The following is a 144,179-nucleotide window of genomic DNA, read 5'->3' as shown; positions in this document are numbered from 1 at the left end:
TTAGGAAGGCTATTCTAGACATACCTTTCATTCATTGATCGGCACCACCATTTTTTTTATTTAGCCCACATTTATTGATATGCTATTATCCACCACGGAGCACTGGAAGTCTCTGTGATACTCCCTGAGCACTGCTTGGGTGATATGTGTAAAGAAGGGGGAGATGAGAGCCAAGGAAGGCTGATGAGTCATCAGCAGCATCAGCAGCAGCCTTCCCTGCTCTCACCTCCCCCTTCTTTACACATATCACACAAGCAGTGCTCAGGGAATATCACAGACAGTTCCAGGTGCACCATGCTGGATAATTAGCATATCAATAAAAGTGATCTAATTTAAAAGTGGCTGAGAGGATTTACAAATTAAAGGTATGTCTGCAATAAACTTTCTAAAGGTTATGCAAATATATGCTTAGTTAAAAATCACCATGGCCAATGGTAGAATCCCTTTAAGATAATCCTTTAAAAGTCCCACCATGGGGAATTTCAGTGTGTTCCAGCAGCATAGATAATACAATAATAATACAAAATATAATTACAAAAGCTGTACAGTAAAGGCATTATAATAACAGTAGGTACAGATAAGAAGGTAAAGGTAAAAAATAGCAGAAGGCTTTAGGTAGTACTGCAGTGATGTCTAATAGGCTTCAGTGGTACACACAATTCTTTAGTACTTAAATGGATTCTATCATTAAAAAACGTAGGAATAGCCTTATTCATCTTCAATTATTCATCTTTTAATCATGCTAATTTAATTTATGCTAATTATGCTCAGCAACAGGTAAAACAACAAGCAGCTTCCAAATGGGGGTTGAGTGTCCAACTTCCCAGCCTTGGTCTTAGGATGGTACCCAGGGATGTTAAAGGGGTTGTACAAGCAAAATGTTATTTATATATAGGCCAGAGCTGGTGAAAAAAAAAAATCATACTCACCGATGCTCCATTGTCCTCCCAGTGCGGCCCAGTCCTGCTGGTTCTTCGCAAAGTGAAACTGCTTACCGTCTCTGACATCGTGGATCCCTTCTGCTGAAGTCGATGATTGGCCTCAGTGGTCACGTGACCACTGAGGCCAATCAATTGCCTTAGCAGGCCTTAGGAAGAGACCAGTGATGTCACAGGTAGGGACATCTCATGCCCTTCACTTGGGCCTCAGTGGTCTCATGTGGATGGGACTTCCACCACATATCAACACTGGACCAAGAAGACCTGACCACACTGGGAGGCACCAAAGCAGGGAAAGGGGAGTAGAATTTTTTTTTCACCTGCTCTGGCCTATTTAAATAATAAATGTAATGTCCAGTTTTGCCTGAACAACCTCTTTAAGGCTCTAGGGTTAAACTCCACTCCAACTATAAGGTGCCGGGCCAACTCCTCCTGTCACAGAACTCCACTGTTTCTCCTGGTACAAAGTCCAAACTTTAGACAATTGAACTCCCTGGCTCAGGGCTGTCTCTAGATGAGCCTAGGGCTGAATCTTCCTCCTAGGTGCTGTATGGAAAGCTGTTGAAGCTCCTTTCTTGAACTGACTCCTCTGCAAACTGCTACACTGTAGACTCTGGACTAGCCAGGAACTAGACTGAGTACCAATGGTTTCCCAGTAGACATAGGTTTCCTCAGACCTCACCCAGTGGCCTGCGATAGGCCAGGGCTGTACTAAGTGTGGGGTTTGAAATGCAATAGGGGAAGTATTGGGAACAACAATGATATGAGCTGCATAACATTATATACAGTACATTACACACAGCATAGAACACAACATACAAAAACAATCCAGAGGCACAAGAAATAAACAACAAAAGCAGGAGCTCTATAGAATGCTGCATATTACAACACATCTGTCTAATGATGGAAAACAATGGATCATGAGGGACGTTAGTGACTGTAATGGGATCTGTTGGCTATTGTTGGTTTTTGTCATCGCTACAGCAGATAAAAATATCATGCTTTTTTGTCTGCAATTTTAGACAGACTTTGCACAGGAAGGTATATTTCTCAACTCTTTGACTGAAAGAGGACTGAAAAAAGGATATAATGTGGAAAGAGGGATAAACGTTATGTGTGCCATGATGAACTTAGGTATAGTAAAACTCACCTCAAGCTCTGCCCACTCACACTTTGGCTCTGCCCATGCTTATTTGCCCCCTACACAGTATGACACCCTATAATGGAACTGACATAGTATGCCCCTTCATTGTAATGTCCATCTGAAAATACCCCCCTATTATAATGTCCCCTCCAGTTGCCCTCATAGTGTAATGTCCCCCTCACTTGAAATCAAAGTGTAGTGTCCCCCTCCTGCAGCCCCCAGTATAATGTCCCTCTCCTGGTGCCCCCACAGTATAATAGAGGGCAAAAAAGAAAAAAACAAAAAACAGAGGCGTCTATGTAAGTGATGTCATCACATCATGCCAACTGTTCTCCAGGCACCAGGAGCAGAGACAGAGGCTGAATGTTGAAGCAGGGAGCAGACAGCTTCCTGCTTCACCATTGTATGAAGTTGAAGTAGGGACATACCTCCCACTGATCAGGAAGGTTGGGAATCATGTTGAAGGGTCTGAACATAGTTTCCGTTGCAGATGTTAATATACCCTTTACTGCAACTATAATTTCTCTTGGGTACACACCTGCATATATGAATACTGATGTTTGTCATGGAAGATTTATCTTGTCTAGCCTCAAGCGTAATGGCTGAGAAAGTGTTCATTGCTTCTGGTGCCATTGTAATACCTGTAGCAGACCAAACTGTCTAACGCTAGCATGGAAAAAATTACTTTTGTCAAAATGAATCAGACATGGATCTATGAGGATTTTCACACACCTCCAGGCCGCCCATGTAAAAAAAACAAAAAACATTTTGCTTTGGAAGCCAATTTTTGTTCAGCACTTTTCAGTACATGGCCACAAATTTTTTTCCCAAAATAACAAGCCTGTATCACTTACAAATACCCAAAACAGGCTAATTTTTTTATTTTTATATAAAACTATTGATATTGACTATTGTATGGTTAGACTAGGAGTTTGTTCCACTGCTATCCAGTTTTCCATAAACATACATATAACTTTTACTTTTTTATGTTTTAATCCAATTTAATCTTTGGTTCATACCAAACTTAGTCAACCGGAAATAAGTCTTTGGACTGTAGCACCCAAAACAAATTTTTCACCAATCTCTGGTCTTCACCAGATAAGTAAAGCTATGGGATTTTATTTATAAAACTAGCAAACAATAATTAACATAATTTTCATAAACTTCCAGCAGGGGGCATTGCTTTCACAGTTTTTGTAGAAAGGTCTTACATTACAGTACTATGTATACATGGATGAATAATGATGTTGACTACTTCAAAATATGTTTTCATGGGACTGAAATGCTGCAGAATTTGTATGGAGAAAATATTCAAAAATGTCATCCACATGCTGCAGGAAGAAATCCTAAGGACAGTTCACATGGCGGATTTTGGTGCTAATTTTGAGGACGATTTTGTCTTTATTCTTCATCCTATTGTTTACAATGGGTGGCTGAGATCAGAACAAGACGCTGAAGTAATAAGGGCCCTTCTTGATCTTGCCGCACAAGACACCCACAGATTAGGCTCATGACTGAGCTCTTCAGTAATCCAAAGTAAGGTGAAATCTCAAATAGTTTTTTCAGTTTATACATTAAACTTTTGAGTTTTTAAAGAAAAATGCTGACACTATTTTTTTACAGTCTACTATTCAATTTTCTTTTCATTCTGTAAAGGATTAACACAAACTGGATACATTCTGTTCTGATGCAGAATTGAATGTGTAGTATTTCCAGTGCATTTAAGCAAATAAAAGTTACAATTATAATGAATTTGACTGCTGTATGTAGAAATCAATCTGTGGTTCCTATGTGTTCTTTTCTGCATGACTTGTTACAAAATAGCGTTCTGTAGAGCACGTGTGAGCATCACATGACCAGGACCAGGACCTATTACTACTTGAAAGATTCGTAATGGACTGCCAGATTGGGCAGAACTGAGCACTGTACATCCCCAGGAACAACACTCTATCAGTACAAGAGTACAAGTACTGTGAACCAAAGATACTCTGTTATCCTTGGAGTTGAGTATCTTGTTACTGAGCTGAGGGGGTTGCAAATATACTGCTAGATCAAGAGGGCCTAAATATAGCCCATTGGGTAATGAACACCCAGATTAGTACAGTGGTTCTATTCTTGTGTAGTTATAATCAGAGTCAGTTCATTTTTTACAAACAACAATTGATATGAAAAAGTCACAAATACATTAGAAATTAAGACAAAATTAGAAGGTAAACAATGTACAAGCCAAAGAAGGCCATGACTACCTGTACCAGGCTCTGTGACAGCATCAGTGCACCCATTACATGGTACCACACCAGCCTTTTACTACTAGGCCAGCGTAGTCAGGGAAGTATATGGTTCTCTGGACAAGAAGGATGAGCTGTCACAGCTAAGGGCTTCACGACTAGAACCCACTCAAGTCACATTCAGTGTTAAGCTAGTGAACATAGTGCATCACTGCAGATATTTAGTCTGTTGTTCTGATTCTCTATAGCATCGGAACAACAGATTGAAAAAGTAATAGAAGATGGATGCAGATGAACCTAGTCTTATACACTGAGTGGCCAAAAGTCATGGGAAGGTACTGGATGCGCTGTTAATAGCAGGTCGCCCCTCTGCGAGCCCTGATGACTATAGCAAGATGACGAGACATGGACTACACGAGGTGTTGGAAGAGTTCTACAGGGATAATGATCCACGCAGTCTGCACTGCAGCCCACAATCGGTCCTGTATAGTTGGTACTGGGTCCCTGGAGCAGACACTTGTATTTACAGCATCCCATAAATGCTCTATGGGGTTGAGGTTGGGCGAGCAGGCAGGCCAATTGAGGGTCGTGAGGTCACTGGTGTGTTCATTAAGCCAGTCCCGTGCCACCAACAAGCGATGATATGTTGCATTGTCCTGTTGGTACACAGTATCCCCATCAGGGAACTCCAACACCAGAAAGGGGTGCAGATGGTCTGCCATAAGTTGCACGTATCAAACATCCCTGCACCTGGACAATGGAGCCCAATTGCGACCATGTAAACATGGCCGAGACCATGACGGAGCCATCTCCCGCCTGGACACGTCCCTGTTGGCATGCAGGATACATGGCTTTATGGGGCACACGCCACACTCTCACACGCCCATTGGCTCTGTACAGCTGGAACCGTGATTCATCAGACCATGCCAAATGCCGCCATTCTTCCGTGGTCCAATGACGATGGTTGCGGGCCCTTGCCAGTCTTCGAGCTCTGTGTTGCGGCGTCAGCAAAGGGACACAGGTCAGGCGTCAACTGTTGAAGCCTATGTGGTGCAGTTCTCGGCGTCCAGTCCTGGTGGATATAGGGTCTTGGCACCCCACATTCAAATCGGTGGTGATTTGACCAACAGTAGACCGTTGAGAGCCCCGTATGACTCTACGGAGGTGACCTGACATGTGTTCATCAAACACTCGTGGTCAACCGGTACGCAGGTTTACGCGGCTGCCAATGTTGTCTCTACGATATTGCAAGTCCACCCACTGTTGACCTCGGAAACCCAAATTCCTGGGTAATCTCCAAAATGCTATGCCTCATACGTCTTGCACCAATTATCATCCCATGTTCAAAGTCACTTAACTTGCGACATACTGCCATGTTCACGAGACACCTGTCTGCATCAGACTGCTCAGATATCCTGGCGACACTAGCGCCATAGGACACATTGTGTCACACTGTTTGAGCGTCATATCCGACACAACCGGCACTGGGACATGCCTTCACGTGACTTTTGGCAACTGAGTGTATATGGTGGAATTATTAAAGGGGTTGTCCCATCACAAGGATCCTATCTATACTGCTTGTTAATGTGAATGTAAGACTTTTCCTAAATACACTGCTTCAGCAAAACTGCTGTTTGTCCACTATCTTACTTTATTCATTTTTTTTTACACATCCCTTGACTTATGTGACTTATGTCAAGTGATGTATCTGCTGCTCTGAGGGGAGAGGGAGGAGGGGCTAAGTGCACGGGAGCGAGCCTGGAGTAGCTTCATGCAGGGCAGGAGCATAGCGATGTTGCAGGCATCTGTGCCGGCATCTACACTTCCCGGCATCCGCCTCTCTATTACAGCGGATGCCGGGTCTGTATTTACATATGCAAAGCCAAGCGGCGAGATGCCGCTGGCCCTGCGTGCACCCTCATAGACCAGTCTAGCCTTCACAATGCGAATACAGACCCGGCATCCGCTGTAATAGAGAGAGGCGGATGTCGGGTCTGTATTCGCATTGTGAAGGCTAGACTGGTCTATGAGTGTGCATGCAGGGCCAGCGGCATCTCGCCGCTGGCTTTGCATATGTAACCCCGCCCACCAATGACGCAACAAAGCCGGAAGAAAGAAGAATTTACAGCAACGAAGACTGGTGAGTATGCGACGTGGGAATACCCCTTTAAAGTATTATTTTATCTTAACTGTTATACACGTAGCGTGCTTTGCTGCCACCCTGTGGTCATTGTTATATTCAGGTTATATCAGTTGTCTTTGGCTGTAATTTACCATATGTCTTTCTTCCTTTCTGTGAGCTTAGATCCTGGGTCCTGCTGCCCTTTGCTGATTGTTAGATATGTATCACAGAGCTGGAGAGATGCTTGTCCTTTGATCACTCTCACATCATTTCTGGAGCTAGAGGCTTATCCATTGCTTCTTCTTACATGGATTTCTACATGTAACTGTGAATGGCTCTTTTAATCAGTTATGGTTCCTTTGATCGCTCCGAGCATTATGTTGCTACTGGAGTAGGGTTACCCTTTGAGTGTGGGGGGTTTACCCATGAGAATGATCTATTTTTCCATTGCATTGGGAACACCCTGTATTTACCTGGAAGGGGTGAGATTCCTTATCTCTCCTACTTTTTATGAGGGAGTATTATTATTATTCACTGGGTATGACTCACTGGATAGTGGTTTAGGGGACGGAGTAAATTGAGGGACACAGATATTTATTCACCCCATCCAGTCATCTGCTGTCTGGAGCTCTGATGTATTCAGTTTGACAAAACTGATTGTTTGTGTCTGATTGTGTTTTGTTTGTGTTCTGTTTTTGACAAATCCGTTTTTTTCCCCCTTCATTCTGAGCATGCGGAGAGGGAAAGATAGATTGCAAAATGAACCCAAACAGATTACTATGCATTTGTAATCCATTTATAAGAATATGTAATAAATGCTGACTTTCTTCTAAAAGTGACTTTGAACACCTTTCCAACTCCACTCAGTGGACCTTCCCTCAGCAATTCCTTGCTGCACTCGAGGTTTTGACACTGACTTGCATGGTGATATTGTCTTTCAGGGTAGGTAGAGCAGCCCCAGCCCACCTGGCACCTAGGGCACCATAGTCAGTGCCTGTGGCTATGTTCTGGCATTGTGCATATGTAGTAAGACCTTTTGAGTTCTCCAGATGAGACAGTTGCTAGAAGGGGTTGACCACTGGTGAGATAAGACTGGAATTGAAACTGTGTATTATTGGTAAGATGTGGGACTGTGATGTAAAGGAAATCTGTCCCCTCCCCCATGTATACTAAACTGTAGTGTTGAGCACATCAATTTGTAACCAGTGTGTTCTAGTGTAATACTCAATGACCAGGAAAACTTATTAGTTTCAGTGTCATAATTGTTGCCAATCAATGTTATATAAGCAGTGAAGTATAAGGACTGGAAAAATACAGCAGGGGATAGGCTAAAGGAGGAGGATGGAGCACTTGTGCTACTGTCACATCATCTACCAGTGCAAGTACTAATGCTACCAAGAAATGTGGTTGGCAACAGCAACACTACTTCTCATCTTGGCAGCCTCGCCAGTAGCTGGACAGTGTCATGCACATATTTTAAACCAATTTAAATTGTGATTTGTGAAAAAAACTTATTCGGCTCAAAACAAATCTTTGGACTGGACTTTGGGCCTAAAAATAAAATTTTTCAAGTTTATATACAATTCTCAGTGTCTTGATTTTCATGTTTTTGCTTTAAAAAAATGTAAAAAATGCAGTGAGCTGACATAGGAAAAATCATCAGATATATTTAATGCAGGCTTCCTCATCCTATTACCCAATAAATTGTTGATCATAGATTGTAACAAGAAGTGCAAGGCTGGCATGGAGTATGGAGGAGTAACAAAAATGTCATAATTCTGGTGAAAATCAGAATCACGTTTTTTTCATTTGGTGAAATAATATGATTAATTGAACAGTCCTACTTCACACAGAAAAACCTTACACAATGACTCACTGTAAGGCCTTATTCACTTTTGTTGAATTTTCCATGGACAGCATGTAGGCCCATTGTTCTCATGCTTCTTTCCAGATGACTCCTCCTTCTACACCTCTTACAATAACTCAATGCAGGAATCACTATAGAATGCATGTTAATATTCTGATAGCACCTCCTGCATTGACTTATTATATGAGGTGTAGAAGGAGGGATGTAAAGAAGGGGGCAGGAGGTGTTACCAGAACATTAGTATATATTCTATAGTTTCTATAAATGCTTTGTTCTCATTGAAAGTCCATTAACAGGCAGTGGTGCTCAGGGAACAGAGGTAATGCTTGCAGTGCTCCCTGAAAAGTAATTTGCATATCAAGAAAACCAGGTTAATTTAAAATGGCTGCAAAGATCAATGAATGAAATGTATGCCTAGAATAGCCTTTCTAAAGGTGTTGTAAAGATATGCTTATTTAAAAATTATCTAGCCAATGATAGACTCCCTTTAAGCTGCGTTTGGGTTTCAGATTGGGGGGTCTGCTTGGGGACTCTCCTCTCCGCATTTTTAAAACAGAATGGAGAATGGAATGCCCAAGTGGACATCAGGCACATGTGTGAACCTAGCCTTGGCTGAATTTCGGTGTATTAGAGGAAGTGCTTATCAAATCACAGAAGACACAGAAATAGCGAGAGGGTCAGTTATATCCATTGAGATGTAATCTCTGTGCACTAAAGCAGTATTTTTTTTACATAATACTAATATTGCACAAAGCAGTGTTACTGTAGCTACCAACGATAATATATAGTTGTCATATTACATGAAGCAAACCTTTTTGACTACCTAAGTATCTGGCATACATGTAATGTCTGTATGAACACTTAAAGCTTTCAGTATTGCTTTCTTGACAAATGACATATTTAAGTTATTATTGGACTTGATGTACTATAGTTAACTTCTAACGTCATGTTATAACCATACTAAATTAAGCTGTGTAAGACTTGCATACTAAAAGCCACAGGTTGATAGATGGTGCCAAGCTATGAAGGCCGTCATTCATGACTCATCCCAGTAAGCTTAGGCATTAACTGACTGTCTCTACCTCTAATATTGGTGCCAAAGAGGGCAACCTCTTCCATGTTCCTCCAGTTACATGAGTGATTCCTATGAATGTTGCTTTGCTGGCTGACTTATCACATTGCAAATAACATTCCACAAAAGGATCCTTACTAGCTCTAGTCAAGTGCACACACGGCCAAAGCATAAAGTGTTCATATTGTAAACTGGGTAATCTCCGACCTTCTCTGGATGTTTAGTGTATCTTTAGACTTTGTTCCAGTATTACACTTTTTATAGAAAAAGGAGTCATATATGATTCACATATGAAATTGGTCAATGTTGATTAATTACATGTGAAAAACATCATACATACAAATTGATTTTTAGGATTCATACAATTGCACCAGGTGGGAACAGATGAACCATAACTAAACAGCAGCCATATGGATAAATACTGTATATACATGAAATAAGCACAAAATCCTCACATTACCAAGGAATACCATGGAACCAGTGGCTTAATGATCATGGTCCGGGCCCGGAGTTGTATGCTGGAAATGGCTGGGGCCCTGGACCACAGAGGTCAGGGAAAGCCTTGTTCCCCGACCACTATACATATTGTTAATGGAAAGGGGCTCTTCCTGCAGTAGATGCTAAATCCAAGTGGGCTAAAGGACCTTTGATGACATCATGACGTCATCAAAGGTCCTTTAGCCCACTAAGATATGATTAGACTTGTGTGGGCGGAGCTATCTGGATTGTACAGGACAGTGCGCAAGCTGCAAGGAACGAGACTGATGGAAGGTAAGGAAGAAGAGAACATGTGTGAGCAAGAGGGGGGCATGGTGGGTGCAGGCTGCGTGTGAGCTAAAGGGGAATGGGCGTGCAGTCTGTGTGTGAGCAAGAGGGGGAAATGGGGGCTCAGGTTGTGTGTGTTCAAGAGGGAGGAGTGGGGGTGCAGGCTGTGTGCGAGCAAGAGGGGGGATTGGGGTTCAGGCTCTGGTGGGAGTGGGCACTGTTAGCATATAATTCTCTGTGGGGGCCACTGTGAAGCATATAATACTGTGTGGGGGGCCACTATGAGCATAAAATACTGTGTGGGCCCACTAGTGAGCACATAATACTGTGTGGGAGCCAAAGTGGAGCAAGTAACACTGTTTGGGGGCCACAGTGCACGTAATACTGGTTGGGGACCATCGTGGAGCAATTCATACTGTATGGGGGCCATTGTGGAGCACATAATACTGTGTGGGGTGCACTGCAAAGCATGTATTGCTGTTCCAGTATTGTTTACATACCACAAACAGCATATCTGGAGAAAAGCTATCAAAACCTCAACCTGACCAACTTAGGCTAAAGCCTCACATTACGGAAATGCAGCTTTTTTGTTGCAGATTTTGTTGTGTTTTTTTTTTTTTTTTTTTTTTTTTTAGCCAAAACCAGAAGTGGATTGAGCAAGAGGGAGCGCTTCCTATACATTTCCCATTTATTTTGTTGCCATTCTTGGCTTTGGCTTAAAAAACTGCAACACAATCTGCAACAAAAAAAAAGCTGTGTTCTGCAACGTGGGGCCTCAACCTTATAATGTAAACCAATATGAAATAATAATGTTCTGGCACTATACACAGGCCATGCTCTGTAGAATGAACCCCTTCATCAATAGTGTGTGCTTGCTTGGGGGCATTTTACATCGTATATTTTGTTCTTGCCTTTTGATACAAGTAATATGGTCAAAGGTTAACCCCTTAATAACGCAGGGTAGTTTGTACATTAATGCTAGGTGACATTCTTCATATTTTCCCTCCTCGTCTTCCAAAATTCATCATATTTTTAGTCTTCTGTTGACATAGCTATGTGAGGGCTTATTCTTTGTGTGACAAGTTGAACTTTCACTAACAACTATTTTGCGGTACATATAATATTTTGATTAGGTTTTATTTATGTTTTTTGGGGGTCCATGTGAAATAAAACACAATTCTGTTATCAATTTTGCATTTTGTTGTTACGGCTTTCATTCTGCATTATAAAGAACTTGTCAGCTTTGTCCGGCAGGTCATTACGGTTGCAGAGATACCATATTTTATTGTGTTTTTTAATGTTTTACCGCTTTTACAAATAAAACGTCACTTTTTGAAAATTAACAATGGATAGCAGTAAGGGGAACGGCAAAGACCAAGGAAAAGAACGACCTCCTGGCAACCAATTGAATGGCTTGGAATGCAATCTGCCCCATTCATTTGAACTCTAGCAACAGATCTTTTCATTCATCTGCTGCCATTGATGTGTGGGTGGATTCTCCTCCAAATCTGCCTCTCATTGTTTTCAATGGGAAGCACAGATTACAGCAGAATACGGTACAAATTAGGGTGCATTCACACAGAGTTTTGTGGCGCTGTTTTTGCCTCAATAACTCATGTAAAGAATCAGCACAGCAAAACAGAATCCCATTGAGTTCAATGGGTTCCGTTTCACACGCGATACACATTGAAATCAATGGGAGTCTTTTTTTACCCATTGATTTAAATGTGAACCACCCGTAAAACGGAACCCATTGAACTCAATGGGATTCTGTTTTGCTGTGCTGATTCTTTACATGAGTTATTGAGGCAAAAACAGCACCACAAAACTCTGTCTGAATGCACCCTTAGGGTGAAATACACGTATAAAGAATACACATGTAAAAATAATACTCCCATTGACTTCAATTACATTTTTTACACGTGTAAAAAATGTGCCAAAAAATACGTCAAAAAACGCGTTGCATTTTTTGGCACGTTTTTCACACATTGTTGTGTGAATGGACCCTTATTGTTCTGCTCAATCTTGCTGTGGGTTCCACCTTTCGGGTGTCCCTGCCGACTACGTCCATTCATCTGGGTCTAATCAGCAGAGGAAAGTCACGGCAGAATACAGCGGCAAAAAAAGAAGAGGAGTTCCTCTTCATTTTCCATTGTGTGAACATACCCTTATAAATTGCTAGATTATTAATTCACTTTCCATAGCTATGCTTCCCTTGCTTTGGCTTCAAAAACTGCACCAAAAAAACTTCAACAAAATAGCACATGAAAAACACACTTCATGTATCTTTTTCTTACGTGTTTATTACCTCTGGCACTTAGAACTGAGAATTTACCACTATGTATTGGCACCTGCACTAGAACATTACATTCTCTGAAAAATATGTTTTGCTGACAATCTCATTAAAACTATCATCTCTTAAACAATTTATTTTTATGATATGACCTCTAACCATTTCTATTATATTTATTGGTGCACAAAATGACTTTATTTGTGCTTAATTGGAAAAAAACAATTCCATGGAGATGAATGGATCTGCAATAAATCTGCTGCGTGTAAATTTACCCGTAGGCTTAAGGCCTCACAATGCAGAAACGTAACTTTTTTTTTTTTTTTTTGTTACAGATTTTGCTGTGTTTTTTTTTTTTTTATTCAAAGTTAGGAGTGGATTTAACAGAAGGAAAATATCTAAGTGTTTATTTTAGGGTAAGTTCTCACGGCGTAATTTGCATTCCACGAGTAAACATTATGCTGGGCTAGCCGCGACGGGATGCCGGTGAAGTCCACCGGATTAGGTCCAAATGAATGGGCCTAATTAGGAGGGAGTCTCGCGCTGCAGAATCCACGGCAAGAAGGGTCATCTCGCTTCTTTTTTCCGCTACTAGCTAGCAGAAAAAAGAAGTGTGCGGCTGCCATTGAAGTTCCTCAATGACTTCTTCAGTCACACCCCCTGAAGAAGCCAGTTTAGGTGAAATGTACGTTGGGGCTCTTCCCATGCATTACATGGTAAAGTTATGGCATGTAAAATTCTTGTTATTGTGTCATTATAGGGTGTCAATTTGCATCTTTATTACTTTGCAAGATTACTGACTATGGTTTAGCCATGTTCATGGCAACATTATGGTAGTGGCTTTCCACATTTAAAATACCAGTCATTGTATTTACTGCATATTGCCCCTATTGCTGTAAACTGTGTCATTATATACCATACTTACCTGTATGCTGGTTCATTTGTATGTGTTTTTTCCTTCTTTTCTTTTTTCTATTGGACATTTGTGTTTTAACATTTTTGTTAATAAAGTTTGGACTGATTTTTAATATTTATTGTGGAAGTCTTGCTTTTTTGTTGGCAAAAGAACAATCAGTTTATCATTAGTCTACCTTTTACATGCCCTATGTTTATACATTTTGTGTGTTACATTATTGGCTTTGGCTCAAAAAACTGCAGCAAAATCTGCAACTACAAAAGCTGCATTTCCGCAACGTGGGGCCTCAGCCTAAGTGTGGACTTTTCAGTTCTCCTGACATGCATATTTTAGTCAATACATGTAACTCTGTACATCAAGGCTTCAAGTGGAACACCCTTTTGGGTCAACTTCTGTAGGCATAGTTTATTGTATTTATTAAGTAAAGCAGGTTTTATAAAGTAGGTATGTGGCATCTTCTGGGGACTCTCTCCACTGTTCTCTGCTCCACGACATCAGCATGCTGCCACTCTTTCAGATACCATGTGTTCATTTGTCATACCCTTCTTCTCTAACTGGGGTAACAGAAACACCTGAAAAGGCTGCTAGATGTTGGTAGTTCGCTTCAAGCTGCATCTTTCCAAATTGACTATGGCTGCCATATGCACCTCAGCAGAAGTCTCTTCAGGCTTGGCCAGAGGTAACATAGGGATAAAATATCTACTGGCCCTCCTATGCTGCATGTATGCATCCTAATGCAAAGTTGCTGCTGGTCCCATGGGGTCTGTCATTGGTACAGTTATAACATATTGTAGTTATTCTCTTTCAAAAAAATCTTCGGCCGCTGACAACTGCAGACCTTTATTATCCCAGCAATCATTCACCTTGGGGTGAACAAGTTCATGAAGTTCACAAGCTACAGAATGTCACCATCAGATACATTAAAGAGTTCACCACACTGCAAACCTGTGCTCCTCATCGTCACTCATCTCCGCACACCATGTGGGCACCTCTCGTTCTGTTAAAGGGATCCTATCATTGGATACCCTTTTTTTCTCGATAAATAATCGGAATAGCCTTAAGTAAGGCTATTCATCTCCTACCTTTAGATGTCTTCTCTGCGCCACCATTTGGTATATAATCCGGGTTTTCTTTGGTATGCAAATGAGTTCTCTCGCAGCACTGGGGGCGTCACCAATACTGCGAGAGAACTCTCCAGCGACGCCTCCATCTTCTTCAGGAACCCGCCTCTCTGCGCGTCTTCTTCCATTCTGGGTTTTCAATTATCTAGGCCTCGGGCAGAGCCAACTGCGCATGCCCGGGCCACAAGAAAATGGTCGCTTACACAGCTTACAATGTAAGCGGCCATTATCTTGTGGCCTGGGCATGCGCAGTCAGCTCTGCCCGAGGCCTAGAAAATTGAAAACCCAGGACGGAAGAAGACACGCAGAGAGGCGGGTTCCTGAAGAAGATGGAAGCATCGCTGGAGAGTTCTCTCATAGCATTGGGGACACCCCCAGTGCTGCTAGAGAACTCATTTGCATACAGATGAAAACCGGGATTTATACCGTACGGCGGCACGGAGAAGACATCTAAAGGTAGGAGATGAATAGCCTTTCTTAAGGCTATTCCAACGTGTTATCGAGATAAAAAAGGTATCCAATGATAGGATCCCTTTAAAGTCTCCATGAAAGCTATTCTTATCTTTATCACTCTTAGGCCTGGTTCACATCTGCATTTGGTATTCTGTTCGGGGGGGCCACTTGGGGACCCCCCGAACGGAAACCTATATGCATAAAAAAGTGGTTACCTAAGGAAACCCACAGACCCCATAGACTATAATGGGGTCTGTGTAGTTTCCGCACAAAACTAGCAGAGAGAAAAGTCCTGCAAGCAGCACTTTTCTCTCCACATGTTTTGTGCGAAAATCACATAGACCCCATTATAGCTTATGGGGTCCATGTGGTTTCTTAGCTAACCGCTTTTTAATGTGTATAGCTTTCCGTTCAGGGGTCCCTGCATCACCGTTACATTTTCATCCAAAGAGCAGACTGTGCATGTCCGTTGGCCATCTTCCTGTGGCCGAATGAGAGATGCCACAGGAAAATGGCTGACGAACATGGGCAGTCGGCCATTTTTATGTGGCTGCTACACGAGTGAACTTAGTCTCGCTGGAAGAAGATGCAGGAGGACGCGTGTGACTGTAGAAGAAGAAGGGCATCGCTGGAGAGTCTTCAGGCAGCATAGGGGATGCCCTTGTGCTGTTTGAGCGCAGTGGAACCGCCCCCTGTGCTGTCTGGAGACTCATTTGCTTACAGAGAGAAACGGGAACATCACCGGAATGGCGGTGTGGAGAAGAATTCAAAAGGTAGGGGAAAAATAGCCTTTCTTAAAGCTATTCTGACGTGGTAGTACTGAAAAAGGGGATTCTAATGGTAGAATCCCTTTAAGCCAATTGTACCAAACTTGTTTGACCTGAAATGAATCGTGGACCAGAGCCACCTGAACTGGAAACAAAATGAATGTTGAAACCTTATGTGGATTGGATGCAGGATTTGTCAATAGTATCTTCTTGGCAGGGATCCAACAACCAGACTTTGCATGAATCAGCTGCTCCGACTGCCTCTGGACATAGGTGGTTGCATGCATAGTATATGGCCAGAAGCAGCTCTTCTCACATGTGAATAAGAGCCAAGCTGTTGTTTACTGGAGTCACTGCTACAGTGTATATACTGTAGGCTCTATTCACTGTAGAGGTGGGTTTGTGGAACTGCCGCTTTGTTTTAGCCTTCACTTGAATAGGAGCAGAGCTGCCTTTGGCCAAATAGCATGTATACGACTTCTGGCGTCTAGAGAAAGCTTATTTGTGCAGGCTTTAGGTGTCAGACCCCCATCAATCAGAACTTGATGATCTATGGGGATCTATCTGAGACAACCTGAGACAAATTTCCTTTAGTGATTTCTTTAAATGTTTGATATTACTAAAGGTTGTTACAACCATGTATAATAGCACCGCAGACCGTGCTGCAAAGCTTTCTCAGATGACTGTAACTCTACGTCTGTTTGTCCCTTTATATGCCTCAAACACAGATTCCTAAGCCTAGGGCCTTAATCACTACATTTGGAACCTCTGACTCATACAGTCAGATTATTCACTCCCATTTGGCATTTAAGCCCTCTGCCAACCCGGAGCAAATGTTACAGCATATTGCCAAGTTTAAACATTATCATGTACGTGCAAACACAAAAGAAAGACCATTAATATTTCTGCTGAGAATGGCATATTGTGTTTTCCAACAAACTGTCCATATTGTACTGCCTGTTAATCTGTTAATCGGGTTGGGCATGGGATAAATTGTGGATTAAAATAGCCTAATCTCCGTGTTCCTGCCTCAGTTACAGATTGTGATGAATCCACTAGCAAAAAGTTTTCGAGCACTGTTTTGATGCCATATAGGGAAGTGTAAGCCATTTCACATTACACTGAGAGTCTTCCTCTAATATATCAGCAATCGCAGGCATGCTGATTTCTTGGCAGCAGCCAATGTTCTCTGAAACAGGATGAGTGTTTGTCACATTCTTTGCAGAGATATACAATGAAGATTGAAGGCCATGCAACTCTAGAGAAACAGAAAAAGGTGCTGGCAGAAATCAGGCTTCAGTATTTCCCATTAAAGAAGAAGTTACACATTTAAAACATAACATTACATTAGGAAAGACCTTAAGACATTCATTTAAACAGAGGTCAAATAAAAGGTTTATTTCACATTAAGAGGAAACCGACTACATATTACTTGACCAACTTGTTTGCAAAATTTTATAAATGAGTTCTCTTACCAGAATTTCCTTTTTTTTTTTTTTTTATATAGGATACACTTAGCTATTTACCTCTTCTCTTTTTTTTCCAGTATATCCTCTCTATCTTTTCTTGTACTCCACCTTTGTTCCCCCTGCGCTTTATGTAGTGTTACTTATCTCACCTGATTCCTGTGGCAAGTTGCTAAGGATGACTGCAGTTGTTGATGATGGCTGTGTCTACTCCAAACATGGTCTTCGTCTTCTGCTGGAACCCTGGTGGATCAGACTGTTTCTTTCCTTCTTTTCGTTCCTCTTTCAGACAATTAATGACTAAACATAAGATCAGACACTAGCAGCTCATAAGACTCCTCCCCCTAAACTGGAATTCAGGTTGAAATGAGGAATTAAATTACAGTGAAGTCTATGGACTGGAGAAGGGAAAGGGTGGGGGAGAACCAGATCTGGCTGCTGGAGCTAGTAGTATGTTTTGTATCTTGTCCCAAGTGATGATTCTCTATAATGGCTTATAGAGGGTTGATCCTGCTTCTGAGTGACTAAGAGAGAGTTAGGGAGCAAAGTATTCAGTTTACTTTATGTGTGGGAGATAACATTAGTTATTCTCTGCCTGCTAGCTCACAGACAATTGATAAAACTGACTGTCCATTCGGGCAAAGGTAGATTTTCACCCACTACACTACCACTACCACTACTCTGAGATATAATGGATTTTACAGTAGAAACAAAGTCCCAACTATGCATTCATAACTTGAACTTTTCCACCTTTTGCCACATTTCAGGCTTCAAACATAAAGATATCAAATTTAAATTTTTTTGGGAAGAATCAACAAGAAGTGGGACACAACTGGGAAGTGTAACGTAATTTATGGGATATTTTAAACTTATTTAACAAAAAAAAACAAAACTGAAAAGTGCAGCGTGCAATATTATTCGGCCCCTTTACATTCAGTGCAGTAAACTCACTCCGTTCAGTTCAGTGAGGATCTCTGAATGATCCAATGTTGTCCTAAATGACTGATGATGAGAAATAGAATCTACCTGTGTGTAATCAAGTCTCCGTATAAATGCACCTGCTCTGTGATAGCCTCAGGGTTCTGTTTAAAGCGCAGAGAGCATCATGAAGACCAAGGAACACAACAGGCAGGTCTGAGATACTGTTGTGGAGAAGTTTAGAGCTGGATTTGAATACAAAGCTTTAAACATCCCAAGCAGCACTGTGCAAGCAATCATATTGAAATGGAAGGAGTATCAGACCACCAGCCATCCCTCTAAACTTTCATCTCAAACAAGGAGTAGATTGATCAGAGATGCAGCCAAGAGGCCCATGATCACTCTGGATGAACTGCAGAGATCTACAGCTAAGGTGGGAGAGTCTGTCCATAGGACAACAATCAGTCGTGCACTGCACAAATCTGGCCTTTATGGAAGAGTGGCAAGAAGAAAGCCATTTCTCAAAGAGATCCATAAAAAGTCTCATTTAAAGTTTGCCACAAGCCACCTGGGAGACAGATCAAACACATGGAAGAAGGTGCTCTGGCCAGATGAAACCAAAATCGAACTTTTTGGCCACAATTGAAAATGATATGTTTGGCATAAAAGCAACACAGCTCATCACCCTGAACACACCACCCCCACTGTCAAACATGGTGGTGTCAGTATCATGATTTGGGCCTGCTTTTCTTCAGCAAGTACAGGGAAGATGGTTAAAATTGATGGGAAGATGGATGGAGCCAAATACAGGACCATTCTGGAAGAAAACCTGTTGGAGTCTGCAAAAAACATGAGACCGGGACGCAGATTTATCTTCCAGCAAGACAATGATCCAAAACATAAAGCAAAATCTACGATGCAATGGTTCACAAATAAACGTATCCAGGTGTTAGAATGGCCAAGTCACAGTCAGGACCTGAATCCAATCGACAATCTGTGGAAAGAGCTGAAAACTGCTGTTCACAAATGTTCACTGAGCTCCAGCTGTTTAGCAAGGAAGAATGGGCAAGAATTTCAGTCTCTTGATGTGCAAAACTGATAGAGACATACCCCAAGCGACCTGCAGCTGTAAACGCAGCAAAAGGTGGCACTACAAAGTATTAATGCAAGGGGGCGAATAATTTTGCACGCTCAATTTTTCAGCTTTTTGTTACAAAAGTTTAAAATATCCAATAAATTACGTTCCACTTCACAATTGTGTCCCACTTGTTGTTGATTCTTCCCCCCAAATTTTAAATTTCATATCTTTATGTTTGAAGCCTGAAATGTGGCAAAATGTTGAAAAGTTCAAGGGGGCCGAATACTTTCGCAAGGCACTGTATATACAGGAAAAAAGAGAATTTTTAGGTCTGGGGACAAAAATAGCCTGGGGGCGGTGCAGAAACAGCTAAGACAATTGATCAGAGAAGGGAAAGCAGGCGGAAGATGGAACTAAAGATGGGGGAGGGTAGAATCTCGGAGGTGTGGGATAGCCTTAAGGCTATATCACGACACAAGCAAAAGACAGGGCATCGAACAGTAGGGGACAGGAAGTGGCTTAACGAGCTTAATCCATTCTTCAATAGATTCGACTCCAAGCCAATGCTCCCTCCACCAGCATGTCAGACAACCCCCCTCTCCTCACACACCAAGACCCTGCGGTCAACTGCAATCTGACTATCTGATCCTGCAGGAGTCTCTGGTGTATAAGGAAATGAAGAAGATTAAAGCAGACAAAGCTGGAGGACCTGATGGTATAAGCGCAAGAGTTCTTAAAATGTGCAGTGACCAGCTAGGTGGCATTATTACATGTACAATATGAGTTTAAAGCTGGGAGTGGTACCTCGACTGTGGAAAACATCTTGCGTGGTACCAGTCCCAAAGAAACCCAACCCGATGGGCTACAATGACTACCGACCTGTAGCACTGACATCCCACCTGATGAAGGTCCTAGAGAGACTGGTCCTGACACACCTACGCCCCCTAGTGAGCTCCGCTCTGGACTCCCTCCAGTTTGCTTACCGGCCGGGCATTGGGGTAGATGACACCATCATCCACCTTCTTCATAGAGCTCTTTCTCACCTAGAGAAACCCGGGAACACTGTGAGAATAATGTTCTTTGATTTCTCCAGTGCGTTCAACACCATTCAGCCAGGGCTAGTGAGGGAGAAGCTGAACCTTGGTGGTGTGGACCATCACCTGTCCAACTGGATCCTAGACTACCTTACAAAAATGCCCTCAGTATGTGAGAGCCCAGGACGGTGTGTCTGACACTGTGATCTGTAGTACGGGGGCACCACAAGGTACAGTTCTTGCCCCATTTCTCTTCAACTGTACACTGCTGACTTTAGGCACAACTCATCCAGCTGTTACTTACAGAAATACTCCGATGACTCTGCTATAGTAGGCCTTATCACTGATGGCGACGATAGGGAATACAGAGACTTAAACCGGGATTTTGTTGAATGGTGCCAGCAGAACCAGCTCAGGATTATTGCTGGGAAGACCAAGGAGATGGTGGTGGACTTTAGTAAATGGAAAGGTGCTCCGACCCCAGTGGAGATCCAAAGAACATGTATTGAGATAGTCAGGACCTATAAGTACCTGGGCGTGATCCTCAAGAATAAACTAGACTGGGCTGATCACCTGGAGGCGCTGCACAGAAAGGGCCACAGCAGACTCTACCTGCTCAGGAGGCTGAGGGCCTTCGGAGTCCAGGAGACACTTCTTAGGGCCTTCTTCAACTCTGTGGTTGCTTCAGCCATCTTTTTCGGTGTGGCCTGCTGGGGGAGCAGTATATCAACCAGGGACAGAAATAGACTTGACAGGCTGATCAGGAGGGCCGGCTCTGTCCTGGGGAGCCCCTTGGACCCAGTACAGGTGGTGGGTGACAGAAGGATACTGTCTGTGGTGACCTCCATGCGGGAGAACAAATCCCACCCCATGTATGGGACCCTGATGGGACTTGGCAGCACTGTAAGTGACCGTCTGCTTCACCCCAAGTGTGAGAAGGAGCGCTATTGCAGGTCCTTCCTTCCAACCGCGACCAGGTTGTATAATCTACATCAGACCAAGCGAAGATCACTCCGCACAGAGAACTAATGATTATGACGATGACCATGAGGTCTTCCTCTTTCTCTTCCGTTTTTCCTTAGCTGCTATGGACTCCTAGTATATCTTCTCTTCTCAGCATATGTGTGCCTACATCTGTATTATATTACTGTGTATTATCCTGTACCTGTATTACTATGCTGCTGTAACATGCTGAAATTTCCCCACTGTGGGACTATTAAAGGATTATCTTATATATATATATATTTATTTATTTATATATACTTATTCACTTTTTTAATATTGTTTCCTACCCTGCCTTACATCTGTGGGGGTCCATCAGCCAAGACTCTTGCAGATCAACTGTACTGGGACAGTATGCAACCATTAATGCTAACATGTCTCTGTACAATGTGCACTGATGCACCTAAACCCATGGTAGAGAGAACTGCATGACTCCTGGCATATTAATATTACCATCAGCCATGCTGTGCTGGAACAAGTGATCTTAAGAGGTCCTCATCACTAACCCATACAATATAATGGCCCCCATCCCTATACATTATAATGGCCCCATAAGTGTCTCCATACAGTCATGGCCAAAAGTTTTGAGAGACACAATTCTTATATTTTCACATGATCTGCTACCCTCTGGTTTTTATGTGTGTTTGTCAGATGTTTTTATCACATACAGAAATATAATTGCAATCATATTATGAGTAATCAAGGCTTATATTGGCAGTTAGAATGAGTTAATGCAGCAAGTCAATATTTGCAGTGTTGACCCTTCTTCTTCAGGACCTCTGAAATTCTCCCTGGCATGCTCTCAATCAACTTCTGGACCAAATCCTGACTGATAGCAGTCCATTCTTGCACAATCAATGCTTGCATTTTGTCAGAATTTGTAGGTTTTTGTTTGTCCACCCGTCTCTTGATGATTGACCACAAGTTCTCAATGGGATTAAGATTTGGGGAGTTTCCAGGCCATGGACCCAAAATCTCTATGTTTTGTTCCCTGAGCCATTTAGTTATCACCTTTGCTTTATGGCAAGGTGCTCCATCATGCTGGAAAAGGCATTGTTGATCGCCAAACTGCTCTTGGACGGTTGGGAGAAGTTGATCTTGGAGGACATTTTGGTACCATTCTTTATTCATGGCTGTGTTTTTAGGCAAGACTGTGAGAGAGCCGATTCCCTTGGCTGAGAAGCAACCCCACACATGAATGGTTTCAGGATGCTTTACAGTTGGCATGAGACAAGACTGGTGGCAGCGCTCACCTCGTCTTCTCCGAATAAGCTGTTTTCCAGATGTCCCAAACAATCGAAAAGGGGATTCATCAGAGAAAATGACTTTACCTCAGTCCTCAGCAGTCCACTCCCTGTACCTTTTGCAGAATATCAGTCTGTCCCCAATGTTTTTTCTGGAGAGAAGTGGCTTCTTTGCTGCCCTCCTTGAGACCAGGCCTTGCCCCAAGAGTCTCCGCCTCACAGTGCATGCAGATGCACTCACACCTGCCTGCTGCCATTCCTGAGCAAGCTCTGCACTGCTGGTAGCCCGATCCTGCAGCTGAAACACTTTTAAGAGACGGTCCTGGCGCTTGCTGGTCTTTCTTGGGCGCCCTGGAGCCTTTTTGCCAACAATGGAACCTCTCTCCTTGAAGTTCTTGATGATGTGATAGATTGTTGACTGAGGTGCAATCTTTCTAGCTGCAATACTCTTCCCTGTTAGGCCATTTTTGTGCAGTGCAATGATGACTGCACGTGTTTCTTTAGAGATAACCATGGTTAACAGAAGAGAAACAATGATGCCAAGCACCAGCCTCCTTTTAAAGTGTCCAGTGGTGTCATTCTTACTTAATCATGACAGATTGATCTCCAGCCCTGTCCTCATCAACACCCACACCTGTGTTAATGGAGCAATCACTGAAACGATATTAGCTGGTTCTTTTAAGGCAGGGCTACAATGATGTTGAAATGTGTTTTGGGGGATAAAGTTCATTTTCTAGGCAAATATTGACTTTGCAAGTAATTGCTGTTAAGCTGATCACTCTTTATAACATTCTGGAGTATATGCAAATTGCCATTAGGAAAACTGAAGCAGTAGACTTTGTAAAAATTAATATTTGTATCATTCTCAAAACTTTTGGCCATGACTGTACATGTCCTCATTCACTTGAAAGGGAATGAGCTGTGATCAGGCCATGTAATGTCATGATCACAGCTCAGTCCCATTCTGTGTAGCAGACACCTTTTCAAACAGTAGATCCACAGTGGTTCAATTGTCAGACCCCCACAGTTCCTGAGATTAGGTCATCAATTAAAAAGTCTTAAAATGTTGATGAACTTTCTTCAGGATAGGTCATCCATATCAGATATGTGGGAGTCAAATAACTAGGATCCCACAGTGGATTGAGTAATTCATGACGTGGCTGAACTGAGACACGTGAATGGGAGCTTATCTGCAGTAAGTAACCTCGTGTGACCACTACACAGGGAACAAAGATGTAAGATAGGTCAGCAATATTTTTAGCCTGGAAAATTTTTGCATCTCCTTGGCTCGGATTCTCAATCATCCTGATCCTAATAGGTCTTTTTCTTAGACATCTATTGGAGTATGATCAGTTCTTTTTCTGAAGGTAAAAGACTCATTCCATAAGACTTCTCCAAGTTCTCTCTCTCTGGATATAACTGTTCCACCGAGAACCATGAATTGCTGGCAGTGAGACATTCCCTAGAGGAATGGCAATATTTATTGGAGTGAAAAAAATTTTCTGTAACTCTTTAAACTTACCACAGAAATTTAGAGTATCTCCAGTCTGCCCAGAAATTCAGTTCACACCAACCATATGCAAACTCAAGTGACACATCATTGCGTGGTTGATAATTCCAGGTCCTTAGATCCTGTACTCTGGTGCAGACATACACCTTGGTTAACTGTTCTACCATTGGTTTGCATGGACAGCTGTGTAATAGATAACTGAGGTATACAGCTGTTGTGATTTGCCTGACCGCTGCGTTTCGGCAGAGTCGTGGCCTCAGCTCGGTGTGACACAACTTGGTCATTGGATATTGTGTTGTATTTGCATATGACTTGATCTGGGTAATGTAGTGACTAGTCACTCTGGCTGATGCAAGTCATTGTGTAGTCATTGCTTTGTGAAGTTTCTGGAAACTGGCTTGTGCAATGACTGTTTATAATCAGAACAGATTGCAACGCTGGAGACATTGTAGTGTCTGTCACTGGGTCTTGTAAATGCTCACTTGTTCGACATTTACATTCCTCTATTCAGCTGCTGTAAACTCTGTCTGCTATGGTATGAACTCCTTCTCAGTAAAGAACTCAGCAGCAAAGTCTCCTGTATCCCTACGTTCACCTTCCGCACGCACCTCTTAGACCTCATCCAGCCTAGGTCCCTTGTTGGTTGTGAATCCCCTTCCGGGTGATAACTAGGAGTCCTCTTTCCTGGGAACCCCTGGGCCTAATGGACTTGCTAATGGGCTGCGTATCCTTGTGAGGGTCCATGCCTTCCACCTTCCCCCTCCTTGGTGTTGTATCAGAGTCAGGTAAGGCAGAAAGTTGGAGCCCCTCAACTAGGCCAACCCCCTGGAAAGCTGGCTAGTCTGTAGCATGGTTTATGGGGTCCCCTGGGAACCCCACTAGAACATCAGGCCTGGTCTCCTCAACCACCACTAGCCTTGGGACCTGAACCACTCCAGGCTCACTGAATCCCTTTTCCTCTACAGTCTGGGTTGAGACCCTCCCACGGCCTATGTCCTGAGCTGTACACACCTGACTACCTCCTGCCTGCTCTGGGTCCTCTTCCTGAGGGCTGGTATCCTGCTGATCCACCCTCACAACCTCATGTCCTTGAGGTAGCGGTTCAGAGACCCCATCCCGGCAGTCTCTCAGGGTCTCCCCCACAATAGTTGCTAGCTGGGCCGTTCATCACAGGTTGGAACAGATTTGACTATATAAAATCTTCCTCAACGCGGCCTAGTGAGGCCTGAACATCACAGCATGAGGACTTGGTTGGTGGATATTTTTTTCTTTTTTTTTTAAGGATTCTCCGTCAATCTCCTGTCACAACAGCTGGCAACGCAGCTTTTTCTGTTGCATATTTTGCTTCAGTTTTTTGGAGCCAAAGTCAAAAATGTCTACAAAAGGAATGGGAAATATATAGGAAGCTCTTATATTTTTCCCTTCTGCTGAATCCACTCCTGGCTTTGCCTCAAAAAACTGCAGCAAAATCTGCAACAACAAAAAGCTGCATTTCCTCAACGTGGGGCCTTAGACTAAGGCTGAGTTTCATGCATAAACAGAGGGGTGTTGGTGGACTGGTACCCCTAGGGTTTATGGCATTTCTCTTGAATAATAGTTATTGAAGGACATGGTGTAGAATTTGCAGTACCCAGGATATATTTCTCGCCTCCTGAGTTGGTGTGGTGCAGCTGGGAGACTTTTTGTTTGGTGCCGCTTAAGTTGAGCTCTACCATACCTCCGTAGGAATGACAATGGGATTGTTTAATAGTCAGATGTTATACTTTTTATATAAAAATATTTAATATAGAGATTGTTGTGGCTACTTAATTCCATCATATTTTAGTGTGTGGTCTCAAGTTATTGACAGGGAAGCAGTTAAAACAGAGAGGGTAGGTTCCTCGGTAGTTGTCATGGCAGTAATATCCTGGTCATGGAAAAATTGGGTGAGTTGACGTATCTGCAGATTTGGGGCACTGAATAAAAGATACTCCTGGATGAGCTATAGATAGTTTTCATTGGGTTGAACTATAGCTAGAGGCAGGCTAGATACAGATAATGAAAATTCATTAGCCATGAGCTTGTTTTTTTCTTTTTATATAGAAGAAAGCATCACTAGACAATTGAAACTGGCCAGATTTGCAGACACACTGGTTATACAGGGAGGTATGCTAAATGTTAAACCTACATGCCTACAATCCCTTTCAACTATACATCTGTTTAATAAAATCAGACACTAAGATTAAAGAGATTAACAGCAATGTCCTTTGTTTAACTATGTATTACTGTTAATGCAGTACATTCTATATGTATGTTTACCACAATGCATTTTACCAAGGATTGTTATGACGTGTCCTTCTAGTGACACATGTAGGGAAGCTGTGGACATTATACTGTTGATTTAGCATAGTGCATAAAATGTAGTGCTAATAAAAATCATAACAGTTGCATTATACAGACACATTGGGGATAAATGTAATACATATCTTCAGAACTACTGCTGAGCTTAGTACTATACAATGTACAGAACTGGAAGCAGATGGCTGAAGTGCACTAATACATTTCCGCATACATTCACTTCAATGGGAGAAATACTAAGGGCCAATATCAAACAGTAGCTTTTGATCCGATAGACTCTGACCATATACTGTTTGTGAAAACAATATGTTAACCATCCAAAGTAAGATGTTATAATGGACATCTCATTTTAGGTGATCGTGGGTTAAGAAGGACTTTGATTCGATGACCCTTTAGAAAAAGAATTAAAAAATAGGCATTTACTTATGAATATCTGGAAGCTATCTGGAAGCTTAAGGCTAAAGCCCCACATTGTGGAAACGCTGTTTTTTTTGTTGCAGATTTTACTACGGTTTTTTTGAGCCCATGCCAGGAGTGGATTGAGCAAAAGGTAGAAGTATAAGAACTTCCTATATTTCCCATTCCTTTTGTAGCCATTCTTGGCTTTGGCTCAAGAAACCGCAACAAAATCTGCAACAAAAAAAGCTGCATTTCCACCATGTGGGCCCTTAGCCTAAAGAGGATTTCCGGGAAAAAAGTAAAAAGTGAAAAAAATAAAAAAAATTATACTCACCTGTCCCCTGGTGCTGTAGTGCCTCCCAACGCAGTCTGGTCCTGCTGCTCTGGTGTCTTCTAGAAGTGAAACTCCTTGGCAGCTGTGACATCCCTGATCCCTTCTGCTGAAGCTGCTGATTGGCCTCAGGTAGAGCCAATTGCACATGTCTGAGATTTTAGATAGGTACAGCATGGTATCAGAGGCCTGTACGAGGCACAAGTTCCAGAGAAGAGGAGGATAGGACAGAGCACAAGCATGAATGGGGAGGTGGACATGTATGATGCAGGGGGAGCTCAGAGCGCTGGGGGGATGCTTTTGATGCTCCGTGATGATCATTAGTATACCAGAAGTAATGAAATTTTGAATAAACGGTGGGGAAAATCAAAGAGCTAAAGGCTACTCCAACATGCCTTTAGTTGGAAATGATTTTTTCAAATGATAGACTCCCTTTAAAACAAAGCATTTATTCTATTATATTTCCACAGCAGCCTAAAGATAGGCCATCAGTGTTATAAAGGTGGGTAACCCATTTAATACATGGGAGCATGTTTTATATTGAAGGGACAGGGAACACTTTGGGTGAAAGGAGGCACATTGGGGTGGGGCTCCAGAAGGGGCATGGTTTAGTGGTCCTGAATACATCTCAGTGAGCTGTGAGACTCCCCTTGCTTCAGCAGGATGGATGAAGACAAAGAGTGAAATACACTTTTGTTACTTTAGTTACTCTGTTTTCATATTATTCCAAGTTGTTCAACATTATCCAAGTTACAGTAGAGTAAGGCTAGGTTTACATCTGCATCAGAAAGTTCGTTCAGTGATTTTAGTTAAAAAGATCAAACATTTGATGGGTCCCATTATAGTCAACAGTGTCCCTTGGGCTCCATTGATGTTCACTATTTTAGCGGTCCATTTGTCCCTTCTTATGGTTCTGGATCAGCATAACAGAGCTCTGACCGCTGCAGAAAGCTTCAAGTTTTGGCATGGTAACCTTAAGGCAAGTGCAGCGAGCAGTGCTGTACAGTGAGATTCCTAACACTGTTGACATATCCTTTTGTGCCATAGCCTTCCTTCATAGAATTCCTCCTTGACTATGAACAACTGCTAAATTTGCGATTAAAAGGTTATTTTTTCCCCCTTTCTGACAGTGGAAGACTGTGTATCATAATATGTCTTCATCTATCTCACTGCAGTGCACCAGAGGGTTAGGTAATTTACTATATAGACTATCAGCCATCAAAGGAAATCATAAAAGAGGTTTAGTGGGGTAAGGGGATTCCCTGCTTTCTGGACCCAGTTGCTTCAGTTACGCCAGTGGTGATGAGAAAGTGGGCACTGTCTCCGAGGACAGATAGTTAAAGCCATATTTCCTAAGGTAACTACTTTTTGTCCTGGCATTGAAAGTCAGAACATAATATATGGCGCCCCCAGAGGCAAAGGGGGGATAGGTAAGTGAAAATCGTCTGTTACTGCTTGAGTAATCCAGTAGGTAGCTGTCCAAAGTACCTCTATGGGAGCCTACAATAGGGGCACTTAGAGTATGGGGGTCTGTAACATGGTCTCGTACTGAATGGGAGCCTTTAACATGGTCTGTTACTGTATGGGGGCCTGTAACGTGGGCATTTACTGTATACCTGTAATATGGGCACTTACTGTATTGGGCACTGTAACATGGACACTTACTTATCTGGCGTGTAACAAGAGCACTTGTTGTATGGGGCAAGTAATGGGGCATTTACTGTTTGGGGGCTTGTAATGGGGATAGTATACTGTATGGGGGATCAATAAAGAAGGCCATATATGGTATGGGGGCCAATAAAGGGACAATATACTGTGGGAGAATCAAAGGGAATGTTATACTCTGTGAGGTTCGTGGGGCCCATCTTTCCTAGTTACACCCCTGGGTGCATTGCATAGGCATTTAATATATGATATGTTATACACTTTGTATTCCAGTGGTAAAGTAGAGCTCATTTTACTTTCTGCAGTGTCACACGTCCACAACCTCCGCTGTGTCTTATGTGACAGGACTTGATCCCCTTGAACAAATGTTAGAACACACAAAACAGCATCCAGTTACACAGCCAAAGGACAACAATTCTCAGCTTCTTTTTTTTTTCACCGGGCTATTTTTGGCGGAGGCTTCTGTTGATTGCAAAGGTTTAGCCCTGCCAGTTTTTTGGCAACCCCCTGTCCTTGTTCAAAGACTTGCATTTGTTATGCATTGTACAGGCACATGAGTCATGACAGGGAGGGAGAGTGACCTGTGGGGTAAGGCAGTAACTGTACAGGGCTCGCAGTAGTGCTCAGATACTCATCACATAGAGCTTCTCTCTTACTAATACTGAAGATCTCAGGGAGAGTCAAGCTCATACATTACTACAATCCCTTCCAACATTTCCACGCACGAATACACACTGACAGGAGGAAACACTTGACAGCCTTGAAGACAGAGATTTCCAGGAGTATCAGGAGTTCAGAGGAAATAAGTTACTGTGGTGGAATCTCAGCCAGGGAGGAGCTCATCACCCCCCTTCTCTTGGGATCCCCCTATTATCCTGATATTCAGCTTGTTTTCCTCATCTAAGTGCAAAGAAGAATTCAGGGAACATTGGAAGGGAGACGAGCATGGAGGTGAATCCCATCCCTGTTGTAACAGTGCAGACTGTCCCCTATGATGATCAGAAACCTGGGAGCAATGGATTTAGGAAGCCAACAGCTGTATTTGAAAGCAAGAAGAACTATCTGCAGAACTTTATCCAGTGTGTGCTGTCCTCTATAGATCTGCGGGACCGCCAGGGATGTACTATGGTGGTGGGCAGTGATGGCAGGTACTTCAGCAAGACAGCCACCGAAGTCATTGTACAGATGGCAGCTGCCAATGGGGTAAGGTGGACTTACAAGGCAACCTTATTTAACTTTTATGCAGCTTTTCTAGATGTGTAGAATAATTATATTTTCATAACTGGATTTCCAAGAAGGCACAATTTTATATATCTATTGTCATTTGTACATTCCCCTATAATATGTCTACCACTCCTTGTGTTAGCTCTGCCTGGCACTGTCAGCAGTATACAGGCACCACTGAGTAGAGAGAACAAAACTCGAAAATATTATTCACACTTGCGGATTTTGGTCAGTATTTGTAAGCTAAGACCAGGAATGGAACAAAAACAGTGAAAAACCATAATGAAAAAATTGGCACTTCTTCTGTGTTTCAGATCCCCTTCTGGTTTTGGGTTAAAAAAGATATGCAAAATACCGACCTACATATGCCAGTATATAGAAGGTGTAATACCTACATTTTAGTAAACACTATACCTTCTCCAATAAAACGTACACTTTGTGAACTTGGCATAATGTAATTTTAGTAGATTAATGGGAGTATAAAATGCTTGCCTTGGGAACATACAAGGAGAGAACAGTCTCAGGCAATGCACTGCTTCTTATGCAAGTATGCCAAATGATTGATACACTTGATAGCAACGATCACTTCACCCACTGTGTTTTATACGGTTACTAGAGGGAGGACCCGGCTTCGCACGGGTATATTACATGTTATGTTTGTGTAGTGGCCCCATAAGAATTGTCCAATTTTGCACTGGTGTATTGTGTATGTTGTTTGTGTATATGTCCATAAGCGTCATGTGATTATGTGTATCTCATTTTGGATGTCAGTGAAAAACCTGTGATCAGTTGATATGGATACCTGGAGTAAAGCTGTATCTAATCCTTCCCCGTGTAGTACTGTGTTTAGATGCAAGTATCCAATCCTTGTTGGTGTGGTACTGTGTGCAGATGCACATATCTAATCCTCCCCGTGTGGTATTGTGTGAAGAGGCGCGTATCTAATCCTCCAGTAAGTGAAACTGTGTGCAGACGCGCATATCTAATGACTCTGGCGTGCGGTACTGTGTGCAGATGCGCGTATCTAATACTCTGGCATGTGGTACTGTGTGCAGATGCACGTATCTAATCCTACCCTGTGTGGTATTGTGTGAAGAGGCACGTATCTAATCCTACGGCATGTGGAACTGTGTGTAGACGTGGGTATCTAATCCTACGGCATGTGGTACTGTGTGCAGACGTGCGTATCTAATCCTACGGTATTTGGTACTGTGTGCAGACGCGCTTATCTTATCCTCTGGTGTGTGGTACTGTGTGCAGACACACGTATTTAATCCTCCCCTGTGTGGTATTGTGTGAAGAGGCGCGTATCTAATCCTACGGCGTGTGGAACTGTGTGTAGACACGTGTATCTAATCCTACGGCATGTGGTACTGTGTGTAGACGCGCGTATCTAATCCTACGGCATGTGGTACTGTGTGCAGACGTGTGTATCTAATCCTAAGGCATGTGGTACTGTGTGTAGACGCACGTATCTAATCCTACGGCATGTGGTACTGTGTGCAGATGCGTGTATCTAATCCTATGGCGTGTACAACTGTGTGAAGACACGTGTATCTAATCCTCCGGTGTGGTATTGTGTGAAGAGGCGCGTATCTAATCCTACGGCGTGTGGAACTGTGTGTAGAGGCGTGTATCCAATCCCCCGGCATGTGGTACTGTGTGCAGATGTGCATATCTAATCCTATGGCATGTGGTACTGTGTGCAGACGCGCGTATCTAATCCTCCCCCGTGTGGTACTGTGTGTAAACACGCGTATCTAATCCTCCCCTGTGTGATACTGTGTGCTGAGACGCGTATCTAATTCTCTGGCTTGTGGTACTGTGTGCAGAGACACGTATCTAATCCTCCAAAGTGTGGTATTGTGTGAAGAGGCACGTATCTAATCCTTTGGCGTGTGGAACTATGTGTAGACGCGTGTATCTAATCCTACTGCATGTGGTACTGTCTGCAGACGCATGTATCTAATCCTATGGCGTGTACAAATGTGTGCAGACGCACGTATCTAATGCTCTGGAATGTGGAACTGTGTGTAGACGCCTGTATCTAATCCTTCGGCATGTGGAACCGTGTGCAGACGCGTGTATCAAATCCTTCAGTGTGTGGAACTGTGTGCAGAAATGCGTATTTAATCCTCTGGTGTGTGGGACTGTGTGGAGACCCGTGTATCTAATCCTCTGGCGTGTGATACTGTGTGCTGATCTGTGTATCTAATCCTCTGGAGTGTGGAACTGTGTGTAGACACCTGTATCTAATTCTTCGGCATGTGGAACCGTGTGCAGGCGCACGTATCTAATCCTATGGCATGTGGTACTGTGTGCAGAAGTGCGCATTTAATCCTCTGGTGTGTGGGACTGTGTCCAGACCCGTGTATCTAACCCTATGGCGTGTACAACTGTGTGAAGACACGTGTATCTAATCCTCCCCTGTATGGTATTGTGTGAAGAGGTGCGTATCTAATCCTACGGCGTGTGGAACTGTGTGTAGACGCTCGTATCCAATCCCCCGGCATGTGGTACTGTGTGCAGATGCGCGTATCTAATCCTATGGCATGTGGTACTGTGTGTAGACGTGCGTATCTAATCCTCCCCCGTGTGGTACTGTGTGCAGACGTGCATATCTAATCCTTTGGCGTGTGGAACTATGTGTAGACGCGCGTATCTAATCCTACTGCATGTGGTACTGTGTGCAGACGCGTGTATCTAATCCTATGGCATGTACAACTGTGTGCAGATGCGCGTATCTAATCCTCTGGAATGTGGAACGGTGTGCAGACGCGCATATCTAATCCTCTGGAATGTGGAACTGTGTGCAGACGCGTGTATCTAATCCTATGGCGTGTACAAATGTGTGCAGACGCACGTATCTAATCCTCTGGAGTGTGGAACTATGTGTAGACGCCTGTATCTAATCCTTCGGCATGTGAAACTGTGTGCAAATGCACGTATCAAATCCTTCAGTGTGTGGAACTGTGTGCAGAAATGCGTATTTAATCCTCTGGTGTGTGGGACTGTGTGCAGACCCGTGTATCTAATCCTCTGGCATGTGATACTGTGTGCTGATCTGTGTATCTAATCCTCTGATGCGTGTATCTCAGTTTGGATATCAGTGTTGTATTGTGCATGTGGAGTGACTGTGTGTATTGCAGTTGGAATATGAGTGAAAGACTTGCAGGTTTGTATTGGCTAAGGGGGGGGGGGCACTGTGTTTGGAATGCTGTATCTCAGCAACGGTACGTCCGAGCGAGTTGGAGTCTCGTCTTAAACCTTCCCGGATACCTGAAGTATCTCTGTACCAAATTTGGTGAAGATCGGTCCAGTCGTTTGGTTCGCATTAGAGTACAGACAGACAGACAGACAGACGGACAGACGGACAGACAGACAGACAGACAGACAAGAATTCATTTTTATAAGATAGGGAGATAGTATATTCACACGAAGCAGACTTTATATTTCTGTGACTACGACATGATTGGGGCTAGCAGACACCTACAGTCCTATGAAAAAGTTTGGGCACCCCTATTAATCTTAATCATTTTTTGTTCTAAATATTTTGGTGTTTATAACAGCCATTTCAGTTTGATATATCTAATAACTGATGGACACAGTAATATTTCAGGATTGAAATGAGGTTTATTGTACTAACAGAAAATGTGCAATACGCATTAAACCAAAATTTGACTGGTGCAAAAGTATGGGCACCTCAACAGAAAAGTGACATTAATATTTAGTAGATCCTCCTTTTGCAAAGATAACAGCCTCTAGTCGCCTCCTGTAGCTTTTAATCAGTTCCTGGATCCTGGATGAAGGTATTTTGGACCATTTCTTTCTACAAAACAATTCAAGTTCAGTTAAGTTTGATGGTCGCCGAGCATGGACAGCCCGCTTCAGATCATCCCACAGATGTTCAATGATATTCAGGTCTGTGGACTGGGATGGCCATTCCAGAACATTGTAATTGTTCCTCTGCATGAATGCCTGAGTCGATTTGGAGCGGTGTTTTGGATCATTGTCTTGCTGAAATATCCATCCCCGGGGTATCTTCAACTTCGTCACTGATTCTTGAACATTATTCTGAAGAATCTGCTGATACTGAGTGGAATCCATGCGACCCTCAACTTTAACAAGATTCCCGGTGCCGGCATTGGCCACACAGCCCCAAAGCATGATGGAACCTCCACCAAATTTTACAGTGGGTAGCATGTGTTTTTCTTGTAATGCTGTTTTTTTTGGACGCCATGCATAATGCCTTTTTGTATGACCAAACAACTCAATCTTTGTTTCATCAGTCCACAGGAACTTCTTCCAAAATGAAGCTGGCTTGTCCAAATGTGCTTCTGCATACCTCAGGCTACTCTGTTTGTGGTGTGCTTGCAGAAACGGCTTCTTTCTCATCACTCTCCCATACAGCTTCTCCTTGTGCAAAGTGCGCTGTATTTTTGACCGATGCACAGTGACACCATCTGCAGCAAGATGATGCTGCAGCTCTTTGGAGGTGGTCTGTGGATTGTCCTTGACTGTTCTCACCATCCTTCTTCTCTGCCTTTCTGATATTTTTCTTGGTCTGCCACTTCTGGACTTAACAAGAACTGTCCCTGTGGTCTTCCATTTCCTTACTATGTTCCTCACAGTGGAAACTGACAAGTTAAATCTCTGAGACAACTTTTTGTATCCTTCCCCTGAACAACTATGTTGGACAATCTTTGTTTTCAGATCATTTGAGAGTTGTTTTGAGTAGCCCATGATGCCACTCTTCAGAGGAGATTCAAATAGGAGAACAACTTGCAATTGGCCACCTTAAATACCTTTTCTCATGATTGGATACACCTGGCTATGAAATTCAAAGCTCACTGAGGTTACAAAACCAATTTTGTGCTTCAGTAAGTCAGTAAAAAGTAGTTAGGAGTATTCAAATCAATAAAATGATAAGGGTGCCCATACTTTTGCACCAGTCAAATTTTGGTTTAATGCATATTGCACATTTTCTGTTAGTACAATAAACCTCATTTCAATCCTGAAATATTACTGTGTCCATCAGTTATTAGATATATCAAACTGAAATGGCTGCTGCAAACACCAAAATATTTAGAACTAAAAATGATTAAGATTAATAGGGGTGCCCAAACTTTTTCATAGGACTGTATTAACATGCTACAGAAAGAGCCCTATTCAGGTGTATTATACAGAACTGATTTCAGTCTCAGATGTTTCTGCAACACATGTGCATGTGTTAATACATAGTGGCCAGTTTATTATGAACATAAAGTTGGACTTTTTGCAATGGTTGCAAGGTTACCTGCATCTTCTTGCATAATAATATGTATAGACAGATGACCAGTGGCTTTGACTGAACTCCAAATGCCATCAACAGTGTAGAAGTGCAGGACATCCTTAGAACTTATATTTTCATTACTTATTAGGTTTTGCCTTTTCCCTATGACATATGCTGAATATATAGCTCTGACATATTTGACTGTATGGCATACACTTCCATACATTGTTCATTGACATGCATTGTAAACACATCAAATACTATATGCATACCTATATGGAGAAGAGCAGCAGCATATGCTTTTTAACACTGGAAAAAAAGTATATTAATAACAACATGAGCACATGCCAAAAAAAAACTTTTTGGCATGCGTCCAACACATTATAATCAGTTGGCATATTTGGTGTATACTGTAAATCAGGAACATTTCCAGATGTTTATGCTGTATGTAGGCAACAAACATGACGTGAAGAGAGTTTTATGCCAACTTTCGAGGAAAGCATAACAATGTGGTTGGGGGTATTTGAGAGCTGAAGCGTGACATCCATCTTGTAAATAACAGATGTGCTTAGCAGGCTAATTTCTTTAATCTGCATGTTTTGTGGCATACATATACACACAAAATTAATACAAGCTTTAGAGCTACTCCTAAAATCATATGAATCACATAGAATGCTCTGAAGAATTATATCAAATTGTGCCAGTATGAAGGTGCACAGTCAGCCTTAGCTATGTCCGACCTCAGTGGTCGCACAGGGCGCCATACTGTAAGGGAGGCCCTTCCAAGTCCATCCCCTTTCTTTGAATTTCATTGTATTTGTTTCCTTAAAGGGGTTATGCAGGAATATTAAAAGTTTACCAGTTCATTCCTTGCACTATATACTGTGACCCAAAGAATAACGTTAACTTTTTACTTATACTGCATGGAGCATGGCTTAAAAATAAAGATAAAATAAATACTCCCCCCCCCTCAAAAAAAAAAAAAGATCAATAAAATATATGTATCCCAAAATGATTTAAAAAAATCACAACTCATCTCACAATAATACAAGCCCCCTTAAAAAACTGGTCAATGGAAAAATGGTTCTTGGAATTCAATGATGCAATAAAATGTTTAGCTCTGAAGACTTAAAATAGGCCAGACTTACGGGTATATATAGCCTGCTGTTTTTATGATGTATTGATGGTCACCATAAGACAGTTCCGCACAGGGTGCCATCCAACCTAAGGCCAGCCCTGTGAAGGAGCTCTAATAAAAATACAATGTATTTTAGAAACAATTACAATATAAAGGGTAGGGGGACACAAGCTAACCTGCATCAGACATGCTATATCCTGTATATACACATGAATATATATGATTAACATGACAGTACTATATTAAAGGTATTGTCTCATTAGAGACAACCCAACTCAAATGTAGCCTCCATGGCAGTCAGCTGATCATACTGGCTCTTATCCCCCCCCCCCACCCGTTTCTTTCTTTCTTTCTTTCTTTCTTTCTTTCTTTCTTTCTTTCTTTCTTTCTTTCTTTCTTTCTTTCTTTCTTTCTTTCTATCTATCTATCTATCTATCTATCTATCTATCTATCTATCTATCTCTCTGTCTCTCTGTTCAATTTTCTAAACATCTATATAAGCTTTTATATAAGCTATGCATCTCTCTAGACATATTGCTACCCATCTAACTGGATAGTTAGTTATCTGGCTGGTTTGCTGTATAAAATATGCTGGTGGCCATGCATTTCATGTTACCGGGTTGATTGTTGCTAGTAAAATATTCCCTCAGATGCTGGGAGAATTTGAGCTGAGAGGAGAAGAGAGGATGTCAATATTGTATTGGATGTCAATGATTGTAAGGAGAGAAGCTACATGGGATTTTGCTGCAGAGAGGGAGAACTGGAAACAGAGTCTATCATGTTTCTAGCATGCCTTGAAAGCAGTTTATTCTAATTCGCAATTCAGGAAAATATGCGATTTTTGTACTATTGAAAACAAAAATAAAGGTTTGATGATGCTTTTGAGACTGTACACTGCTAGATACCAGAGCTGGTTGCATCACCTTTTTCCTGCTGACAGACTCTTAACAGGAGTCTGTCAGCAGGAAAATCAGTATCAAACTAATGGCAGTACCTTGTAGGGATGCTTCTACACTCTCCAAAGGTGCCTGTCTTATTCTTCATTGCAGCTCCATTCTCATGAAAATCAGCATTTTATTCATATGCAAATTAGCTGAAAAGGACTATAGTGGCATTTCTTCTCCTGCTGGGGATTCACTCTGTGCTCTAGATAATCCCAACTGCTGCCCAGCTCCACCTCACACCCATTGCATGAGTGACGTCTTCTACTATGTCACACTTTGTGGGCAGTTAGTGGTTGTTATCTAGAGGAGTGAGCAAAGCCATTGCAGGAGAAGACACACCCTTAAATCCCCTTTCAGTTAACTTGCATAACAAGATGCTTATTTTCATCAAATTGAAGCGGCAATTCAGAATTAGAGAGGCATCTTTGGAAAGTAGTTTAATTAGTTTGATACTGATTATAGTGCTGACGGGCTCCGTTTAAGAAAATGTTCCCTGAGGAAAACCCCAGTCTGTACGCCCAAATAGGGTATTTAGATATGCTCAAGTGGGGTTCCAACATGCAGGATCCCATTCCCTCGATAAACTCCAGCAGAAAAACCACTGTCAAACTGGTTCTTGCTTTTAAAAGCTGTCCTTGTATTATATGTGAATCATTGCTATTCCTGTAGTAGCGGAAACTGCAGTCTTAGGAATCAAATCAATTGATCCCATAATGGCCCTCATATTGATAAAGCTAGGTTTACAATAGCACTGGATCTCCATTGTTTGGGTCCATCAGGGAACTATATTGGGGCGTGTCGGGTGTTTATAACTTTTAAACTGGAGGAGGAAAAAGTCCTCCATTCAGCACTTTTTAGTCCCTCAATTATCATCCGACACTGTACCAAAGTATCCAGTAGAGACTGTGTTGCAGAGTGAACATAACCTAAGATTGTATGTAGTAAGACAACACATTTGAGTTGATAATCACCATGTCTGATGAGACTGCAATCTAAGTGGTAGACCAGATCAGTCTAGACGGATGAATCTAAAAGCTGTGGCTTTAGCTCGGAGAAATATGGGAGTCATATGTTGCTAAATTTAGGATGCTTTAAAATTTCCCAGATCCAACTCCTCTAGGGATTGACAATGTCACAAACAGAGAGTTGTCATTGTAGAACTTTAAACACTATTTCTGCATGTGTTGTATTATCATAACACCAGGATCACGTACGAGTACACGTTTCTTGATGACCTTCCCCCTCAAATAGGGGTGTTCAATTAATTATGAATTAACCAAAACAGAGAGTCAACTCAATTAACCAACATGAGCCAATGTCTCACACTGCTACTGAGTAAGGTATATATACTGTGCAATATCAAATCATGATCACTGATACATGCATCACATATCAGAGATTTGGATTAGATAACGAACAGGAAGTGAAATATCTAAAAACCAATGGCAATGGGAGACAGGATGTAATGCTATGGCAGTGCTGCAACCCATTGGAGGGAACCGGAGGATGGTAATACTAGTTGAAATTGTTGGCTGGGGCCAATAACACTCAACCAACTCCTCCAACCTACCTCCTAACTCAGGGCAGTGTTGAGGGGGCCTGAAGTGTACTTGATGGTGGTGGTAATTCCCCTTTGGCACTTTCAGTGGTATGCAGCCTCTAAGCTCACTGGCAAGTGTCGGGATTTGAGCCGGCATCTTGTGGCTTTCCTGGTTGGTTCTCTACCTCGAGGATATTTGCCTGGTTGTTTTTAGTCTCTGTCTCTCTGTTGTATGTGCTTCTTTATTGTCTGCTGGAGTTTGGAAGCTTCAGCTGTGTTCATTTCTATCTTCCTATCAGGTGTTGCCAGGTTCTATTTTAGGCTGGCTGTCTTTTCATTCCTTACTGGTTTTTGTTGTAGTTGCAGCTAATTCTTGGCCCTTATTCTAGTGGATTATCTAAAGTTTTGCAGTTTCTAGCCTGGGGGTAGTGGTGAGAAATCTCTTGTGTGAAGTTTGTCTTGGTTGTTACCTGTATACCTTTTCTCACTATTTTCCTCCTTCCTGTGTTCAGTCTCTGTTGAGTGTTTGTGGGCGTGCTGGGGTTGCTAGTTTACCAAGTTCACCTAATCCCAGCATTATGTCATGCAGTAATCTATTCGCTAGGGGTGCGCATTTAGAACACCAGACCCTAGTATCTTGTAGCCCTTTTCCCTTTCTATCTGAATAGGTCTTCAAGTTCAGAGAGAGAGTCGTTGTCGGGATCGGGTAAGCTGACCAACACCTGCAGGCAGGGATTAGCTAGCTGCCGTAGCGTAGGGACAGTTTCTTCCTACCCTGTTTCCTTAGATTCTTGCTGCATCCCTGTACACGGTTATCTGTAAACCGTGACAGTAACATATGGGTGGTTGGAAGTTAACTCCAACTTCTATATGACTTTATCATGTCTCTTTCACTATATGGTGGCTGTAAAACTCCAATATATACCTGTCTGCCTGAAGGGATAACAGAGTCCACTTGTGAGGCACCTGCAAACTTCAACCTACTCTCCAATTTGGCACTATCTCTCTTCTCTGTAGGCTGTCAGCTGGTACTCCGCCCTGTCTCAGGGTTGCAGCAATAATTTTCTCTAGGCTATTGCTCTAGAAGGAACCTCCATGCACATCTTTACACATAAGAGGCTGTAACAGGCTGCTCTGAGGCGAGTATGAGTCTCCTTCACTTACCCCAGCCAACCAAGGGTTGGCCTAAACCAATCTCTCCCAAAAGGAGGGGTGTACCACCTCCACTGTGCGTTGTTTCCCAAGTGAGGAAATATACATGGAAGCTGCAAAAAAAAAGTACATAAACAGTTGCATGGGCACCTTAAAAATGCAAACAGAGCAAAACAATTTTAGCAGTGTGCACTAGGATGCTGCAATTCCCCCGGCTTTTACTTGGGCCATCTTTAAAGACACATAAGGAACCCTGAGGCACAGGTACATAAGTGTCTCATGGCCTCCAGGATAAAGAAACATGAGGAGGACTCCATGGCACAAGTATGTGAGTGTCATGGAGCCACTGAGGGATGGACACAATGGGTGATGAACTGGGAAAATGTCCAAAAGTTCAGCACCATACACAAATAGCAACTGGGAATGTGCCCACAGACCAAAAAACAAGTGTGGGAACTGGGCTCATTCCCAACTTGGAAGCTATATACTATATACAAGAGGAATGAGTCCAGGGTTAATCTGGAGGGCACAAACTTAGAGAAACACTTCAGCCCATGTATATAAACCTGCTGGTGGCAACTCCTCAGTTGTCAGTCTCTTTTGGTGGTGCAGATGAAGCAGGTTATTGTGTCGTAGACTCCTGCCTTGAGGCCCTCTCCTGCTGCCTGGTCAGCTCCCTCAGCCATGCCTGCTTCTCTAACAGAGTAAAAGCTGTGGATGTTATGCTGCTCCTGTAGGATGCTGTGGCCACTGGTTGTGGCCATCTGTACGAGTAGATGACTGTTCCCCACAGAGATGTGGTCGCCACCAGAGATAATCACAGTGCTCAGCACAGCATGTGGAGTAGTAGCGGCAGATATGTGCTGACTCCTCCCACACCTCAGGTACACAGGGATCTGGTTCACATTGGCAGTCCAGATTCCCTTGGGTTCAATGTTAAGGGTAAACTCCACTCTCTCCCATGGGCACAGGTTGTGGAGATGCAGCCCACACCTTTCAACTGACCTCCAGTTCACAAACACAATGAGGCGCTCTCCTTCCTCCTTAATATAGCAACAGCCAGTTAACCTATGAAAGTCCAGAACAGTGCCTCTCCTCTAATCTGGCACCTCGCCCTCAGCAGGTGATTTCCATCCAGTTTGAATAGCAGCTTCAGCAATCTCTTCCAGCAGCTCCCTAACATCAGGGTTGTCTCCCTACAGCTAGGCCTCGAGACACTGGTTAAGACCCTTCACAGGCGGAGGACACTTGCGTATCAATCTCTTTGGCAAAGCAACCTCCTCTGAAAACTCTCAGCAATTTTCCAGACCTTTAGGTGTGTTCTGGAACTTAGGCTGGTGGGTGATGCTGGCTGTGCATAGGAATGTATGGGGATAGGTCGCTCCTTAGATGGCGGTGTACATAAGACATCAGTGGTGACTGTTCTGGTCTAGAGTTAATCCCACGATTGTCTGGTGGTTGGCTGTTTTCAAACAGGCTGGGAGGTACTTGACAGTGCTAGGCAGTGATTGTGTTTTCCTGCCTAAACATTGAGCAGCGCAGCGCCTGGCATGTAAACAATACTGGGACAGTATGATATGCTCCACAGTGGCCCCCCCCCCCCAGTATTATATGCTACACAGTGACCCTCATACAGTATTATATGCTCCACAGTAGCCTCCACACAGTACGATATGCTCCACAGTGGCCCCCATACTATTACTGTTTTGTTTTTTTTTAATTTTTGGTCACCTCCCCTGAGCTGGCATCTATTGGAAAGGGACCCAGCCCAATATGTATGGTGGTCAGGAAATCAGGCTTTCCCCAGCCACTGCCATGGTGGTCCAGGACCACTACCATTTTCAGCTGGCCACGGGCACTGTATCCCTTGGGGCCCGATTATTACACCACTGTCACCACTGTATTTAACTTCTCATTAGCCGTTTTTATATCTTTGTAGATGTGTGTATAGAGGCGTGGCCATGAGGAGCATAATATAAATGTGACCATTATGAAGATAATATGCAGTATTAGGGAATAATTATCTCTGCATTTGTTGAATATAACAGTGGAGAATCACCAAAGAACAAGCTATACCTTAAGACAACAGCTGGATAAATTCCTTCTGTACTGATGGGAAGTCATTGCACAGTAATAATCAACATCTGCTACTAACTGACAGCGATGAGTGACACATGCACAAGTGATGTCAAACAACCGTGATATGGATGAATCAGTATAGTGTTTACATACATGAAACATTACATTAAAAATGTCAGTATGAAGAAGAATTTCCTCACTGCAAACATCTTTTACTGCTTGAAAACTACTGATCAACAGGAATACTCAAATGGAAATTTGGGTAAATTAATTTTTCATATGGTTTTTCTTGTGATGCATAATTTTTTTTGGTCAGAATTATCTCTCATTAGGGAGAAACTGGTACAGGGACTTATTAGATCATGCATGCTAAGAATTCTGGGTAAGGAATATAAATATTACTATTATTGCTAAAAAAAAAAGGAGGTATTTGCTCCTAGCGCTACCTATTGGACGGTAGCTTTCTATAGATTAATGCCTGGTTTACAAATAAACCTAAGGGCATAATCTGGAAAAAATGGGCAAGCCAGTATAACTCCGCCAGAAGGAAGAGGTTAGTGATGGTTGAGAACAAGAACAACATGTGACTTAAAAATGGAGAAGACATAAATATGGCCCTGTACAGTCTGTACACAATAGCAGTTGCTATTGCTATGTCTAAACCTTCCAGTTAGCCCAGGGACACCAATTTTTGTGTTCTTAATCAGATGTGTATATTTTTAGAATAAAAGAGGCATAAAAGACATCTACTGTAGCTGTTGTTTATCTGAACGACTGTAGGCCTAGACAGCCTCCTGAAAGTAGTACACAGGTTTTCTCCATGAGTTCTGCACATGAGCTACGTATGTTTCAATTTCTTAGATTTGTATAACTTGGGTGTCACCTGTTTTTCTTGCCACTTGATCCATCCATTAGCAAACACTTGCTCTGATAATATCCATGTTGACTGTACAAATACTGGTACTAGGTTAAATTTAGGTTAAACAGTGGACAACATTATGCTGGATTTAGACAGTAGCACATTAAGCGGTATTTTCCGAAAGTTAAATATTGTTGGCTTATCCTTAGGATAGGTCATCAATATCTGATGGGTGGGGGGTCTGATACCTAAGACCCACCAGATTAGCTGCTTGCACTTCATGGGATAGTGGAATAATGTTTATTTTGTTTTAATGTTCAAGATTTGTTTCGAGTCCATAGCTTAAGGGTCAGTTCACACGTGAAAACCGCCTAGCTTATTTGAGCAAGGTTAAAAACCGCGGCGAGTTTTTTCGACGCGTTTTTTTGCATTCCGCGCGGTTTTTGACGCGTTTTTTCAAAATACCGCGTAATGGTTTTCGCCGCGGTTTTCGCTAGCGTTTTTTTCCTATTAAAAAAAAATGTCCTATAAAAACCACGTGGTGAAAACCGCTCGTTTTTTTGCAAAAAACCACACGGTTTTGTGTGCAAAAAACTGCGCTGTTTTTTACCGCGCGGTTTTCGCCTCCCATTCACTTCTATGGATTTCTTCAAGCGTTTTCTGCCTGAAGAAAGGTCATGTTGCTTCTTTTTTCTACTAGCGACGATAAACCACTAGGAGGAAAAAAGAAGCTAGCGGTCTACATAGACCACTATTGTAAAGGGGCGGTTTTTGAAGCGAAATCCTCTGTCAAAAACCTCCCCTTTGCCCACGTGTGAACTAGCCCTAAAGAGGAACTTCCATGTGTCCTCAGGAAACGCAGTTTTATATACAGCTAAAAAGCACATAGTGCACTGAATTCAATTTTGCAAGTAAATACAAAAAAAACCTTAACAAAAAGAGATTTTTCAGATTAACAGGGTGAGTGACTGTTTATTGGGTGATCAAAAAAAAACCTCTTAGAAATGAAGATTTTTCAGATTAGTACGGGGGAATCAGTGTTTTTCCATTAGAACAGCAGTTTGTATATATTTAATGGGAAAAAAAATGAAACTCTTGCCCAAATAAACTTTAGAAAATATTTTTCAGTAACAGGTGTAGTCAGAAAAACAATGAAAGAGGGAACTCTGTCAAAGATCAAACAGTCAAAGATCAAGTCAAAGATCAAACCTTTATTGCAAAACATATTTAGACAAAATTAGATTTTTGGCAATAGTAGGGTTAACTGTCCGTTGTCTGTATTGCTGCAGCAGTCTTTCTCAAGGCATGGATATTCTCCCTCACTCCTATCTAGGATTTCTGTTACTATCTGACTGTAATTGATTAACTCTGACTAAACTTTGTTGTACTCCTCTTATGATTCTTGAGTTTATATAATATCAAGTTTTGCTGCTGGCAATGCTGTATTTTGCAGAAGAAAATGAGTAATTGCTTTGGATCAGTGGCTTCTAGACAGGGTTAGGGGGATATCGTCCCTCCATAGGGACAGAGCCTCAGTCATGCAACCCAATAGAGGATGCTCCCTTCCTAATTACATCATGGAAGACAGACTTGCACATTCCCAGGTAGCGCCCTCTATTGGACTGCATGTCTGAGGCACTGACTACATAATTACATAATGGAAGACAGATCTGCATATTCTTCCCATGTTCCCTTGCACAGTGGAGCGCTAATGGCTTAATAAGACTCCACACACCTAAATGGTGGTCTCTCCCTATGGAGGGACGATATCCCCCTAACCCTGTCTAGAAGCCTCTCAACTCTACCAGGTTAGTCTTCTCTACAGTGGGCTAACGAGATGCAATAACTTTGAAACAGCTGTCCTCGGTTGAGAGACTGTACCTGGTAAAATCCAACATTATTGCAAGCAAAGGCCTCTGGGAAGGTCGGGCATGATGTTAAAGGAAGCTCCCTCTATTAGGTTGCATGACTGAGGCTCTGTCTTCCTAATTACATCATGGAAGACAGATTTGCATATTCTTCCCAACCAGGGATAGGAATAGACTTGACAGGCTGGTTAGAAGGATCAACTCTGTCCTGGGGAGCCCTCTGGACCCAGTACAGGTGGTGGGTGACAGAAAGATACTGTCCGTTGTGAGTTCCATGCTGGAGAACAACTCCCATCCCATGCATGAGACTGTAATAGCACTGGGCAGTACTGTCAGTGATCAACTGCTTCACCCCAAGTGTTAGAAGGAGCACTATCGGAGTTCTTTCCTCCTCACTGTGGTCAGGATGTATAATCAACATCAGGCTAAGGGTGAATTCACACTGAGTAAACGCTAGCTTATTCTGAACGTAAAACACGTTCAGAATAAGCGGCGTCTAAAGCAGCTCCATTCATTTCTATGGGAGCGGGGATACGAGCGCTCCCCATAGAAATGAATGGGCTGCTTCTTTCACTCCGTGCAGTCCCATTGAAGTGAATGGGGAGTGCCGGCGTATACGGCAAGCTCTGCTCATGCCGGAGCGTACACGCCGGCACTCCCCATTCACTTCAATGGGACTGCACGGAGTGAAAGAAGCAGCCCATTCATTTCTATGGGGAGCGCTCGTATCCCCGCTCCCATAGAAATGAATGGAGCTGCTTTAGACGCCGCTTATTCTGAACGTGTTTTACGTTCAGAATAAGCTAGCGTTTACTCAGTGTGAATTCACCCTAAGTGGAGATCACTCCATACAGAGAACTGAAAGATCTTGAAGTTGTGATATCCCTCCTACTATCTTCTTTCCTTTATCTTTTATCTATGCTGCTGTACCACACTGAATTTCCCCATGGTGGGACTATTAAAGGATTATCTTATCTTATCCTATATAGCAAGGTATTCGACTACATAAAATGTTTCAGGGAAAAACATCCCCATATACACAGAATTCTACAACGTAATTGGCTATTTACACGGACTGTGCTGCACTGCACTAAAGAAGCAGTAGATCTAAAGAAAAAATGTTTGCCTTAAAACATTGTATGTCAATGTTTCTTCATCTGTATGAACTAGATGCAACTTTCCCAGGGCAGAGAACAGTAATGACTCACAGATGCTGAAATCAGATTGAAGGATTTCACATTAGAGATACTTGGAGAGAGGTTTTCCAAGAGTCTCCTTATTACAGTATGTTTACTTGTGGCTCTTAAGCTGCATTTCTTTTGCTTATCCCGGCCTATTTGAAAGCTGGCACGTCTAGCTGACAGCTGTGTCTGAGAGGTGAATATTTGCCATACATGGCTGGCTTTGCACGGCTTTCATAATTAAACAGAGGAACAAAGCTCATCATTTCCCTGGTTCCTTTATTATTATGAAAAGAGGGAAGGAACTAATGGGTGTAGTGGAGTCCAGCGAAGTCTCCTAGGATGCATAATGTTGAGTGGATATGTACAGGGAACATTTCACTTGGCAGCTGCACATATGTAACCACAACAATGCACAGCTATTAGACACAGCCCAAACCAGCTGTGCAATTGAAGGAACAACCATAGAAGGTTATAACATAGATTTTCTCATTGATGCTACTGGAAGACTGATAACATTAGTGCTTTTATGTTCCTAGTGTATCTGAATGAGTTTGTTATATTTATTAATGGTTTCTTACTAGAGATGAGCGAACACTATTCGAAACAGCTGTTTCGAATAGCACACTCCCATAGAAATTAATGGAAGCGGCTGGCACACAGACTTTGCCGGCAGCCGGCCGCTTAACCCCCCGCGTGCTGGCTACGTCCATTCATTTCTATGGGAGCGTGCTATTCGAAACGGCTGTTTCGAATAGTGTTCGCTCATTCATCTCTCTATCTCTCTCTCTCTCTCTCTCTCTCTATATATATATATATATTCGGAATGGGACTGCAAAAGGGAAGCGGAGAACAGCACCCAAGGACTTCACGTGCTTGTATCTTATCTCAGGCGCAATACTTATGGAGCTATTCTCCCTATAAGCCAGGGTAGGGAACCTTTGGCTCTCCAGCTGTTGCAAAACTACAACTCCCAGCATGCATACTTGTTCTGCTGTTCTTGGGGCTCCCATGGAAGTGAATGGAGCATGTTGGGAGTTGTAGTTTTGCAGCAGCTGTAGAGCCGAAGGTTCCCTACCCCTGCGGTATAAGCAATTAAGGGGTACTAGGAATACTAGCACGATGAAGATGTTAGGGGTATTAATAGTAGGGTAGCTAGTATAGGGAGTGTAGTAAGGCAGTGGAATTAAGATGGTGATGACAACATGGACCTGATATTATAGCTGGGATAAAACAGGCCTTTTATTCATTAGAGGGCAGGTGTGAGATGATGGGAAATTTGGGTTTGAGTTAGACAGGGAATTACAGTGGAGCAGAGAGGGATATAAGGAGCAGACAGGTATAGAGGTGAGGAGATAACTTTGAACAGATCAGAAGAACTACCCAACCAACCCCTTTCTGTTTGTTCTTGTTGCATTGGTAATCTGTTGTTATAAGTGATATCGAAGATTGGCACTGCACTCCTAGTGGGCATAGTCTGGAGGCAGATCATGAGACTCACAGCAGGGTGAACTTGTATTTGGGATGGACAATAGTTACATGGTAAGTTTTTTAGGATGTTTTTGGAAAATGGCTGCTCAAGGGGACATTCGTGGCAGACAAGCAAAATTGTCCTTTCTAAAGGAAGGAAGTTGGGTGCAGGCAAGCCCAAGGGAAACTAGTGCCATGCCACAATTCGGGGTTCAGGCTCCTTCCTGAGCTGTTTAGCTTCTTCTAAATAAAGAGTGGCCTATGCCACAAAATTTCACTCTCTGCTTATGTCATGATTTTTTTTCTGCAGCAGCTCACATGCTGTGCAATGCGGTGATAGGCCAGGAACCAGTCGGAGTGATGTTTTTTCATACTGACTATACATTTAGCCACTCTTAATTGCTTAGTTTATAAGTAAATTGGAGAGAAGAGGTTTCATTCCCTCTGTTACACTGCCTGGCAGGCGCAGCCTGTAGAGAATAAAGTGACTGGGAATGATGACTAGAAATGAGTAAACCGCTCAAGATTCGTTTTGGGTTCAGGTTGCTCAGTTCCTAGATTCATTTAGGGTCAAACACAGTCAAAACTATGTCAAAGTAAAAGTGACATATATATCTATGGAAAAAAATGATTGGTAAGCAGTGGATACAAACTCCTAGTTTAACCAAACACTGTGCTGACACTCATGTTTACGCATTTTGCCATATAAAACTGTCCAGAAGTTTCCCTTTTATTAGGTAAAAGGTGCTTGCCTGTGGGATTTTTTTTAAAACATGGCGGTTATATTACAAAAAGCAATGGTTTTATAGAGAAATTCACCTATTTTGTTGACTTCTTAGTGTTACAGGCTAAGTGTTAATTGGGGGACAAATTTGTATTGTGAGTAATAAAGAATTGGCTTAAAAAAAAGCCACCAAAAATTATCCCCTTTATTGAAGTATATGTGAGATCAAAATGTTATTTTTTTTATGCCAACAGTGTTGTATAGTGGAAAGTAATGGTCAGGCCACAGGACATGTCTGGTTGAGCGATGATAACTGTGGCAACATGAGTAACAATGTGACATGGAATGACATGATGCTCCAGGCCACAGGACATGAGCGGTGATAACTGTGGCACCATGAGTAACAATACACATGGAATGACATGATGCTCCAGGCCACAGGACATGTCTGGTTGAGTGGTAGCTGTGGCAATATAAGTAACAATACACATGGAATGATATGATGCTCCAGGCCACAGGACATGTCTGGTTGAGTGGTAGCTGTGGCAATATAAGTAACAATGCACTTGGAATAGTATGATGCTCCAGGCCACAGGACATGTCTGGCTGAGTGGTGGTAACTGCGGCAACATGAGTAACAATGTGACATGGAATAATATGATGCTCCAGGCCACAGGACATGAGCGGTGATAACTGTGGCACCATGAGTAACAATACACATGGAATGATATGATACTCCAGGTCACAACACATGTCTGGTTGAGCAGTGGTAACTGTGGCAACATGAGTAGTAATGCGATGTGGAATGATATGATGATCCAGGCCACAGGACATGTCTGGCTGAGCAGTGGTAACTGTGGCAACATGAGTAACAATGTGACATGGAATGATATGATGCTCCAGGCCACAGGACATATCTGGTTGAGTGGTAGCTGTGGCAATATGAGTAACAGTGCAGTGTGGAAAGATATGATGGATCAGGCTGTACAACATGTCTTACTGAGTGGTGGAAATAGGTTTAGCAGTACAGCAGGGCTTAACATGATAGATCAGGCCGCAGAACACCTTGGGCTGAGTGGTGGTAGTGGTGGTAGCTGTAGCTACATGAGGCAGTACAGCAAGGAATGATATGATGGACCAAGCCACAGGACATGTCTGAGTCATGGCAGTGGTTGTAGGTGTTTAGGAGTAGCAGGCAGCATTAGCAGTAAAGTAAACGGAACAAGATACAGGGAGACGGTGGCATCACTATTTGGAGTCATCAGTCAGAGGTGTATGAAAATCCTCACAGATCCATGCCTGATTCATTTTGACAAAAGTTATTTTTAGCATGCTAGTTGTGGACAGTTTTGTCCTACTAGGTGTAACACCACTGGCAATACTCTCTCTGAACACTCTCTCTGCAATAATGCTTGACAAGATACAACTCTCATGGCAAACTGGGCCAGCTCCTTCCACTGCTCTAACCTATTGGCTCAGGACTCTGCAATTATCCACAATTATCTGTTGGCATATAGGTGCACCCTAGGTATAACTTGCTGGTGCAGCCGGTGGGCATCGGTTACTTGTTGTGGCTCCTGTTGGCACTGCGAGGTGAAAAATTTCTGGTTCATCTTGTTCTACATACTGTACTGGCTGCTAATGCATCTACCTTTACTTCTGCACTTGCAGCTGTGGCACTGGCAAAGTAGATGGAGCTCTGGCTGAGTGAGGTGGGCTGGGAGCAGTCAGAGGCTACCTAGGTATTTGGCATTTGCTGTTATCTCTTTAAGCATTGTGGTACACTGGGTATTTAGCCTATCCTGATAATATTCCAGGGAACAATTCCACAATTTTGGCTTTATAGCAAAGATCTAAGAGCACTGCCCTCCAGTATTCCTTCCTCTGCTTGATGCTAATAATTAGAGATGAGCAAACACTAAAATGTTCAAGGTTCGAAATCCAATTCGAACAGCCGCACACTGTTCGACTGTTCGAACGGGTTTCGAACCCCGTTATAATCTATGGGGGAAATGCTCGTTTCAGGGGTACGCAACATTCGATCAAATTCTACTTACCAAGTCCATGAGTGAGGGTCAGTCTGAATTCTTCTCCCTGCGCAGCATCCCCGCGTCCTCTTCCGGCCTTGAATTCACTCTGCTAGGCAACGGGCCTAGGCAGAACCGACTGCGCATGCCCGTGCCCGCGCAGACATGCGCAGTCGGCTCTGCCCAGGCCCGATGCCTAAGCAGAGTGAATGCAGAGCCGGAAGAGGACGCGGGGACGCTGCGCAGGGAGAAGACTTCTAAAAGTAAGAGAAGAACCAGCGTTGATTGGCAATGTATAGCATTCTGCCAATCAACGCTGGTTCTGCATCGAATCTTAACTTTGAACAGCTAGTAGTATTCGATCGAGTACGAGTATTTCGAATACCGTAGTATTCGATCGAACACCTACTCGATCGAGTACTACTCACTCATCTCTACTAATAATACACTTGTTGCTGTGTAAGCAGCAGAGCATAGAGCATGCTATGCTTGACAGCGTGTTCACTCACTCAGGTTGGTGTTCTTGGCTATCATGGTCGTCATCATCAACATCATCATCTTGAAACAAATAAAGATCAGCCTCCTCCCCTGGCTGTGATCATGACATATCAAGTGTCCCCTGTGCATATAAAGTAGAGTACTGCTCCTCTTCTTCCAGTCAGAGTTCCATTTGCTCCACCATAATGACTTTGACCTAAATCCTCATCATCCTCCATAAACCCAGGGTGATGACATTGACTAAAAAGTGGAATCTGTTCCTCTTCTTCCATTCCTCGCTGCTCTAAGGTTTTCCTTTAAGATATACAATAAAGAGATCATATTGCTTATGCTGCAGTTATCTCTGCTGACAAATTTGATGTCCTCTTCAAATGGCTAGAGAAGCCAACACACTTTCCTCAGTAATCCTTCACCACCTTCTGCTACTCACACAAACGCTCCAGCATTTCTAACTCTTCTGAGTTCCACAGAATTTGAACTTTGAGTGTTTTTGCAACATAAGAATGCCTTAAATGCACATAGACTTTTCTGGACATGGGGAGTACCTTTCTATAAGCCAGACTAATAAACCAGCAATACATCTGCATTGCAGCAACAATATTGGTGCCATTGTCGCTGACAATGCAGTCCAGTTGTAGTTGGTGAGGAGCCATCCAGCGGGATACTTGCTGCAGAATACAGTGAAGAAGCTCTTCCACTGTGTGGCTTCTCTGATTCACGCTTATTAATTGTAAAACCACATGGTAGTGCTTCACCTTACAGCCATAACACAAGGGAGATGAGGAAGAGTGAGAGCAAACACCTTGCCCCAGTAAAGATGGTGGCAGGAAACAATCCAGAGATGAGGATCCAGAGGAAGTGAATGGGCCTTGAATAATGTTGGGACTGGGACTGCACAAATGGGGTAGAACTGGCACCTGGCCTTGTTGCATTTCTGTACTGTGGCCACTGCCACTCAAAACACTGATCCAGTGAACCATGAAAGGCATGTATTGTCCTTTTTCGTAATTGCTGCTTCACATCAAGACGGTGTAATGCACCTTTCCCCAAATCGACATATCCAGGGAAAGGCTCACATTCTCAGATGGCACCTCCTTCTCTTGATGTCTGCTGGATGCCAACTCCTGCTCAGTGGCTAAGAGGTTGCCAGCTGATGTCAGGTGGTTTCAGAACGTCACATGGTCTTATGGTACACTACATGCTATAAGTTATAAGTGTTTTATTGACTGTTTTATCTCTGGTTTTGTACACACGATTTATATTTTTAGAACAAGTTCATCAGTAAAATTGTGTAGATTAATCTCTCCTAACATTCGCCGTAATAGTACTTGAATGAGATCTGGAGCTGGCAATCCATTGCCATTACTTCTGCAAGCCTATTGAAGGCTCCCATGCTTGTCAGGCATTTATTTTTATGAGCAGCCTGTCAAACAAATGCCTCTATCTTGAAATACATTGGAATATTTTAACATTGTAATGCATTGCATTAGTGATCAGACCCCCTGGGGTCCTAATAATTACAGTTAAAAAAAAATTAAAAGAATTAAACATTTGAATTCCCCCTTTTCCTTACATACATATAAAAGTAAAAAAATTACTGTGAAACACAGACACGTTAGGTATCCTTATGTCTAAAAACTCCTGGTCTACAAATTTTTCAAAATATTTTTCCTGTACAGTGAATGTTGTAGTGGGAAAAAAAACCCCACAAAAATGCCAATCCACCTTTTTTTGCTGTTTCACCTCTGATAAAAAAGCAATAGACAATCCCCAAAATGGTATAAGTAAAAACTACACCTGGCCCTACATAAAAAGATGCCCTATGCATCCCTGTATACAGAAATATGGCGACTTTAATAAAAAAATTTTCTGTGTGAAGTCTGTGAGGGGCACTATGGCACAAAAGAGGGAATGATTGTTATGTGGGGGGATGCAAACAGGCGATCACAATAACAGACACAGACATTCTGTGGGGACAAGTCTTCATGGCATTCTGGACCCCGATAGAGAAGAAAAGGAGAAAGTAAATGGTGCTAAAATGGTTGACGGTTGTAAGGACAAGTTGTGCATGGGGTCCTAACCTGAGCTTTTTCACAAGGGTCCATGACCCTTTAGATATGCCCCTATCTATACTGTTATGTGTAGGAAAGTAGTGATATCACTGGTATCCAGCATGTGACTAATACTTCTGTTAGTAAATTGCCAGTTGAGCAATTCCCCAGTGCTGCTGCTGAAACCTGGCAAGAAGGGAAACACAGAGACAGTGAGTCCTAAACTTGACTCAGACCCTGTCCCTACCTACTTGCCTCAGCTGTCCTACTGACAGGGACAACTGGGTGACAAAGCCTTCTCTAGATAAGTGTAAACACAAAATGCGGACAAGACAACAAAACACAAAAGAGGAATCAGCAAGCCAAGGGTCAAAGCTAGAGAGACAAAGCAGTACCAAATCCCAATCCAAAAGAGTAGTCAAAAGCCAAAAACTGAGGTTAGTAAATACAATAGAGAACAAGGAGAAATGCTAGCAATAACAGAGTCACAATAGGCAGCCACTATATGTAGACTGATGACCATTTTAAGGAAGTCCAGAACCCGCCCTAGGCTTTATTGGCAAATAGGCTGTCAATCACTAGTTAAAACTCCATAGTAACCAGAGGACAAATAGCACTGTCTGAGCTGACACACCGCAACGAATACTCAGCTGTGCAAAAACAACAGGAGCAGAGGTATACATATGGACACATCTCCTGCACCATAGCATGTGGTCAGTGGATAGCGCACAGGTCCGAACAGTCAGGGATGTTACAGTACCCCCCCCCCCCTTTTACGAGGGTCCTCTGGACCTTCATCAGATAGACCAGGTTTTGAGGGGTTCTGATGATTGAAGAGGCTAATCAGACAGGGAGCATGAAGGTCTTTGTCAGAGACCCATGTCTGCTCCTCATGGCGATAAACCTTACAGTGTATGAGGTACTGGAGAGAATTCTGTACCAAATGAGAATCCAATATTTTCTCCACCTTGTACCTCAGTTCCCCCTGAACATCCCCTGAACATCAACAGGCGCTGGAGGGTCAGGTAAGCATTTTTTTATTAGCGTTGCAATACCGAAACTTTTGAGTTTTAAGATTAGAGGGGCGTTTCCAACCTTTAGTTGTCGAGACTGTCTCCTCAATGAGACAATCTAAGGTGTGCAAAGCAATAAAATGAGATGAGCACTAATCTCCCCATTTGACCAACCCGTTTTTAGACCAATCAAAAATAGGGTTATAGAGGTCTAACCAGGGGAGCCCTCCATAACAAAAAAGCTTATGACCTCAGAATGTGCAAAGCCCAAAGCTGACTCATTGTATGAATACTCAGCTGTGCAAAAGCAACAAGAGCAGAGGATTATACATGGACATGCCTCCTGCACCATAACATGCGGCCAGAGGATGGCGCAGAGGTCCGGACAGGCAGGGATGTTACAACTACGTCAGTACTACCAGCCCAGGCAGTCCATGGACCATAGAGAATTGAGAATGTGCCACCTAAATCAAAGAGTGGGTGTAGAGCACTTTAATTTATTTTTTAATTATTTTTTATTTTTCCCCTCCTCCAGCCCTGAGTTTAATTTCATCTCAAGGAATCTGTAGTGAATATTTTTATGATATACTTTGTTAACCTATGAAACTTTCTTTTAATATAAAAAGACTTTAATTCTCTAATTAAGCATTATTAGATAGACTGTATATAAGTGTTTAATGCTGGATGTAGAGCTGAAGAATTTACCAAAGGGGGATAGTCACTCCAAAGTCACTTTCTGCATGCAGTCTTCCAGGCAATGCTAAGGCTAGGTTCACATCTGTGCTGGGCTCTTGGGTCTGCCGGAGAACCCAAACAACAGATCCAGACCGCTAAAATAGCAGATACTCCCGGACACCAGTGAACCACTTTGACTATAATAAAGTCCACTGGGTGTCTGTTGGATGTCCAAAGGAGAGAAAAGTCCTCCATGCATGATTTTTGTCAATTTCTGCATCAGAGTCTCCAATGGTGATAGCACAAACAATTTCTATTTTTGCAGTAATACCTTCTAGATTGAACACTACTGCATGAATACAAAAAAACAGAATCACCACCTGAAGAGTCAGGAGGATTTTTTTAATACATTTAGGGCAATGATATTTTCACGTATGGCCACATCTGAAAATTAATTGTGGGTTGTCTGAAATTATATTTCCCTGATTACTTTGTATTCAGTATTAAACAGTTTTTTTGTTTTTTTGCATCTTTTGTGTACCATTATAGTCACATTTTTCGATATTTTTGCTAAACAATCTTTTTGTGGTAGATGTGGTAGTTTTTCTGTTTGCGTCCCTAATTAGTTCCCACGGTAATTTTATTTGAGGGTACAGTTTTGAAAAAGGGGTAATATATGGGGGGTTTCTAATATATAGACCTTTAAAATCCCCTTCAGAACTTAAGTTGTCTCAAACAAATGGTTAGGGAACATTTTCTCGTAAATTTGAAAAATCACTGTTAGACTTTTAAGTCTTCTAACATCCAAAATAAATTGAAGGGGTGATTAAAAGATGATGCCAAGAAAAAGCAAAGATATGGTAGATAATATTAATGTATTTGATTAGCATCTGAAAAACAGAGCATTTCAAATTATGAAAATTGCCAATTTTTCTAAATTTTCATCAAATTTTCTATTTTTCTGTATATAAATAAATGGAGCCCAGAGTATAAAATAGCAGTTTTAGTTAGGATGTGTTTGGTGCAAACGAAACTGCAAATATTGTAATAACAGAACTTAAATAACCAAAGTGAACAAGGTTATCCTGATGATGTTTGGTTTTGGTTATTTTCAAATAATCTCCCAGTCCTATTAAGGGATTAAAATCCTTACCTAAGGTACATTCCTTAAATATTGTCCGTAAGGCACATTTCTCAACCACTGCGGCAGATGACAGCTACTGTATAACTTTTTAAAGAAATTTTAGTGGCTATTGAGTTGTTCTTTCACTTAAAAATAATTAGATCTAGAAACTCAATCTCCACATCTGAATAATTTAAAGGGATTCTACCATTAAAACCCTTTTTTTTCTCGTTAACACGTCGGAATAGCCTTAAGAAAGTCTATTCTTCTCCTACCTTTAGAAGTCATCTCCGGCCTGCCATTCAGTTAAAATCCCATTTTTTTGGTTGATATGCAAATGAGTTCTCTCGCAGCACTGGGGGCAGGCCTCAGCGCTCAAACAGCACTGGGGGCATCCCCAATGTTGCGAGAGAACTTTGTCCAGTGACGCCTCCATCTTCTTAAGCAACTGCCTCTTCACTCTTCAGAGTGTACTGCCCATGCTCGCGTAAGTGGCCACAAAAAAATGGCCGCCAGCATTTGCAGTCAACTCTGCGTGAGGCCTGATGACAAAGCCGACTGCGCAGGCGTCGAAGTGTGACCCCAACTGGAAGAAGACGAGTGAAGAGGCTGTTAATGAAGAAGATGGAGGCGTCGCCGGAGAGAGTTCTCTCGCAGCATTGGGGACAGCCCCAATGCTGTTTGAGTGTTGAGTGCCACCCCCAGTGCTGCGAGAGAACTCATTTGCATACCGCCAAAAACCGGAATTTTAACAGAATGGCGGGCTGGAGACGACTTCTAAAGGTAGGAAAAGAATAGCCTTTCTTAAGGCTATTTCTTAAGCCTTTCTTAAGGCTATTCCGACATGTTAACGAGAAAAAAAATGGGTTTTAATGGTAGAATCCCTTTAAATTAGTTTGTGATATATAGGGACTCAAATTGCCCCATAAAAAGATTAGCTTAACTAGGGGAGAAACAAGTCCCCATCACACAGCCCCTCCTCCATCTATGGAGTCCAAAATGAATTCTATTTAATCAGGAACAAAATGATCACCCATAGTGAGGATTGCTTGAATCCCAAGGGTATGATGAATACTTAAATAGTCAGAACGTGCTTCCAAAGTCAGAAATAAATATTTATCTGGTAAAGAAATTGAATCTAATAATGAAATAAGATGTGATGGATTGTGCACCCCCAACTGACAGAAGTGACTTCAGGTTCATATACAGAACATACTAGCTTGACAGTTCTTTTCAGTATTCCAGTTAGCTTTGCCAGTACACTGTCAACAGCAGATTAATCAATGTATTTATTATGTTCAATAACAAAATTGTTGTTGTTATAATAGATATGAGTTATGTGGCCAGGAACTGGCTAAACGCCTTTGAAAACCACCATAGGTTCAGTAGCAATGTTGTTGCCCATGATGCCAGTTTATGAAGATTTTTCTGTAATATTTTTATATAATATATAATTTATCTCAGTTTTAAGAAGTCTACAAAGTTTTTTTTATCAGCAAAGATTGACACTTTACTTTCTAAATAAAAAAAAATGAATAAAAAGATTAAAAAGAATCGGGGCTAACGCCTAACATCTTTTTAGACTTTAGACTACTACTGACTTTGGCCCATTCTAAATATGCAGCACTAGCAGGAGGACCCGGCTTCACACGGGTATATTTAATTTTTTGTTTGTGCAGTGGCCCTGTAAGAATTGCCCAGTTTTGCACGCGTGTATTTTGAATGTTGTTTGTGTGTGTGTGTCTCTGCCCACGACTTCGTCTACGTGTTGTTGGTGTCAATGATCCACCTATATTCAGCAAATTGCTGCCGTTGATGGTTTGCCTGCTTCGGCGTTTCGGCAGCTCTTAAGCTGTCCTGCTGCTGAACTTGTTCCTCACGCCGTGGCTATGATTGTTCCGGCAGCTCACTGGGACACCATATAATGAGCGTGTTGTTGGCATTGATGATCAGCCTGCTCCAGCATTTCGGAAGCCGTCAAGGTGACCTGTCGCTGAACTCATTCCTCACGCTGTACCCGTGATTGTTCTGGCATCTCAGCAGTTCACTGGGAAGCCATATAATGAGCGTGTTGTTGGCTTTGATATTCCACCTACTTCGGCATTTTGGCAGCTGTCAAGCTGGCCTGCCGCTAAACTTGTACATTGTGCTGTGCCGTGATTGTTCCGGCATCTCAGCAGCTTGCTGGGACGCCATATAATGAGTGTGTTGTTGGCGTTGATGATCCACCTGCTCAGGTGTTTCGGCAACTATTAAGCTCGCCTGACGCTCAATGCATTCCTCACACTGTGCCCGTGATTGTTCCAGCATCTCAGCAGCTCGCCGGGATGCCATATAATGAGCGTGTTGTTGGCACCGATGATCCCCGTTAGCTCCACTCGAGGAGAACTCTGTGACTTCTGGCTCCTTCATAGCTGGCATTGTTTTAGAATTTTGCAACAAATTAGTTTCTCTTTTTCCCGACATGTTTAAAAGTAGCAAACTGCCAATTTGGATTAAAGGTGTTTTCCCATCTAGTGTGTGAGCACTGCCTGGAGCAGATCAGATAATATGCAAATGTGTGTACAGAATTCACTGAGGGTTAGTGTGTGTTTACACAAAGAGATAACAGACCTGGGACCTGAGATAAGGCTGCTGCATGTGCAGTGTAATATAGTGTGTGAACATAAATTCATAACAGTCACTAAGCCATGTCATCTGCTGGGATAAAAAGTAGCCTATGTGATAATTGAGGTTACAATCTATCTATGTGCCAAATTTCATTCAAATCCATTCAGCCGTTGTTGCGTGATTGAACTAACAAACACACAAACTTTCACATTTATAATATTAGTAGAATTTACAAAGACTCTTGGATAGGCAGGACCTGATTTTTGTGAATCCAGGTTAGTTATCAGTTATCAAAAATTTACCACTTTGTAAACACCTCTTACAATACCTTCAAATATTTTACGTCATGGTATTGTTTTTCTTCACTGTGAGACTATTAAAGGATTATTTTATCTTATCTTTTATCTTTACTAGTACTGGTGCCACATCAGCTATCCCCCAATCCTGTGACACTAAACCTGTTACAAGATAGTCTAAAAAGACATATAAAGGTCTGTCAGTTCAACCAAGCTTATTTCCCTCAATACCTGTGGATGAAAATCATCAAGCCAGGGGTTTTATTACAATTAATTTGCTCAGACGTAGCAGTATTCATTATATGATCAGGTGGTTGCAGCAATATCTTCAGATTCGGCTACAGTCATCTAATGTGTAAAGCAGAAAACTATGTGCTTTCTGCAAATAAAACAAAACAAAACAAAACTGCTTCTTGTTATTGTAATGGGGAGGGCAATATTATCACCTATACACTAATAGGAATATTTTTGTTTTTTCTTGTCATGTTTAGATTGGTCGCCTGGTTATTGGTCAGAATGGATTGCTGTCCACTCCTGCTGTCTCCTGCATTATTAGAAAAATTAAGGCAACTGGAGGAATTGTTCTAACAGCTAGTCATAATCCAGGAGGACCCGGTGGAGATTTTGGAATCAAGTTCAATGTTGCCAATGGAGGTAAATTAATTAAAAAAAAAAGTTTGTAGAAAAAACATGTTAAGTAGCTGACCTTAGCCAAAGGGGTAGACAAGGCATGCTCCATATTGATATATAATGTATTCATGATGAATAGGAAAGGTAAGTATGATATGCATTCAAACAGTAAGGTAGCAATATTTCTCTAACATGGTTATTGTTTCCCACATTATTTTGAACATGGCCTTGTTAAACATAGGAACAAATCACCATGTAGACTTCATTTTGACCTTAAGACTAGAGAAGTATACCCTGTTCTGTATTGCTCGTTGACTATATATCTTCCCAATGTCTGAATACATGACACAGCTATGGAAGCTGCTTTGAAGTGGCCACCAATCCAACCTGGCACTCAAGTGATCAGCCGCGGGCTGGGAACTGTATGAGCTGTTGGGGCATATTGGACCCAAAACAATTCTCTGAGGACTGCATTCCTCTTGATTCCTGGGTTTCAACTGTGTATCAACTCCAGTTACAGGGAAAATCAGAAAAAATAAATAAATAAAAAAATCAGCAAATCAGCATAATTAAATGCCCTCCAAAGGTTTTATCACATTATAGGGAGCACAATGTCAAAATAAACAAATAATAAAATAAAAATAATAGTGCCACTACCATGCTCACATGATAGGTTCTACCCCTGCACCTAGAGACACTACAATATGCGTCACCTACATAAAATAGAGAGAAATCTACTTTAAAAAAAAAAATTGTATTAGTACTTCATACTGTTAAAACAAAAACACATTAAAAAAATGTGAATAACAGATACTTTCCCCTCCTTTTTTGTCCACTTTTTTTGGATATTAAAATAAAGAAAATCACATGCAAAAATAAAAGTAACCAAAAATTGAGCCTTATTTTTCCCTGAAAAAAAAAAGACGTAAAAATATTTGAAAAACCCAAATGAACAAAACATTATAGCCCTCATGTGCGAAAATGTGTTATCCCAATCCAAGGAAAATGACATGGTCTTAACATGGTTAAAGGGATTCTATCATTAAAAATTTTTTTTTTCTAGGTAACACGTCGGAATAGCCTTTAGAAAGGCTATTCGTCTCCTGCCTTTGGAAGTGATCTCCGCCGCGCCGTTGGTTCGAAATACCGGTTTGTACCGGTATGCTAATTAGTTCTCTCGCAGCGATGGGGGCGTCCCCATGCGCAGGAGATGCGATGGGGGCGTCCCCATTGCTGCTTGAAAACCAATTCCAGCGCCGCCTCTATCTTCTTCTGCATCCTCCCCTTCTTCTTCGTCTTGACGTCGGACGCCTGCGCAGTACGCTCTGTTCGGCGAACTTCGCCAAACGTACTGCACATGCCCGTGGCCATAGTGCCGACACCGCAAGTTCGCCGAACAGAGCGTACTGCGCAGGCGTCCGACGTCAAGCCGAAGAAGGAAGGGGAGGATGCAGAAGAAGATAGAGCCGGTACAAACCGGTATTTCGAGCGAACGGTGCGGCGGAGATCACTTCCAAAGGTAGGAGACGAATAGCCTTTCTAAAGGCTATTCTGACGTGTTACCTAGAAAAAAAAGTTTTTTAATGGTAGAATCCCTTTAAGGAATAAAAGCTGGACTCTGATTGGTTTCCATGTACATGACATCTAGAAGTTGACATTTTAGTAAAAATAGAACGCCTTATGAAAATCTGCCTTTAAAACTTGTTCATGATAATATTTCCTCAGAAACCAGAAACACTATATTGTTGTAGAATTTTGATACTTCTAATTGAAAATCCATTGTTGAGTTGTACAGTGTATGAAGTTTCCACCACATATCTGTAGCCTAATAAATCCTCAAATTATTGCTCGAGCAGATGTTTCTTTATAGCCTGGATGCAGATGTAGTCAACTGCACCCAGCGTTCCCTATCCAATATGTCATTAGACTTTGGCAGCCTCAAGTGCTACAGTAGCTACAATGACAGCATACAATGGCTTAATGCTCTGGTGTATGTTTGGGGTTCATAAGCTAGCATTTTACTTGCTTTGTCAATCTGTTTTTAGGTCCCGCTCCAGATGCAGTTACAGATAAAATTTTTCAGATCAGTAAAACTATTGAGGAATATGCTATTTGTCCAGACCTGCGGATTGACCTTTCAAGGGTTGGGAGACAGGAATTCGACTTGGAGAATAAGTTCAAGCCATTTAGAGGTAATGAGGATTTCTTTGTTGTTTGTTGTTAGTGTAACCACGCATTTACACAACTGAGTTTCACCCTGGAAACTCAGTATCTGTATGTGGCAGATTTCACAACCTGAACAACATGCCAGGATAGGGACTCCTAGCATAATACTTATCTGAAATCACTCAACACTCAAATAGTTGGATTTGCACTTTTACATTCAGTCTTAAGCCAACAACAATAAATATACATATACATAAATATAATAACCCCTGGTGGGCATCAAAGACTACTGTGGCACGAGGATTTCCTTTTATCATCTCATCCTATGTTAACTGTATAAACCACCCAGGGCAGAAGTGACGCGGTCCTACGTCATGCCATGTTTTGAGGACATTCCCAATTTCTCAGTCATGTGCAAGAACTGCAATTATAGGAACACATTAAAATTATAACAGTTAATGAGTCCCTATTTAAGACTCTGGATAATGGAATGAATACATCACGTGGGTTCATGTCATTCTATACAAATCACTGAACTAAGACAGCCATAAAGATAAAGAACCTGGGAACTGGGAATTGATTATTTGTTTTTATATGTATATAGTAATAAGCCTCTCCCCCCCCCCCCCCCTGTAATCCTATCCCTATGTGTCCAGTTGTGCATAAATATGCAGCCTGCGGAAAGTGTTTTTAGATATTTCTGAAGAAGAAGCCCACAGTAAGCTTCGAAACGTCATTCTGTCATCATTATGAGTTAGCCATTAAAAAAGGTATCACCCACTGAAGACTTGCAAGTTTTTTGTTTTTTTATATTACTGAACAAAAAAAATGTTATAACCCTCAAAAAAAAAGGAAAATATGTCCAGTCCGGCACCAGGAAAATTGACCCAGTCTTAAAGTGGTTATGCAGCATAAACTTACTTAGTCTACTATTAGAGATGAGCGAACAGTGTTCTATCGAACACATGTTCGATCGGATATCAGGGTGTTCGCCATGTTCGAATCGAATCGAACACCACGTGGTAAAGTGGCCAAAATTCGATTCCCCTCCCACCTTCCCTGGCGCCTTTTTTGCACCAATAACAGCGCAGGGGAGGTGGGACAGGAACTACGACACCGGGGGCATTGAAAAAAATTGGAAAAAGTCATTGGCTGCCGAAATCAGGTGACCTCCATTTTAGACGAATAGTGGATTTCAAATCCGGGTCATATGAGAATGTGAACTTTGTGACTATGAGACAGGGATAGCTGTACAGGCAGGGATAGCTAGGGATAACCTTTATTTAGGGGGGAATGTTATTAAAAATAACTTTTTGGGGCTCTATCGGGTGTGTAATTGTGATTTTTGTGAGATAAACTTTTTCCCATAGGGATGCATTGGCCAGCGCTGATTGGCCGAATTCCGTACTCTGGCCAATCAGTGCTGGCCAATGCATTCTATTAGCTTGATGAAGCAGAGTGTGCACAAGGGTTCAAGCGCACCCTCGGCTCTGATGTAGCAGAGCCGAGGCTGCACAAGGGTTCAAGCGCACCCTCGGCTCTGATGTAGGAGAGCCGAGGGTGCACTTGAACCCTTGTGCACCCTCAGCTCTGCTACATCAGAGCCGAGGGTGCGCTTGAACCCTTGTGCACACTCTGCTTCATCAAGCTAATAGAATGCATTGGCCAGCGCTGATTGGCCAATGTATTCTATTAGCCTGATGAAGTAGAGCTGAATGTGTGTGCTAAGCACACACATTCAGCTCTACTTCATCGGGCTAATAGAATGCATTGGCCAGCGCTGATTGGCCAGAGTACGGAACTCGACCAATCAGCGCTGGCTCTGCTGGAGGAGGCGGAGTCTAAGATCGCTCCACACCAGTCTCCATTCAGGTCCGACCTTAGACTCCGCCTCCTCCGGCAGAGCCAGCGCTGATTGGCCGAAGGCTGGCCAATGCATTCCTATGCGAATGCAGACTTAGCAGTGCTGAGTCAGTTTTGCTCAACTACACATCTGATGCACACTCGGCACTGCTACATCAGATGTAGCAATCTGATGTAGCAGAGCCGAGGGTGCACTAGAACCCCTGTGCAAACTCAGTTCACGCTAATAGAATGCATTGGCCAGCGCTGATTGGCCAATGCATTCTATTAGCCCGATGAAGTAGAGCTGAATGTGTGTGCTAAGCACACACATTCAGCACTGCTTCATCACGCCAATACAATGCATTAGCCAGTGCTGATTGGCCAGAGTACGGAATTCGGCCAATCAGCGCTGGCTCTGCTGGAGGAGGCGGAGTCTAAGGTCGGACCTGAATGGAGACTGGTGTGGAGCGATCTTAGACTCCGCCTCCTCCAGCAGAGCCAGCGCTGATTGGTCGAGTTCCGTACTCTGGCCAATCAGCGCTGGCCAATGCATTCTATTAGCCCGATGAAGTAGAGCTGAATGTGTGTGCTTAGCACACACATTCAGCTCTACTTCATCAGGCTAATAGAATACATTGGCCAATCAGCGCTGGCCAATGCATTCTATTAGCTTGATGAAGCAGAGTGTGCACAAGGGTTCAAGCGCACCCTCGGCTCTGATGTAGCAGAGCCGAGGCTGCACAAGGGTTCAAGCGCACCCTCGGCTCTGATGTAGGAGAGCCGAGGGTGCACTTGAACCCTTGTGCACCCTCAGCTCTGCTACATCAGAGCCGAGGGTGCGCTTGAACCCTTGTGCACACTCTGCTTCATCAAGCTAATAGAATGCATTGGCCAGCACTGATTGGCCAGAGTACGGAATTCGGCCAATCAGCGCTGGCCAATGCATTCTATTAGCCCGATGAAGTAGAGCTGAATGTGTGTGCTAAGCACACACATTCAGCACTGCTTCATCACGCCAATACAATGCATTGGCCAGCGCTGATTGGCCAGAGTACGGAATTCGGCCAATCAGCGCTGGCTCTGCTGGAGGAGGCGGAGTCTAAGATCGCTCCACACCAGTCTCCATTCAGGTCCGACCTTAGACTCCGCCTCCTCCAGCAGAGCCAGCGCTGATTGGCCGAATTCCGTACTCTGGCCAATCAGCACTGGCTAATGCATTGTATTGGCGTGATGAAGCAGTGCTGAATGTGTGTGCTTAGCACACACATTCAGCTCTACTTCATCGGGCTAATAGAATGCATTGGCCAGCGCTGATTGGCCGAATTCCGTACTCTGGCCAATCAGCACTGGCTAATGCATTGTATTGGCGTGATGAAGCAGTGCTGAATGTGTGTGCTTAGCACACACATTCAGCTCTACTTCATCGGGCTAATAGAATGCATTGGCCAATCAGCGCTGGCCAATGCATTCTATTAGCGTGAACTGAGTTTGCACAGGGGTTCTAGTGCACCCTCGGCTCTGCTACATCAGATTGCTACATCTGATGTAGCAGTGCCGAGTGTGCATCAGATGTGTAGTTGAGCAAAACTGACTCAGCACTGCTAAGTCTGCATTCGCATAGGAATGCATTGGCCAGCCTTCGGCCAATCAGCGCTGGCTCTGCCGGAGGAGGCGGAGTCTAAGGTCGGACCTGAATGGAGACTGGTGTGGAGCGATCTTAGACTCCGCCTCCTCCAGCAGAGCCAGCGCTGATTGGCCGAATTCCGTACTCTGGCCAATCAGCACTGGCTAATGCATTGTATTGGCGTGATGAAGCAGTGCTGAATGTGTGTGCTTAGCACACACATTCAGCTCTACTTCATCGGGCTAATAGAATGCATTGGCCAGCGCTGATTGGCCGAATTCCGTACTCTGGTCAATCAGCACTGGCTAATGCATTGTATTGGCGTGATGAAGCAGTGCTGAATGAGTGTGCTTAGCACACACATTCAGCTCTACTTCATCGGGCTAATAGAATGCATTGGCCAATCAGCGCTGGCCAATGCATTCTATTAGCGTGAACTGAGTTTGCACAGGGGTTCTAGTGCACCCTCGGCTCTGCTACATCAGATTGCTACATCTGATGTAGCAGTGCCGAGTGTGCATCAGATGTGTAGTTGAGCAAAACTGACTCAGCACTACTAAGTCTCTGCATTCGCATAGGAATGCATTGGCCAGCCTTCGGCCAATCAGCGCTGGCTCTGCCGGAGGAGGCGGAGTCTAAGGTCGGACCTGAATGGAGACTGGTGTGGAGCGATCTTAGACTCCGCCTCCTCCAGCAGAGCCAGCGCTGATTGGTCGAGTTCCGTACTCTGGCCAATCAGCACTGGCCAATGCATTTCTATGGGGAAAAGTTAGCTTGCGAAAATCGCAAACTGACAGGGATTTCCATGAAATAAAGTGACTTTTATGCCCCCAGACATGCTTCCCCTGCTGTCCCAGTGTCATTCCAGGGTGTTGGTATCATTTCCTGGGGTGTCATAGTGGACTTGGTGACCCTCCAGACACGAATTTGGGTTTCCCCCTTAACGAGTTTATGTTCCCCATAGACTATAATGGGGTTCGAAACCCATTCGAACACTCGAACAGTGAGCGGCTGTTCGAATCGAATTTCGAACCTCGAACATTTTAGTGTTCGCTCATCTCTATCTACTATGTCTCTCATCTGGTAAATGAATTAAAGCTAAATCTTTCCAATTCTACCTATCATAGTCCTCAGAATCCCACACGGTATTATTTGTGTGTTATTTTTCTATACATGTGAAACACACGACTATACCATCACCAACTAATCACGTCTTGCAAGTTGGAATTCAAAGGTTTTTTTTTACTTGTAACAGTATTTTTTGTGGATGTCTTAATTATAAAATGTTTTTTCTTTGCATTGCTTTTTAGTTGAAGTAGTGGATTCAGTTGACGTTTACTTGAATTTGCTTAGGACAATTTTTGACTTTAATTCTATTAAGAGCTTGCTTACTGGTCCGAATCAGCTGAAAATAAGGATCGATGCCATGAATGGAGGTAAGCAAAAAGCTATTCTACAGTAATAATAATGGAAAATATGGAATATCGAGATTTATAGTAGTACATGTAGACCAATGTAGCACTAATTTTTTTATAATACAGGATAAGTATAATAAATAATGTTTAGCTTTGTCCATGTCTCATATGCAAACACTTCTGATTGCTTAAATAAAATGCCTATTTGTTTTGGACAATCACTACTTATCAGAAGAATCCATTGACAATACGCACTGTACAAAGTATCCTCCTGCTGAGACCCAGATGTAGAAGTGTTTAAAGGGAACCTGTGAGTTGGTTTTTGCACCATAAACTGGCACCATCATGTGCAGGGTAAAGTAATAACCCTTTCATCGCTGTCTCTTTAATTCTTTCTGTTGCAGCTAAGTTATAAATATTTGCAAGGATAAAACGTCATATGAAAATGATCCTAAATAGTCACAGTGGTCGGGGAGCAGTTTCAGCCTCGGAATACTGCTTGCTTGCTAATCACACCTTCTAGGCATTATTCACATCTTGACGTCAGAGAGTGAGGGGACTGTGATGGAGATCCCACAGTCAGCGCCGCACCTCCCATGAGGCGACCTGAAGCAAGCGCTTCAGGCGGCGCTATGCCAGGGCCTCAGGGAGGGCGGCATTTTTGCTAACCTAAGCCAGTCCAGGACAAGCTGTCCTGGACTGGCTTATCTCCGAGCGGTGGTTTGGGGAGGCCACTGGAGCAGCGCTGCTCCAGCAGCCTCCCCTCACGCTCAGGCAGAGAGCAGGCAGTCTCCGGGCCTACTCTCTGCCGGCAAACGGGGCTAAGCCCCGCCCCTTCACTAGGCCACGCCCCGATCCGCCGGCCACGCCCCCGATCCACCGGCCACCCCCCCCGATCCGCCCCCTCCTCCCGGCAGGGGGGGGGGCGGTTTCTGCAGTTAGCCTCGGGCGGCAAAAGAAGCAGGCTCACCCCTGCCCACAGTGACTACATAGGTTAAATTACATGTGACATTTTATGCTTCCAAACATTTATTACTTCACTTTGCTGCAAGGGAAAGATTAGAGGGGCAGCAAGGGAAGGGAGACTACTTCATCCTGCACGTGATGGGGTCAGTTTATGGTGGAAAAAACACCTGAAAGGTTTAAAAGATTAAAGGTTTTTATCAGGACTTTTATAAAAATAGGTCAACAATATGAGGGGGTGTGATTCTTAGCTCTGGTCAGCTGATTAAAGGGGTATTCCCACGTCGCATACCCACCAGTTTTCACTGCTGTAAAATCTTCTTTCTTCCTGGTTTCTTGTGTCATTTGGTGGGCGGGTTTTCACATGCAACCTGCTGTTTAGCTCCGCCCCCAAATTAACGTGTAGCTCCGCCCACCACATAGCGTGATCCTATGGGGCGGCTGAAGGCCCTGTGATGTCATCAAATGTCCTCAAACAACACTATATGCACAATATTGGACTATGAAGTACAGGCAGGAGCAACTCCATTCTGTGTTACATACAGAGACTGCCTGTCTCTGCCATAATGAACACAATTGAATTAGCTAACCTGATAACTGGGAGAACAGAAGACGAGTTCAGAAATGAAAGCAGCTCCTCTCCTCTATCTGAGAACAGAAGCTATAACAGATCCTATAACGGAAGACAGCAACGGACATTAGTAACGGTAGTGTGAACGCTCCCTTAGAAAACACAGCAAAACAGCCATGACTTTATGCTTTTTTACGTGTTGTTTGTTAGCTAAACAATAGGTCACCTCAATAAGGTGCATAGGAACACAAACCTTCTGTGGTAACAGTTTGATAAACTCCTTTCATTGAGTTTCAAAACCAGTATGGTCATATAAACCAGTATTAAGAAATGCTCTTGAAAAATTGCTATAGTTAAAATTCAGAGAGTAGATAATACTTGTTTTTGTAGCTATTACTCTAAAACATATACAATACATGTAAGAACAATTAATATGACCTTTAGAAAGAAAATTCCTGGATAATGAAACTCTTTTGTAATCCACTGACTATTGGATCCGGCCTTCCATGAATTGTAATATAAAAATAACAACACTGTTAACTCAGTGGAATTTAATTCTGACATATTATTGGTATAAAGTCTTTGTGCTGACCTTTACTATACACCAAGTATACTTGCCAAGTATTGTCTTAGTAAAGTATGTGCACTGTATTATCTATGTTCTAGTGATGGGTCCTTATGTCCGAAGAATACTGTGTGATGAATTAGGAGCACCTGCCAATTCTGCAGTTAATTGCGTCCCCTTGGAAGACTTTGGTGGGCAGTACCCGGACCCCAACTTAACATATGCCAGTGGTCTCTTGGAGGTCATGAAAGCAGGGGAACATGGCTTTGGAGCTGCATTTGATGCTGATGGAGTAAGTATTTCAGGTATCTGAAACTTGCTGAAACACTTCTTATCTATTATATAATGTGACGTCATCATTAAAGATTTATTACAATAAATCAGAAATAGCCAATAGATCATTATTGTTTTTTGTATATTAAAGGTTTTTTTTGCGCAAAGATATGCTTATTTCTGGTATTCTGTAGAAAGAGAATGCACCCTTCCTTAGCTCAACAGATTTAATATCATTTATATACATAACTGTGTCAAACATGACTTATTTTTTTCCACCATTTTAGTATGACGTAAGCCTGGTTTGTCAATTTTATTCTAGTTTGTGTAAGGATCAACTCACAGAGAATTTTTTTCTGTTTCACCTAAACATTTGTATGACTATAGTATCTTAACCATATGAAACATCTGTATTTGTTGCAGGACAGGTACATGATTCTAGGACAAAATGGCTTTTTTGTAAACCCTTCTGATTCCCTAGCAATTATGGCAGCCAACCTTTCCTGCGTGCCTTACTTTCGACAAATGGGTGTGCGAGGTTTTGGCAGGAGCATGCCTACAAGTACAGCCATAGACAAGTAAGTACAATCTGCATAGTTTTCTATTCTAATTATATTCATATTCTTCTTCTTTTATATTTCATTCAAAATATTATTTATAGAGAGAACAACTTGAAATGACCATTACGTGGCTTCAGAATCAGTAAAATGTACTTTTCCTATAAAAAGCTTATTCAGCTGAATTCCATAAAGCTAGTGAAAATATAAGTCTCAGACTTGTCCTTTTGTTTGTGGCTGGGGCTACAGGTAGACTTTCAACTGTTGTTTAGTAGAAACTGTTCACAAATTCAGTCTGCCATGTTTCTGTACAATGGCAGGAATGAGATGGCTATCAATTGCTAGGGAGATCTAAGAAGAAGGAGGAGGAGGTGAAGCTAGAAGACATTACATACAAACACTATATTTATACTTGGGGATGAGATTTACAATACAATCAGGGGCGAACCTGCCCCTTTTGCCGCCCGAGGCGAACTACAGAAAGCCGCCCCCCCCGCCGGGAGGAGGGGGCGGAGCGGAGGGGGTGTGGTGGCGCGGAGGGGGCGTGGTGAAGTGCATGGGGTGGGGCTTAGCGCCGTTCGCCGGCAGAGAGCAGGCACGGAGAGGACCTGCTCTCTGCCTGAGCGTGAGAGGAGGCTGCTGGAGCAGCACTGCTCCAGTGGCCTCCCCAAACCACCGCTCGGTGCTAAGCCAGTCCAGGACAGGCTTAGGTAACCAAAAATGCCGCCCTCCCTGAGGCCCTGGCATAGCGCCGCCTGAAGCGGTCGCATCAGGTCGCCTCATGGGACGTGCGGCGCTGAATACAATGGGATGCAATATGGTGGTCAGGAAGCAGGCACCTAAACTATATATCTATTCCAGAATGAGGGGCTTAGGCCTGGTTCACATCTGTGTTCTGTATACAGTTCAAGGAGTCCACTTGGGAATACCGAACAGAATACCAAACACATTGATAAGCGGTGAGCAATGAAACCTTACAGACCCCATAGACTATAATGGGGTCCGTGTGTTTTCCACGCGGTGTCCACATGATTCATGTGGAAAGAAAAATACTTCAAGAACTACTTTCCTCTTCGCACGACTCGTGCGGACACCGCACAGAAAACACACGGACCCCATTATAGTCTATGGGGTCCACAAGTGGACTCCCTGAACGGTATACAGAACGCAGATGTGAACCAGGCCTGAGTCTTACAAAAATTTAAGACTGATTTATCTACAACATGTTAGAATGATATCAATATTCTAACAAGCAAATGACTTTTATGTATTTTAAGAACAGTCATAGACAACTCATGTAATAAAATATTAAAGTGATTTTTCTTTCCACCATACATGGCAAATTATTATTATTATTGTTTATTTATATAGCACCATTAGTTCCATGGTGCTTTACATTAGGGAGGGTTACATACAGTACACAAAATATACAGGTAGATATAAAACTAACAGTGACCAACTGGCACAGTGGGGTAGAGGGCCCTGCCCGCGAGGGCTTACTATCTATGAGGTGATGTCCAGCTGATGATCCAGCTGTAATAATGCTAGCAGGCAAAATGGAGTGCACATGTTCTGCGGCATTCCGACAGTTACTTTTCCTGTTGCTAAACAAGATATATGAGGGGATTTTAAAATTAAAAGAAAATTACCTTTATGTAACATGTCTATAAGATGGTCCATGCACATGTTTTGCAAAGTTTAATTTTTTTTTAAAAGGTATCAAAACATTACAAATGCTATATAAATTTTTAATTGCCTTGATCTTACTGACCTGCAGAATACAGGTAACGTCATTTTTACCACATAGTCAATGCCGCAAAATTTAAACCCATAAAAAATTGGCACAAATGCATTTTTTTTTTTTACAATTCCACCTCATTCAGAATTTTATTTCCAGTTTCCCAGTACATTCAATGGGATATTGAATGGTCCCATCAAAAACTACAATTTGTCCCACACACAATAAGCCATAATGTGACTCTATGAACTGAAAAATTTTAAAATTATGACACTTAGAATGGGGAGAAGGAAAAACAAAAATGCAAAAACAAAAATTAACAGAGGCATGAAAGGGTTAATGGATCTACTCTTGATCTGGCCAGAGAGCAGGTCAAAGCAAAGGTTTTATCCTGTGTACTGTAACCTTATCCTTTGTAAATATTCAGGTACTGCACCTACTCTCTGGACCTAACCAATAAAAGCTTACATCCTACATCCATTTTAGAGTTATTTTTTGTTTTCATAGGCCATGAAATATTTTAGCTTTTAGTAATATACATTTATAATGGATTACTCACAATCTACACTCTATCTCACTCTATCTATACTCTATCTAGTATCTTCTCCAAGGGAATGTGGATAGGAATGGGATATTTCCATTTTGAAATGTATGCTGTTCTGGACAGCTCTGGTAGGAAATAATCCCTGCATGTTGCCGTAAGAAAAAAAAAAATAGCACTAACCATAAATCCCAATGATAAATCCTCAAGTCAGTGTTTTCTGCAGGGTAACATGTATTGTGTTTTATTGGTTTACACGGCTAGCTAGATGCCCTTAGACCTAGACAGGAGATTGCTTTGGAACAATTGGAAGACGGGATTAAGTGATAATTTAGATAAGATGTTTCAGAGGTCATCTAATGAAATATTGAGTGACTGAAATATTCCAAATATACTTGTGCACATTATGAGGATCACTAAACTGCTGACAGGAAACATCTGGTTCAGCATGCTCCAATATCCACGGGACAGATGTAAGGAGAGGACCTTGACTTGGATGAGACTTCCACTCTACTGACAGTTCTCATTCTCACATTGTATTTTGTGAACTTAATTCAAAACAAGCCAGCAGTGGCCCATTATGAGGGATGGCGAGTGGCCAGATGGGAGTCATACTATAGGGACTATATGACTATGTATATAAATGCCATATACTAAAGTATCAATCTTTTATGGTATGCCTCTAACTATTCATTACAAACCATCTTTACTAATGAAATGAATACTTTTGTTATATTTTGTTATAAAGTAATGGCCTTTATTATATTCGTAGACAGATGTAAGAGATGGAAAGTTACACAGACCTCTATGACCTTCTTGCACAGCACATTGTTTAGAACTGTTGCTGTTTTTGGCTTGTGGTTAGTTTTTATACTTGTTTTGATACTCAGAAGTCGGTGCATGTACATTCACATTACACTGTTTGCTGGCCATCTTCTTCCTGTGAAATGCAGGTGTCATACACCAGTACTACTAAGGGCTCATTCACATTTGCGCCCAGTCTCCGTTCATTCAGGTTTCCGTTTCCTGCACAAAACTGAGTAGGAGACGGAAACCTGCAGGACTCTTTCATACCCATTAATTTGAATGGGTTTGAAAGATGTCCGGCCGTGAGCGCCGGTGAGCGTTTTATGCTCTCCGCCGAAAAACCGTTTTTTTTTAAATCGGACACCGAGTCGGACATGCAGTACTCTGTGTCCAGTTAAGAAAAACGGTTTCGCGGTGGAGAGCATAAAATGCTCACCGGCGCACACGGCCGGACCCGGTCTGACAGCTTTCCGTCTTCTGCATGGCTCAGAACGGACTCCGGGTGCTAGTGTGAACCTAGCGATAGAGTTCTGCTCAGAAGTGAGTGACAAAGCTGATGGAAGGATTAAGCAGTTTTACTTGCTGCTGTTTAGGCAACTTATTTCTATTACTAGTAACAGCTCAAGCGTAGCATCAACAGAGTTAGGCCAGGGCCACACATTGCAAGAACGCTGTGTTTTACAAAACTTGCAAAGTGAATGGGATTCTGGCTAATCCCATCCACACATGAAAAATGTTGCATTTTTGTAAATTGCATTAATTATATCTACAGAAATGCTGGGGGTAAGGGGCCACACGGTGGCTCAGTGGTTAGCACTGCAGCCTTGCAGCGCTGGAGTCCTGGTGTTCAAATCCCGCCAAGGGCAAAAAACCATCAGCAAGGAGCTTGTATGTTCTCCCCGTGTTTGCATGGATCTCCATCCCATATTCCAAAAAGACATACTGATAGGGAAAATGTACATTGTGAGCTCTATGTGGGGCTCCCAATCCACATTAAAAAAAAAAAAAAAAAAAAAAAAAAGAAATGCTGGGGGTATAATAGGAACAGAAAAGACAACAGAGGAAAACAGAGGAGTTTCTGTGAAAAGTGTTGCAGAAAAAAGCAATGTGTTTCCAGCTGTGGTCTTTTCTGCAGCGCCCTTTGGGCACAGCTCACTACGTAGTCCTTTACATTAACCCCTTAGCGACCTTTGACGTACTATTACGTCATGGACGCGAGGTACTTCGCGCACCATGAAGTAATTGTACGTCATGGTGATTCCGAGCGCTCACTAGCTGAGCGGGCGGAATCGGAACTGGGTGATGGCTGTTACTGACAGCTATCACCCTTTTCCATAACCTCCGGTCGGTACTTTTACCGATCGGAGGTTTTAACCCTTTGATTGCGATGGTCAAACATGACCACCGCAAACAAAGGGTGCCGCGATCTCTCCCCCCCCGCCGGCACCCCCCGCGGTGAGATCGGTGGGTGCCGGTATCTGTAATATGTAGTCTGGGGTCTGGTTAGTGACCCCAGACAGCCCTGAGCACTCACTTACCTGGTGATGCTCCCGGCGTCTTCTGGAAGTGAGCTGTCCCGTCCGCACAGCTCACTTCCTGTGTCTAGAGTGAGACACGTGCAGGCTGTCACTGCAGCCTGTGTCTCATTCTATAGTAGAGAATCAGTGATGCAATCATCACTGATCCATGTGTCCCATAGGGACACAAGAACAAGTAAAAAAAAAGTGTAAAAAAAAAAATAAAGTGTTTGAAAACAATTAATAAAGTTATAAAGTCCCAAAAATCCCTTTTTTCTATAAAAAATGAATTATGTAAAAAAACCACAAAAAATTAATAAAAACAATACATATTTGGTATTGTCGCGTCCGTAACAACCTGTACAACAAAACTGAAACAATATTTAATGTACACAGTGAACGGCGGTAAAAAATAACGGAAAAAACCCGCCGGAAGTAGTGATTTTTCGCCATCTCACCTTACAAAATGTGCTATAAAAAGTGATAAAAAAGTCATATGCACCCCAAAATAGTACCAATAAAATGCACAGGTTGTCCCGCAAAAAATAAGCCCTCAACCAACACTGTCAAGCGAAAAATAAAAATGTTACGCCTCTCAGAAGATGGCGATGCAAAAATCACTGATTTATGTCCCCAAATGTGTTTTTGTTCTGCAGACTTAGTATCGCATAAAAAAATAACATAAATGAGGTATCGCCGTAACCGTACCGACCCGCAGAATAAAGGTCACATGTTACTTATACTGTACGCTGCATGGCGAAAAATGTAAAAGGTAAAACTCAATACCAGAATTGATTTTTTCTCTTTTAAATCCAGCAAAAAAAGAGTTAATAAAATGTAATCAGTAAGTTTTAGGCACCCCAAGATGGTGTCATTACAAAATACATCGCATCCCGCAAACAACAAGCCCTTATATGGCCACGTCAGCAGAAAAATAAAGAAAATATAGCATCTACCAATGTGAAGACAAAATCACGCAAAATCGCCAAATCATTAGAACACAACTGGGTGCGGCAGGCAGGGAATGTATAAGCTGTGCAAGCGAATATCAGGGGACACCCTATATTTACAGCTTATGAGGGAAAATATACCAGAAGTGACCCCCAAAGTGACCCCAGTGTGACTTCCCCAATCATAGGAGCTACTGGGGGTACAGTAGGGAATTTAGTGTCTGCAATGTCCTCCGCACCGCTTATACATTCCCTCTTCGCCATCCGCTGTGCAGTCACGTCCGGGATACTAATACTCACTACACCCCCTGATAAATTATTTTAGGGGTGCAGTTTTCAAACTGCGCTCACTCCTTTGGGGAATCCACTTTTCTGGTACCTTACAGGCTCTACAAACATGACATGGCGTCTAGATACCAAACATCAGAATCTGTACTCCAAAAGCCGCATCGCGCTCCTTCCCTTCTGCCCCCTGCTGTGCGCCCAAACTGCAGTTTATGCCACATGTATGACACTGGTGTAACCGGGGTAATGTCATATGTGAGTATAAACTGATATTAGGGCACATATATGACACTGGTGTACCCCGGATAACGTACGTAATGTCATATGTGGGTATAAACTGATATTAGGGCCCAGCCGGACACAGAAGGGAAGAAGGTTATTTGGTTTTTGGAGCACAGACTTAGACGGTTTGGTTTTTGGATGCCATGGCACTTTTGCAGAGACTCTAAAATTTCCCCTACAAAATGGGGTCACTTCTTGGGGAATTCCAGTTTACTGGCACCTCCAGGGCTCTGCAAAAACAACATGGCGCCCAGAAAGTCCCTCTAAATCTGTACCCCAAAAGCTAAAAAGCGCCGTGCTCCTTCGCTTCTGAGCCCTGCTGTGCGCCCAAGCAGCAGTTTATACCCACATATATAATTTTTTTGCCCCTCGGGAAGGCCCACTTAATAGTTTTAGGAGTGCAGGTCTCTGACAACACAAAGTGGGTGCAATGCATTGGATACCAAAATGGCATATTTCTTTAAAAATTTCAATTTTTGGGAAGCATTTTTAGTCTCAAAATCATAATACCACTTGATACATTCCTTGACGGGTGTAGTTTCTAAAATGGGGTCACTTTTGAGGGGTTTCTATTGTATTGATACTTTAGGGGCTCAGCAAATGCGACATGGCACCTCAAAACTATTCCAGCAATATATGCCCTCCAAAATCCAAATAGCGCTCTTTCCATTCTGAGCCCCAACATGTACCCATACAGCAGATTATGATCCCATATGGGGTATTGCCGTGTTCAGGGGAAATTGTGTAACAAACTGTGGGGGGCTCTTAATTCTCTAACTACTTGCAAAAATTAAAAATATGGCGCTAAATGGACGATTTATTGGAAAAAAAGTAATTTTTCATTTTCACATCTCAATGGTAAAAAAATCTGTGAAACACCTGTAGGGTCCAAGTGCTCACTAAACCCCTTGATAAATTCCTTGAGGGGTCTATTTTTCAAAATGGGGTCGTTTTGGGGGGGGGGGGGGGGGTTTCCACTGTTCTAGCACTTCAGGGGCTCTCCAAATGCAACATGGTGCCTGAAACAGATTTCAGCTAAATTTGCCCTCCAAAATCCCAATAGCGATCCTTCAGCTCTGGACTTTACAGTGTGCCCATAGATCACTTTACATCCACATGTGGGGCATTTCTGTAGTTGGGGCAAAGTGCTTGACAATTTGTGGGGTGCATTTTCTTTTTTAACCCCTTGTGGAAATGCATAATTTGGGGTTAAAGCTACATTTTATAGCAAAAAATGTCACTTTTTCTTTTGTTAGGCCAATTCTGTTACACTCCTGTAGGGTCAAAGGGCTCACTAAACCCCTTGGTAAATTCCTTGAGGGGTATAGTTTCCAAATTGGGGTGACATTTTGGGGGTTTCCACTGTTTTGGCACATTGGGGGCTCTGCAAAAGGGACATGGTGCCTGAAAAGTATTCTAGTAAAATCTGGCCTACAAAATCCAATTAGCGCTCCATCCGCTCTGAGAGCGACCGTGTGCCTGTACATTAGGGTACCAGCACATATGGGGTATTGTCGTGTTCAGGAGAAATTGTGTAACAAAATGTGGGGTGCAGTTTCTCCTTTAACCCTTTGTGAAGATGAAAAATTTGGGGCTACAGTGACATTTTATTATAAAAAAAGTAATTTTTCATTTTCACATCTCAATGGTAAAAAAATCTGTGAAACACCTGTAGGGTCCAAGTGCTCACTATACCCCTTGATAAATTTCTTGAGGGGTCTAGTTTCCAAAATGGGGTGACATTTTGCGGTTTTCCACTGTTTTGGCACCTTGGGGGCTTTGCAATCGGGGCATGGCGCCTGAAAAATATTCTAGCAAAATCTGGCCTACAAAATCCAATTAGCGCTCCATCCGCTCTGAGAGCGACCGTGTGCCCGTACATTAGGGTACCAGCACATATGGGGTATTGTCATGTTCGGGAGAAATTGTGTAACAAAATGTGGGGTTCAGTTTCTCCTTTAAACATTAGTAAATGTGTAAATTCTAGGGCTAAATGAATATATTAGTGACAGAAATTGAAAAATGTAAATTTGACCTCCATTTTGTTTTAATTGTTGTGAAATGCTGAAAGGGTTAAGAAACTTTCTAACTGCTGTTTTGGATTCTTTCAGGAGTGCAGTTTTTAGAATGGGGTGACTTTTTGGGGGTTTTATTACAGAGGCCTTTCAAGTTCCCTTCAGAACTGAACTGGTCCCTTGAAAAATGTGTTTTGGAAATTTTCTTGAAAATTTGGAAAATTACTGCTTGACTTGTAAGCCTTATAATATCTGAAAAAAATGAAAGGGTGCTTAAAATTTGATTGCTACATAAATCAGAGAAATGGTTAATTATATTTATGAAAAAATTCGGGTAGTATGACTTTCTATTTGAAAGGCTTGCAATTTCAAAGTTTGAAAACTGCATTTTTTTCAAAATTTTCACCAAATTTCCTATTTTTTCATAATTAAAGACAAAACATATGGACGAAAATTTACTACTGACATGAAGTACAATGTGTTACGAAAAAACAATCTCAGAATCACTTGTGTAAGTTAAAGTGTCTCAAAGTTATCGCCATTTATTTATTTTTTTTATGTAGATTGTGAGCCCCACATAGAGCTCACAATGTACATTTTTCCCTATCAGTATGTCTTTTTTGGAATATGGGATGGAAATCCATGCAAACACGGGGAGAACATACAAACTCCTTGCAGATGGTTTTTTTGTCCTTGGTGGGATTTGAACACCAGGACTCCAGCGCTGCAAGGCTGCAGTGCTAACCACTGAGCCACCGTGTGGCCCCTAGTTATCGCCATTTAAAGTGACACATGTCAGATTTGAAAAAAGAGGCCTGGTCCTTAAGTCACTTTTGGGCTGTGTCTCTAAGGGGTTAAAGGGGTTTTTCTGCCACCCAGGTAGCTTTTCATACTGATGTCCTCTCCACAGGATAGTTCATTAGTATCTGATCAATGGCACACAGAGCTGTGTCACTATAGAGTTGAGCAGATTCAACCCAAATTTTCCAAAAGATTGAGGTTCGACCCAAACATGAAACTTTGGAGTTTTGTCAACTGTAAACCTGAAGTGAAATTATTACACTTATGTTATTATAATTGTTATAACAGGTGAAGGCCAAAGAGTGGTGTGGAAAATTAACAAAGTGTTAGGCTAAGGCCCCATGTAGCAAGCCTTACCCAAAACCCTATGGAAAAAAAAACAGAATGCAGGGCAACACAGTGGCTCAGTGGATAGCACTGCAACCTTGCAGGGCTTGAGTCCTGGGTTTGATTCCCACCAGGAACAACATCTGCAAAGAGTTTGTATGTTCTCCTCGTGTTTGCTTTGATTTCCTCCCGTTCTACAAAGACATACTTAAATAAAAAAATAAAAAAAGTACATTATGATCCCTATATGGGGCTCACAATCTACATTAAAAAGAAAAAAACTGAATGCATTTCCGATACGGACTTTTCCGCAGATTTTTTCCACAGAGAGTCCACATGGTTTTCCGCTGTTCTTTTTTCTGTCCCTATTACACCTATACAGAAACCACCAGTGTTTCCGTAAGTATAATTGACTTGCCGCAATTTACAAAAACTGTGGATATTTTTCTGCAATGTGTGGAATAATAACAGTTAACCCCATCATGTCCTTCATATTAACCCCTGTGTGCATCATATAAGGGTTACTAATATGTGAGAAACATGAGGGTACTAATGAAGGACCTTAATTATGAAGATACCTAATTATTACCTCCATATGTCCCACATATCAGTAACTCTTATGTGAGGCACACAGGGGGTTAATGTGAGGGACATCATGGGGTTAACTGCTATTACTATGATCCCAATGGAGTTACTAAGCTGCAATGCACATGACCAGACTTTTTATCTGCAATGGTGGATTTTTCCCCTCAGCTTATACTCGAGTCAATAAGTTAAAATTTAGGGGCCTCGGCTTATATTCAGGTTGGCTTATACTCGAGTATATACAATACTCCATACAAGAGCCTTTCTGGAATTAAATTTGACATTTAATAGAAGTAATACTGAGGATAAAGAAATTGGAAAACTATTGCAGACATTTCCCACAATGACCTATTTTGGATACAGTAGAATCTTAAATAAAGCGAGCAGTGATTTTCTAACTTCTAAATCCTTCTGTGTTGGAATGGAATGGCTCCCTAGAGATTCATAGTTCAGTTTTCCATTACATTATTCATACATTTAACATTAGGTTAAATATATTATAAACAAATGTATTATAAAGTGATAGCCAACATTTATCTCACATTTGGAAATCCTCATTGTATACATATATTGTTTACTGAAGTAGCAAGAAAAAGACAAGCAACATAATGGGCTAAAATTCGCATCACTTCCACAGCAGCCATTTTCAGTTTTTATTGTTTACTTCCTGTCTTTCAAAAGTCATAGCTTTTTTTTTATGCTCCATTTACAAATTCATATGAGGGCTTGGTTTTGCAAGACAAAGGAAGAACCCACCCCTGGAGTTGACAGGTAGACAGGCTGTCAATCACACAAATTAACCACTTAATGGGGGGCAAACAAGGGCAGAAGACGGGTGTGGTGGAAATTCAATCACAGAACTAGAGCCGTGTTCACACAGTGCAACCAAAAACTTTAAACAAAGAACCAAACTATACACGCCTCCTGCACCGCCACATGCGAGCAGAAGGTGGCGCAGTGACCCGAACAGGCAGAGATGTTATAGGTATGGTGTAATATTTATTCCAACATTAAAATATAATGGGGAAAAGCCCACCTGTACCATTTTCTCTTGGGTTTTATGAGGTAAAAATGGCATGTTACATTTATTTTGCACATCAGTATGATCACTACGATAGCAAATGTATATAGTTCAATATTTTATTACCTTTTGTTTGAAATTTTTAAATTTGCATCTCACAGTCTGACATTGGTAACTTTTTTATATTTCAGTCTACAGTTTTTAGTGATGCCATTCTCGAAGTGAGATATGTGACATATTTTTATTTGAATTTTTATTTCCTACTATTTTATTCTTGGAAAACATTTTAAGGTTGTATGAATGGGAAGAAATTAGGGGGAGGGAAGGTTTAGGGTTCAACTTGCAAAATAGGCTTTTTTTAAGTGTATTAGACTCACGTTCCTGAAGAAGGCTGTGCACGGAGAAGTTTCCACGGCTTGAAAACATATATTCAGAGAAATTGAAGCGTAAAAGATCCAGCATCACCTTCTTCGATAAAAGGCCCCAGGCTACTGCCATCTATGACACCTAGTATGGATATGTACTTGTACAGGAAATTTTGAAAAGTGGTTAAAGAGGAAGCATAAATTTCCGAGTTGAATAATGAACTTTTTTGTTGTCAAAGTTTTGTAAAAGATACTTGTAACAATAATGTGGGGCCTTCAGTAGACCCCATCACCACTGCAATCATATCACGGGGGTTCAGATGGGGTGGCAAACACAGAGACCCCTTAGATGTCACCATCATAATTTATGGTAGCATCTACAGGGTTAAACAGCCTTGAATGCTGTTTTTACCACTCACAAATGCTAGAGTTCCCTCCTGAGCCAGTGCCATCTCCATGATGTACTACTGCGTCAGTTTGTGGGAAAGGGACGTAATAGTACATCATGGGCTGGGACACCTGGCTCAACTTCCTCTTTATTTCTGCCCCTCCAGCCACCTAATGCAGAATGGTAAAGTAGAGCTTCGGCATTCCACGACTGATTAGATCCAGTTGAATGAGTCTGGTCAGCAGGATGTCTCATGCTATAGAATCAGTCACTGAATCGACAGGAAGACTAAGCAGGACACTTATTATGTTTAGCGTCTTGCTCTGTTCCCTGCCTTCCATTAAAAACAATCAGGCAAAATCAGGTCGAAATCTGCTGCTGATATGAGTGCAGAATCCACATCAAAATCAGTGTCAAATTAAACCATGTGTATGGGCCTTATATGCTTTCCTACGTAAAAACCTCATATTATTTGTGAAACTTGGTGGTGGTAGTCCCATGGTTTGAGCCTGTTTTGCTACATCTGGTCCAAGATAGCATCACTGATAGAATAATAAATTCTGAATTATAACATCAGTGGGATATTTCAGGACATCAGTCCATAAGTCGATTTTTAAGAGCATGTGGGTCATGCAACAAGACAACAACCCTAAGCACCAATGTCATTCTAAAAAACAATAAAGAAGAAAAAAAAGTGAAGAAATGTTGTGAAAGAACTTAAAGCGAGCACCATCTTAACAGAGTTGAAGCTGTTTTATATGGAGGAATGGAATAAATTTCTCTAAGCCATTGTGCATGACTAAGCAACAGTTACTTGAAACATTTAGATGCAGATATTGCTACAGAAGGGAGACACCCCAGCTACTGAAAGCAAAGGTTCACTTACTTTTGCCACTCATAAAGATGTGATATTGGACCATTTTCTTCTATAAATAAATGGGCGAGTGTAATGTTTCTGACTCACTTGTTTGATTTGATTCTCTTATTCCACTTTTAGGACTAGTGTAAAATGTAATGCAGTTTTAGATCAAACTTAAGCAGAAATATTGAAAAGTCTGAAAATTTAAACTTTCAATCAGTATTTAGATTGACGACTCAGTATTGGACCCTGTTATTGACCTTGATGACTTAGAAGGCAGAATTTCGCATAGGTTCCCCAGAATTCCACATAGATTAAATTATCCAAAACAGCATAATGCAATATTACAAATGTATTATTTATATTAGGAAGTCATCAAATGACAGTAAATACGGAAACATATGAGGTTACCTCCTGAAAGTAATGAATGGGTTGAGGAGTAGTAGCAACCAGTGCCAGGCAGCTACTGCCAAAGTAAATAAGATGATAAGCCTAGATACATAAAATGAAAGCATACTTTTAGCTCCATACAAATAATTATTTAATACATTCTCTGTCAGGAAAATGCTATTTGCATACATCTGTATCACAAGCACAAATAAAACCGGAATTATAAAATAATAATAATAATAATAATTCCCCCATACCCATATATTTTTTTAATGCTGGCACCTAGAACTTTATGAAAATGCGAGACAACACTTTTTTCGAGTTAAATTTTTATTATTCAAAATAAAATAACAAAGAAAAAGACACATATAAATTAAAAATACAAACCCCATAAACCTTTTTGCCCAATATTAAAGGAGGGAGGGGAAGAGATGAGGAAATACAAAATCTGAATAAAAAAACTTGGGCAACATGCTCATGAGGTCATAAAGGCCTACTAATGATTATAAGTTTCCATCCACAGTTTCATATCATGATAAGATAAGATTATCCTTTAATAGATCCAACATGGGGAAATTCAGTGTATTACAGCAGCATGGATAATACAGTAATAATATAAAATACAAAATAAGATTGCTCCACAATAGAGGTATTACAGTGACAGTAGATACATATAAAAAGATAAAGGTAAAGAAGGGATATCACAACTTAAGGATCTTTTAGTTCTCTATATGGAGTGATCTCCGCTTAGCCCGGTGTTGATTTTACAACCTAACCGCAGCGAGAAGGAAAGACCTCTGATAGCGCTCCTTCTCACACTTGGGGTGAAGTAGTCGGTCACTGACAGTACTGCCCAGTGCTATCACAGTCTCATACATGGGATGGGAGTTATTCTCCAGCATGGAGCTCACCACGGACAATAGCCTCCTGTCATTATAAAACAGGATTTTATGCAATGTAAATAGTGAAGGGGTCTCAAGACTCACAAAAGCACCATGGTCCCTTCAAACAGCTGATCAGCAGGGGTCCCAGGTGTTGGACACCAACTGATTCCTTAGATGTTAGACTTAGGACCACTGCTGATCAGGTGTGTTCCAGAGCATGCAGCTCGTAGCATTGTTTATATGACTGGTGCTGCGCTGCCAACTTACTGTATTCTTGATAATAGCAGTTGTGGCTACTGTAGGTGGGACAATATGCGTCCACAATTCCCTTGTGTCCCAAAATTATGTTGCATCTCCAAGGTCTACAAAGGCTTCAGTCGTCTCAAAGGCCAGCCAATTGTCTCAGGTATTGACGGGATAACACGACAAGTTAGCACTTATGTGAACTGTATTCTACGTCCCTTTGTGCTAGCTCTTCCATTGTATTTTTGAGTCACAAAGGATGTCCTCAGGTATCTAGAGGGTATCATGTCCCTGCAGGTACAGCCCTTGCCAGCCTTGACATGGAGGCCCTATATACAGTAGCTCCATAGCCCATAACAAAGGGTGTGGGGCTATTAGGCATTTCCTTCAGACACGGGGGATTCATCTCGCGTCTCACATTAATTTTGTATTCACTCTGATGAAATTTGTGCTGATACCACTACAATACAATAAATGTTGCTATCAAGAATATGCTGTAGAGAGGGGGTAGGGGGTCCTGATCAAAGTTGATGGGGGCCCACAAGACTTTAGATACGCTACTGCAGAGACATCACACATCTGCTAAATGTGGAATATGGTCCAACAAAAATTCAGAATGTTCAAACTTCTGCCATAATACTTTCTGAATACCTGGCAGCAACATATCTCCTCAGTAAAAGAAAGGTCAGGCCTGACCCTTATCTCTCCTAACATTTGCAGTTGGGAAAGAGTCAGGAGGGCGCCATGTACATTTTATTGTCTGCTGAACCTATCAATACCTGGTTCATGAGCAAATGTTCCTCTATAACTCCCATTGGATCACTTCATGTTTGACACGAAAGATAACTAAGATGACGCCAGTGTCACGACCTGAATTCTTGTGAATAGGTTGTGTGTTTTTTTCGGTGGGGATTTGACCCGGTGTTCTATGGTCTTTTGGTGGTTTCCTTGCATGATAATGGGACCATCTGTTTGTTCATTTGGTATTGGCCTTTGGAGTATACCTGAGGTTCTTTAGATTGATCGGTCGTTAACATTGTCCTATCAGACACTTCTGGGGCCTGTATAAGGAGGAGGGCTGGCTTCACTAGTTGCCAGTTTTCGTTGTATCCAACATAGAATTCGTGGCTCTGGGAGGAGGAGTGTTTTTGGAACAATAGCTTACTAGGTAGTGGTGTGAGTGTTGCCTTGTGTGTGAGTCTGGTTTTCCCCTCCACACTTCTACTCTACTCTGTCCTTCAGTTCGGTTTGCCTGTCACTGTCTTGGTATTTGTGAGGAAGTTTGGGTTCCAGTTTGTTTTGCCCCAGTCCTGTGTTAACCCTTTCCTCACCTCTCCATTGTCCCTCTCCTCATTCTCTTGTTGTGTATTGTGTTGTGCTGCGTGTCTGTTGTCCAGCACATCCCATCCTGTTTGTTTTGTCTGCAGCTGCACCTTGGTTCTGTAGGGGTGACCACCTTAGTATCCCCAGTCCCTAACCCTCTTGTAGCTCTTGCCCTATCTGTTGTCTAGACCTTCGTGTTAGAGAGCCAGGAGTTGTCAGGGCCAAGGCTAGCTTGGGGGCAGCTGACCACCACCCGTAGGCAGGGCCTAGCTAGCCACCGTAGTGTCAGGGAAAGTTTCCCTCCCCTATTCCCTTAGCGGTGCAGTCTGCAGTCCGGATTTTGGGTCTGGGCATAGACACAACGTGACAGCCAGGCATATAGTGCCACATAATATGTATTTCTTGTTCTCTCAATTGCCAGTTCTGATGTACTGTTATGTGAAGTAAAGTGTCCTCTCCATATAAAACAACCATATACTGTACAAATATCACAACCACTGTAGATACTTTGATGGTCTGGCTATTTTCTGTGTAAGCTGTAAATTCCTCTTCTCGCCACTTCATAAATCAACAATGACCTTCTGTTACTACGATAATACTTCTTGCCATATAAGGGGCAATTATTATGTCGTCTTGCAAAATACTGAATCCATTAAAGGCAAGGAATCAAGAGAACCATTAAAGCAAATCTCATTTATTGTATTTTGGCAGTAATGAGTTCATGGACAAGTAAAATAGGTTTGACAGAAAGGATTTTATGGGTTGATGCAATGATACATTTAAGTTTACAAAGCATAACATGTATACATGAGAACATTTGGATCCAAGTTCTTTTTGCTTTCTCCCTTTCCCCTCATGTCTTTAGACATACAGTAGTTTACCCTATGGCTATACTATACGTAGCTAAATTACTTTACTAAACTGAAAAAAAACAAGTATGGTACAGATCTAGTAAACAATAACTTAACACATGACAAATCAAATGCACAGATGCAGCAAACTTTAACTTTACAGTTGCACCAATCCTAAGAACAGGTGTTATTTTATTCCCATTGCTGTGGGTTCTGGTGTGCACCTCTCCATTATTTTCAATGGGAGTACTGTAGATAGCTGAGTACTGCACAGGCTTCATTGGCTACACATATTTGCTGCCTATTCTAATAACTGTGGCTCCTGAATATAATAGCTCCACTATGCCCCCTGAATTAATGTATGTTTTATAGTATGCACCAAAGTCACCATTACAAAGTCATCCTTCTTGGCTTCTTTAATAAATCTATGAATACCACTGTGCTTTGAATAAAAAAAAAGTAGCTCCTACCACATCTGTATAGAAAACTCACCTATCACTCGGTCCTGTTGCACTAGTGTTGGCATCCAGCCAATTGTGTCCTTCTCCTATGGAACAGCATCACTTGATGACATCATAGCGTTGCCTACACCACAAAGAAGGCCCTGACAAGGAAACTAGTCATATTCCATTTCACTTAACTTCAGTCAAGTTTAAGTTTGCTACATCTGTACACAGAGGCGTGCACAGATGTCATAGGGCCCCATAGCAAAATGTAGTTAGGATCCTTCCGTGATGTTTTTATAATGTCGAGGAAGTATTTCATTAACAAAAATTCACACTCCGCATCATGCTTTATTATTATGGTGCTCATTCTGAACACCGTGGGACTAATTTATCAAAACTGGCATAGAGGCAAGTGCAGCGCAGAAAGGAAAAAAGTCACAATTATATAATCATGCACTAAAAATTGCTACTTGTGACATGCCTTGTATGACTCAGACAAGAATAAATAAATACATTGATAAATATCCTCTAAACACTTAGTTGCTAAACAGCGATAAAATTTGCTGCTGTCTGCAGCCACCACTAGGGGGAGCTAAGTGCATATGTATTAATACAATTACCTTTGATCTAAATGGAAGCTGTAAAAATGTCATTGTACTGTTATCTCCCTAGTGGAGGAAGCAGGAAATTGAATGAATTAGGTATGCTACCATATAGTGATCTGCCACAAGTGTTCTAGTCTCCAGGTTAGCGGCATTAAAAAGTGCCAAATTATTGCGTACCCATATTTACATGAGAGTTTTTTGACTTTTGACTCATCTAGCCACTTTGGAAATGAGCAAGAAAGGTGGACTGGGTTTTTACGGAGGGGGTTTGGCCTTCAGCTCTTCAGATTTATTACTTTTTATGGCATTTTTCTTACAAACTGAAATAGAAATGGAACTAGTGTGAGTTTTGTCACCTGGGTATGGTTTATACAATTTTCAAGAGTTTACCAGATGGAGAAATAAAATTCCCCAGAGCAGAACAATCTTCATCCAATGGGGGTGAATAAAAAAAAAAACAAAAACAAAAAAAAAAACGGAAAGATTATTATGCATAGGATTTGCCCAAGTACTGTATTAATGTACTGTCTAGTGACCAACAAAGGATTAAAATAATGGACAAGAAGGACAGATCAGAAACCTGAGGCAAGGCCTATTTTTATAAAATTGGGGGATGACCAGAGGAACTTTTTTTTATAAATGTGGGGTTAGTCTAATCTGGGTCTGCCGATTCTTCTTGCAACCCCAGGGAATCAGAAGAATTTTAGCTTGTAAGTTTTTTTTTTCTTTTTACTCGCCCTGTTATTTTTGTAACTGTTTTGTTGTTTATGCCATTTATGTTAACCCTTTTTGTAAACACTTAGCATTTTTGTATTAAGGAGGTCACTTTAAAGTTAGTCCCTGTGTTCTCTACGGAACCAAGCTGTTTTAAAAGGGCTGTGTGACAAAATGGTGGTTACACGGTTGTAAGAATAGAGTGGTTTCCAATTACAATGTAAATTACTCGTAAATGACTTTCATTATTTAAGTTTGTGGCCTTTAACTTAATCTGACTCAAACAGGCAACTAAAAGGGAAGGAAGTTTTAAAATGAGAGGAAATAGTCTTTTATTTTCACATTTCGATTTATTTATTGAAATTTGGTTGTTGGAATTTTTGACAGGCTTCAGGAAGTTGGAACAAGACACTACTGTTCAAATTCTTAATCTGTTCACTTGAAAGCAAAAGATAATTTCTTTGTTGTAATTAAGAAATTTGATGTAAAAGATTAAGATTGTAATTGTGATGCTTATGGTGCATGTGAAGCTAAAATAAATGGCCTATGCAAGATCTCCAAGAAAAACAAACCTGCAGATTAAAAGCAAATGAAAAAAAAAGCAATCTGAAATTCTTAACTTTTTTACTTTAACTTTATATAACAATGGAAACATGAATCAGACCTCAAACCAATGTAATAGTACTATAATATCTAGCAGACTAACATAGTATCAGTTTATAAAGCTGAAGAAAACACAATACCATCCAGTTCAGCCAGTTATCTGGTAATGTTGATCTAGAAGGAGGCAAAATCTCATAAGGTAGACATAATTTTCCTCATCTTAGGGTCACATCTGCATTTGTATTCCATCCAGGGGAGTCAGCATGGGGGATCCCCCCGAATGAAATACCGAACACAATTGCAAACGCTGTGCAGTAAAAGCACACAGACCCCATAGACTATAATGGGATCTATGTGCTTGCCGCCAGATCTCCGTAGGGATCATGCGGATAGGAAAGTAGTTCACAATCTTCTTTCCTGTCTGCATTATTCATGTGGGCAGTGCACGGCAAACACACAGACCCCATTATAGTCTATGGGGTCCGTGTGCTTTTACTGCACAGCGCTTGCAATTGGTCATGCGGACTCCCCGAACTCATTACCAAACACAGATGCTATCGAAGGGTCAAGGAAAAAAATTCTATCTCAACTCCAGATGTGGGAATTCTACTTAATAAATCCCTGGATTCACAACCTATAGTTTGTAATATTATTACACTCAACCATGATCAACTTCTGGCAGAGAGTGTTGCTCCTCTTACTGTAAAGACTACTTCTATTTTGTTGTAGGAACCTTCTTTCTTCTACATATAGTGAATGTCCTCTTTTTATTTTTATGGTCCTGGGTATAAATTATGAGAAAAATCTCTGTAAGACCTTTCATATATTTACACATAGTTATTAAGTTGTCCCTCAATAGTTTTTTTCTAAACTAATAACCCTAATTCTAATGATCTTCCTAGGTACTGTAGCCTACCCATCCTATTTATTACTTTTGTTGTCTGCCTTTGAACCCACTCATGCCCTATTATGTATTTCTTGCAATCTTATATCCAGATTTTCTAAAAGACAGCATCACAGTGGCTGGTGCTTGATGATAAATTGATGATAAACTACAGGGTGGCCATAATATAACCTCAGGTGTTTGGAGTCGTGTGCAGGCTGACCCAATGGACGGAATTGTCTGAAAATTTGTATGTGGGCTAATCAAGGCATGGGGAAATGGACGGCATTAAAAAAAAAAATAAAAAATTAATACCAAAACTCCCTACCAGGGGATAATGTCGCGCTGTACAGTGAGCGCGCGGCACAAAACCTGTCTGTCGATACTTTGGGATGTCCCATTTGGACCACCAACTAGCATGACTATTCAATGTGGCCGCCATCATGCATGGTGAGCATGGTCATCCTATGCAGAACGTGCTCGACGCTTGCGTGTAACGTCTCTGGTGAGATGCTGCGCACTTCCAACGTGATGCGGTCTTTGAGGTCAGGCAGGGTTTCGACATTCCCCCGATAAACACGCTCCTTCAAGTGTCCCCGCAACCAGAAATCACAAGGAGTGAGATCCGGAGAGCACGGTGGCCACGCTGTAGGGAATGAGCGGCTCAAAATCCTGTCATCGGGAAAATGTGCACGAAGAGCGTTCTTCACAGGATTTGCAATGTGAGGAGTGGCTCCATCCTGTATGAAGGTGATCGTCTGCAGACACTGCCGCTGTTGGAGTTGGGGAACGACCACTGTTTCCAGCATTGTTCAGTACCTCGCTGCTGTGACGGAACAGGTGGCAACCCCAGTTGGGCCCAAATCTTTGAAAAAGAACGCTCCGATCATGAATGATGAGGTGAACCCACACCAAACGGTCACCTTGGGCAAATGCAGCGGAACCCCCTCAAGCGCACATGGGTTTTCGGTGGCCCATATGTGATAGTTCTGTGTGTTGACCGTTCCATTCAGGTAAAAATGCGCTAGAGTGGAAGTGGATACCAATTGGCCATGGAATATCCTGTGGAGCGACCTCATCATTCATGATCGGACCGTTCTTTTTCGAAGATTTGGGCCCAATTGAGGTTGCCACCTGTTCCGTCACAGCAGTGAGGTACCAGACAATGCTGATAACAGTGGTCGTTCCCCAACTCCAACAGCGGCAGTGTCTGCAGATGATCACCTTCATACAGGATGGAGGTCCTCCTCACATTGCAAATCCTGTGAAGAACGCTCTTCGTGCACATTTTCTCGATGACAGGACTTTGAGCCCTACAGCGTGGCCACCGCACTCTCTGGATCTCACTCCTTGTGATTTCTGGTTGTGGGGACACTTGTATCAAGTATCGACAGACGGGTTTTGCGCCGCGCGCTCACTGTACAGCGCCACATTATCCCCTGGTGGGGAGTTTTAGTATTAATTTTTTTTACTTTTTTTCATGCCGTCTGTTTCCCCATGCCTTGATTAGCACACATACAAATTTTCAGGCAATTCAGTCCATTGGGTCAGCCTGCATACGACTCCAAACACCTGAGGTTATATTATGGCCACCTTGTATTTAGGCTAAACTTATACAGTTTTTTTTTTGGTTTACTTTGAACTGCAACTTTGGTACATATTGGGAAATTTACGTCATGCCCCTTTTCCTAGTAATCCACACATGTATGCTTAGAAAGTCAGACAAATTATATCTCAAATGATAAGCCAAGATGTGCCAAATTGTGCCATCTTGTGCCAAAATAGGCAGAGATGCACCAAAGATGTGCCACATTTACACCAATGTCCTAGAACATAACGTGGATGTGGCAGTCAAATTTGCAATCATCCTTCACGTAGGCTGAAAATTGATCATAGAATTAATCCCAACACAGTCCATGCCATGCACCTCAGATACACCCTGCCACCACCTACTGATTTGGGGGGATAGTGGGAACTCACATATGCACATGACTCTCTAACAGTTGAACGGCAAAGACTCTTTAAAAGACATTGGATTTATAGCGCATATTTGGAGCACCATTAAATTGAATGCTTTAAGGTTCAGTGCTTATATAAAAAAGATAGACACCGGTGACATGAAAAACAGTTTGTAAAATAAGAGAGAAAAAACCTTGTAAGCTATAGTCCTTTTGGTTCCATGGAGCTTGGAAAGAATGAGATGGCTAGCTCATAGTGGTTGCTATTCTAAAAAAGTATGACACAGTTTTCTTGGAGTCAATAATAATATTTATTTACACTGTACATAATGGGACCAGTTTATGACGGAAAATGTTTTTGACAAGGTTTATGCTTTATGTTTATTATTACTGCTTCCTTTACATTTTTATTTAAATATATGAGTTTTTCTTTTGAACCCTTTTGTTTCCATAGGGCATGTATTGCTCACAACTAAGATTTAAGATGTTTTACAAATATCCCATTTAAAGTCCAGGTCAACTCCATCCAGATTTCTACCATACAATCTTCACCTTTCTTAACTTTGGCCTTTTTCCCTTACCCCTCTCTGTTTTTGTCCTTATTGTCATGTGCATCATTCCTTAACCTGCCTGGATCAGCTGTCAGTAAATGGAGACTACCCCAATGGGTAGTGAGTGTGACTTCTCAAAAGTGAAGTCCAGGGACCACTTAAATAATGCCTTTAGGAGTAGTTCCAAGTTAAATCTATTCAGTGGCACAGTGGGTCTACATTACAATAGCAAAATGCAGAATATAGTTTTATACAGGCTATAGCAAGAGATATCATGTGTATATTGAACACTCCGACATCACTCCAGATTCATATAAAAAGTCTCTTGTGGACAGATTTGGTATTTGGTTGCAGTAAAGTAGCTAGCAAGGATGGACCAATACTATGGGCAATTCGTGTTTGCTTAGTGCCCAAATTATTAATATTCTAGCTGCCTGCTACGACCAGTAGAGGGAGGTCATGTCAGATTTATGCAGCTTTTTGTCTCCAGTAGTTAATTTTGGCTTGTAATAGAGGGGGTTAACATTGATAAAATAATTAATGGGTTTGGTCATCCAATATTCTATTTTAAACTAGTTTTGGCTTGTCCCATGCTGATATACCAGACCAAACACCATCTCTGTCATAACATCTTTAAAGTGCATTGTCTGATGTCTAATATCCAACTGTCCTCTACACAGTTCCCAAGGTGAAAGTGAACCGTCATAAGCCTGTTATTTTGAAAGTAACCATAAAATGACAGAGTACTGAGGAACTTTGTCCTACTAACCATTCACAAACTGAGTATCAGTAGGGGCCACATGGTGGCTCAGTGGTTAGTACTGCAGCCTTGCAGCGCTGGAGTCCTGGTGTTCAAATCCCACCAAGGGCATAAAAAACCATCTGCAAGGAGTTTGTATGTTCTCCCCGTGTTTGCATGGATTTCCATCCCATATTCCAAAAAAAAAAGACATAATGATAGGGAAAAATGTACATTGTGAACTCTATGTGGGGCTCACAATCTACATTTAAAAAAACAACAAAAAAAAAACTGAGTATCGGTGAGTAATATAGTTTAATGTTGATGCATATGTATAATACCTGGCCCTTGCATTTCAGGGTTGCAAAAGCAATGAAGTTACCTGTATATGAAACTCCTACTGGTTGGAAATATTTTGCAAACCTAATGGATTCTGGGCGCTGTTCATTGTGTGGAGAAGAAAGTTTTGGCACAGGTAATCTTTAAGCCTTTATATAGTAGTCCCTTAAAATACTATCACACACAGTGGGGCAAAAAAGTATTTAGTCAGTCACCAATAGTGCAAGTTCCACCACTTAAAAAGATGAGAGGCGTCTGTAATTTACATCATAGGTAGACCTCAACTATGAGAGACAAAATGAGAAAACAAATCCAGAAAATCACATTGTCTGATTTTGTAAGAATTTATTTGCAAATTATGGTGGAAAATAAGTATTTGGTCAGTAACAAAATTTCATCTCAATACTTTGTTATATATCCTTTGTTGGCAATGACAGAGGTCAAACGTTTTCTGTAAGTCTTCACAAGGTTGGCACACACTGTTGTTGGTATGTTGGCCCATTCCTCCATGCAGATCTCCTCTAGAGCAGTGATGTTTTGGGGCTGTCGCTTGGCAACACGGATTTTCAACTCCCTCCAAAGGTTTTCTATAGGGTTGAGATCTGGAGACTGGCTAGGCCACTCCAGGACCTTGAAATGCTTCTTACAAAGCCACTCCTTCGTTGCCCTGGCGGTGTGCTTTGGATCATTGTCATGTTGAAAGACCCAGCCACGTTTCATCTTCAATGCCCTTGCTGATGGAAGGAGGTTTGCACTCAAAATCTCACGATACATGGCCCCATTCATTCTTTCATGTACCCGGATCAGTCGTCCTGGCCCCTTTGCAGAGAAGCAGCCCTAAAGCATGATGTTTCCACCCCCATGCTTTACAGTAGGTATGGTGTTTGATGGATGCAACTCAGTATTCTTTTTCCTCCAAACACGAAAAGTTGTGTTTCTACCAAACAGTTCCAGTTTGGTTTCATCAGACCATAGGACATTCTCCCAATACTCTTCTGGATCATCCAAATGCTCTCTAGCAAACTTCAGACGGGCCCGGACATGTACTGGCTTAAGCAGTGGGACACGTCTGGCACTGCAGGATCTGAGTCCCTGGCAGCGTAGTGTGTTACTGATGGTAGGCTTTGTTACATTGGTCCCAGCTCTCTGCAGTTCATTCACTAGGTCCCCCCGCGTGGTTCTGGGATTTTTTGCTCACCATTCTTGTGATCATTTTGACCCCACGGGGTGAGATTTTGCGTGGAGCCCCAGATGGAGGGAGATTATCAGTGGTCTTGTATGTCTTCCATTTTCTAATTATTGCTCCCACAGTTGATTTCTTCAATCCAAGCTGGTTGCCTATTACAGATTCAGTCTTCCCAGCCTGGTGCAGGGCTACAATTTTGTTTCTGGTGTCCTTTGACAGCTCTTTGGTCTTCACCATAGTGGAGTTTGGAGTCTGACTGTTTGAGGGTGTGCACAGGTGTCTTTTTATACTGATAACAAGTTTAAACAGGTGCCATTACTACAGGTAATGAGTGGAGGAAAGAGGAGACTCTTGAAGAAGAAGTTACAGGTCTGTGAGAGACAGAAATCTTGATTGTTTGTAGGTGACCAAATACTTATTTTCCACCATAATTTGCAAATAAATTCTTACAAAATCAGACAATGTGATTTTCTGGATTTGTTTTCTCATTTTATCTCTCATAGTTGAGGTCTACCTATAATGTAAATTACAGACGCCTCTCATCTTTTTAAGTGGTGGAACTTGCACTATTGGTGACTGACTAAATACTTTTTTGCCCCACTGTAGGTTAAAAGAAGCCGCACAATACTATATATCTCTTATAAATAATAACAATTCTGTGTTCTAGCTTTTGTATTGTGTTCAATACCAATGAACAGTGACAATTCTAACTGAGCAAACCCAAACAAAACTCTCAAAAAATAGGAATCCTTTTAAATGGTATTGACAAAACCCAAAATAATGGTCAATAATTCCCTGGTGTATATTAGACTATACTATAGAGATGTAGGAAATGTATATGCTTCTGTATTATTCGATAATTCTCCTCTAGAAGCAACACATTATATGCCTTCATATAGAGGGGACAGTATCAACCAACTGAAGTGTAAGGGTGCCCTGTTCTGCCCAACACAGAGGTGGCATGGAGCCATAATGGAGCCATAGACTGTTTTGGTACTTAAAGGGGTATTCCCACGTCGCATACTCACCAGTCTTCACTGCTGTAAAATCTTCTTTCTTCCTGGTTTCTTGCGTCATTTGTTGGGCGGGGTTTCATATGCAACCTGCCGTTTAGCTCCGCCTCCAAATTAGCATGTATCTCCGCCCACCACATAGCATGATCCTATGGGGCTGCTGAAGGGCCTGTGATGTCATCAAAGGTCCTCAAACAACACTATATGCACAATATTGGACTATGAAGTACAGGCAGGAGCAACTCCATTCTGTGTTACATACATACATATGCCTGTCTCTGCCATATTGAACACAATTGAATTAGCTAGTCTGATAACTGGGAGAACAGAAGACGAGTTCAGAAATGAAAGCAGCTCCTCTCCTCTATCTGAGAGCAGGAAGTTAGGTCACGTGGTATACACACAGGAATAGCTAGAAACACAGGCTCGTGCCCGTGCACTTAGCCCCTCCTCCCTCCCCCTGAGAGCAGGCAGATATATCACTTGACTTTTGAGCAGATAAGTCAAGGGCTGTGTCAACAATGAATTGAATAAAGTAAGATAGTGGACAAACAAAGCAGTTTTGCTGAAGCAATGTATTTAGGAAAAGTCTTACATCCACATTAACAAGCAGTATAGATAGGAGCCTTGTGATGGGACAACCCCTTTAAAGTATTGTTAAGTATAACTGTTCATCTTTTACATGAGGCCATGACAAATCTTTCCCATTTGAATCTGACACAAAGGCCAAGATAAGAATTCAATATAAACATAAGAACATGTTGTATTGGGAAAAAATCAAAAAGGCACTTGGGGGCAACACAGTGGCCCAGTAGCTAGCCTTGCAGTGCTGGAGTCCTGGGTTCAAATCCTGCCAAGGACAACATCTGCAAGGAGTTTGTATGTTCTTCCCGTGTTTGCGTGGATTTCCTCCCAAAGGACATACTTTGGATTACTCCAAAGACATACTGATAGGGAAAAATGTACATTGTGAGCCCTATGTGAGGCTCACAATCTACATTAAAAAAAAAAATAAATCAAAAAGAGACTTATAATGGAACTTCATTTTCCATTCTGAATGTGCTACTCCTATATTGACCGTTTTAACACTCAATAATAATAACACTCACCTAGTTATAAAACCGTAACAGAATAGTCACAGACATAATATCTGTCACTGAAATGGGATTCAGCTGCATGCCTGTGAAACAAGCAGTAGAGCTTTTTTTTATAGCATTACATTTTTGCTTTGGCCTGTAAATAAAAGCAATTCTTCTGCTATAAAAGGCCAGACAGTTTTGAAACGATCTTATACAGAGTTTCCCAGAACGTTTCTTTGGCAGTGTGGCTGAATTCATGTTTTCAAAAACCCTTCCATTTCTGTAGACGTGCATGGAGAATGTCGGAGATGTACTACTTGTGATGCTCTGTGCCAACTTTAGAGCTGAGAGAGGCCTGGGAGTCGTAGTGATCTCATCTCTCTGTCTGCTCATCTCATACAGTTGTGTCTCTACATTCCCGAAATGTTTGGGTTTTAAATTATTTTGCTATGTTGGCCACGAATGGGGTCATCAGTTTAGTAACTGACACTATGCCATCTTTGCAATGTGACTTCACTCAAATTATGTTCAGGGTTCTTTTATTGGATATTTGTGCATTGTAATACCAGAAAGCATCAGGGATATTGGCTGCAATCATTTATGTCAGTATATTTTTATGATATATTAATAGCCTCTCAGGAATTATACTTGTTTTCTGATGGCAATGGTAGACATGGCTATGCTATGGTTTACATTAAACGTCTGGACCCAAACTTTTAACCGCACCTCCCCCCTTTCTCGAGCATTTATCAGATCCAGGTAAAACTTAGGGTGAAGACATACTACTGTAAAACTGGAGTTCCCAGCATGACCTGACAAATGATCATAGTATACTGGGACAGGGGTACCACATACTATAAGCCAGTAGAAAACATGTCCTGCATAGAGGGTTAAACCTCAGATCAGACTGTAAAATCATTGAAACACCAGGCCTTATCTTCTGAGGACTATGCTTGAGTCAAGCAGCACAGATATGGTACATTTCTACAAAATACACAACCAGGGTTGAGTTTTGTTTCTCTGTTAAACCTTGCTTTGAACTGAAAATTGATACAAACAGAAAATTTTTTAAAAAAGTCAATTTATAAACTGCACCTCTATTTTGCATTCATTCCTGTAAAGCACTAACTGATTTGGCTAAAAGAACACAAAAGTGGTGAAAGATGGCTGTGAAAAACATCTATTTTTTTTGGCCGAGGGATACCTGTATTCATGGATCCCCCATACATTTCATTGTATGGAGAAATGCGTGGCAATCCATGACAGTAGCCTCCATTCCCTGACAGTGAAATTAATGATTCCTTGCGACAACCAGTTTTCACTGTCGCGTGAATATAGCCTTACTAACTTACTAAGGCTAAAGCTCCATATTGCTGAAATGCTACTTTTTGTTGCAATGGGAAACATAACGGAAGCATTTATACTTTTTCCATGTGTTTAATCCAGTCTGGCTTTGGCTCAAAAAAGCACAGCAAAATCTGCAACAAAAAAAGCAGCTTTTCTGCAACTGATAGATGCAGTTTTAAATACATTGAGGGGTTCTGTTTTTAAAATGGGGTACATTATAATGATAATATATAAATCCCCCAAAAGCATTTCAGATCTGTATTGGTCCCTTAATAGAATACTGTATATACTCGAGTATAAGCCGACCTGAATATAAGCCGAGGCCCCTAACTTTACCACAAAAAACTGGGAAAACTTATTGACTCGAGTATAAGCCGGGGGGGGGGGGATGCAGCAGCTACTGGAAAATTTCAAAAATTAAAATGGTTGGAGTTTTTGGGTGCAGTAGATGCTGGGTGCTGGGGAAGGGGAGGGGGTGTTTTGGTTGTCTGTCTGCCCCTTCCCTGAGCTTGAGGACAGTTTCTTTTTCCCCCACTTGAAATTCAGCCTGGCTGAATATAGGGTATCTGCAGTGCTCCTATTAACCCCTTCCCGACGGAAGAGGAGCACTGCAGATACCCTATATTCAGTAGACTGGGCACTGTCAGACACAGGGATACCTAATGTGTTTCTGTTTCACAGCCATTTTCTAATTTTATATGTATTCTAGGAGAAGGAGGGATTTACAACTTTTATTTATTTTATTATTATAATTTTTTTTAAAGCTCCTTTTTTTCCCCTCACTATTTTATGGGAGATTCTATACATTACTATTGAGGCCCCCCAAGGGGGGCTTTTTCAGCACAAAAACTGTGCTGAGAAATCGGCTTATACTCGAGTATATACGGTAGATTTTCTTGTAAATTTGAAAACTTAGAAGCTTTCCAACATTCTGAAATAAAAAGATGTTCAAAAATTATGCCAACACAAATAGACATATAATACATGTTAATTATTACATTAATTGGTGTGTCATCTGTCTTATAAACAGAATAATAATATATATATTTATATTTAGTGTCTGTAACTTTCACATTTTACCACCAACAAATTGTACACAATAAAGATTACTAAATATTACAAGTCACTTCTAATCATTGACTTGATTTAATACTGCAGAACAAGGAGATATATTAGGCAGAACAAGTAAATATAATTATAAAGTTGCATATACTTGTAGTACTGCTGCCCAAATGCCAAAAAGTTCACTCTCCCAAATCCTTAGGATTAGGAACAATGAGATGAATTAGGCTACGGCCACATTACAATGCGGTGACTACAGATCGCCATATCACCCTGTGACTCCTTCACTCAGATTAATAAAAGGAGTTGCAATGCGACCTCAGTGTGTCATGACCGATTTTTCTGCAGCACTTGCTGCACCCTTGGGCCATGACCGCCACAATAAGATGGTTCTTAAGACGGACATTTCCTGTACAGGTATATCCAGTAAGTCCCACTCATTCCTCAAAGCCATGCTCAATTGTAAATGTGGTGTGTAAATTCAGAATTCTGGTACATTTTCATTACTAAATGTGCATCAATGTTTCTATAGGTTCAGATCATCTCAGAGAAAAGGATGGACTCTGGGCCGTGTTAGTGTGGCTTTCTATTATGGCTGCTCGTAAGCAAGGTGTAGAAGAGATTGTGCAAGATCACTGGACAAGGTTTGGGCGCCACTATTACTGCAGGTAACCGTTTTCTGTAGCATATATTATCTAGTTTCCATAATCTTTATAAAAGCAGACATGCATGAAAACATCTAATGGGAAAAAGGGAACCTCTAATATTGCACTTTTTTCTTGGTGATGAAATATATACATAATTGAAATTCTGGAATGATGGAATTATTATTAGCTAAATGTCAGTATTATGTTAAAACATCAGCATTTAAAGGTGTTTCACTAGATCAGAACTATTACTTATCTTATTGTCCACATGAGTGGACCATGGCTAATACTTTATGGTACTTTGTGCAGAATACACAACAACTTTATTAGTGTAAGCATTGAACATGTTGTCACATCATGTGTAGTACTTCTGTAAATTTACATGAAAGTAAGGTTGCATTCACACTGAGTATACGTGCGTATCACATTGAAACCAATAGAGAAAAAAGCAGCCCATTCATTTCAATGGGGAGCGCACGTATGCCGGCTCCCATTGAAATGAATGGGATCTGCTTTGCACGCGCTGATTCTGAACGTGTTTTAACATTCAGAATCAGTCAGTGTGAATGCACCCTATGACTGTCATACACTGACAGACTTTTACATTAAGCAGAGGTTGCAATGGTTATAGGTGCTACAGTAAATGTACACTAATCCTATGCTCAGCTGCTAGCTTACTAATGGAGCATAATGCAAGCTCAGTACTCCTCTCTGTCTCCATGATCTGACCTCTACTGGTGGGAAAAGCTGACTTTTATGCTCTACCTTACATCATAAGGAGACATGAGCACACATGCCTTGTTTAACCTCACAGTGTTCTTCATTTAGTTAGCTGTAAGACACTCAACATCTGTATTAGTTACTCCGTGCCATCCCAAACAAAGTATTTCTCTGACTGGAGGCGATTCTGTCAATAAGATGTCATTAGTGACATCACTCCCCTTCACAAGGGACGTAAAGTAAAGCGTGCAAAAAGTGCAATTGCATCCGGGCCCAGAGGCCCATAAGGTGTCTCTTTTCAACAGAGCAGGATGCCCATTTTAAAAAATCTCACCTATCTTTTAGGGCTTGTTAGGTAAGCGGTATCATGCACCAGTGGCGTAACTAAAGTCTTGTGGGCCCCGATGCAATCTTTTGTCCGGGACCCCCTACCTCATCCCTACAGCGAATTCTTGATAGTGATGGTTATGGGTAGAGGATTTTACTCAAATGTAGTTACAGAAAGAAAGTAGGAAAGAAAAAAAAAATCAGACAATAAATACAAAGAGGATCAAAAGAGTTGGCAGGTCTTCCAGCAATAAGTATGTGAGAGGCCTGGGGCCATGCTCTTTTGTCTTTACCTGTATCTCTTTTAGACATAGAACACTGTTGTACTTTTTTATTTTTTATTTTATAGATTTGACTATGATGGTCTTGAACCCAGGACAGCTTTCTTCATAATAAAAGATCTGGAGTCTACAATAATTGATAAGACATTTACTAGCCAACAGTTTGCAGTTGGAAGCCATATGTACAGTGTGGAAAAAACTGATAGTTTTGAATATGTGGACCCTGTAGATGGATCGGTGACAAAGAAACAGGTAGGACCATATATGATATATTTTCTTTCATACCAAATACAAATATACTGCACAATTATTTTCATAGAAAGAGTAGTTGGATGGGTTAAAACTTAACTTGTCAGTTCTTGTCATGTCTACCAGGTCCCTTTGATCATTCAGACTGGTTATAGGAGTTGTCCAGGACTTTATAGTGATGGTCTATGCTTTGGATAAGTCATCAATATAAGATCAGTGATGAAAAAGTAATAGCTTTTGGAAACAAGGGAGTAAAAAAATTAAATAAAAAAAAAAAAATGGTGGCAGTGGGGATTGAAGGTAGAGTTGTTGAGGAGAAAATGCACAATACAATTCATATAATAGCCAGAATTACTATTATTCCTCATATTCAGGTTATTTTGAAAAGTGACCTGAAAAAAAAGGTAGGTGGTCTTTCATTTGTACAGAGAATGGAATATAAAAAAAATAAAAAAATTTGAGGAGTCTTCAGTTGTTGATACCTTTATTAATACATAACTAAAAATGATGACATATTGCGAGCTTTCTGGATTACTAAAATGATCCCTTCATCAGGATGGTATAACACAATATCTGAAGGCAAGCATAATAATACAGGAATAGAGTGATAGATGCAAAATTGATGGAAAGAAGAACATGCAAATAAACAGTTCAAAAAACATATATCATTTCACAGGAAGGTTCTCTGAGTTTATGGTTCCTTTGATCAGTCACGTGGTGTCTAGTTGTTGTAAAACGTCATAAAACCCTGTGACTGGTTTAGCCCCCTTTGCAGTGTGTCAAAGGTCATCATGAGTTTATATTCCCATATCCTCCTATTTTTCTGGTTTTGGAATTTCCTCTTAAAACCAGGATCTTCATGTCATTGATGATATTATGCAGAAGTGTTTTGGCACAGGGAGGTCCAGCCTGATGAAGGGATCATTTTAGTAATCCCGAAAGCTCGCAATATGTCATCATTTTAATAAAGGTATCAACTACTGAAGACTCCTCAAAAAAATTTTTTTTTTAATATTTCATATCCACTGGCTAACATGGTACAAAGATATTTTTCCTTATACAGAAAATGGAAATAATCCTTGCTGGTTCAATATTTTTAAAGTGCTTATAATTAACCTCCAGTGAATAGAGATGAGCAAACACTAAAGTGTCCGAGGTTCGAAATCCGATTCGAACAGCCACACACTGTTCGACTGTTCAAACGGATTTCGAACCCCATTATAGTCTATGGGGGAAATGTTCGTTTCAGGGGTAGGCAACATTCGATAAAATCATACTTACCAAGTCCACGAGTGACGGTCGGGCTGGATTCTGCTTGAAGTCTTCTCCCGGCGCAGGGTCCCCGCGTCCTCTTCCGGGTGGAATTCACTCTGCCTAGGCATCCGGCCTAGGCAGAGCCGACTGCGCATGCACGTGCGGCTCTGCCCAGGCCCGACGCCTGAGCAGAGCCGACTGCGCATGCACGTGTATGCGCGTGCATGCCCGCGCATGCGCAGTCGGCTCTGCCTAAGCCGGATGCCTAGGTAGAGTGAATTCCACCCGGAAGAAGACGCGGGGACGCAGCGCGGAGAAGACTTCGGAAAGGTAAGAGAAGAACCAGTGTTGATTGGCAGAATGTATAGCATTCTGCCAATCAACGCTGGTTCTGCATCGAACCTTAAACTTCGAACAGCTAGTAGTGTTCGATTGAGTACGAGTATTTCGAATACCGTAGTATTCGATCGAACACCTACTCGATTGAACACTACTCGCTCATCTCTAACAGTGAATCCTTGAGGCACACACAAGACATCTTCAACATAAAATGCATAGGGCTTATTCTGGTCATTTGCATCCTAGAAGGTAAAATACATGGTCATTTTATTTATTTATATTTTTAAGGGATTTTTGCCGTATTAACTTAAGTGACTATATGGATTATATTAGGCCATGCCACATGTAGTGTGTGTGTGCCTAGTGGCTGACATAAAAACTGCATTGACGTGCGGTTTAACATGGCTTTGAAAAGGACTGTTCTTACCATGGGGTTTTGCAGGTAAAACTGGCTTTACCCTGCTAAATCTTGCAGCCATTAATGTATAAACCCATTATGGACACATGACTTTGGAGGAAAACAGCAGTTTACCCATAAAATTGTGTAGCCATTAACAATTGTTTGGTCAAACACCATGTTTGTAGGATTTTTGGCCATAACGTACTGTAGTTGTGTTCCAACTTGAACACACTACATGTGTCCTTACCCTTAAAATGTGCATTCTGTGAATGATTCCTTTGGAAGAGTTATGTCAGACAGTTGATACAGAATATTTAGGATCTAACAGCAGTAAATGGTTTCCGCATGCCAGTCAAGCCCATATTTAATAGAAGAGTCTAACATGCCTTTAAGGTGTCTGCTCATGGTGTATTCTCAGCTGTGCTCTCCTAGCCTTTCATCCTTTTAGGAATATATCAGCTGTCACATCTGCTTTGTGCTGCGCCTGTCTGTGTGTGGGCAGGGATATAAATACTTGTCTAAAAGGTCATGTCACTATTAAACATATCCTGCATTTGTAACCTTCCTTCAACATATAACATTGACTAATTCAATTGATACAGAATATATCGGAATGGAATAGGTGACTTTTTCTATTTTGTTTCCATGTCTGGAAATAGAAGTGTCAATGGATAGCAGTTTATGCCCATATTAATCTTCTTTCTAGCAGGTTACTTAGCTCTAACCCATGTACAATGATTTTATGTTGCACTATACTTTTATATGTCATTTATACTGCATGTCACCTACATCATGATCCTTAAAGGGGTTGTCCCATCACAAGGATCCTATCTATACTGCTTGTTAATGTGAATGTAAGACTTTTCCTAAATACACTGCTTCAGCAAAACTGCTTTGTTTGCCCACTATATTACTTTATTCATTTTTTTTTGGGACACATCCCTTGAGTTATCTGGTCATAAGTCAAGTGATGTATCTGCTGCTCTGAGGGGGGAGGGAGGAGGGGCTAAGTGCACAGGAGCGAGCCTGGAGGGGGGGGTAGTTTACCCTTTGGGGGTAAGGGACCGCCAATACAGACTGTGTCGGCGTCTACACTCCCCGGCATCCGCCTCTCTATTACAGCGGATGCCGGGGAGTGTAGATGCCGGCACAGATGCCTGCAACATCGCTATGTGCCTGCCCTGCATGAAGCCAGCAGCGGCAGGAACGATGCTGCTATTCCAGAGGGTTGGGGGGGGGGGGGCGGAAGAGCGGAATAACAGGAGCTCCTGCCGCTGCTGGCTTCATGCAGAGCAGGCACATAGCGATGTTGCAGGCATCTGTGCCGGCGTCTACACTCCCCGGCATCCGCGTCTCTATTACAGCGGATGCCAGGTCTGTAGTCGCACTGTGAAGGCTACACTGGTCTCACTAGCTATGAGCGTGCACGCAGGGCCAGCGACATCTCGCCACTGGCTTTGCATATGTAAACCCCGCCCACCAATGACACAACAAAGCCGGAAGAAAGAAGAATTTACAGCAACGAAGACTGGTGAGTATGCGACGTGGGAATACCCCTTTAAAATAAACTAAGGGGGAATAGGAGTTGAAGTACTGTAGCTTCTAAAGTTTTTATTTCCATCTGTTAAAGTACCAATACATTGCATTAATTTCTCATTTAGCAATGATGGATTACCATAATTCAAGGGTAGTTGAGGTCACCATTATAATAACAGGGCAATTCAGTAACCATTCCTACATGACAATGTGTAACAATTGCTTTGCTACTGTACTTTAGATCTAGAACATTGAACATGGGCCTCAAAAGGAAGACCTACTCCATAAACATACTCACTAGTGATGGCTGAGCCACACATACATGTTTATTGAATTGAGAAATATGGAGGAATGTTGTTTTTTTTATACTTGTCTGTAGTTTTTTATTGTTTTATATAACTTATTTAATGGCAACAATTGTGTTTTGTACATGGGAGTGCATTTATTTAATCATAAGACTCCTAGCAACATTGACAGTGAGAATTTCCACAATGTGATGTGCCAAGAAAAGCAACTGCTGCCAAGAGAGAATGAAATATGCACCAGCAGGGTCTGAGAAGGATTCAGAACGTCACCTCAAAGGCAACATTTCATGCTATTTGTAAGAATTTGCAGAACGTGTTACCAACTGTACCAACTTTCTGTTCTTTATACCTAAACATATAACTATTCATATTGCAAATGTGGGACTGATAATTAGTGTCCTGTATTATATCCAGGCTGATCACAGACATGATGGCATCCATGACTAGCTTAAAGCGTAACTAAATTTTTGGAAAAACTTGATTTGTCATAAATAAATTTCGTTTAATTGTTTAAATTTTATTAACACATGTTGGATACTTTCTGTGATACTTCCTGTATTTATTCACTCTTTTCCCTGCTTCTGTATTGAGAGCTGTTTCTGCCTCTCACTGAATGTTACTTAGTATGGAGCTGTGTAAGATGTAGAGAAAATGAGGGTAAGGGAGGGTCACTTCAAACAGTTACAGACATTATAAAACGTACAAACTTGACTTTGGTGACTTTTGAAAGAGGATTCTCTTGCATATGACACAAAGACTGCAGTGCTATCTATATTATCTTCAGAGATATCATTAGTTGAAAACACAGTCAGGATTAGGATATTTCTAAGCAGCTGCATTATATATATACTGTGTATATGTATATATATATATATATATATATATATATATATATATATATATATCACATAAAAATTCAAATTCTGATTGTTTTCGACCTCTGATATTTATGGAAAACATACAGGAAATCTGTTCTTTCATATGACACTAAAAGCACATTTGTACGTTTTATAATGTCCAAGATAACTTTTTGAAGTGACCCTCCCATGCTCTAATTTTCTCTACATTTTACCCCGTACTCCAAGCCCATACTCCTGTACACAGTAACATTCAGTGAGAAGCAGGACCAAATCTTAATATAGAAGCACTGAAAGGATCCAAAATTTGTTAATAAAGTACATTACGAAATCTATCAATCACACAAATATTGCCGAAGATCAAAAGTTGTCCGAAAGTTTAGTTGCGCTTTAAAACGTAAACATAAATATTTACATTTACATTACATTACTACATTATGTATTTGTATTAAAATCTAGCTTATACCCCCCACCATTTAGGACTGGGGAAAGGCTTACTGCAGTGCTCTTTAAAAATTCTTCCTATTATATGTCCAAAAATAAAAATGATCATATTTTTGTTCAGTCCGTCCACAAAAAAATTTATATAATGAGACCAACAGAGTCTCTTGTTTACCTGCTTTTCATCGATAAACGTTTTGTCCAGAAAAAAAAAACACTTTCATACAACAGACAGAAACCAAGTAATGGTTCACGTCATGATTTTTCTATATTGCTCATCCATTTGTTTAAAAAAACCACAAAGTATACTTCTGTGTCCATTTTTTTTTTTTGACAGGAAATGAATTTCTGGTGGTTTACGCTTTTTTGCCCTACAAAATAAAAAGGACAGAGATGTATACATGTGAACCTATCCTGAAATGGATACACTTTTAGGCCAGGGCCCCATGTGGTGTAAACACCATGGTCTGACGGCGGTGGAAACATGGCAAAAATTAGCGAATCCCATCCACACATTACAGAAAAATATGCATAGCGGAAATGCGAAACGTTGCATCTTCTGGAAATCGCAGAATGTGAATTAAACCTACAGAAACGCCAGTGGTTTCCCTATAGGTATTTGAAGCAGAAAGTCCACAGAGGAAAACTCTACGGATTTTCTGATTTTTCCAGCACCGCTTTATTGTTGGGGCCCGCTACATGAGGCCTTAGGGAGCCTTCACACGGAGTAAACGCTCCACTCTTTCTGAACATAAACTCGTTCAGAGTGAGCGGCGTTAAAACAGATCCCATTGATTTCTATGGGTGCTGGCATACGCGCGTATCACATTGAATGCAATAGGTAAAAAAAAGCCTCCCATTAATTTCAATGGGGAGCGCACGTTTGCCGGCACCCATAGAAATCAATGGGATCTGTTTTAACGCCCTCACTCTGAACGAGTTTACGTTCAGAATGAGCGGAACGTTTACTCCGTGTGAAGGCTCCCTTAGCCTTAATCTCCATTTGGAGATACGTCATATGAGCAGAGACTCAAATCATGATGTGTATTTTCAGGAATGATTTTTTTGTTTTGCACAATAGGCTTTTGTTTGCACTGACATCCCTCTATCATTTCACTATTAATTCCCTTCTCAACAATGGGCCTTGTTGCATCTTTAAACATTGTTAGCTTAGAAGCCAGTATCATAGCTGGAGTATGTCTGCTGTTTCAACACAGACATTTTCTGAATATACAAATATACAAAGTGCAAGGAGTACAGGGTAACTTCTACATGGAGGGGTCAGGTTCTAAGGTATAGAAAAGAAGGTTTAAGATAAGAAATATTAGGGTGCCTTCACACGGAGTTACGCTCCGTGCTTTTTGTCCATTATACACGTGTAAAATGTAGTTAGCCATTGAGTTTTTTTTAACGCGTGTCTTTTTGCGCACGTCTTTATACGAAAAAAACCATTGAACTCAATGGCTTACTACATTTTACACGTGTATTTTTACAAGTGTAAAATGTAGCAAAATGTGTGGAGCGTTACTCCGTGTGAAGGCACCCTTAGAGCAAGGTGCAGAGGTTTAGAATACTGTGATCAGGTTATGTGATAAACCTGCCTAAACAGATCTGATTTTTAGGGCAGTTTTGAAGCTGGAGAATCTTTGTTGTTAAATGGATGGAAAAAACCCCAAAAAACTAATCATTGGAATTTGTGAATAACTATTTCTTTTTTTGTGACATAAAACTACAGAAAGTAACTCCTCTCCTTGATCTGCCTCCTGTCAATGACAAGGACAGATGTCTCCTGACACATTCCAGTCTCGCTCATCCCTGGCCAGAGGATTTAGACGGCACTATGCTACACATCCACACTTCAGGCACTTGTGCTGACCTCGCCCTTATGTTCACATAATATTTTACTTGCAGGCAAATGTTCATGCTGAGAACACTTGAATCTGTGATCAAATATATTATCTTACTTCACAAATTGAGAAGTCAGCCTGACACAGTAGTTGTTATGTTCATGTCTATGCCCAGACCCAGAATCTGGACTGCAGACTGCACCGCTAAGGGAACAGGGGAAGGAGACTTTCCGTGACGCTACGGCGGCTAGCTAGGCCCTACCTGTGGGTGGTGGTCAGCTGTTCCCAAGCTAGCCTTGGCCCCGACAACTCCTGGCTCTCTAACACGAAGGCCTAGCCGACAGATAGGGGAAGAGCCACAAGAGGGTTAGGGACTAGGGATGCTAAGGTGGTCACCCCTACAGAAACCAAGGTGCAGCTGCAGACAAAACAAACAGGATGGGATGTGCTGGACAACAGACACGCAGCACAACACAATACGCAACAAGAGAATGAGGAGAGGGACAATGGAGAGGTGAGGAAAGGGTTAACACAGGACTGGGGCAAAACAAACTGGAACCCAAACCTCACAAATAACCAGATAGTGTCAGGCAAACAGAACTGAAGGACAGGGCAGAGTAGAAGTGTGGAGGGACAAACCAGACACACACAAAGCAACACTCACACCACTTCCTAGTCAGTTGTAATTCCACAAACCACTACTCCTCCCAGAGCCACAAATACCAGTTGGTAACAACAAAAACCAGCAACTAATGAAGCCAGCCCTCCTCCTAATAAAGGCCCCAGAATCGTCCCATAGGATAATGGTAACAACCAACACCTGAGGTTCGATCCAAAAAACCTCAAGTAAATTCTGAAGGCCAATGCTGAACGCCCAAACAGATGGCCCAATGGCAAGAAAACCACCAGAAGACCTCAGACCACCGGATCAAAACCCCACCAGAAAAACACACAATCTTTATACAAGTCTTCAGGTTGTGACAGTAGTACGATAACTATGGGCTCTACTCGATACTTTGTCAAGGGTCTTTGGAAAATGTATGACTTCTTGTAGCTTTTATCTATGCCAATGGCAATACCCGCACTTAGTGCCTGCACTGATTGTGGGCATTCCCCCCTGCTCTTTTTAGGCTGCATTCACACAGAGTAACGCCAGGCGTTTTTTGTGTGTTTTTTGCACATAGCGCCGCGTTTACGCCGCGTATACGCCGCGCTATTTAGCGGTGGCGTTGCCCGGCGTTAACGCGGCGTATACGCGGCGTTAACGCGGCGCTACGCGGCGTAAACGCGGCGCTATGTGCAAAAAACACACAAAAAACGCCTGGCGTTACTCTGTGTGAATGCAGCCTTACACTGTTTCCTCTCCCATAAAAATTTGGATAAAAAGTGATCAAACAATAGAAATTTTACAAATTGGTATAAATAAAAAGTACATCTGGACCCACAAAAAAGACACCTTATGCACCTCAATACAAATTCCTTTTGCCCAACCATAAAAAGTGTCTACTGACAAGTGAAAAATGAGAAAGAACAGCAGAGAGGAGGATGACATAATCTGTGTACTAGGTAGACTTTTGTCATCATCAGCTGACAGCTTCTCAGCCAATCATGAGGGCTGGTGACAATGTCACAGTGATAAAGTAATAGGCACTACATAAGATTATCCACAAAAAGGAGCCATAGCAAGCAAAGAGCAAGGAAAGATTATAGCTTGTAGGGACAAATAGGAGAGGATCATAGATTAAATAATAATTTATGGGACTGAGTTAGGAACAAGCTCTGTCTGTATAAAAAATGGGATTACCTGATGGACAGTTTTATGGCACAAACTGCAGCAGTGAATTGTGTTTTTTTAACAAAGATGGACAACCAGTGCCTATAGTGGTCCTTTATTCCAGAAGATAATTTAGACCCCCACACATGTTTTGCTTCAGCTTCGTATGGGGGTCTGTCATGTTGGAGATCGGATAGTAATACATAGGAGGAGAGTTCCAATGAACTTGGCCATACATGATCACATGGATATAAAAATAATAATAGGTACCTGAGTATATAGAGAGGTGGTGAACCGCCATTTATAGGACATGCCGGTGTGGCCACATAGTAAGTGCTATCATGGGCTGTACATACTGTGGATAAGGACAAAGCCTCACAAGGTCATAAGAGATGCACAGGCTCCGGCGGAAAGAAGGGCGTGTGCAAAATAGCAAGTAGTCAAAGGAGAATGACTGTGTGAGTGCGCAGGCGCCACTGGGAGAGATGGCGCCTTCACAGAAACCAATAGTAGAATGAGTGGAAAGAAAGTAAAAAGTACCATAAGTACATGGCGTGACTGGCCTAAAATATATGGCACATGTGTGAAATGTTTGATTGGATAGCATATAAAAACAATATATACATATTAGAGATGAGCGAACAGTAAAATGTTCGAGGTTCAAAATCCGATTCGAGTAGCCCCTCAATATTCGACTACTCGAATCGAATATCGAACCCTATTATAGTCTATGGGGGGAAAATGCTCGTTTCAGGGATAGGCAGCATTCGATCAAATTATACTTACCAAGTCCACGAATGAGGGTCGGGCTGGATCCTCCGTGCAGTCTTCTCCATGCAGCGTCCCCGTGGCATCTTCCGGCTCTTCATTCATTCTGCCAGGCATCGGGCCTGGGCAGAGCCGACTGCGCATGCCTGCACCACAAGCGTACATGCGCAGTCGGCTCTGCCCAGGCCCGATGCCTGGCAGAGTGAATGAAGAGCCGGAAGACGCCTCGGGGAAGCTGCACGGAGAAGACTTCTAAAGGTAAGAGAAGAACCAGCGTTGATTGGCCGACTGTATAGCATTCGGCCAATCAATGCTGGTTCTGCATCGAACTTTTACATTCGAATAGTGAGTGGTACTCGATCGAGTACGAGTATTTCAAATACCGTAGTATTCGATCGAATACCTACTCGATCGAGTACTACTCACTCATCTCTAATACATATATTACATGGGTATATCATAAACAACAAAACAAACAAGTAGATGAATAATGTCTCGAAAAGGATGTACAGTGTAATATAAAGATGTGCATATGGTGATAACATAATAAGTTTGTAGAAGCAGAACTGGAAAACTTATCAGTGATCTACTGTACATAGATAAGTAAGAATATCACATAACAAATTACTCAGAGAACCGTTATTACTAAGGGAAAATGACAAATGCAAACAACTTAAAACAGTCACTAAAACCACATGACAATTGTCTACAAGAGACTATAGAGAAAGAATTTATGAATGAATAAAGATAAGTACAAAGAAGATAGGTGAAAGCTGAAAATCAATAATGGAACAAGAGATATATATATACGAATTAACTAAAAAAGGAAATGGATAAAGATAAAAAAAAGGAGGGAGGAAAGCATTTTTAGAGGAAGGGAATATAACCAATCATTTCATTCAGGCTGTGGGGGGATACCGTATTAAGAGTCTAAATCCATCAGCACTCCTTTTGGGTTAATATTTTCTTACAATTCCTCCTCTGTGGCTAATGTTGAGGCGATCTATAGCATGGGCCCGGTGAGCAGATGGATCACAGTTATGCACTGGCCTGAAGTGTTTTGGGATGGTCTTAAAGGGGTTGTCCCATCACAAGGATCCTATCTATACTGCTTGTTAATGTGGATGTAAGACTTCCTAAATAAACTGCTTCAGCAAAACTGCTTTGTTTGTCCACTATCTTACTTTATTCAATTCATTGTTGACACAGCCCTTGACTTATCTGCTCAAAAGTCAAGTGATGTATCTGCTGCTCTCAGGGGGGAGGGAGGAGGGGCTAAGTGAACGGGAGGAAGCCTGTGTTTCCAGCTATTCCTGTGTCTACACCATGTGACCTAGCTTACTGCTCTCAGATAGAGGAGGGGAGCTGCTTTCATTTCTGAACTCGTCTTCTGTTCTCCCAGTTATCAGGCTAGCTAATTCAATTGTGTTCATTATGGCAGAGACAGGCAGTCTCTGTATGTAACACAGAATGGAGTTGCTCCTGCCTGTACTTCATAGTCCAATATTGTGCATATAGTGTTGTTTGAGGACCTTTGATGACATCACAGGCCCTTCAGCCGCCCCATAGGATCACGCTATGCGGTGGGCGGAGCTACATGCTAATTTGGGGCGGAGATAAATGGCAGGTTGCATGTGAAACCCCGCCCACCAAATGACGCAAGAAACCAAGAAGAAAGAAGATTTTACAGCAGTGAAGACTGGTGAGTATGCAACGTGGGAATACCCCTTTAAGGCTTTCAACATCTGGTTCTTCTTTGTTGTTCAATATGCCAAATACGTGTTCACACATTCTATCTATGTAATTCTGATATATATGAGTAGACATGTAGCAAAAATATATAACATTTGCAGTTTGACAAGTAAGAAAATGATTCATGGTATATTGATATACCACACATAAAGAGTGGGGAAGTTTTTTTGTATACTTATTGAAATCTGGTCCATTTGATTCCCCCACAAGTTGGATGGACTTATATGATGTAGAATGACATAAATGCATGCAACACATTCTTCTCAGTTCTTAGTGTTAAAGTTTGTCATGAGCTTGGAATCCTAGATTTTCCTTTCACTATGAGATTTGATAATATCTTTTAATCCCCTAAAGATATGGCCAACGTCTACCATAAGGACCAGGCCCCATTTATCAAAACTAATGTGTGTCAATTTTTAGATGATAATAACTTTGAGATGCTTTAACATACCCGTGATATTGAGATTGTTTTTATCATGAAATATGTACTTTATGTTACTGGTAAACACTGATCAATATTTTTGTATTTATTTATAAAAATAAAAATAGGAAATTTGATGTAAATTTTGAAAAACTCGCAATTTTCCAAATGTGAAATGCTCTGCTTTTCAGACAGTCATACCAGCCAAATACATTGATACATATTATCTACCATATCTCTGCTATATGTTGGCATCATCTTTTAATCATCCTTTGTTTTATTTTGGATATAAGAAGGCTTACAACATAACTGCGATTTTCCAGATTTGCAAGACAATTTCTGAAACCCACTTCAGTTCTAAGGGTGCATTCACACGATGTAAGGTGCAGCGTGATTTGGCACGTATACGGCCTGTCAGAGTTTGCGCACCGTAAAAGCTCCCATTCATTTCAATGGGAGCTAGGATCGTATACGCTGCGTTATTTTGCGGCCATGATTTTGCAACAATAAATCCACTATCTAAATAACAAAACATCAAATGTGGAATAAAGTGTAACTTTTACTCTAGTTTATATAAAGTGGTACTTTTTTTTTAAATGTAGATTATGAGCCCCAAAAGCCTAATGTGGTGTACTTAATAATATGTACCAAGTTTAACACTGGGAGTCTTTACGTAGGCAAGACAGGACAGACACTCAGGATGCGGATGAACTCACACTACCACATGATTAAAGAGCAGAGAATGGACCTCCCTGCAATCAAAATCTTAATATCACCAATGACATAAAAATCCTGGTTTTAAGAGGAAGTTTCAAAAGCAAAAAAGATATAAGAGTATGGGACTATAAACTCATGACTACCTTTGATACATTCCAAGGGGGGGGGGGGGTTAAACCGGTCACATGGTTTTATGTCCTTTTACAACAACTAGACACCACGTCACTAATCAAAGGGACTATAAACTCAGAGAACCTTCCTGTGAACTGACATATATTTTTTAAGGTATCTGTTTATTTGCTTGCACTGCTTTCCATCAATTGTGCACCAAACACTCTATTCCTGTATAAATGTGCTTGCCTTCAGAAATTGTGTTATACCAGCGTGATGAAGGGACCTTAGCAGTCCCAAAAGCTTGCAATCTGTCATCATTTTTGTTAGCCATTAAAAAAAGGTATCAACTACTGAGGACTCTCAGTCTTTACATTTCATATCCACTGGTTAATACGGTACAAAGATAATTTTTTTCTTATATGTTGATATGCATACTATGTTCAGAATTCTGACACTGTCACATCCACATTTTGGCTCTGAGAATTTTTTTTACATTTTTATTAGTACAATATAATATATTATTGTTGTTATTATTTTATATCAGATTTTAATTGTTGGAAAAAAACTGAAAAGTTGATTATTCAGGAAATCTGCAGTGTCATAGCAAATAAGGGTGAATTTATAACCCATGGCCAATTTTCTGCAACAAATATGCTACAGGTGAATATTGCCTAAGACAGGGGTGAACCTACCTTTTTCGCCGCCCAAGGCGGACAACAGAAAGCCGTGGGGTGGAGTGAAGGGGGAATGGCAGAGTGGCGTTAGCAGGCAGAGAGCAGGGAGAGGACCTGCTCTCTGCCTGAGCGTGAGGGGAGGCCGCTGGAGCAGTGCTGCGTTCACAGGGCCTCCCCAATCCACCGCTCGTTTCCTGTGCCGGGCTGCCGAGACGGTGACGCTAAGCCAGTCCAGGACAGCTTGTCCTGGACTGGCTTAGGTAAGCATAAATGCCCCCCCCCTTCCCCCCGGGGCCCTGGCATAGCGCCGCCTGAAGCGGTCACTTCAGGTCGCCTCATGGGAGGTGCAGCGCTGGCCTAAGGTACCACAGGGAACCATAAGCTTTGTACGTAGGCTAGGTTCACACTAGCGCTGTGCACTCCATCCTTCGGGTCTGCTGGGGAATCCGAAAGACGGAGAGCCCGTCTGCTAAAACAGTGGTTGCCCATGGACCCCAAAGACTGTAATGGGGTCTACTGGGTGTCTACCGTCTTGTTACTGCCTTTTTTATTCTGAAACCAGACTTTTCTCTCCGCCGATTTGTGGCAGAATCTGCGGCAGAGTCTCCTACAGAAACTTCAAAGCAGATGTGAATCTAGCTTGAAACAATCTTGCAGTTGATGGTGGGTATGTTTTAGTGAAGCTTCTCGTCACCTTTGCAAGGGGCCACATGGGTAACTGTTTCACAACTTGTACATATACTTAAATATTAGACAATACAGGAAATTTGTAAAATTACAATATCTATGTTTTATTTTCTTAGGGACTCAGGATAAAATTTGCAGATGGATCAAGGATCATCTTCAGGCTCAGTGCCTCAGGTTATGCGGGAACAACTCTAAGAATTTATGCAGAAAGCTATGAAAAGGATCCAAGCAAACACAACAAAGAGCCCCAGGTAAATCGATCTTCTTTCAGAAAACTGTTAAGCCACATTTCTATGGTGGTAAAGCACCACCTTTTACATCTAAAGCAGTTTAAGGGTGCATTCACACAATGTCTTTTGGCACGTAATGTGGCACGTAGACGCTGCGGGAGCTTTTGCGGGCCGTATACGCTCCCATTGATTTCAATGGGAGCCGGGACCATATACGCGGCGCTATTTTGTGGCCGTGATTTTGCGGTGGCGGCGGCAAAATAGCGCCACGTATACGGTCCTGGCTCCCATTGAAATCAATGGGAGCGTATACGGCCCGCAAAAGCTCCTGCGGCGTCTACGTGCCACATTAAGTGCCAAAAGACATCGTGTGAATCCACCTTAAGGCTTAGGCCACATGTTGTGGCATTTGTAGCATTTCAGCCTTTACAGAACCCTAGTGTAAAGAATGCAGCACTTTACATCTCCACTAAATGAGATATTCTTTAGTCTCAGCCTCAGAAAAAAAAACTGCAGAAAAACATGTTTATTTTACCTACAAAAATGCTTTGCTTTTCCCATAGACCTAAATTGAAGGAGACAAAATGAAAAATAGTGTGGCAAAGCAGTAAATAACACAAGTGTTTTTCTGCATCTTTTTTCACTGTATTTTGTTCTGCTGCATTTTCAGCTCTGAGTTGCTATGTGTAGCCTAAGCCTGAAAGGGTTTGCATGTATATGGAGTGGTGTTGTGCATAGATGACTTACCTCACTCTTAGGGCCAGTTCACACAGAGTTAACGGGCTCGCATTCTGACACGTATTCATTTCAATGGGTCGTAATTTTGCACGTGCAATTTTGCGGCCGCAAAATTATGCGTCTTATACGCCCGTAACGATCCATTGAGATGAATGGGATCTGTTTTGAGCGCTCACATTCTGACACATGTATACGCGCCAGAATGCTAGCCCGTTAACTCCGTGTGAACTGGCCCTTATGGGACTGGTGGAAAGAGAGATCCCATGATAGTGAATGGATAGGAGTTAAGTCTACGTTCACTTCTGTGCTTAGGAGATTGGGAACAAGTGCACAACATATGAGAAGAAAGACAGGCTTAGTCTGATGGTAGCATCTTAGTCTGAGACCTCTTTCACATCTGCGTTTGTAATCTGTTCGGGGGAGTCCGCATGAGGACCCCCCTGAATGGACTACTGAACGCATTGGCAAGCGGTGTACAGTGAAAGCACATGAACCCCATAGACTGTAATGGGGTCCGGGGGCTTTCCGCACGTTCTCTGCCTGGAACATGCAGACAGAAAAGTAGTTCACGATCTACTTTCCTGTCCACATGACTTGTGCAGAGACCATGCGGAAAGCACACATTATGGAATCACATTTCCATAATAAAGACATGTGACTATGGCTGATGAATTACACAATGTTCCTTGGTTGTAAATGAGTCCAGCACTCAGAGAAATGATGAGGATGTTTGTCCACGAGCACAATAAACACTTTGGAACATCCTTGAGTAATTGTTACAACTGACGCCACTTATGGAATCATTAGGACAATGCAGTTATCCATTAAATAGAACAGCGGCCATGTTCAGTCAATGATTTCTAGAGGTCATAAATCTAGGATGTGAAATTTTCAATGGGAACAATAATGTGTTAATTCACATTTAAAAAAAATAAATAAATAAATATCAAGGTGCAGTAGAATGGAAGCATACAAAGAGAACTGTGGCAATGTTCCAAAGTGTGAAATAATGTAGTATGTATTATCTGTAAGAATATAAATCCAGCTAATGTTCAATGAGCCTATCTTTTAGTTATCACTCCAAACATAATGAATGTCATATAAGCAATGCAGAAGTGAACTTATGGACTGTACATATCAACTGGATAAAAAGTAATGTAAACTAAAGGTCCATTGACTTCCTCTCTCTGGTATTGTCAGTTTTGTTTTACTGTAGACAAATACTGGAAGTAAAAGTGTGTTTTCATGTGATCTTAAGGGGTTTGGCTATGACACCCTGTGGATATGCCATAAATGCCTGATAGATGAGGGTCTCTGTGGCTTTCATATTTAAGTGGAATATGAATGGAAAGATGACCACAAGAGCTTACAATTTATGAGGCAGTAGGGGCGACATAAGAGGGAGCAGGCGAAACATAAGAGGTAGCATTGCTTATACAGTGGACTAGACATTTTTATGATAAAGGTTACTTTAACTAGACAAATAAATAAAGCCATGTGAGATGGTCACCAGCCAGTGTCTTTTTTGAACAGATCCAAAGTACCATGGAATATAGGGTTAGTCCAATAAAGACCTCATGTCATGTGGGATAATAGTGGAGACGTATTTAGATTAGGAAGTTCTACACTGTCTACCAATAAGTATTTGGACACCCAGTAAAGTTCAGCGGAGCTGGAGTTATGGTCTGGGGGTGTTTTTCCTGGTATGGACTCAGACCCGAGGTCTACAATGGCTTGGTACAGTGACAATCAGGTTAACCGACTGGACTGGCCTGCCCAGAGCCCAGACTTGAACCCTATTGAGCATCTCTGGGATGAGTTGGATCGCCAAACTAAGGGGGTGCAGCAGCTGACCAAAATCGATGAAAGAACTTACCTGTCTTCTCCCAGCTGAATGGAATAAAATACCACTAACCGTCATACAAGGACTTGTGGAAAGCATGCCCCGGAGGGTTGAGGCTGTAGTTGCCGCTCACGCTGCTTGGACCACAGGTGTCCAAATACGTATTGGTAGACAGTGTATAGACTTGCACTTCAAGTTGTAGACATTGCAAGTTAATCTGATTGGATGAGGTCTCCTTCTGTCTCTACCCCCCCTTCCCTCATAGAGTGTAAGCCCTTGCAGGCAGGGTCCTCTACCCCACTGTGCCAGTCGGTCACTGTTAGTATTATATCTACCTGTATAATTTGTGTATTGTATGTAACCCCCAAACATAAAGCACCATGGAATTAATGGTGCTATATAAATAAACAATAATAACAATAATAATAAGTTTACATCGTATTCTATAGTGAATAGGCAGCCAATGCAGTGACTGGCACAGACCGGAGGCATCGCTTTAGGTCATTTGAAAGGTATAGATATATGTGCGTGGCACTTTGGACTCATTCATTATTGCATACTGTACTGTATTTTTGTTTTGCTTTTCTGTGATTTGAAATAAAAAAAGTTAATAAATGAACTGCAGAGCATAGGCCTTCAGAAGAAATCTCATCAGCATGTAGATAGCACAGATCTTTACAGTTAGTTAACCTTGCGATAAATCAGTTTTTGTTTGAATAGGAACGGAAGCATAAGCTTAATATGACTTAACTTGCAGAAAAAACACATGATATGTGCGAACACTATATAGTACTGTGCAAACTATATAGAAAGATTGCTTTCAAAAATAGAAGTTTTGATAGTTTAGTTTTGTCAATTAGAAAAATACACAAACCCATGAATGAACAAAAGAGAAATATAAATCAGATCAATATTTGGTGTGACCATCCTTTGGAGGAGGAGTCCTGAAAGTCTATGATGTCACACTACAGGAATACTGCAAAAAATTGGTGGCAGTGGGTGAAAGAATAAAAAAAATCATATTTTTTTATTATTACAGGGATAGGTCATAGCTGGAGGTCCTGCTATCACAGAGGAGCCACTGCCGCTTTTGAATTATATAGTTCCAGCAGGATCCGGGTACTTTGATGCTAAATTCAAATGGCTGAAGTGTCTATACATAGAGGTGTCATAAGTCAGTAGGGGCGGTAGCTCCGCTAGGATTTTTGTTTTATTTTTCACCCACTGCTACCAATTTATTTACTGACCCTGTGCTGTGACATGACATCATCTTTCCACAGCACATAGGATAGTGGAAAGATAGGATAGTTAGTAGTGGGACCACTACCATTAGCAGCACTGGTTCCTCTATCACAAAAGAGCTACTACTGAAATCAATAGTGGCAGCTGCTCTTCTGTGATACAGGGTCCACTGCTGACAACACTGGCACTAGTGATCCCACTATCATCATTTTGCGGCGGCCTTTTTAGTTTGTTTTTAGACTAATCCTGAACAAATCAAACAATTTAGAATGTTAGGGTGGAATCAGACTTTTGACAAACTGAATCGCTTATCTGTAGTCCACATATGGTGGTCATGCCCCATTGCATCAGCCTGCTGGAAACATGTAGAATGCTTCATAAATTCAAAATGGGACCTCTCATTCCACTTAACCATGTTGGTCCTACTAAATGCAGACCTGCTAGCCTCCTCCAAGAAATACATGGAACTAATCTCATACATAGTATCAGTGACTAAATAGACATAAACGGAGTTGGAAGGCCCTGTCTATTCCCTTTTTGGGAACTATATAACATGAGACTACCATCATTTTACAGATTTGAACCAGTGACCTTTTGCTTGGGAATCTACCTAGTAACACACTGAGCTATTAGGTGACGTGAAAACAAATTGTAAATTGTAGTATATAAGAAGAAAAAGATTTCCCCACCATCAGGAACAAAACAGTAACAATGCAGTTACATGATAAGAATCTGCATAACTAATCATATGCTAAATAGTTGCAAGTCAAATTTATGTAAGAGGTAGCCAAGATGGTTGTCTATAAAATGATGGTGGTCTCATGTTCTAAGCTGTAGTGGATGGTGAGATATGGAGCATGAAAGTCAAAAGTTCTAAACATTGTTACCATTTTACTTGTCAGTGTATTTATATCCAGACTAACCATACCTATGACACCTTGAATGCACCTACTCTTTTTTGTTTATTTCCTTTTTTTTTTATCCTACCCTATGTGCAGTTATCTCTCCCCCTTCCTTATTATCATTCTATGGCATAGGTGGAGCACTACCTAAGTCACTGAAATAGTGCTGATTGGCTGGAATCTAATGGTTCCCTTGCCCTAACAGTGCTAGTCTGTTGACTAGCACTATCTCTGACCTAATCTCCCACTACCTGCCCACACGTGACCTCAGATCCTCCAATGACCTCCTACTCCACTCTTCTTCTATCCGCTCCTGTGCATCCCCCATACTCTGGAACTTATTACCAAGACACATAAGGGTCAGTGCACACAGAGTTTTTTGGCGTTGATTTTGACGTTGAATCCACCTCAAAATCAGCCTCCAAAAAAAGTCTCCCAATAGAATTTGAGGCGGATTCAGCATCAAAATCAGCGCCAAAAAACTCTGTGTGCACTGACCCTAAGACTGATCCCCACAATCACAGGCTTCAAGAAGGCCCTGAAGACTCGCCTATACAGGAAGGCCTACAACCTCCAATAACACTACTGTCACCATACCACCACCTGAACATCCTCTCCCCTCATCTTCTGTCTCTATCCTTCTTCCCTCATAGACTGTAAGCCCTTGCGGGCAGGGCTCTTGATCCCGCTGTGTTGGTCACGGCCGCAAAATAGCGTGGCGCATACGATCCCCGCTCCCATTGAAATCAATGGGAGTGTGTACGGCCTGCAAAAGCTCCCGCGGCGTAGACGTGCCACATCACGCGGCACGTTACACCGTGTGAACCCTCCCTAAAAGTAAGGCCCCACATAGTGTAGCGTAACGCTGCGGAAAACACAGCGGAAGAAATGCATTGAGTTTTTTTCTGCATTGCTTTTCATAGAAAGTCTGCAGTGTTTTCCTCTGCAGACTTTCTGCCTCTATTACAGTCCTATGAAAAAGTTTGGGCACCCCTATTAATCTTAATCATTTTTAGTTCTAAATATTTTGGTATTTGCAACAGCCATTTCAGTTTGATATATCTAATAACTGATGGACACAGTAATATTTCAGGATTGAAATGAGGTTTATTGTACTAACAGAAAATGTGCAATATGCATTAAACCAAAATTTGACCGGTGCAAAAGTATGGGCACCTCAACAGAAAAGTGACATTAATATTTAGTAGATCCTCCTTTTGCAAAGATAACAGCCTCTAGTCGCTTCCTGTAGCTTTTAATCAGTTCCTGGATCCTGGATAAAGGTATTTTGGACAAACAATTCAAGTTCAGTTAAGTTAGATGGTCGCCGAGCATGGACAGCCCGCTTCAAATCATCCCACAGATGTTCAATGATATTCAGGTCTGGGGACTGGGATGGCCATTCCAGAACATTGTAATTGTTCCTCTGCATGAATGCCTGAGGATTTGGAGCGGTGTTTTGGATCATTGTCTTGCTGAAATATCCATCCCCGGCGTAACTTCAACTTCGTCACTGATTCTTGAACATTATTCTCAAGAATCTGCTGATACTGAGTGGAATCCATGCGACTCTCAACTTTAACAAGATTCCCGATGCCGGCATTGGCCACACAGCCCCAAAGCATGATGAAACCTCCACCAAATTTTACAGTGGGTAGCATGTGTTTTTCTTGGAATGCTGTTTCTTTTTGGACGCCATGCGCCAAACGCCTTTTTTTATAACCAAACAACTCAATTTTTGTTTCCAAAATGAAGCTGCCTTGTCCAAATGTGCTTTTTCATACCTCAGGCAACTCTATTTGTGGCGTACGTGCAGAAACGGCTTCTTTCTCATCACTCTCCCATACAGCTTCTATTTGTGCAAAGTGCGCTGTATAGTTGACCGATGCACAGTGACACCATCTGCAGCAAGATGATGCTGCAGCTCTTTGGAGGTGGTCTGTGGATTGTCCTTGACTGTTCTCACCATTCTTCTTCTCTGCCTTTCTGATATTTTTCTTGGCCTGCCACTTCTGGGCTTAACAAGAACTGTCCCTGTGGTCTTCCATTTCCTTACTATGTTCCTCACAGTGGAAACTGACAGGTTAAATCTCTGAGACAACGTTTTGTATCCTTCCCCTGAACAACTATGTTGAACAATCTTTGTTTTCAGATCATTTGAGAGCGGGCTGTCCATGTTCGGCGACCATCAAACTTAACTGAACTTGAATTGTTTTGTAGAAAGAAATGGTCCAAAATACCTTCATCCAGGATCCAGGAACTGATTAAAAGCTACAGGAAGCGACTAGAGGCTGTTATCTTTGCAAAAGGAGGATGTACTAAATATTAATGTCACTTTTCTGTTGAGGTGCCCATATTTTTGCACCGGTCAAATTTTGGTTTAATGCATATTGCGCATTTTCTGTTAGTACAATAAACCTCATTTCAATCCTGAAATATTACTGTGTCCATCAGTTATTAGATATATCAAACTGAAATGGCTGTTGCAAACACCAAAATATTTAGAACTAAAAATGATTAAGATTAATAGGGGTGCCCAAACTTTTTCATAGGACTGTATATCTATATGGTAATGTAAAAGGCAGGGGTTTTTTTCAGCGGCATTTCTGCCACAGCCAAAACACTGGATTTTTGCAACATAGGTCTCCATCCTAAAGGTTTTTTTTCCAGGACTACACTATTAATAGGACTATTTTACAATGGATATCAGTATCAGATTGGTAGTGGTCTGACTCCCACTTGCTGCTTGAAAGGTCCCCATTGAATGGAACTGAACTGCAATAGCAGGTACAGTCACTATAAAATGTATGGCCTACACCAGGAGTATGACTCCCACAATCTTATATTGATGATATATTGATCTTATCAAGAGGATAGGCCATCAGTATTTTAGTTCAGTGACAGGCACCCAGAAACTGCTCATATATTGGCAATACTATAACATGTAGATATGGTGAAAAGGTAATAAGTCAATGTAATGACTAAGCTAATGAAGTACTAGTAATGTAATGTCATTGGTTTGGTTTGGGATTGTGGTTATTTAAACCCCTATCCTTAGAGAGGACCTGTTACCAGGTTTGAAAAGCCCAGTGACATACATCATTTGTCACCCTGAGGATTTTAAGGTATTTTATTTATCCAAATAAATGAAGCCATTTCAACCTCATTAGTGTCTATGCAAATTAGGGTCTGTTAGCCAAGGAGGTGGTAACATTGCATGACATACAACGCACAGAGATACTGTCCTTGGAGAAATATTACCACCTTCTTAGCTAATAAACCCTAATTTTCCTATATCTTTGGAGCTACTGGATGAATTTGGATAAAAAAACACACCAAAATGCTCAGGGTGACAGCAATGTATGAATGTTATTGGGCTTCTGAAAGGGGTGAAAGGTCTTCTTTAGATGTATTTGGTTATTTAAATGAAGTTTACTCAATAGCAACAAAAATGACTCTTGTGCATGTCTTATTTCCATAGGCAGTACTGGGCCCTCTGATAGCAATTGCTTTGAAGCTTTCCCAGATACATGAACGGACTGGACGAAAAGGACCCACTGTCATCACTTGAACCTCCCCTTCAAAAACCACTATGGGCCAAAGAGTGTGCAAGGAGAGAGTTATCAATCTTTGAAATATTGCCTTTATTTGCTGTATATGCTTTTCTCCTCCAAAGTGATTTTTGTCTTTATCCCACTTACTACATCCTTATTAAAAAAAAAAAGTTTGGCATTTAATCTCAAACATCAGAATTTATTATGGTTTATTCACATTTTTAGTATATTATGCTCTATAAAATAGAAAATACACGGAAAAACTAATGTTATGAGTGATGGAACAATAACGTACATGGAACAATGGTGTGTTTTTCTTCTATCAATTTACAGGCAGACATTAAGGGTGATTCTTATGTATGATATAAAATTCTATACACAATGGCTATCTTTACAGTTTTGTGAATAAAAGGTTAATAACCCAGTTAGTCATGAAGAAGTATGAAATAGGAAGAGACCTTTACAATGATCTTATTGACAGCAGAGCTGAAATAGTGGTGGCCTGGTTCACATTTCAGAACATGGTGTGTGATCACTTACTAGTATGTGACAAGATGGCTGTATTGCATGACAGGAAAGTTATTAAAAATATAAAAATGAAATGTAACTGGATGCCATTGACTGCACTACTGTTTTGTTTTTATATTTTTTTTTGCACAAGATGAGATTGACCAAGTTAACAATGGAATTGGTTTACCTAGTAAAGGAAAAAGTGTATTCGCTGTATATAACTCTACATATAGTCTTTATCTGGTTGCAGTGAAATTAGGCTTTGCTTGTGATCTTTGCCTGTGCTTGTATCTGAGTAGTTAAGGCAGACAGATATTCTTTTTGTTAGTTTTTTTTTTTTTGCTTTTAAATGTAGATTATGAGCCCCACATAGAGCTCACAACATACATTTTTCCCTATCAGTATGTCTTTGGAATATGGGATGGAAATCCATGCAAAGACGGGGAGAACATACAAACTCTTTGCAAATGGTTTTTTGCCTTTAGCGGGATTTGAGCACCAGGACTCCAGCGCTACAAGGCTGCAGTGCTAACCACTGAGCCACCATGTGACCCCACAGACAGATGTTCTAGAGCAGTAAAGGCAGGCTGAGATTTTACAATGAACTGCTAGCTGTGTTTGGTCACATTTTTATAATGGGATTGCACATTTACTTCAGGTATTAATATATCATTCATACCACAGTAACATCACCGTTGTCCTATATGAGGAAATCCAACATAATTTCATGTTAAAGGAATTACAGAAAAATGATAGCAAACTCAAGGCAAGGCAGGGTTTGTTACCACTTATTAGTCTCATTGGTCATGTAAGCCTCCCCACTCCCTACTTAGCAAGCCAAAGCATGGGCTGATAAGGGCAGTAGGACAACAGACCACCAGAGATAAGTGAGTTGTTTTCTTTTTTTTTTGTTATATACGTATCTATCCTTCAGTTTGCTACAATTACTGGCCAACCACTTTAAGGGTGAGGCCCCACGTTGCGGACTTGTAGATTTTGTTGCGGTTTGTTGAAGCAAAGCCAAGAACAGCTATAAAAGGAATGGGAAATATATAGGAAATACTTCTACTTCTACCTTCTGCTTAATCCAATCCTGGCTTTGACTAAAAAAAAACGCAGCAAAATCTGCCACAAAAAAAGCTGTGTTTATGCAATGTGGAGCCTCAGCCTAAAGATATTATCCTTTAAAACAGTGCATGGTCAGTGCCCCTGTTATCTCTATATATAAATCCAGAAGGCACAGTGTACATTTAATCCTCAGGAGAATGCTGCTGGCCTGTATATCACACAGGCTAAGCCTGCCCACCAAATTGTAACTGAAACCAGGAAGTGGGGAAGAGAGGAGAGCAAGGAAACAGGAGAGCAAGTAAAACCGGGTGCATTCACACTAAGTATACGCTGAGCTGATTCTGAACGTAAAACACTTTCAGAATCAGCGCGTACAAAGCAGATCCCATTCATTTCAGTGGGAGCCGGCATACGAGCGCTCCCCATTGAAATGAATGGGCTGCTTTTTTCCCTATTGGATACGTGCGTATCACATTGAAACCAATAGGGAAAAAACAGCCCATTCATTTCAATGGGGAGCGCTTTTATGCCGGCTCCAATTGAAATGAATGGGATCTGCTTTGTACGCGCTGATTCTGAATGTGTTTAACGTTCAGAATCAGCTCAGCGTATACTTAGTGTGAATGCACCCTTAGATGGGAAACCTCCTTTAAGGCTGATGTCCCATATAGTGAGCTGCAGCCAGAAATGGCTTCAGAAAAGACTGCGATGGAAATGCATTGTGTTTTTTTTTTTTCAGCAGCACTTTTCAAAGAAAGTCCACAGAGTTTTCCACTATGGACGTTCTGCCTTTATTACACCTATACGGAAAAGGCCAGCGTTTTTGTAGGTTTTTGAAATCGCAACATTTCCACTGCAGATATTTTTCTGCAATGTGTGGATGAGATTGGCAAGAATCCCATCCTCTTCGCAGGTAATTTAATACACAGCATTTTTTGCCGCAGCAAAAATGCTACATATTTGGAACATGGGGCACTGGCTTAAAGGGATATTTGTGCAAACAGCATTTATCAGCTATCCAACAGTAGATAGAGGATAAGTGTTTGATTAATGGGGGCATGATAGTTGGAACCTCCCCCTCCTACAAGCAATGTGCATGGGGTCTCTGAGTCTCCTGAGTGAATGATGATGTATTGCACAAGCATGACCACCTCTTCATTCAATTTTATGGGACTGATGAAGATAGCCAAGTACAGCACTCTGTCAGTCCCATACATGAATGAAGCAGTGGCTCTGCATGTGATCACTGTGGGTCCCAGGCTAAGGCCCTCATGGGCTGGAAATGCCGCTCTAAAACGCTGTGGGAACAACCGTGGCGGGAATGCATCACGGTTCTTCCCGCAGCGCTTTGAACAGAAAGTTTGCAGAGTTTTCCTCCGCAGACTTTCTGTTACCATTATATCTATGGGAAAGGCACTGGCGTTTCCGTAGATATAATTAACATGCTGTGTTTTCCAAAACCGTGCCAGTTCATGCTGCAGATTCTAATACAAAGTGGGCATGGGCTTCACATGAATCCCATCCACTTTGCTGTTACTGTAAAATGCTGCGATTTTCCCCTGGCCTTAAGGTCCAGTTACGCTATGGCCTTGGCTTCTGTTCTTAACGGTGTCATGATTGGTATAACAAATACATTTTCAAACAAACCCTGATGGATCCCATTGACATGTAATGAGAGGTCATCAGGATTCCAGTATGGGTGATAGCAAATAAAACCCCTACATAATATGATATTGTTGCTATCAAAAATCTAAGGACCTCAACAGAGCAAAAAACATTTCCAAAGTGGACACATCCAACAAAAAATCATTTCAGACTAGGCACAGATGGTGTGTACACTTTGGGGGAAGCAATATATGACAAATATACTGATTCAGTGGGCTCCCACATGCTCTGTGTATGCAGTTTTTATAGACTTTGCTATGGGTTCTTCCTTCTTCTATGTACACCCATGATAAAAACCCTTTAAAAGGGTAGATCAATTTGTTATAAAAATTAAAGATCAACATATCCGAACTGCAAGAAATAGTTGTTTGTAATAGTAAACTACTATCATGTACTTATTACTATGTCTAACACCATGTCTTTCAATGTGTGAAGTATTTTCATTGTATACATCACTGAGTATTTGATCACATCTTTAGGAAACAGTATACAAATGTTATGTGTAGAAACCTTTACCTGTGCACCCCACTGAGTATTGACGCTTCATGCACTGTACGCTCTTCTCTCCACAACACTATAAGTATGCATTATCTTTAGTAAAATGTTTGCTTCACCAGGGAAATCATTGCAATGGATTTTGTGCTGCAAGGCTATACTTCATTATCACTGTTTTTCCTGCAGTTAATGTAATTTAGATTATTACTGTACAGAGAGTAAGAGTCATTCATTTCTTCAATGCTTTTTAAACTATGATACTGAGTCAATAAAACGAAATGCAAGATGTGTGTGTCCCAGTTATCTTACCTTCCTATATAACAGCACATGATAAAGGATCCCATATAAAGAAGTTATATGAGGAGGCAATTCAATGAATTTGTAGCACTTTTAAAATGATAGTGGTTATATCTGATAAGCTTCTTCATTACTACTCAGTAGTGTCATTCCATCATAAGTAAGTAAAATACAGGCACTTGTATGAAGTGTAAAAAGCATCACCATTTCTATGGTGTAAAAACACATCAATAAGCAGTCATAATAACCCGGACAGCGGTCATGATAGTCATCGTACATTCCTAACACTGAAATAAGTGATGACACAACCGCATCATCTGAAATATATTTTATTACTAGCTGTTACCCGCGACTTTGTCTGCGGTGATTGTAGCAGTGGGTATATACAGGCGTGGGTAAGGTTTTCGTACTGTGTATAAGGTATGGGATATGAAATGTAACTTTGTATCTTGTTTTTTCTGTAATTCAGAAAATACGTGAGACTTTTGTGTTGAAGTTAATTTGTATTTGAGCTGCTATATATACGGTGCTGTGAGAAACTTTACATAGTGACTTTGGGACAGAAGTATTTGAAGTTAACCCTTTCCCGCCGATGGCATTTTTTGATTTTCGTTTGTGACTCCCCTCCTTCTAAACCCCATAACTTTTTTATTTCTGCGCTTCCAGAGCCATATGAGGTCTTAATTTTTCCTGGGACAAATTTTTCTTCATGATGCCGCCATTAATTATTCTATATAATGTACTGGGAAGCAGGGAAAAAATTCTGAATGGGGTGGATTTGAAGAAAAAATGCATTTCTGCGACTTTCTTACGGGCTTTGGTTTTACGGCGTTCACTGTGCAACCAAAATGACATGTCCCCTGTATTCTGTGTTTCGTTACGATGCTGGGGATACCAAATTTATATGGTTTTATTTACATTTTGACCCCTTAAAAAAATCCCAAACTGTGTTAAAAAATTATTTTTTGAAAAGTCGTCATATTCTGACAGCCGTAACTTTTTTATACGTGTGTGTACGGGGATGTATAGGGCGTCTTTTTTTGCGGGACCGGGTGTACTTTGTAGTTCTACTATTTTTGGGAAATGTTATTGCTTTGATCACTTTTTATTCAATTTTTTATCAGAATCAAAACAGTGAAAAAATGGCGGTTTGGCACTTTTGACCATTTTTCCCGCTACGGCGTTTACCGAACAGGAAAAATATTTGTATATCTTTGTAGAGCGGGCGATTTCGGACGTGGGGATACCTAACGTGTATGTGTTTCACAGTATGTACCTACTTTTATATGTGTTCTAGGGAAAGGGGAGTGATTTGAATTTTTAATCCTTTGTATTTTTTTTTTTTATATTTTTTTACTTTTTGTAAACTTTTTTTTTGCATTTATTAGACCTCCTAGGGGTATTGACATGGGTGGGGGGTGTTGCGGATTGTCAGAGCGGTGGGGGTCGGCAAACATGGCTGCTCCGGAGCGTTAAAGAGAGCCTCCTGGAGTATCGTTAAGGTGAGGGGCAAAGTGGTAAAGTATATGTATATGAGAGTGTGTGGGGTTAGGGGCGAGGCTGTAGAGGGCAATATGAATTTTGTGGCTTGCTATGGTCCAAAGTGTGTGAGATTGCAGAGATGGTGGTGTGAGTTTGGGTTTTGTGGGGGTCCTGGCACAAACGTATGTGCGCTATGGTGACGAAAAGTAGCCTATTGCGCAATCGGGTGTATTAACTATGTTTGTGGAAAATTTCAGCCAAATCGGTGGAGCGGTTTTTCCGTGATTGAGGAACAAACATCCGAACATCCAAACTCACAAACCCACAAACTTTCACATTTATAATATTAATAGGATACATATGGCAAAAAAAACTATTGGAATGACCTGTGATGTGACATTGGATCTTTGCTCAATCTGAAGACAGAGGGCAAGATGTATCAAAGGAAAAATAGAGCATTTGCCCACAGCACAGCTTTCAGAAAAAAAATGAAGGCTAAGGAGTGATGGATTACTATTGGAGATGGGCAAAACTCTTAGGGAGCCTTCACACGGAGTAAACGTGCGTATATTTTTGCAAAGTACATGTGTAAAAATACACGTGTAAAAATAAGACTCCCATTGACTTCAATGACATTTTACAGGCGTATTTTTATACGTGTATTTTGCACGAGCGTTTACTCCATGTGAAGGCTCCCTTAAGGTTTGATTCAGATTTGGATGGTTAGGAGCAAAGATTTGTTTTGGGTCGAATAAATTCATCATAAACCATAATTTAAAATTACTATAAACCTAGTGTATGACACTGTCAGGGCTCCTAGAACTCTATCTAGCCCTTTTATAGCAAACACGGCCAAAGTTATGTCAAAGTGACAGTGACATGTATGTTATTATTGTAATTAAATATTTTGTTTACTTATATAGCGCGTCTGCAGCGCTTTACAGACATTGTCAGTTACTAATGTCACATATAGGGCTCACAATCTACATTCTGTATCAGTATATCTTTGGAGAGTGTGAGGAAACTGGAGTACCCGGAGGAAACCCAAGCAAACACGGGGAGAAAATACCTACTATGTCTATAGGAAGACAGATAATAAGAAGTGGATACAAACAGCACTGCCACTTTCTTTTACACTTTTTGGGGAGTTTTTGGACCGGATTTTGATGCGGTGGCCTCCTCAGAATCTGGTCCAAAAAACGGCTAGCCGTGACTGGATGCTGATGCAGTGCATCCAGTGGACCGGCATCCAGTTGTGGCATTCCGCTCCGGATTAGGCCCAAATGAATGGGCCTAGTCCGTAGGGAGTTGTCGCACCACAGACTCCACCTCAAGAAAGGGCATGTCGCTTCAATTCTATTGAATTCAATGGGAGGCGGTTTTTTGACGCTTTAAAATCTGGCCCCAAAAACCCTGTGTGAACCCGGCCTAAGATGTCAAGTGAACATCCCAAAACCTTATTGCTTTTGATGTAATAAATGACAACATTTTCACTGAAAGGTTGATATTCAAATTAAATATTTATTTTAGCAAACAAAACATATATTAAAATGAGAACAGAACAAACAGTAAAAGAAAAACCTAAATATAATAGATGAAACAACATAAGAACTGCATGTCGCTGTAGAACTGACAGCTTGCAATACTTCATATAGTGTTTAATCTAACAATAGAGGAAGGATTCCTGATAGTTGTCAGACTAATATCTGTAACATTTTCTTACTATGCAGTTTCTGCATACTGCCTTCATTTCATACCAGCACTGGACCATATAATATCTGATAATGTTGTTAACACCAGTGTTACAGCCCTGGATATACAATGTCCGTCAATGTCACATAGTACTGTGTATCCATTTTGAACAATTCTAGGCTACAAGTGTTTGTGTAGATACAGATTATAAGCAAACAATAATAGCCATAGACTTCCTTAATTTCCTGTCTAGCATGTTCCATGCAATATGATCCATTGTCTGCTCTATGCTGTAAATATTTCAGGGCAGTTGTATTACCAACAGGTTAGTACAGAAATGTACTAGAATGAAGCCTATACATTGTATCTGACTCATCTCCATGACGGTTATCTGACTCATCTGTATAGTTCGCATACGTTACAGTACACATGATTCCACTCACTCCTGACACCTTTCATAGGCATACACACTTCTTTTGGTAAAGAAACATTTCATTAATGTGGAATCTGTCTTCACCAGTGCTCCATATTTGTAAATGCCACATATGTGTAGGTGACAACATAACCTGCTCCTCAGATCACGGGACTTGGTTACACCCCTACTGTTTCCCACCTCACTTTTGTTGCTCTGCTACGCCACTTACTTCTCACTGTACTGGCAGTGACATATGGCAACATTTCATTTTCCATTACAGCACCCTCTACTGGTCAGTTGTCAAACGTACATATTTGTCAACTTAAGCAAATTAGTCCATGTAATCAGTCATTTGTCTCCACGTTATTATCACGTTCAGCTTCTTGTGAAGCTACTGAATTGACCGCTGACACCAAGGTGGACGCTTGTAGAGAAAGTTCATACGAGGGAGGAAGTTCTTCATGATTATAGGTTTCATCCACAATTTCCAAAGCAGTCGCAGTATACAGAGGAGGAGGGATGTTGAAGCCCCTTGTGTTTATATCAATATGACAAGTGGTGTTAAAATTCTGAGTGATGTCCTGTATAACACTGTCATAAGATGGAGGGTAATAATCAGGCCTGTGAAGACATAAAGATGAGAAGGTTGTTATTATTGAGCCTCTTCTTTAGTAAAACAAGTGCATGAAATAAACAGTGCCTCACATATTATTTCTAAAGCTGCATGCTCATGTTGTAGTACTGATATTGCACAAGCATTGTGAATTTTAGAGGACCACATGGCAGTAATGTTTATGTCTGACACAAGGAGGTCCCACCTCTGGAAGGCTGGCTAATCTTGGAAATCCCAAGAATGGAGAAAGTGCACATGCAGCCATGTCATATGGGTCGGGGACCCATTTTCTCAAGATAAAACTGAGTCCCACATCTATTGGGCAATTATGACATTTGCTGTAGATAGGCCATAAATGTCCCAAATGGGGATACTCTTTTAAAATAAACATCAGCACTACAAAAAGTCATAGTGTAGACTTAATCCTGTAAACTCCACTGATATAGCTTATTCCATTTACTACAAGATCACAACACTATAACAGACACATTACGGTAAGTGACTCCACCCTATACCTTTCATTTCGAGATGACTCATATGAAGAAAGTGCGTAAAGCTGTCGTTCACACATTGTTTTACCTTTCTAGACAAAATAACAATGGGGTGGTTCTTCTGGGAACTCCACCTTTTACTTCAGTATAATAAATTCTGAATATATCATTCCATCTGAAGAATTTCTAATACCTGCATGTTTAGACACTCTGCCTTCAATACAAGATGATGTTACTATGTCTAAAACCTGATGTATTGTCCATATATCAATACATATATGATATCTTATTTTATCTTGCACATTTTGGAGTATCTATCTATCTATCTATCTATCTATCTATCTATCTATCTATCTATCTATCTATGTATCCCTCAGCCTATACCTATGTACAGATTAATATAAAATGAATATTGAGTACAGTTGAAGTCTTACTACATACCTGTCTACAGTCTCAATATGGACTTGTTGCTGGCTATGAATTCGCCTAATAACATTCTGGAATAGACTTTTGTGGTTAGCCTCATGATACGTGCTCCAAAAAATCCCAATCAGGAGAAGAACAAATCCTAACGGCATTAAGGTATATGCCACAATGGTCTCACTCCGACAGTTACAAGAGTAGCTTGAGGATACATAAAAGGCTCCCAGGCACACCAGAGAAAAGCCAATGACTAGGAGAGAGAATCGGAGCACTGTGTATACACTAGTCTTCATCTTCATGACTGCAAGCTGCGACTGTCAGCTAAGAAAAGCTACAGAATACTGTCACTCTCACTGCACAGTGGATTTATATAAGAGTAGGAGAGCTGCCCTTTGGACAATGATTGATAAAAGTCATACACATGGCATTCATTAACCATGGGGCGGTAGTATTACATGTCATTTCCAGTAAGGTTAGCGTTTAGTCACATAGCTAACACATACTAATTCTAATGATGTACTCCATTCCTATACCACTTCTTGTTTTGAACCAGGAGCGTATTTATATGCTACCTGGTAATAATATTTATGAACACTAAAAGGGAAAAACAACTTGTTTTATCAATAACAGGGGCTTAACTTTAGGGGGATGCAGAAAATGCAGTTACACTTGGGTATTAGTGACTGAGGGTGATCAAATGCCCCCATACAACCCCATGCCCCCATACAACATGACAAGACATGAGTATGCCATGATCAGTAATACCATTGGTGCCACATGGGCAGGGGATCATATCACCTTACTAGAAGCTTTCCAGATTGCAAATAAATTCCTAAACTCATGAACATCAGGAATGACAATTACTCCTGAGACATAAGGGGGTGATCTATGCTGAGATGTCAGGAAACAAAGGGCACATAACTGTTTATGCACAGGGGTCCTCAGCTGTCTGTGCCTTCCTCTGAGCACATGGCAGGTGGGCGGTCCAGATACAGGTTTTACTTTGGGGTTCAGGATCTCTAATAATTCCAACCATTAAAGAAGATGTCCAGTTTCAGCAAATAAATGTTATTGTTTATAGAATAAAAAAGTTATACAATTTTTCAGCATACATTCTGCATCAATTCCTCCCCATTTTCTAAATATCTGCTTGTCATTCATTCTGCTTATTTGCAGTAGCTAAAAATCAGTCCAAGGTCATGTGATATACAGACCATGGTCATGTCATGTACAGTCAATGGTCATGTGATGTACAGTCCAAGGTCATGTGATGTACAGTCCAAGGTCATGTGATGTACAGTCCAAGGTCATGTGATATACAGTCCATGGTCATGTGATGTACCGTCCAAGGTCATGTGATGTACAGTCCAAGGTCATGTGATGTACAGTCCATGGTCATGTGATGTACAGTCCAAGGTCATGTGATATACAGTCCATGGTCATGTGATGAACACATAGGTACACAGGTTATTATAGTCACAGCTCAGTAATCAGACATCTGCCTGGTAACGAGCTGTGCACCTGTGTGCTCATTACATGACCATGGACTGTGTATCACATGACCTTGGACTGTACATCACATGACCTTGGACTGTACATCACATGACCATGGACTGTACATTACATGACTATGGTCTGTATATCACATGACCTTGGACTGTATATCACATGATCATGGAATGAATTTTATCCTCTTGAAGTAAACAAAGAAAGACAGCAAGCAGAGATCTAGAAAACAATTAGAAATTGATACAGAAAGTATATTTAAAAATTGCATACCCTTTCATTATACAAAGAATAACATTTATTTGCATGACCTGGCATTTAGGGTCCCTTCACACTACAGATACGCTGCCTGATTTTACTCTACGAGCACTCGCATTGAAGTGAATGGGAAGCGCTTGTGTGTACGGCTCAGAATGAGCCGAGTGCCGGGCCCCTTCACACAGCGAGCCATACACGCGAGCGCTTCCCATTCACTTCAATGGGAGCGCTCGTAGAGTAAAAAGCAGCCCATTCATTTCAATGGGGAGCGCTCGTATGCCGGCTCCCATTGAAATGAATGGCATCTGCTTTATACGCGCTGATTCTGAACGCGTTTTAACGTTCAGAATCAGGCAGCGTATCTGTAGTGTGAAGGGGCCCTTAGATGTGTAACACGAAGGGCCTGTGTCTGTAGATTCTTCCTATTCTTCTGACACATACAGTACTCTAATGTGTATTAGAGAATTAGAGGGCAGTTTAGTTTAATTAAATGCAATGAATATGTTGAAAACCCCCGAGCTATATCTTTTGCAGCAAGTATCATAACCAACCAACCATAGGCTACAAAGCACAAGGTCTTTCAAACATGACCTGTTATTGCAGACGAGATATGATAAAGCTACTTATGCTAGAAGGATATGGCTTGTTTTTGTCTGTGAACATGAGATTGTGCTAATCGCAGTTACTCTTTGACATGTAAGTAGGGAAAAACACTCACTCATCATTCCGCTGTAGCAGAATGTTCCAAGGATTGCGTAAGTAGGAAAGGAAGCCGCATTACTGCACACGTATATATGGCCATAAAATAGAAATTGTTCAGAAGTTTACTTTAACACTAAAGGTTATGCTTCTAGAACATACAAACATTCCCAGTGGAATTTCATTTTATTGTATTTTCTTGACTTTTATCAATGTAGAATTCCAGAGACTAACTCATGTACAGCATACTGTATATGTAGATGTAGTTATGTAGCAATACGTAACTGCTGTTTGCACATAAGATTACTATAGTTTTTTCTTGCACCAGTATGGAGCATATATCTAGGATCTTCATCTTTAGGAAATCTTTTATAGGGTCTTACTTATAGCATTGCCATTTTATATAGCGCTATTATCTTGATTTTAACTGTTGAGATACAAATGCGGTCTCAATGAATTGTGTGGACTGCAGCTGTCAAAGTCGCAGCATCTCAATTATAGCTACAGAAATGCTGCCATTTTCCGTATCGGTATAATAGGGGCAGAAAGTCTACAGAGGAAAACTCTACTAATTTACAAAGAAATCAGCTGTGGAAAAAAGGACTTTAGACTTAAGAAGTAAAAGCAGATGATCCCATGATTGTCCGAGGACTATCCTCCTCTCACTTGCTGCAACAACTTGTTTTTCCCTCCCCAGATGTATGATTTGGTACTAGGAGTACACTATAGACTTTTAACACTGGTCATACAATTGCTGAAGGCCGACAGTTAGTGCTCCCATATCCACCATAAATAAGAATGCATTTTTCCAGACATTTTTTTTTCAATAGAGAGAAATAAGTTGCCGCCAACCCTCTGTGGCAGTAGCTTAATTCACATGGAAGCAATGAGAATTTTGGAATCCAAGAGAAATCTGGAAACTCCCAAAACATTAGTTTATCAGTCGATCCCACCTAAGATGAATAGTCAGTCTAAGCCTCAGGCGGTAGTGGATTATATAATTACAATCACAAAGAGATGGTGTAAGTATACCAGTAAGCTTAAGAGGTACCTCATTTTTATGAAAAGTTGAAATCTGTGCAGGATCTTGCTGGGAAGGCTGCTCTATGACTGTATAATACGTCATACATGGTGTCCTATCAGTTTTTCTGCTGCTAGTAATCACAATATTGCTGCAGCACATTTTACATTTGTCTCTGAGGCTATGGGTATGTACAATATAATATATACTTTTTTGTTACAGATTTTACAGTGGTTTTTCAGCCAAAACAAATAGTGGCTTCAACAGGTGAATCCTCTAGTTGGTCCCTGAATCAGATGGTCCCCCATTTCACCATGTCAGTACACTCATTGTATTTAATGTACAGTAGATGTTTATTGTTAAACACCTCAACCAGGCTATGTGTCAGTATAATATATTGTGTGCATTATTTCAGAAACTACTCAGTTTTTTGTTTTTTTATTTAACTGTAATTTTTATTGAAAATGTTTACAAAGAACAAAGTGCAATAATAAAGAAAGGCATAAAACATATTAACAAATAACGGAGCATATGGAATCCAAGAGTCTAGAGATGCATACGAAACACAAAATTTGGGCGTGGGGGAAAGGGAGACGGAGGGGAAGAGGAGAAAGTCAGAGACCATTTAAGATACAATAGGCGTTACCCAGTTTATTTTTGTGTACTGTAGACACACAAAGTGGCGGACATCTAGGTAGAGTCAGGGCAAACAGCATCCCTGGGACCCATCTTCTTAATAGCACTGCAGGGGCCCCTATCACCAGTCATCTTGCAACATCTTTCTGCTGCTTAAGTCTGTGGCTCACAGAGCTAAAAGTGCCTTAGTTCAAGGTAAGAGTGAGGCAGCAGCCTACTGGAGGGACACCAGCACATAAACAATCAGGCAAGAGTTAGTTGTTACAGATTTTACAGTGGTTTTTCAGCCAAAACAAATAGTGGCTTCAACAGGTGAATCCTCTAGTTGGTCCCTGAATCAGATGGTCCCCCATTTCACCATGTCAGTACACTCATTGTATTTAATGTACAGTAGATGTTTATTGTTAAACACTAGAGATGAGCGAACAGTGTTCTATCGAACTCATGTTCGATCGGATATTAGGCTGTTCGGCATGTTCGAATCGAATCGAACACCGCGTGGTAAAGTGCGCCATTACTCGATTCCCCTCCCACCTTCCCTGGCGCCTTTTTTGCTCCAATAACAGCACAGGGTAGGTGGGACAGGAACTACGACACCGGTGACGTTGAAAAAAGTAGGCAAAACCCATTGGCTGCCGAAAACATGTGACCTCTAATTTAAAAGAACAGCGCCGCCCAGCTTCGCGTCATTCTGAGCTTGCAATTCACCGAGGACGGAGGTTTCCGTCCAGTTAGCTAGGGCTTAGATTCTGGGTAGGCAGGGACAGGCTAGGATAGGAAGGAGAAGACAACCAACAGCTCTTATAAGAGCTAAATTCCAGGGAGAAGCTTGTCAGTGTAACGTGGCACTGACGGGCTCAATCGCCGCAACCCAGCTTTCCCAGGATCCTGAATGGAATACACTGTCAGTGTATTCCCGTATACCCGATATATACCCCCGATACCCGTTCCAACGGTGTGCCCCCCCACCTTCACCCCAGAAATACCCTGCAAGTCCCCTAGCAATAGGATTGGGGCTATATACACCCACTATTTTTGCTACTGCCATATAGTGCCATTGTCTCACTGGGAATTCAAAGAATATATTGGGCTTACATATAACTTCAATTCCAGGGAGAAGCTTGTCAGTGTAACGTGGCACTGACGGGCTCAATCGCCGCAACCCAGCTTTCCCAGGATCCTGAATGGAACACACTGACAGTGTATTCCCGTATACCCCATATATACACCCCAAATCCCCGTTCCAACGGTGTGCCCCCCCACCTTCACCTCAGAAATACCCTGCAAGTCCCCTAGCAATAGAATTGGGGCTATATACACCCAAAATTTTTGCTACTGGTATATAGTGCCATTGTCTGACTGGGAATTCAAAGAATATATTGGGGTGACGTGCACCCACAATTTTTGCTACTGCTATACAGTGCCATTGTCTCACTGGGAATTCAAAGAATATATGGGGGTTATGTGCACCCACAATTTTTAATACTGGTATACAGTGCCATTGTCTGACTGGGAATTCAAAGAATATATGGGGGTTACGTGCACCCACAATTTTTAATACTGGTATACAGTGCCATTGTCTGACTGGGAATTCAAAGAATATATGGGGGTTACGTGCACCCACAATTTTTAATACTGCTATACAGTTCCATTGTCTCACTGGGAATTCAAAGAATATATGGGGGTTATGTGCACCCACAATTTTTAATACTGGTATACAGTGCCATTGTCTGACTGGGAATTCAAAGAATATATTGGGGTTACGTGCACCCACAATTTTTACTACTGGTATACAGTGCCATTGTCTGACTGGGAATTCAAAGAATATATGGGGGTTATGTGCACCCACAATTTTTAATACTGGTATACAGTGCCATTGTCTCACTGGGAATTCAAAGAATATATTGGGGTTATGTGCACCCACAATTTTTACTACTGGTATATAGTGCCATTGTCTGACTGGGAATTCAAAGAATATATGGGGGTTATGTGCACCCACAATTTTTAATACTGGTATACAGTGCCATTGTCTGACTGGGAATTCAAAGAATATATGGGGGTTATGTGCACCCACAATTTTTAATACTGGTATACAGTGCCATTGTCTGACTGGGAATTCAAAGAATATATGGGGGTTATGTGCACCCACAATTTTTAATACTGGTATATAGTGCCATTGTCTGACTGGGAATTCAAAGAATATATGGGGGTTACGTGCACCCACAATTTTTGCTACTGCTATACAGTTCCATTGTCTCACTGGGAATTCAAAGAATATATGGGGGTTACGTGCACCCACAATTTTTAATACTGGTATACAGTGCCATTGTCTGACTGGGAATTCAAAGAATATATGGGGGTTATGTGCACCCACAATTTTTAATACTGGTATATAGTGCCATTGTCTGACTGGGAATTCAAAGAATATATTGGGGTTACGTGCACCCACAATTTTTGCTACTGCTATACAGTTCCATTGTCTCACTGGGAATTCAAAGAATATATGGGGGTTATGTGCACCCACAATTTTTAATACTGGTATACAGTGCCATTGTCTGACTGGGAATTCAAAGAATATATGGGGGTTATGTGCACCCACAATTTTTACTACTGGTATACAGTGCCATTGTCTGACTGGGAATTCAAACAATATATTGGGGTGACGTGCACCCACAATTTTTGCTACTGCTATACAGTGCCATTGTCTCACTGGGAATTCAAAGAATATATGGGGGTTATGTGCACCCACAATTTTTAATACTGGTATACAGTGCCATTGTCTGACTGGGAATTCAAAGAATATATGGGGGTTATGTGCACCCACAATTTTTAATACTGGTATACAGTGCCATTGTCTCACTGGGAATTCAAAGAATATATTGGGGTTATGTGCACCCACAATTTTTACTACTGCTATACAGTGCCATTGTCTGACTGGGAATTCAAAGAATATATGGGGGTTATGTGCACCCACAATTTTTAATACTGGTATACAGTGCCATTGTCTGACTGGGAATTCAAAGAATATATGGGGGTTATGTGCACCCACAATTTTTAATACTGGTATACAGTGCCATTGTCTGACTGGGAATTCAAAGAATATATGGGGGTTATGTGCACCCACAATTTTTAATACTGGTATACAGTGCCATTGTCTGACTGGGAATTCAAAGAATATATTGGGGTTATGTGCACCCACAATTTTTACTACTGGTATACAGTGCCATTGTCTGACTGGGAATTCAAAGAATATATGGGGGTTATGTGCACCCACAATTTTTAATACTGGTATATAGTGCCATTGTCTGACTGGGAATTCAAAGAATATATGGGGGTTACGTGCACCCACAATTTTTGCTACTGCTATACAGTTCCATTGTCTCACTGGGAATTCAAAGAATATATGGGGGTTATGTGCACCCACAATTTTTAATACTGGTATACAGTGCCATTGTCTGACTGGGAATTCAAAGAATATATGGGGGTTATGTGCACCCACAATTTTTAATACTGGTATATAGTGCCATTGTCTGACTGGGAATTCAAAGAATATATGGGGGTTACGTGCACCCACAATTTTTACTACTGGTATACAGTGCCATTGTCTGACTGGGAATTCAAAGAATATATGGGGGTTATGTGCACCCACAATTTTTGCTACTGCTATACAGTGCCATTGTCTGACTGGGAATTCAAAGAATATATGGGGGTTATGTGCACCCACAATTTTTACTACTGGTATACAGTGCCATTGTCTGACTGGGAATTCAAAGAATATATTGGGGTGACGTGCACCCACAATTTTTGCTACTGCTATACAGTGCCATTGTCTGACTGGGAATTCAAAGAATATATGGGGGTTATGTGCACCCACAATTTTTACTACTGGTATACAGTGCCATTGTCTGACTGGGAATTCAAAGAATATATGGGGGTTATGTGCACCCACAATTTTTAATACTGGTATACAGTGCCATTGTCTGACTGGGAATTCAAAGAATATATGGGGGTTACGTGCACCCACAATTTTTAATACTGGTATACAGTGCCATTGTCTGACTGGGAATTCAAAGAATATATGGGGGTTATGTGCACCCACAATTTTTAATACTGGTATATAGTGCCATTGTCTGACTGGGAATTCAAAGAATATATGGGGGTTACGTGCACCCACAATTTTTGCTACTGCTATACAGTTCCATTGTCTCACTGGGAATTCAAAGAATATATGGGGGTTATGTGCACCCACAATTTTTAATACTGGTATACAGTGCCATTGTCTGACTGGGAATTCAAAGAATATATTGGGGTGACGTGCACCCACAATTTTTGCTACTGCTATACAGTGCCATTGTCTGACTGGGAATTCAAAGAATATATGGGGGTTATGTGCACCCACAATTTTTAATACTGGTATACAGTGCCATTGTCTGACTGGGAATTCAAAGAATATATGGGGGTTATGTGCACCCACAATTTTTACTACTGGTATACAGTGCCATTGTCTGACTGGGAATTCAAAGAATATATTGGGGTGACGTGCACCCACAATTTTTGCTACTGCTATACAGTGCCATTGTCTGACTGGGAATTCAAAGAATATATGGGGGTTACGTGCACCCACAATTTTTACTACTGGTATACAGTGCCATTGTCTGACTGGGAATTCAAAGAATATATTGGGGTGACGTGCACCCACAATTTTTGCTACTGCTATACAGTGCCATTGTCTGACTGGGAATTCAAAGAATATATGGGGGTTATGTGCACCCACAATTTTTACTACTGGTATACAGTGCCATTGTCTGACTGGGAATTCAAAGAATATATGGGGGTTATGTGCACCCACAATTTTTACTACTGGTATACAGTGCCATTGTCTGACTGGGAATTCAAAGAATATATTGGGGTGACGTGCACCCACAATTTTTGCTACTGCTATACAGTGCCATTGTCTGACTGGGAATTCAAAGAATATATGGGGGTTATGTGCACCCACAATTTTTACTACTGGTATACAGTGCCATTGTCTGACTGGGAATTCAAAGAATATATTGGGGTGACGTGCACCCACAATTTTTGCTACTGCTATACAGTGCCATTGTCTGACTGGGAATTCAAAGAATATATGGGGGTTATGTGCACCCACAATTTTTACTACTGGTATACAGTGCCATTGTCTGACTGGGAATTCAAAGAATATATTGGGGTGACGTGCACCCACAATTTTTGCTACTGCTATACAGTGCCATTGTCTGACTGGGAATTCAAAGAATATATGGGGGTTATGTGCACCCACAATTTTTACTACTGGTATACAGTGCCATTGTCTGACTGGGAATTCAAAGAATATATGGGGGTTATGTGCACCCACAATTTTTAATACTGGTATACAGTGCCATTGTCTGACTGGGAATTCAAAGAATATATGGGGGTTACGTGCACCCACAATTTTTACTACTGGTATACAGTGCCATTGTCTGACTGGGAATTCAAAGAATATATTGGGGTGACGTGCACCCACAATTTTTGCTACTGCTATACAGTGCCATTGTCTGACTGGGAATTCAAAGAATATATGGGGGTTATGTGCACCCACAATTTTTACTACTGGTATACAGTGCCATTGTCTGACTGGGAATTCAAAGAATATATTGGGGTGACGTGCACCCACAATTTTTGCTACTGCTATACAGTGCCATTGTCTGACTGGGAATTCAAAGAATATATGGGGGTTATGTGCACCCACAATTTTTACTACTGGTATACAGTGCCATTGTCTGACTGGGAATTCAAAGAATATATGGGGGTTATGTGCACCCACAATTTTTAATACTGGTATACAGTGCCATTGTCTGACTGGGAATTCAAAGAATATATTGGGGTGACGTGCACCCACAATTTTTGCTACTGCTATACAGTGCCATTGTCTGACTGGGAATTCAAAGAATATATGGGGGTTATGTGCACCCACAATTTTTAATACTGGTATATAGTGCCATTGTCTGACTGGGAATTCAAAGAATATATGGGGGTTACGTGCACCCACAATTTTTAATACTGCTATACAGTTCCATTGTCTCACTGGGAATTCAAAGAATATATGGGGGTTATGTGCACCCACAATTTTTAATACTGGTATACAGTGCCATTGTCTGACTGGGAATTCAAAGAATATATTGGGGTGACGTGCACCCACAATTTTTGCTACTGCTATACAGTGCCATTGTCTGACTGGGAATTCAAAGAATATATGGGGGTTATGTGCACCCACAATTTTTAATACTGGTATACAGTGCCATTGTCTGACTGGGAATTCAAAGAATATATTGGGGTGACGTGCACCCACAATTTTTGCTACTGCTATACAGTGCCATTGTCTGACTGGGAATTCAAAGAATATATGGGGGTTATGTGCACCCACAATTTTTAATACTGGTATACAGTGCCATTGTCTGACTGGGAATTCAAAGAATATATGGGGGTTATGTGCACCCACAATTTTTACTACTGGTATACAGTGCCATTGTCTGACTGGGAATTCAAAGAATATATTGGGGTGACGTGCACCCACAATTTTTGCTACTGCTATACAGTGCCATTGTCTGACTGGGAATTCAAAGAATATATGGGGGTTATGTGCACCCACAATTTTTACTACTGGTATACAGTGCCATTGTCTCACTGGGAATTCAAAGAATATATGGGGGTTATGTGCACCCACAATTTTTAATACTGGTATACAGTGCCATTGTCTCACTGGGAATTCCACAAATAATTTGGGGATTCATTCACCCTACATCTCAGGCTCTTGCCATATTCACCCAGGTTGTCAGTGCTGCACCAGCTCGTTCCCAGACAGCTCGGCCCGAAAAACACGTTACCTATATAGAGGATTTGGACAATGAAGACAACATGTTCTAAATCTAATGTCTGCACCTTCTCCAGAATTAAAATAAAGGCAGCGTTTAACTTTCAAATAGCACTGCACAAAGGAAGAGCTTATCAGCTTGTCTCATGACATGCTACTGAAAAGTTTCATTTGTGTATCTTAATGTAAATATAGTTGTATAAGCTTTTTGGGTTTTAGGCACTGCCAAGTTATTTATTACCACCCGCTCCCTTATAATGATGATGACGCCAAAGTCACTGTGGGTGTTCAGAGCTCACAGCTTTGGGTGACATTTGTCTTGCTCTCTGTCGGTACCAGCTGTCTTTTTGGATACCGTAAAGTTATGTTGACTTTATTAACAGCTATAGAAGCTTTAGCCAGGTTGTGACGGTGTGTAACCCTAACAACACTAAGTGGGATACACATTAATAGTCAGTCTATGTACGCTAAACGTATCACTGAAGTAATTTTTTTTCCCTCTCCCCTAATATAAGAAAGGAACAGACATTAGACCTAGACCGGGGTTCGAGGCTTGAAAAAATCCAGTATTATTTGTTCTTCATGATGTGAAATATGTGTTGAAAAGCAACCCAAGATGAAGTCAGCCATGTGTGCCAGTGTGTTACTTGGCATGCCTTTGCTGGCCCCAACTGTAAGGGTCACTCTCCATTTCCTCCATTTTCCACTCCCCTTCACACCATTTGTGGTGAAGCAATGGGATGCACTGAAGTGCACCCTCTAGCCTCGTGTGGGATAGGGACATCAGATGCCACTCCAACCCCCTCGTCTTCCTCCGCCAGCCAACGGTGCGAAGATGAGAGGAGTGTGCTCTGAATGTTTTCTGCCTAGCAGAGGCTAGTTCTCACTTACGAAAATGGCCCCACTTTGACCTGTATATCAGGCACAATGGTGTAGGTTTCAAAGAAACATGGCACCAACAAGTTGGAAAACGTGGGCCATGCGTGGACCGTGTTTGAGTCTGGCAAGCTCCAGATCTGCTACCAGGTTCCAGCCATTATCACAGGCGCAAAAATGCCAGGCCCCAGGTGTAGCAGGGAAAAAAAATGCCATCTCAGCCAGGATGGCATCCCTGACCTCGGAGGCACTGTGCTGTCTGTCCCCCAAGCTGATCAGTTTCAGCACGGCCTACTGACATCTCCCCATGCCAGTGTTACAGTGTTTTCCGCTAGTAGCTGGGGTGGAGGTTGCAGCTTCGTAGGGTTTCAGTCTACTCCTGCCATGAATTTTGGCCTGGGAGAGGAGATAGGCCACCCCAGTTTGCACCCGGGGAACAGACTCCACCACATTCACCCTGCCTGTCATTAAAGATAAGCACTGCAGCATCCCTGACCACAGGCGCTTGTCCATGTGTCGGTGGTCAAGTGGACCTTGCAGCAAAGCGCAGAGCTCTGGGCCCGACTGATGTTATGGGACACATGCAGGCGCAAGGCAGAGACAGCACACCAAGAGAAGTAGTAACGGCTAGGCCCAGCATAGGGAGGTGCCCCAGCTGCCATCTGCTGACGGAAGGCCTGGGTCTCCAGAAGCATAAACAAACACCAACATCTCCAGGGCCAGCAGTTTATCGATGAGGCTGTTACAGGCTTGGGCATGGGGGTGGGTTGTATTGTACTTCTGCCTGCAATGAAAAGCTTGGGAAATGTGGAGTGGCTGGGAAGA

At 41.5% G+C, this 144,179-nt stretch overlaps 2 protein-coding genes across 2 annotated transcripts; one reads left to right on the top strand and one right to left on the bottom strand.

Annotated features, from left to right (window-relative positions):
* Positions 1-29,234: 29,234 nt before the first annotated feature.
* PGM5 (phosphoglucomutase 5) lies at positions 29,235-126,358 on the top strand. The gene is made up of 11 exons (XM_075279035.1): positions 29,235-29,870; positions 58,903-59,065; positions 61,087-61,233; positions 65,987-66,112; positions 68,292-68,482; positions 68,887-69,041; positions 92,051-92,166; positions 98,250-98,385; positions 99,761-99,944; positions 113,944-114,078; positions 122,264-126,358. The coding sequence occupies exons 1-11, from the start codon at positions 29,613-29,615 to the stop codon at positions 122,351-122,353; spliced, it is 1,701 nt and encodes a 566-aa protein (XP_075135136.1). The 5' UTR covers positions 29,235-29,612; the 3' UTR covers positions 122,354-126,358.
* Positions 126,359-129,493: 3,135 nt separating this feature from the next.
* On the bottom strand, positions 129,494-131,786 carry TMEM252 (transmembrane protein 252). Its single transcript, XM_075279223.1, has 2 exons — positions 131,506-131,786; positions 129,494-130,581 (listed from the first exon to the last, which is right to left on the bottom strand). Exons 1-2 carry the CDS (start codon positions 131,784-131,786, stop codon positions 130,305-130,307), a joined length of 558 nt encoding a protein of 185 aa, XP_075135324.1. The 3' UTR covers positions 129,494-130,304.
* Between the last annotated feature and the right edge of the window lie 12,393 nt (positions 131,787-144,179).

The sequence above is a fragment of the Leptodactylus fuscus genome, chromosome 1, assembly GCF_031893055.1.
Source record: "Leptodactylus fuscus isolate aLepFus1 chromosome 1, aLepFus1.hap2, whole genome shotgun sequence".
NCBI classification, from domain to species: Eukaryota; Metazoa; Chordata; class Amphibia; order Anura; family Leptodactylidae; genus Leptodactylus; species Leptodactylus fuscus.
This window is presented reverse-complemented; position numbering and strand designations above follow the sequence as displayed.

Bases quoted from the DNA above. Each gene is read 5' to 3' on its own strand.
- PGM5 (XM_075279035.1), top strand. From the start codon at position 29,613: ATGGAGGTGAATCCCATCCCTGTTGTAACAGTGCAGACTGTCCCCTAT. The intron at 59,066-61,086 runs GTAAATTAATTA...ATCTGTTTTTAG, and splicing joins GTTCAATGTTGCCAATGGAG to GTCCCGCTCCAGATGCAGTT. The intron at 69,042-92,050 runs GTAAGTACAATC...CTTGCATTTCAG, and splicing joins ACAAGTACAGCCATAGACAA to GGTTGCAAAAGCAATGAAGT.
- TMEM252 (XM_075279223.1), bottom strand. From the start codon at position 131,786: ATGAAGATGAAGACTAGTGTATACACAGTGCTCCGATTCTCTCTCCTA. The intron at 130,582-131,505 runs GTATGTAGTAAG...ATGTCTTCACAG, and splicing joins CATATTGAGACTGTAGACAG to GCCTGATTATTACCCTCCAT.